The 118,147-nt window shown below is 40.7% G+C and overlaps 2 protein-coding genes and 2 long non-coding RNA genes across 17 annotated transcripts; 2 read left to right on the forward strand and 2 right to left on the reverse strand.

Moving 5' to 3' along the window:
- Positions 1-1,093: 1,093 nt before the first annotated feature.
- Positions 1,094-42,310, reverse strand: mybl2b (v-myb avian myeloblastosis viral oncogene homolog-like 2b). 4 transcript variants are annotated; one of them, XM_069888165.1, is made up of 15 exons: positions 42,171-42,310; positions 36,975-37,071; positions 26,099-26,170; positions 19,388-19,480; positions 17,879-18,099; positions 12,471-12,627; positions 11,803-11,871; positions 10,923-11,162; positions 7,454-7,813; positions 6,938-7,080; positions 5,246-5,348; positions 5,060-5,155; positions 4,046-4,156; positions 2,457-2,594; positions 1,094-1,926 (listed from the first exon to the last, which is right to left on the reverse strand). In XM_069888165.1, the coding sequence occupies exons 1-15, from the start codon at positions 42,188-42,190 to the stop codon at positions 1,801-1,803; spliced, it is 2,046 nt and encodes a 681-aa protein (XP_069744266.1). In that variant the 5' UTR covers positions 42,191-42,310; the 3' UTR covers positions 1,094-1,800. The 4 variants fall into 4 exon arrangements, with proteins under 4 accessions (XP_069744266.1, XP_069744265.1, XP_069744267.1 ...); XM_069888164.1 differs by having other exon boundaries at positions 2,457-2,597; XM_069888166.1 differs by lacking the exon at positions 42,171-42,310 and adding an exon at positions 39,038-39,116 and having other exon boundaries at positions 2,457-2,597.
- Positions 42,311-42,401: 91 nt separating this feature from the next.
- Positions 42,402-61,204, forward strand: LOC138735776 (uncharacterized). Its single transcript, XR_011339936.1, has 3 exons — positions 42,402-42,465; positions 45,801-45,960; positions 60,693-61,204. It is a non-coding gene; the product is annotated as an uncharacterized lncRNA (long non-coding RNA).
- ift52 (intraflagellar transport 52 homolog (Chlamydomonas)) lies at positions 49,024-111,637 on the reverse strand. 11 transcript variants are annotated; one of them, XM_069884153.1, is made up of 21 exons: positions 111,529-111,637; positions 107,851-107,922; positions 107,681-107,730; positions 107,543-107,600; positions 106,067-106,150; positions 98,611-98,706; positions 95,345-95,500; positions 93,873-93,962; positions 72,772-72,896; positions 67,661-67,748; positions 67,304-67,433; positions 67,138-67,213; positions 66,228-66,299; positions 64,169-64,295; positions 59,817-59,903; positions 59,405-59,473; positions 57,340-57,494; positions 56,730-56,817; positions 55,706-55,814; positions 49,401-49,540; positions 49,024-49,246 (listed from the first exon to the last, which is right to left on the reverse strand). In XM_069884153.1, exons 2-21 carry the CDS (start codon positions 107,881-107,883, stop codon positions 49,205-49,207), a joined length of 1,875 nt encoding a protein of 624 aa, XP_069740254.1. In that variant the 5' UTR covers positions 107,884-107,922; positions 111,529-111,637; the 3' UTR covers positions 49,024-49,204. The 11 variants fall into 11 exon arrangements, with proteins under 11 accessions (XP_069740254.1, XP_069740257.1, XP_069740255.1 ...); XM_069884156.1 differs by lacking the exon at positions 106,067-106,150; XM_069884154.1 differs by lacking the exons at positions 107,681-107,730; positions 111,529-111,637 and having other exon boundaries at positions 107,851-107,868.
- Positions 77,997-95,607, forward strand: LOC138735775 (uncharacterized). Its single transcript, XR_011339935.1, has 3 exons — positions 77,997-78,187; positions 89,508-89,588; positions 95,390-95,607. It is a non-coding gene; the product is annotated as an uncharacterized lncRNA (long non-coding RNA).
- Positions 111,638-118,147: the final 6,510 nt, after the last annotated feature.

Consider the following 118,147-nt stretch of genomic DNA (forward strand, 5'->3'; position numbering starts at 1 on the left):
AATATTCTTCTGAATATTCAATAGGAAACATTTTCGCTTGCTGGCCAAGTGCTGATAAGGTTTAAATCCCAAGTTCAGAATCATTATAACAAAATATTGCTTTTATTATTTTGGCCTCTGGAAACAGATAACTCGAGAAAATGTCAATATTCAGCAATCTAAGCCATCAAGGTAAATGTGTGAAGGATTCAACTCATCCAAAGATGGAAGCTTCATCAGATTGTTCATATTAAAGAATTAATCCAACATGAAAAACATGGCAGAATTCAGTTTGCTCAATCCTTATTCTGAAATCTAAACTGGCTGACAATTAACTAGTTGCAGTATCATGTGTATATCACCATCACAAATCAGTTTCCTCCAAAAGTTGGACAACTCCCTAAAAGAGAGAATTGGTGAAATGCATCTTAATCTCTGTAGGCCATGTTATTTTTAATATAGTGCTAATTTAAGAGCTAGATGTATCATCTGGCTGTGTTTTAGTTAGTCTTCAGATAAGAAACAGGCAACTTTAGCCTCTTTGTTGTCTTGTAGGTGTTATTTCTCATGTTTCAGAAATACTAGGGGAGCAAGGAAGGCAATCCAATGACTACAGTGAATGACAACATGTTCAGAATTCTTTGAACCATAACCATGCAAATAGTCCAGACTGTAAAGATACTTGTAACTTCAACTACTTCAGATAGAAGCAAGATTCTTTCAAAGTTATGCTGTCAATTCAGCAAACAAACCCAATTTAAAAAAAAAAGCCATGTTCCAGTCAGCGATAAAACTCTCTCTCTGGCAGCAGGATGATTAATCGTTCCTCTCCACCCTCAGCATGCGAGCACAAAACACCAGCACCAAATCAAGACTTTGAATCCCCAAGTCCCATTTGGACACTGGCTTAATAATGGTTGAGTGGAAAAAATAATGTGGGAAAAGTCTACATTAACTGATTTTAATGGGTGCTGCTCTGCATTAATTTCTTATTTATAAATCATAAAAATATGGAGTTAATTCTGGAATATTAACTTTCAGGTTTAATTTATAAAATTTATAAAAATTTATGTTAACATTAAAAAAGCACCAAATGGAAGTTAATAGATATCTACATCTTTGTTTTTATTTAAAAATCATAACATTAACAAGTCGGAAGGGCAGATCAATGACAATCAAAGTTGCACTTTGTAAAAGGTCAATCAGGATAATTTAGAAAAAGATTTAGAACTCAAATACCTCTTTATGAGCAAAGTACTTTCTCTATTCTTCGATAAAGTAATGAAAAATAAACATTCCAAAAAAATTGTACGTCTTTTGGCACACAGAGTTCTAAAATGAAAATTGTTCCAAGAGGTAATTTGTCCATTCCATGGTGAATTGGTGAGATGCTCAGAATGTTCACATTAGTTTTGATTAAATCTTCTCCAAGTAGTCACCTTGGAAACAAAGCTGCAACAACCAGCATGTTAAGGCATTAATGAAGAAACCACCTCAGTCACATCAAACACAAATTATCCTCTTTGGCAATGAAGTGTTCTGATGAAAGGCAGAGTTTGAGGTCAACATAAAATTGTTACGGCCAGATTTTTGTTTAAAAAAAATGCACAAATACACATCATGCTAAACTTGTACATTTATGAAATCGAATAGTTGCTTTTCTTTTTAAATGAGTCTTTGAATAAGTGAGGAAGAAACCACCATTGGAACTTCAAGGTGATCTCACATTTCATGGATGCACACAAAACATTTTGATTGCTTGAATTCCACTAGATAATCCTTTTGACTAGAATATGTAGTCCATTAGAGTATCTCACAGAATTATAAAATCAAAGTCCTGGAAGTGTGTGTAGATTTAAATGCATTTAAATATGTTCTGGCTTTCTCAGTCATTATAAGCTGATCCTTTGTTCTTCCACAGGCTACTGCTTCCCAAGCACTACTCATCTACAAACATCAAGAAGGCAAACAGATTAGTGAATGTAGGCAAGATATTATTATTCTGAATATCCAATATCATTGTACCTACTGCCAAAAAAAATTTCTAGTGTTAAATTTTGAACAATAAACTCCAGTAAACAAGAATATATGTTATGTTTTATGCACTCCCATAATATTGCAAATCTGGATGATTTTCATTGATATAATTTGAGGACAGAATTCCTTGTGGCTGAAATAAAATTTTAGGAAAGACAACCAGGACTCAGCTAAAATTTTTTTTTTTTTTTTTAAATTTGAATGCTGCTTGTCATATTGCAAGACTATTTAAAGTAGAATGCCTTCATTGTATCATCAAATACTGAATCAAAAAGAATGCTATGACAGGAGGGTCAAAAATAAATCAAAGGCACTGACAGATTAAAATCAATGGATCAAAACACAATTACAAGACAACAGGATGTTGGATTACACATCATGGAAATTTGTTATCAATTTCTGACACTTCGATGGATGTAGTTCCAATTAATTAAACTTACCCATTGTGGTGTTTCTAGATCAGCATGTTTAGAAGAAAAACTCCTCTCTTGATTGGGTATAATAAAACCTCTGTCCAGAGTGTCATCATTTTTACTTGAAGAGTTGTTCAAAGTTCTTGATAAGAAATCTTGTCTTTGCTTCTAGGAGAAACAAGTGCACCATAAACCTGATGTTGGGAAAGGTTTTCAATTTGAAAAAAATCAATTTAGCTTCCTAAAGTCAATACCCCCGCCTTCCCCAGAAATCATTCTATTGGAACAGAAAAGCACATTGCACCATTTGAGTCTTCAAGCCTACTTCATCAATCAATAAACAGGACAGGCTTTCTACCTCAATCCATCTTTGTAACTGATGGGAGCTGTGGGATACGAGGATAATGTCTAAAGGGGTCCATATATTCTGCCTCAAGTCTCATTGATTCACCTAATATTTTTCAGAACTCTGCAGAAAATAAGTCTTGTCCTCTACATAGACAATCCCTTAACTGAAGAATCTGTTGAAAAAAACTTCATTGCACTTCCCCACCAGTCATTTAGCAACTTCAATTACATAATTATGTAAACACAAAACCTGATTTAATTATTTATTGCAAAAGTTTATGAATTTAGATCGTCTTCATCCTTTAACTACCTTTCCCCTCCATTTTCCCATTTAAGACACATGTGGATGTCACTAGTGATGAACTGAACACAAATCTAACTACATTGCTTTCCCATCTCCTCAGCTTTCTTTCAAATAGCAAATCACTTCGTTCTACAGCCTTGTTCTTCCTTAATCTCTTTTCATATTTTGGTGTTTTCCCCACCCCTTCTTTATTTTAAAAATCAATTTACAATCATAATTATTTGTTTTTTTTCCAAGGCACTGGTCTCAGCTCACAATGGAGCCAGTCCTAACAGAAAAGTTCTCCTCTCTTCCTGGTGCTTGTCCCATAAAGTGAAACCTGTGCTTTCTACACAAAAGAAAAACAAATTCAGGGCAGGTTTTATGTACATAAAAAATAAATTAAATAAAAATATCACAGAGTGGGCCTTAGACTGATATGTTGAGAAATGCTTGCAAGAAGTTCTGTGATAATATTGGAACTCCAAGTTGAAGATTTTCATTCCTCTTCTCTGAAAATTGAATAACAATCCACCAATTTTTACTCTCGTGTAGCATTGAGTGAAACCATAGTTAAATTGTTTGATTAATTTTTTCTGTTTATTGCCACTACCCAAAGGTCAAATCTTGAGAGCAAACCATTTGTACCTCGTTCTCAAATCTGCTCTGCAACTGCTTGTGACAGGTCTAAAATAAACCATTTACAATCCTTTGGATTCTGTGTTCTGGTTTTCAGGAACTGGTTTTGAACCCAACCACCAGCTGGTTTGTATTGGAGTTCATACTGTAGTTTACCCATCAACCTGGTCTAGAGTATATATTATGAAAGGTTAAAAATGGCCAGAGTCCAAAGGGTTAAGAATACACACTGGTTCTGGAGGATTACTTCAGATTCTTCTAGCAGTCAATTTTATTTCAAAATTTAAAATGTCACTAGTTAAAGTTAAATGGATTTTTATGGCAAAACTGTACATGTGCAAATTACCTGTGTGGCCATATTGACTGTGCTTGTAGACTGATTTGAATTACTCCCATCCCTTTCCAAAATGTCCAAAGCAAGAGATTTCCGCACTTTCTTCATAAGTGGCCTATGTAACTAGAGAGTGAATATTGAGCTCCAGTGAGGTTTCATAAACATTGCCTTCCTGACAAAATTTTAAACATTACATACATCAAGCAGAGACCCTATTATCGAAGATGGGTCTAATAAATCAACATTCATCTTCCAGTTACAATTATAAAATGTCCCATTTTTAAAAAAAAATATATTGTACAAGACAAATGAGCCTTTCACAGATGCTGCCTGACTGACTGAATATTTCCAGCATTTTCAATATTTTTCCTTGGTGAAGGGCTAGAATCAGAGCCAATCCTTGATCGACAACACCCCCAGAATTTCTTCATGTAACCTGCAGAACAATTCAGCAACACCCTTACTTTTTCTACTGATAAACCAGGTTTAAAAAAAGAAAAATGATGGTCAGGGTTTATGGAAAGGAAGTTCTAGAGGAACAAGTGGGACTAGCTGAGGAAGACATTTAAGCATGATGACCAAAGGGCCTACTTCAATGCTTACATTTCTTTGGCTTCAAGCTGCAATGGTGACTTTCAGAAGACAAGTTAAATGTAAGGAATTATTTGATGCTTTCCTTCAAATGACTGTTTACTCAACCATAGTTTTCCAAACTAGGACATGTTGTTCATCCACCTATTTACTTATTTGACAACTTTGTAGCATTCTCTCCTCATCTCAAAAGTTCTAAAGCACAAGAAAAGCAAGATGATCTTCTGTTAGTGCTATCAATCAAAAAGGGGGCTCTATAAAGAAATCTATTCTTGTACTGAATAATTTAAGCTCCTAATACAAGTAACCTTATAAGAAATGAATAATAAAATTTTTATGCATAACTGTTAATTGTCAACATAAATTTAAAAATCTAATTAAAATGTGGATGAATAAACAATTACATTGAAAAAATGACTAAATACAAGAACTAACCCCATGTTGCTTTCTCTTTAGTAATTGAGTTTCGTCTTCTTGCAAAATCCTCTTCAAACTTTCTTTTAAATCCTCTTCAAATTGAGGTGTTGGGTGCTAATGTCAGGAGAGGTAAACAATTGCAACACATGACTTGAACATACAGGTAATACGAGGTTTATTTTTGCTAAATTAAACCATACATACATGAGGCTTTACTATTCCACATTTGTCCACTCCATTTTTGAATGGTGTAGGTGTCCTTGGTGTACTGTCCAAAAGAGATCTGCGACTTCTGGGTGTTCGAAATCTACACAAGTCAGTAACAGAAATAGTACATGACACTTCATATTCTCTCACCTACAAAGATTGAAATCTATTACATGCCTGGAGCACTTTAGAAACATTTGATTATGAGAATTTCCTCATTGTTGAGGTTTCTGAAATCAAACAAATATAGCATCTGTTTCAAGAGAAGCTTTAACCTGCTTTAATTTCTTATCGTCACACTTAGAAATATATTTCACATGAGAAATGTTAGTTCCAACAACCTAAACTTCCAGAAAGTAGGTGCACAAACAGTTGCAAATGCTGCCAAAAAACCAACAAGCAGGTTATAAGGACTTTTATTCTCAAAGCTATTCAACTTGGGTTGAATTAAACTGTATTTGTGAACTAAATACTGCTCAACATTTTGTTTACACAATATGTAAATTCTGAATACTATTTTATTCAATAATCAGTAAACAAACTTTTTTTTGGAACCTTCCATCTATTAAGATGAGCCTTTTTGCTTCATGTAAAGACCAACAAAAGAAAACTATTTACAATACAGGATACTTAACCATACATATGTAATAGTTCCTACAGGAAGTGAAGATGTAGTCAAATAACCTTTGGGAGTCATTGGACTTCTTAAATGGAGAAACTCAGCTGGCCAGCCTACTTTATATAGCTGTGATAGTACAGATTCTATCACCAATATGTATATGTACATATGTACAGATGGTTGTGTAGGATGACTGTGATTGGCTGAGAGTGTAGCCACACCTACTGGTAAGTCTTAAAGGATTGCTCCTAGCCAGACCAGGTCATTCTGGACTGGTCGACCTACTTGTGATATGCTCCAAACTTTTAGTTAATAAAAGCCTTGGTTTGGATCAACAAGTCTTTGGTTCTTTCGGCGCACATTACAATAGCGAAAATACAAACCAATGTTTTGGGCTTGAGCCCTTTATCTTTGCTATATAAAGTATACTATGTGACCTGCTGGCCTTCTCCAGCATTGTTTTTAATTCAACCACTGTGTTTGTAGACTTTAGTGTCTTACTTCGGACTTCTCTTTGGTCTCTTTTCAAAAATGGACCATGCTAAAGCAGAATTAGAGTAAAACCGAACAGCAACAATAATTACAATATCCCATTCTGGAAGAGATCAGGAATTGACATCAATGTACTTTAAAAGGAGATGGTTTGGAACTTCAGAAAATAAAATGAACCGAACAGAGGAAAACCCTTGTATATACTATTTCATTCCTATTCCTGGTTAAGTCTCAAGCTTTCAGGATACAAGAAAATCAAATAATACTTTAGGCTAGATTCAGCAGTCTTGTAATTTAGGTGTAGTTACAGATAGAAATTTCCCAGCTGAATTTACCCAACGCACTTCACAAAAGTGAACCTTTAAGCAGTTGCAGAAGGGGCTTTCTGAATCAAAGGTTGATTGAGTAAAGCAAAACCCTTCCAGTCTGCAAAATACCATCTTTGTTTCAAAAGACAACTAAATAAATTAACAGAATTATCACTAAATGTGCTGGATAATTCACAAAATTTAAATCAACCAATTTATTATTTAATCTAGCAAAATAAAAAGAGCTGATACCTTGGTTGATTTACTTACACGGAGTTCTCCTTCTGAACTTTGGGTGTGTAGTCTCGTTGAAGAGGGGCTGTAACAATAATTTTCTGACTACACACTGGTGTGGAGGTAAGAGATGGGTCCTCTATATCAAGACTGTCTTGTTGGGTCCAGAAGTTCAAAAACTATAAAATAAATAGTTTTATTCAATCCAATTTTCACACCTGAAACTTGAACTACATGCACAAAACATGTTAATATTAAATTAACTAATATCAAGAAAGCAGAATCAAAATTTAAAATGTAATCTTTCTCCAATGGCAGTGGTTACCAATATTCACAAAATAAGCAGCACCCCCTAATTGCTCATCAGCGACGGGCTCCATTGAAATATAGTACCGCAGAAAATCAAAATTAACGCAAGCACGGCGAGTCTAATTGGAGGTAGTCTTGGGAAAGCAGGTGCAGACTGCGCGTCGAGATGGACATCCCAGCTAGCCGTTTTCTATGGACCCACCATATATCTAGTTTCCTACTTTCCTTTGCCAGCAACATTACCTGTGATGGCGAGAAAGGCAAGGTCTTCACTGGAGTACTTTTTGGGGTCATGCTACTGCTGGCACTTCTTTCAATGATTGTAAAACTATTACTCAAATTGCTTTCACCCGCTGGTGAAAGAGTAATTTTCGTTTTTCTCCTGCGCCGCAGGATCGTTGGAGGAGTACTGAAACTTCCTGAAACTTGAGAGGCAATCACAGGGATGAGTTCACCCTTCTTTGCACTTTTGCTCAGATCAGAGATGGTATTTGCATCAATGCGATATTCGGTCAAATTCTGTTTTGCGGGCACAGCTGGTGTAGGCTTGATGATATCTTCCGCTAATTCAAAGCAAGATAGATCGGACCATGCATCTGGATCCTGAAAAACAGGCAAAATTAACATTAAACACTTTCTCTCAGGCTCAAGAATTAAAATTTGAATGAACCAAAATCATTTCATTGTAGAGCTCGTCGAAAGAATCAAAGACTTGTTGATCCAAACCAAGGCTTTTATTAGCGAAAGACAGGATCTCTTCACAGGTGGCCGACCAGTCTGGAATGATCCAACCTGGCTAGGGACATAACCCTTGAAGGCCCAGACAGTAGGCATGGCTTAGCTCTCAGCCAATCGCACAGTCTAGATACTGTAACTATATACACTATATACATTGGTGATAGATCTGTACTATCACATTCATATTCTTGAAGTCAGAAGGATAATTGTGCAAAATCCTGAAAAGCAACATCACACTTCAAAATGGACACATGAAGGATGGAAGGAGAGAAAGTGCCCACTCATCTCAGTGGTGTCTCAATAGTTGGGAATTAAAACAGCATCAATCAAATACAGTTTTTATTAGATAAACTTAGAAGGGAAGACATTTCATATTGTAATGCCTTCTCTTTCCGTACTGCAGATATTAATGATGTTTAAACATGAGTGAACGTTAATGGAGTATACTAAACAGTTGATAGTCAGGTCACACAATTTCAAATAACTTTTGGATTTTCCATGAATTTCCAACACTAAAATTATTTATTTTTTTAAAAATGTATGGTTTATTTTCATGATGGATTACACAATTTATAATAATTTATTGGATTTAAATTCAGATCCCTTAGATCGATTGGGAACAAGATTTGAACATAACATTCTCAGAAGATTCATATTCTACTCTCAGCTTGATTAATGACACCACAGTTTGTGCAAGACACTGCTTATTACAATTTAAGGTGGTACATTCATATGTCCAAACTTAAATAATCTCGTTTTTATGCAGATATTGATCCATTATGTTGGAAATGTAAACTTTTTGAAACTTCCCTGATTCATTCGTTTTGGGAGTACCCAAATTTAGAGATTCTGGAAAGACATTTTCAAAACTTTATCAACGATTCTTAGGATTAATTCGGAACCTTGCCTGTTAATTGCTTTGTTCAGTTTTTCTCGTGTTTCAGATAAACTTATATTAGTGTCTCAGGAAAAAGTTTTAGCTTTTACCACGTTGATAGCCAGACGAGCAACTTTATTGAAATGGAAAGATGACTTATCCCCTGCTCAAGCACAGCGCTTTATATGATTTAATGTCCTATTTAAGTTTAGAGAAAATTAGATATAATATCAAAGATAGAAAGTTTCAATTTATGACATTTTGGGGCCCATTCTTAGAATTTTTTGTTACAAAAGTAACAAGGACATTGAAAAATACAAGATTAATGAGCGTATTTGAAACAAAAGAACATGGTTAACAACAGGCAAACCAGTCTACATATTTGCAATTCCAGTATAAGAACTTAATTTACTTACTATTGGGAAGTGTATACAAAATGTTCAACTTTTGTGAAGTAAATAACATGCCTTGCATACTCTCTCCAATTGCTGTGATCTAGATCCCTATCCTCAACCAAAAGTTCTGTAAATGGCCAAACACATCCAACATTGAGCTTTAAGAAAATACAGCCCAAGAAATGATACAAAATAATAACCAAAAGTAAATCCCGCCCCTGAATTTCTTCACCACTAAAGCATTACTGAGATATTATGAAGAGCTGCTGGATTGAGGGGAAATTTGATAACCTCAAACCTGATCCTATCCTTATCGATAAAATAAGGATTTTTTTTAAAAAGTTGAAGTATGATTTGAGGGCATGCTGAGTAAAAGGCAAAAATCAATCCCCTTTCCCATTAACCCATCAACACCATCACTTCTCAGTTCGTTTCTGAGTTCAAAAGAAAAGGAAACCCTCCACATCCTCAACATTTGACTGAGCTGACAAGACAGAAAATAATTCTTCATTATCTTTGACTGCAACAACATATTGGTTCTGATTCCAGGGATGGGGGTGGGGAGGGGGAATGGAAGGAGTTATTCCAGGAAATGTGGTAAACAAAGAGTGAACCTCAATCCTTCCTTATTAAAATCATGCAACAATGGCATGTTTGTTCCATCCTCTATAGAATTAAAATTTTTTGAAAAAAGATTTGAGGCTGTGGCAACTCATGTTAGGATGGTAATTATCAAAGTACACGAGAAACTTTCATTTTCTATGTTTGGACTGCAATCTACAACAGGGGCTGTTAAAAATGACTTTGATCATTTGAATGCTAAACTGAACCAATTACTTTCAATAAGCACACAATAATTAACTAGACAATTCACACAAATAATAGAATCCACATCATTTTCCACAGGTCATTTATCCCATGGGGTCTGAACTAAGATGGCAAAGCCTATATTTCTCAGAAACCACAAGGGGTTGGAGACTCTGGGGGAAATGGTGTAGGGCACCAGAAAACAGGGGGACCACACCCCATTTGGGAAGGAGAAGCAGAGGAGACGACCCATGGGACAGTGACCAAGGGGACGGACCAGTGAGGGATTCTATGGCTGAGGAACACACAGGAGGCAGTCTATTGGTGACTCAAGGAGAGGAACCCACAGAGGCTGTGGGCTGCTGCAGACGACAGTCAAGGAACTCACACAAGGCACCAGAATGCTGGAGACTGGCTGAAGAGGTACCAGGTATCAGAACCAGGATTTGAGAGGGCACTGAGGGGTTCCTGATCGTGTCTGAGGTTCGGATCTGGAACCTGGGCTGCCGATGGTTTGTACTGGACTCCATGTGGCTGAGGGAGTGCTGGAGGCAAATCCATTGACACTGACTCCTGCGGGGGAGGGGGAGAAAGAATCTCTCTTTTGCTTCTTTTTCTTACTGTCAGGGGTGTTTCAGGAAGTTTCTGCTGATAGTGAATCTTTCTGCTTTACAGCAAACAAAAGACAATATCATGTAATATGTCACTGTTTTTATTACGACAATGAATTGAATCTTGAATTTATTCTTTAAACAAGTGCTGCAAATTTTTTTTAATATATAATTTATAGCTAAAATATATATATATATATTCTGGCTTCCCTGTGCTTAAAAAGTGGAAAAAGTAAGGGTAGAAATATTTTCAACTTAAGAGAAGCAACTTCCAAAGCACTTACACTTTTGATCAATTCCAGAGGTTCTGAGAATTCAGGAGCGATCTGTGAAGAAAATATTCCCCCACATTCCACAATCAACAACATACTGTTCGATGCCTCTTCTGTGGATTGATTAGGTTCCTGGGATTGATCGGAAGTGGACTGCTCTTGCTGAGTTTCAGAAGTACCTGATAATCCATTATCACAGTGTATGGAGTTATCTGTAAGAAGACTGCCCAACCAACTGGCTAAATTGTCCTCCTGTCATCAGAAGGGGTGGGGAAGAGGAGAATGGGGAGAAAAGTTTTTAGATAAATTTGCAAGAACTAATTCTGTGACAACTGTACAGTGAAGTGTAAATATAAAAGGATTTTACACCCAAATACCCCCTTAAACCAAGTTCTAATGTCTGGGCCTGAAACATTAACTCTGTTTATCCATCGATACCATTTTCTTCATTATTTTAGAATAATGAGCTTTTTTTTTTTGATCACTTTTCAAAAACAATTAGGTACCATAGTAACTGAAGCTTAAATTCAAAGTGGTTCAGAGAATTACAATCCTTCAGCTTCATGAAAATGTACACGCACTGACTCTTTTCTTTCTTCTTCTCCAACACCAAAACATAATCCCTATATGATACAAAGTTGCGTGTACCACAGATCTCTATCAAATCCATATAACGGATCTGTTGCCTTTCCATATTTGTCACCAGTTTCTATCATCCCATTGTAGGATCTTGCAATCACATCTGCATATTAGAATTAAGCATGTGGAAAATATTATGTTCAGCATTTTCCATATCCTTAATTGTACATGCATAATTTAAGACACAAATATCTTAGAACTGAAATCTTGCATTTAATTGAAACTCAAAAAATTCTTCACATTTCAATCTAACCTGCTTTATTGTAACAGAAGCAGTTTGTGAAACTTCTTCCACGGTGACAGGTGCTTGCTTTAAAAGTGGCTGAAACAAGAAAAAAGTGTGATTTGCTTTTCAATGCAAGGAAATTATTTAATCCTTTACAACATTCCTCTCAACCAGGAAATTGCATCCTATTTCAGACAGAAACCATAGAATTTGAGATGATCTGCTCAATTGGTACTGTGGGTTTATCAATGACATGCAAATTTGTAACAAATCCACAGTCCACCAGTGCTCCCTCAGGCCACCAGTTCAGAAATACTAATTTAGTGCATCGGTAACACTTTTAGTGGACACATCTCTCTCTGCAGTGAATAAAAATATCAAAGCATTATTCAAAGAATAAGGAAGTTCTCATCATAATCCTAGCCTCCAACAAACATTGTTCAGGCACTAGAAGTAATTTTGAATAACCTATGTAGAGGCTGTGTAAAGAAAGAACCTAATAAATCAGGATATTATTTTGAAAATTAAGAAAATAGTAAAAGCTGGTCTTCAATTCTGATTTTACAACGTCATTATATCAAAGAATTATTTAAAATATGCCCATTGAGCAGATTGCCATAACATCACAGTTATTAACACGAACAAAAGTTAATAAAGCTTGAAACTTGCAAAGTTCCTCAATGAAAAATACAAACTTGTGTCATGGTGATTCTGAAACACTGGATTTCACCATCCTCTGGACGAGTAACTAAAAACATTGGCATATTCTGGTTACCATCTTGCAAGTAGCCCTCAATCTCCACCTTCCTCTTCATTGTAGAGTTCCAGTGGTTTTTCACAGCATTGTCTGTCCTGTTATTAAAAATATTCATTTAATATTATTACTCAAGTTTTGCTACATTAGACAGAAGAACAGGTCACTCAGATTTGATAAGAGTTGAACATTTTTGTTTTAAAATGTTATCCAAGTATTCCACAGTGCATTGAATTGTTAAGGAAAAAGATCAAATACTAAGACGACACAACTTCATTTTTGTCCATTTTTTTTTGTCAACAAAAATCTTGGCACACAAGGAACCGTGAAAAAACAAAAGAGAAGCCTGGATTTCTTGAAACCCAATCTCCTGCAATTTTTCTATATCCCAGAGGACAAACTCCCAATCAATGCTAAAAATGGTATGGACATCTGACCCTTTATATTCAGGAATAGTCTCAAGTTAATGGGTGATATAATGTTGGTAGATTGATTCCACAAATTCTTCTGACCAATTTCCTATTTTGGAAAATATCCTTACTTTTCACAAGTAAAATTCACATTTGGGTGCATCTAAATACAATGATTTTTGTGTACGTCTTACTTTAAAATTCAATGCTATCATTTGCAGCAGTTTTTTCAGCTGCTGTGACCCAAAACTCTGGAATTATCTTTCTAAACTACCCTGTATTCTAGTATGAATAAATAAAAGCTGAGGGTCTAAATGGGTCAGGGAGCACCCATGGAGAGAAATGGTCAGTCAATATTGCAGTCTGGGACCCATGATTGAGACTATACATTACCATACTTCGCTCAGCTTCTCTTCCTGATTAATGTGCCCATTAAAACCACCCAATCTAAACAAACTTTAGCTATTCTATTGTTATTTCTTGCATCGTTTAACTGTCAGAATTTACTTGGTAAAAAGGAGATTTGTTAAGGAGGTACACAATGCAAGCTCCTGTAGATTTATCTAACAGATTTAAGTTCAGGATGGATACATTACCCACCCTTAAAAAGAAATGGAGGTCATTAAACCAATTTAGTCTTGAGGTCTTAACAGCCCTTACCTGCTTTCTTTTATTTTACATTTTTAACAAGATTACAAAAAAAAAGCAAGAAAATACTCAAGAAAGAAATCAAAAAGAAGACATGAAGTTGCTCTGGCAGATAATATGAAGGTAAACCCTAAGGGTTTCTACAAGTATATTAAAAGGATAGTTATACACTTCCTGGCCACCGCCAAAGCGGTCTTTACAAATTCTAATTGGTGCTTCTAAGCCTCATTTTAGGTCTTACATCTGCTATATTTCCCAATATAAACAATTCCGGTATCTGAATAAGTCAAATCTTAGTGATTTATTCTAAAAGATTTCCCAAATCAGGTTGAATGCAAAAAGGTTCCTGTTTCTTTGCCACATCCAAAACATTCATCTGATATTTCTGATTTTAATATGTGTAATTTTTTTTGGCATAAGATGTAGTTGGTGTAAAAAAAAATTGTATTGCATCAATCTACATCTGACAGTAATAGCATTGGTCATGCTGTCGTGACACAAGTCAGACCAGCTTTGCTCATCATGGAAATCGGATTCCCATTGAGATATGACTTTTTGGAAAGCAGAAATATATGCTTGTATTCCCATGGAGAAAATTACTTATAACCTTAGGAAATAAAATTAAATGTTTTTCTAAAAATTTGGAGTCAACACGAAGACCTAAAATGAGGCTTAGAAGCACCAACACGAAGATGTAGATTCTTAGTGATGCCTTCCCCCCCACCCCCACACTCCTGCCCTCAGGCCCCCTGCATTGAATGATAAGATTATGTTTCTTTTCTTTCTTTCTTCTTTGGCTTGGCTTCGCGGACGAAGATTTATGGAGGGGGTAAAAAAGTCCACGTCAGCTGCAGGCTCGTTTGTGGCTGACCAGTCCGATGCGGGACAGGCAGACACGATTGCAGCGGTTGCAAGGGAAAATTGGTTGGTTGGGGTTGGGTGTTGGGTTTTTCCTCCTTTGCCTTTTGTCAGTGAGGTGGGCTCTGCGGTCTTCTTCAAAGGAGGCTGCTGCCCGCCAAACTGTGAGGCGCCAAGATGCACGGTTTGAGGCGTTATCAGCCCACTGGCGGTGGTCAATGTGGCAGGCACCAAGAGATTTCTTTAGGCAGTCCTTGTACCTTTTCTTTGGTGCACCTCTGTCACGGTGGCCAGTGGAGAGCTCGCCATATAATACGATCTTGGGAAGGCGATGGTCCTCCATTCTGGAGACGTGACCCATCCAGCGCAGCTGGATCTTCAGCAGCGTGGACTCGATGCTGTCGACCTCTGCCATCTCGAGTACCTCGACGTTAGGGGTGTGAGCGCTCCAATGGATGTTGAGGATGGAGCGGAGACAACGCTGGTGGAAGCGTTCTAGGAGCCGTAGGTGGTGCCGGTAGAGGACCCATGATTCGGAGCCGAACAGGAGTGTGGGTATGACAACTGCTCTGTATACGCTTATCTTTGTGAGGTTTTTCAGTTGGTTGTTTTTCCAGACTCTTTTGTGTAGTCTTCCAAAGGCGCTATTTGCCTTGGCGAGTCTGTTGTCTATCTCATTGTCGATCCTTGCATCTGATGAAATGGTGCAGCCGAGATAGGTAAACTGGTTGACCGTTTTGAGTTTTGTGTGCCCGATGGAGATGTGGGGGGGCTGGTAGTCATGGTGGGGAGCTGGCTGATGGAGGACCTCAGTTTTCTTCAGGCTGACTTCCAGGCCAAACATTTTGGCAGTTTCCGCAAAGCAGGACGTCAAGCGCTGAAGAGCTGGCTCTGAATGGGCAACTAAAGCGGCATCATCTGCAAAGAGTAGTTCACGGACAAGTTTCTCTTGTGTCTTGGTGTGAGCTTGCAGGCGCCTCAGATTGAAGAGACTGCCATCCGTGCGGTACCGGATGTAAACAGCGTCTTCATTGTTGGGGTCTTTCATGGCTTGGTTCAGCATCATGCTGAAGAAGATTGAAAAGAGGGTTGGTGCGAGAACACAGCCTTGCTTCACGCCATTGTTAATGGAGAAGGGTTCAGAGAGCTCATTGCTGTATCTGACCCGACCTTGTTGGTTTTCGTGCAGTTGGATAATCATGTTGAGGAACTTTGGGGGACATCCGATGCGCTCTAGTATTTGCCAAAGCCCTTTCCTGCTCACGGTGTCGAATTGATTAATATCATGTTGATTTTAAAATACAAATAATATAATCAATAAAGAGTAAAATGATAGTAAGGGACAAAATTGGTCCCCGAGAGGATCAGAGTGGTCATCTATGTGAGGAGCAAATCTTAACCAGTTTTTTTTGCATCAATATTTACTCAGGAAACTGGCATAGTTCACAAGGAAGGAAGGAAAACAAACAAGAGACATGGAATAGATGGAGATCAAGGAGGAAGAGGTGCTTGCTGCCTTACAGCAAATAAAGGTAGATAAATCATCAGGGCCTAATATTCCATTGGACCTTGAGGGAGAGTAGTGTAGAAATTTCAGGGGCCCTGGCTGATATATCCAAAATGTCCTTAGCCACAGGTGAGGTGCAAGAGGATTGTAAGGTCGCTCATGTTGTCCTGTTGTTTAAAAAGGTCTCCAAAAATAAACCAGGTAATTGTAGGTCAGTGAGCCTGATGTCAGTAGTGGGTAAATTTTTGGAAGGAGTTCGAAGAGACAGGATATATAGGTATTTGGACAGTCATGGACTGATTAAAGATGGTCAGCATAGCTTTGTGCATGGTAGGTCGTGCTTAACAAATCTTAAAGTTTTTCAAGGTTACCAAGAAGGTAGATGAAGGAAAAGCTGTGGCTATTGTCTACATGGACTTTAGTAAAGCCTTTGACAAGGTCCCTCATGGGAAGTTAGTTCAGAAGGTTATGACACTAGGTATTCAAGGAGAGCCTGTAAACTGGATTCAAAATTGGCTGTGTGGGAGAAAACAGAGAGTGGTAGTGGATGGTTACTTCTCAGATTGGAGGGCCGTGACTAGTGGTGTGCCTCAGGGATCCGTGTTGGGACCATTGTTGTTTGTTGTCTATATCAATGATCTGGATGATCATGAGGTGAAATAAATCAGCAAGTTTGCTGACGACACAAAGATAGGAGGCGTTGTGGACAGTGAGGAAGATTTTCAAAGCTTGCAGAGGGATCTGGACCAGCTAGGAGAATGGGCCAAAAAATAGCAGATAGAGTTTAATGTGGAAAGTGTGAGGTGATGCATTTTGAAAGGGCAAACCAAGGTAAGAGGTAGTAAATGATAGGGCACCTGAGGAGAGCGGAAGAACAAAAAGGAATCTGGAAATACAGATACATAATTCCTTGAAAGTGGCATCAAATGTAGATAGGGTTGTTAAGAAAGCTTTTGGCATATTGGCCTTCATAAATGGAAGTATTGCATATGAGTTGGAATGTTCTGTTGAAGTTGTTTAAGACATTGGCGAGGCCAAATTTGGAATATTATGTGCAATTCTGGTCGCCTAACTACAGGAGAGCTATCAATAAGATTGAAAGAGTGCAGAGAAGATTTACTAGGATGTTGCCAGGTCTTCAATTGAGTTACAGGGAAAGATTAAACAGGACATTCCTTGGAGTGAAGAATAATGAGGGGAGATTTGATAGAAGTTTACAAGATTATGAGAGGTATAGACAGAATGGATGCAAATAGGCCTTTTTCCACTTAGATTGAGGGAGATAAATACGAGAGCTCATAGTTTTAAGCTGAAGGGTGAAAAGTTTAGGAGGAATATTAGAGGGAAGTTATTCACTCAGAGTGGTGGGAGCGTGGAATGAGGTGTCATCTGATGTGGTGAATGAGGGCTCGATTGTGTGTTTTAAGAGTAAATTGGATAGGTATATGGAAGGGAGAGGCCTGGAGGGTTATGGAAAGGGAGCAGGTCAGTGGAACTAGGGAGATGGTCAGCATAGATTAGAGGGGCTGAATGGTCTGTTTTCTGTGCTGTTGCTTTCAATGCTTCTATTTCCAAACTCATGCTTATGGACAAGTATTTTCCTATAGTCATTTCTTCCTTTGCCTTGCACAATGTTTCTAAATGTATTCCCTGTTTCTGGTCTCTGCCATTTTATCACTTTGGGAAAGCTTACATCTATTCATTGAAAAGTATTTATCAAACATGAGCCTCAGTGCAACAGTGACAGCACATGGAGACTGAGCAGTGACATCATGCCAGACACCTGAAAATATCAACAAACAGACCTTGTAGACAACGTGGATCCTTCAACTCCTAATTTCAAATCCAACAGAAAACAAAGTGAAAGGATAACAGCTAGACTATTAATTATAATCTTCAAATCTCATGAAGAACTAGAACACTTGCCTCCCAGGCAGCAGCTTTGCAATCTCAGCCCATCGATTACCAAGGACCTTGTGTGCTTCATAAATAACCTTGTCCTCCTCTTCGGTCCAAGAAGATTTCTTAACCTCAGGATTGAGGTGATTGTGCCAGCGCTCACGGCACTGCTTGCCAAGTCTCCCTTTTAGATGCCTAGCAATCAACGACCAACGTTTTGGCCCATATTTCTGCACTAATTCAATTACCTAAACAAAACAGGAATCAAAGATCAATTTGTTAATCTTGCAGCTTTTTGTAATTGAACATTTAATTCAGTCTTTCCATACCTGATATACCTTGATGAAGGTCTCAAGGCCAAAATGTTGGTTACATATCTTTAACTTTGTTATATAAAGTATAGTGTTTGACCTGCTGAGTTTCTCGACCATTGTGTTGTTACTTCGATCACGATGTCTTTCGTGTTTTACTTCAATGAACAACAGCCTGGCACGAGGCATCATTCTCTAGATGAGTCAGGATGGAGTGGAGGGTGGGCTATTGCAAAGTACCTGGATCAGTTTTGCCGAAAGGCAAACTATTGTGTCCACTGTTGATGGTACATGTGCTTTGATGTGCTCCATTACCAGTCGTTCAAAGCACTTCATGATAGTGGAGGCCAGTATCGCAGGACAGTAGTCATTTAGTCCAGCTACTGTCACTCTCTTGGGCACTGAAATGATGACAGATGCCTTAAATTCTGCATAGACAATGGACTGGTGAAGTGAGGTGGTCAGGGAACCCAGTAAAACTTACCCGGGTGTCCTCCTCTGCTTATTTGAAAGGGGAGATGGCTCACCTGGTCACTGGAACTTTAAGCAAAAAGGGGAATAGAAATATTACAGGGAATAGGGATTCCCTCTGGCTGTATAACGTCATCGTTGGGGCGAGATCTCTCTTAAATCATCGGGTTAGCCATTTAACAGGTAGGTTAGGCTGCTATTTAAAAGGTGCAGGAGGCACACACAATCTGGTAATCTCACCTGGGTTCCAGGAGGGCTACCCAGTGCTGCAATTTGAAAGCTCCTTGTGGGAGGGGCGCTGGACAAAGTGGCGACTCCCTGTCTGTCTTACGGTAGACAAAAGTTAAAGAATTTCAGGTATGTTACATTCTAAATGTAGTATTACATGACAATAATGGAACTTTTACCTTTACAAGTCACAGTTGTTACGCTCAAAGTAAAAGCCTTGTTTTCACCTCACACATTAATTTTTTTATGTAGTCAGTAAGAAACCAACTAAACTGGTCTGCTTCACAGGAAAGGGGACTCCATAAACTTAGAGCAAAATCCTAATAGGGCAATATCAAAAAAAAATGGAGAATTGTTGGTCAAGAGAATGCCACCACGTGGGGTACATAAATCCAAGCCCACCGAGACTAGATTAAGCAGAACTATTTTAACAGAAGTAACCAACTTTACCGTAATGGAATTACATAAAACAAACCTTTCATTACCAATACAAGCTTTTATATTTAATGTATTTGCACATCATTACCTTCTGGTCTTCTTCCTTTGTCCATGGACCTTTCACAAGCTCTGGATTCAGAACCTTTAGCCATCGATGCTGGCATTGACTATCTGTTCGATTCTGTAAAAAAAAAAATCAAAGCACAATTAATTTGATCAAATAAAAGTAGAAATTTCAGAAGGATTGAAGTATAATTTGGCTTTAGTTGGTTTAATTTAAGCCTCCAGCCATTCTCCTAAGCCACTAGATATACTAGACCCTTTTTAAGAAGTAAAACATTAAAATCTGCAGACACTGTGGTTGAAGTAAAAACACATTCTGAAGAAACTAGCTGGTCAAACAGTGTATTTTATTCAGCAAAGATAAAGATACCTCGATGAAGGGCTCAAGCCCGAAATGTTGGTACGTATCTTTATCTTTGCTATATAATGTTCCCAAGATCGTGTTATGTGGCGAGCTCTCCACTGGCCACCGTTACAGAGGTGCACCAAAGAAGAGGTGCAAGGACTGCCTGAAGAAATCTCTTGGTGCCTGCCACATTGACCACCGCCAGTGGGCTGATATCGCCTCAAACCGTGCATCTTGGCGCCTCACAGTTTGGCGGGCAGCAACCTCCTTTGAAGAAGACCGCAGAGCCCACCTCACTGACAAAAGGCAAAGGAGGAAAAACCCAGCACCCAGCCCCAACCAACCAGTTTTCCCCTGCGGCTGCTGCAACCGTGTCTGCCTGTCCTGCATCGGACTTGTCAGCCACAAACGAGCCTGCAGCTGACGTGGACTTTTGACCCCTCCATGAATCTTCGTCCGCGAAGCCAAGCCAAAGAAAGAAGAAAGAAGAAGAAAAGATAATGTTCACTGTTTGACCTGATGAGTTTTTCCAGTATTGCATTTTTACTAGTCTCTTTTTAACTGGATATTGCCTCAATATGTTTTCTAATAATGTCAGAACAGCTTGCACATCTGTTTTCCCTCTTTGCCAAACATTCCCAATTCTATAATCACTATTCCAATTTCACATCACTCTTACCTTCACCTTCCAAGGTACTAGACCGCATCTGCCAAATGATCTCAGAAGTGGTCATACCAATCATTCTCCTTCATCCATATCTTGGTAGTTCCCTTTTAATACTATTGTTCACCTTTCTATTCACACTGTTCTAGTTGGTTTTCTTTAGGACTACTCCAAGGTGCCGCAACTGTGATCAGTATCACAAACAATCCATGAATCAATTGACTTGTACTTTCAATTTAGTACATTGCAGCTCATATTCACCAACTGTTCCGCCATTCAGAAACCAAAATGACATTAGGTGATCATTTTGCTAACTTTTCTATTCTAATATCTTTTAAAATACGTTAGAATAAGAAAGTTCTGAATGGCTTGTTCACATGCAGTATATCTATATTTATTTTTAATTTAGATATTCAGCACGATTACAGGCTGTTTCAGCCCATGAGCCCATGCCGCCCAATTATCTTACAATATCCAGTACAATTTAACCATGAGAGGAAACAGGAGTCCCTGGAGGAAACTCATGCAGACATGGGGAGAATGTATAAACTCCTTACAGACTGCGTGGGACTCAAACCCTGGTCCTGATTGCTAGCACTGTAAAACTGTTGCACTAACTGCTACGCTGTCTGCGCCACCCACAAATATTCTATTTGGAGGTATCAAACTGACTTTGCTCATTTAAACATTTCAGGTTCCCCTCTCAATCCAATTTGTTTCCAGTTCTAACAAACCTCAATACACATTAAACCTTGCCTCAAGCTTTTCTCATATTGGGTCTGAAAATCTGACTTTTCTGAACTCCAATCTCTTTACCCTTTTCCACCTTGGTCATTTTCCACTCTGCCATTTATCCATTTCAAACTTTTGTGTCACTACCAAAAATGTCAGTCTACTCCCAAATATTGATCGATTTGCAGTAAATGAGTGGCCCAGTGAAGGAGTGGGGTCTTAGGACTTTGGCTCAAGGGACTTCGGCGAGAAGGAGCCATTTGTGTGGGAAGGGTATTTATATTAAGAAAGGAAGAAATGGAGTCAGTTGGGGTAGTCGAGTGCTTCAGTTGTGGGATGTGGGAAATCAGAGACAGCACAGCTGTTTCTGACGACTACACCTGCAAAAGGTGCATCCAATTGCATATAATGACTGACCGTGTTAAGGAGCTTGAGCTGCAGTTGGATGAACTGAGGATCATAAGGGAAGCAGAGGCAGTGATAGAGAGGAGTTACATGGAGACAGTTACCCCTAGAAGGCAGGAGTCAGGGAATTGGGTGACTGTGAGGAAAGGAGGGAGAGTGCCAGTGCAGAGTACCCTTGTAGAAGTGCCAGTCAGCAATATGTATTCTGCATTGGATACTGCTGGGAGGAACAGCCTATCAGGGACGAGTCGTTGGGGTCAGGTCTCTGGCACGGGGGCTGCCCCTGAGGTTCAGAAGGGAAGGAGGGATAAGAACAGGATACTTGTAGTTGGGGACTCGTTAGTCAGAGGGACAGATAGAAGGTTTGTGGGACGAGATCGGGGATCCAGGTTGGTATGTTGCCTCCCTGGTGCCAGGGTCAGGGATATCTCTGATCGAGTACATAGCATTCTGCAAGGGGAAGGAGAACAGCCAGAAGTCGTGGTCCATGTGGGGACCAATGACTTAGCTAGAAGTGGGGATGATGTCCTGAAACAGGATTATGTGGAATTAGGTAGGAAGTTAAAAAACAGGACCTCCAAGGTAGTAATCTCTGGATTGCTGCCGGTGCCACGCACTAGTGAGGGTAGTAATAGGAGGATGTGGAGGATGAATGCTAAAGAGATGGTGCAGGGGGCAAGGGATAAGATTTTTGGATCATTGGGATCTCTTCTGGGGAAGGTCAGACCTGTACAAAAGGGACAGACTCCACTTGAACTGGAGGGGGCCAATGTGCTGGCAAGCAGATTTGCTAGAGCTGTGGGGGAAGGTTTAAACTAGTTTGGCAGGGGGGTGGGGAACAGAGGGTGAGAGCAGTGTCCAGGGAGTATGGCCACCTAGATAAGAATAAAAACGATAACAAAGGTAGGATGGAGAATAGGGCAGAAGGTAGAAAAGAGAATGTATGTGAGGGTCATTCTCTGAAATGCATATATTTTAATGCAAGAAGCATAGTGAACAAGGTAGATGAGCTGAGAGAGTGGACAAATACTTGGGGTCATGATATTGTGGCAATTAGTGAGTCACAGCTACAAGAGGGGCAGGACTGGCAACTTAACGTTCCAGGATACATTTGTTTTAGATGTGATAGATCAGGGGATAAAAAAAAAAGGGGGAGGAGTAGCTCTGCGTGTTAAGGAGGACATTACTGCCATGAGGTGGCTGGAAGTCATAGGATCGTCCAGTGAGGCTGTTTGGGTGGAATTGAGGGGTGAAGGAGGCATGAGGGTGCTAATAGGGGTGTATTACAGACCACCAAATGGGTCAAGAAAACTAGAGGAACAAACGTATATGTGAGAGAATCATAAGGTAGTGATCATGGGAGATTTTAACTTCCCTCACATTGATTGGGATACCCATACAGTTAGAGGGCTGGATAAATGAGTTTGTTAAATGTGTTCAAGATTGTTTTCTGAATCAATTAGTAGAAGAACCGACTCGGGACAGTGTAATACTGGATCTCCTGTTAGGGAACGAGCTAGGTCAGGTATCAGACATTAATGTTGGAGATCCAATTGGGTCTAGTGATCATAATTCTGTTAGTTTTAAGGTAGTTTTAGGGAAGAGCAAGGAGGGGCCTAAAGTTGAGGTTCTGGATTGGAGAAGAGCAAATTTCGAAGGAATAAGAAGGGATTTGGGGAGTATTGAGTGGGACAGGATATTTTCAGGTGAGGGTGTAAATGAAAAATGGAGGATATTCAAAAAAGAAATTTTGAGGGTACAGAGTAGTTATGTCCCAGTGAGGATCAAAGGAAAGGCTGGAAGTCATAGGGAGGCTTGGTTTTCGAGGAATATTGGAAATTTGGATAGGAGAAAAAGGGAGGTGTACAAGAGGTATAAAGAACAGGGAGCTGACAATTTGAAGAAGGACTACAAGGAGTGTAGAAGGAATCTTAAGAAAGAAATTAGAAAGACAAAAAAAAGGCACAAAGAGGCTTTGGCAGACAGAGTAAAAATAAATCCATAGGGTTTCTATAAGTACATTAAAAGTAAAAGATTAGTGAGGGATAAAATTGGACCCCTTGTAGATAGCGAGGGTAGGCTGAGTGAGAAGTCAGAGGAAGTGGGGGAAATTTTGAATGATTTCTTTGCCTCGGTATTCAGTAGGGAATACCATTTGAGGTAAAGAAAAATAGTGGGGAGGCCATGAAGCATATAAGGATAACCGAGGAGGTAGTAATGCCTGTGTGGAAAAAGATAAAGGTGGATAAATCTCCGGGACTGGACAAAATATTCCCAAGGACACTCAGGGAGGCTAGTGGACAGATAGTGTGGCCATTAACAGAGATATTTAGGATGTCACTGGCCACGGGGGTAGTGCCAAAGGATTGGAGGGTGGCGCATGTGGTTCCACTGTTTAAGAAAGGGTCTAAATATAAACCTGGGAATTATAGGCCTGTGAGTCTGACGTCTATGGTGGGCAAGTTGATGGAAAGTGTTCTGAGGGATGGTATTTACAAATATTTGGAGGTAAAGGGATTGCTAGGGAGTAATCAGCATGGTTTTGTCAGGGGTAGATCATGCTTGACAAAAAAGGTCGATGAAGGGAAAGCTGTGGATGTTGTCTATTTAGACTTTAGTAAAGCTTTTGACAAAGTTCCCCACAAGAGGTTAGGAAAAAAAGTGGAGGCATTGGGTATAAATGAGGAGGTAGTGAAATGGATTCAGCAATGGTTGGATGGGAGGTGTCAGAGAATAGTGGTAGAAAATTGTTTGTCCAATTGGAGGCCGGTGACTAGTGGAGTTCCTCAGGGATCGGTCCTCGGTTCACTATTGTTTGTTATATATATATTAACGATCTGGAAGTAGGGGTGGAGAATTGGATAAGCAAGTTTGTGAATAATACAAAGATTGGTGGTGTTGTGGACAGTGAGGAAGATTACTGTAGATTAAAAAGTGATTTAGGAAGGCTGGAGGTGTGGGCTGAGAAATGTGAGGTGCTACATTTTGGAAAAGCAAATCTAAATAGGTCATATGCATTAAATGGTAGGCTATTGAGATGTGCAGAATAACAAAGGGATTTAGGAGTGATGGTAAATAATACCCTCGAGGCTGATACTCAGGTAGATGGTGTGGTGAAGAAGGCATTTGGAATGTTGGCCTTCATAAATTGAATTGAAGAGTAGGGAGGTTATGATGAAATTGTACAAGGCATTGGTGAGGCCAAATTTGGAGTACTGTGTACAGTTTTGTTCACTAAATTATAGGAAAGATATAAACAAAATAGAGAGAGTGCAGAGAAGGTTCACGAGAATGTTGACAGGATTTCAAGGTTTGAGTTACAGGGAAAGGTTGTGCAGACTGGGGTTTTTTCTCTGGAGCGTAGAAGATTGAGAGGGGACTTGATAGAAGTGTTTAAGATTTTAAAAGGGACAGACAGAGTAAACGTGGATAGGCTTTTTCAATTAAGAGTGGGGGAGATTCAAGCTAGAGGGCATGGTTTAAGATTGAAGGTGGAAAATTATAAGGGGAACATGAGGGGAAATTTCTTTACGCAAAGGGTGGTAGGGATGTGGAATGAGCTTCCGACTGACGTGGTCGAGGCGGGATCATTGGTTACATTTAAGGAAAGACTGGATAGTTACATGGATAGGAGAAGACTGGAGGGGTATGGACTGGGTGCTAGCCAGTGGGACTAGGAGGGTGGGAATTTGTTACAGCATGGACTAGTAGGGCCGAACTGGCCTGTTCTGTGCTCTAAGTCGTTATATGGTAATGTCTAACATTATTCTGCAGAAATCCTTACTAAATAAACAGGTTAGTTGGGAGCAAGGTGTAATTGTGATTGAAAGAAATTTTAAAATTTTGCATGACTGAAAAGATACAAGTATTAAAACTGCATTAAGCATTGCTCATAAAGTAATTGGTAGGAGAATATTATTGAAAGTTTTCAGATAAGCAATGAAGCAAATAGAACTATTTTTAAAAAAGAGTTGGGTGCACGATGTGAATGCGTAGCATTTGAGATATGGCCTTCCAATATTGTAACCTATAGCTCAGAATAGCGCACTTACATCACCAAAGAAGCACACCCAGTTTCTTGCAGCAACCATTCCTAGAGCCAAAGATCAAGACTGCAAATTGTAGATACCTTCCAAGCAGCAAGGCAAGAAATGGAAATTATCAGCAAACTAAACAAGCTCATTCCACACCATATTAAGCAAAGTCACATTCTACCAAAGCAGTAAATGAATTAAGACCAAGTTTAAGAGGCTATCACATCTTCTGAAGAAATAGATCACTCGACCTAAAGGCAGCTTTTATAGGGATCTTGTGTTTATTGCTATAAAGAGCAAAACAAAGTAGAATACAATTGTTATAGATTGCACAAAGTTTAGTCCCTGCTCTACCAAAGAACGGGCTTGACAATTTCTTGAAAATAGATTTAATTTTTTTTTTTTCTTAGGCCTATTCCAGAATAAGTTTAATTCATAAATCTGGTTTCTGAGATCTTCACATACACTATGGGGAGGGTAGTGCACAAGATCAGATTTTCTCAAGAACCAGTATGAGAGACTAGCTTTAAATTCCACAGCTAGGAAGATACTTACTGAGAAATTACTTGCTATAAGTTTCCAGTCATTTTTGCCAATTTGCTTCATCAGCTTCTTCAACCTTTCATCCTATACAAAAGTAAAAAGTTTAACTTAAACCCCTATAATAGTTTGTTGGTGCCTCTTATAACCACTAAGATAATACAGTATGTATTAATAGAGCTTTGCAGCAAGCTATTACAAGATGTTCGAGCCAAAGAAATTGTGGGAACAAGGTAGAGAAGTGCCATACTCTATATTAGATTCAGCTAATACATTAGGAAATGTTGTATTAAACTGGAACTATGCAATATGCTCCAATGAGGGGCTTTAAAATGAAAATCTCCTCAATAAACTGTAATTGTAAATCATTTACCAATGTTTTTAAACTGTATTCTTATGTTGGTACATAGCCTTATCCAGGCAAGTGATACCATTAACAGCTTCTTTAAAACAAAAAATGTTTTTTTTAAATTAACATCACAACAGCTAGTTAAAAATGCCTTTCACTGCCAAATCCATTTTCAGTATATTAGAAACAGATCACTGACAAACATGTGAACTTCTTGCATTAAGCAGTCAATACAAATAAGTGCTGAAAATAATATCCACTTCCCAGTTTTTTTTTTGAAGGAAGCAAAAAAAGGACAATGCAGATGCCTTAAACTTTAATGTTCCAATTTAAATTTAGACATAGGCAATTTCGGCCTTGGAGTCCATGCTGCCCAATTTACACCAGTGAGAGGAAATTGGAGCCCACGAGGAAACCCCATGTAGACACAGGGAGAACATACAAACTTCTTACTGATAGCTCAGAATTCAAACAAGGTCCAAATCGCTGGCACTATAAAAGCGTTGTGCTGACCGCTACGCCAACCACTCCACGAAAATTTAATTTCTTAACTGGTTCTTTTAATTGTGAAATTGTTTATCTGTTATTCAAGAGGGCAAGAAATGGAAACATTATCAGGAATTTACTGGAATCTGTAATTAAGGCTAAAGTGACTGCTAACTTTTGGTTAATCAGATGGATATGCAAATGCAACTCATACCCAATAGATTTTTTGGTAGTTGGCAGGGGAATGTCTAATGAATTCATCAAAAACATTCCATAAAATCCCTCGTGAGAAACTGAAAACCAAGGTTGCCATTGGAACTTAAGGCAACTTATTTTGAGCTGGGTGGAAAAGTGTGAGGGGTTGCATTTTGGAAAGACAAACCAAGAAAGGACACATGCATGATAAATAGTAGGTCACTTATGGGTGTGGATCTGGGAATACAGATACTGTACATAATACCTTGAAAATGGCATCATAGGTTGTAAAGAGAGCTTCTGGCATATTGGCCTTCATAAATCAAACTATTTTGAATACGAGTTTGGATGTTATGGTAAAGTTGTACAAGACATTCACATTTGGAGTATTGTGTGCAGTTTTGGTCACCTAACTACAGGAAAGATATCAATAAGATAGAGTGTAGAGAAGATTGACTAGGATGTTGCCCAGACTTCAAGAACTGAGTTACAGGATAAGGTTAAACAGGTTAGTGTCACATTTGTGGCCCGAAATGTGAAGTTAATAACACTAATAACGCAAGTTTTACCAGTTAAACATCTCCGTGTCTTTATTCTCCAGCTTTCATTGTTCCTCCATTTCACACTCTTCTCCCTCTCTCATACCACGTGACTTCCGGTCAGGTGAATACATCTCATGCATATTCATTATCATGACATCCCTCCTTTTACCAGAAATAAACTTTACACCTCAATATTGAAATGTAAACACCATCACCTTATCAATATCCCTCGGAACCAACAAACAATGTCCAACAAACAAACAAATTCAAACTCCTTCTACACACAATGTAACATGAACATGTTGTAACTAACTGTAATACAATAACTCAACTAACTAAAATGTACTAAATTCAGCACTCAAACACGCACTTTGATATAAGATTAAATCACTGTCCCAATGTTCTTTTATCAATCCAACTGTCACACACTTAGAAATACGGCACAAAGTCTTCGTATCGTTTAGGCACTTTCCTGTCTCGTTTCGGCTTTCCTGCGACACTATCGTGGCTACTCGGTTGTTCACTCTCAGCGTCGGAAACACTGCTTGCCACAACCTCGGGTGCTTCTGGCCCTCTAGTCACTTCATCAGGAATGCTGGTAACCGCCTCGGGAACATCATCTGGTCTCTCAGGTTGAGCATCTCGTATTGGACTTTCAACCTCCTCGCTCGATGTCTCTCTGGACTGGTACCTTTTTACACCTGACACATTTCTTTTGTACAGGACTCCAGCCGGAGACTTGACTGTTACAATACTGCCACTTCTGGATACGACAGTGTAGGGTTGATGGTAATAAGGTGTGTCTAGCTTACCTCATGCCTCACCAGAACATTATCTCCGGGCATGATGTCTGAGTACCTGGCTCCACGTCTCGAATCTGTGTACAGCTTTGCTGCTCCTTTCTTTTCAGCATCGTGGTCCCTCATCTCCTGGTCGTCCCAGATTTCCTTTATTTCGGGCATTTTTGTGCGGATTTTTCTCCCAAAAAAATGCTTCTGCAGGAATTCTTCCTGTGGTTGCATGGGGCGTTGCCCGATAGACAGCCACATAAGATAGCAATGCTTCTCGCCAATTTTGTCCTTCTGCGTGAGCAATCCGTAATCATTTTTCAATGGACTGATTTTGTCTCTCTACTTCCCCGTTGGCTTGCGGCCATTTCGGAGTTACTTTATGATGGTGGATACCTGTGGTCCTCATGTATTCAGCAAATGTCTCTGAAATGAATTGTGGACCATTGTCAGAGTATAGCGTAACAGGCAATCCATATCTTGCGAAGATCTCTGCTAATGCTTGTATTGTTTTTTCTGTGGTCGTGGACCTCATCACAACGTACTCATAGTATCTGCTGTAGTAATCTATCACTACCATGATTGATTCACCAGTCGGTAAAGGTCCAAGAAAATCAACGGCTACGTCGATCCACGGTCCTGTCGGGAGTTGCGTACTCCGAATCGGCTCTGGAGGATTACTCCTACTTGTGATTTGACATCCATGGCAAGTTTTGACGAATTTCTCTGTGTCTTTATCACAACCTGGCCACCATACTTTACTCCTGAGGTTTTGCTTGGTACCAACAATACCTAGGTGTCCTTCATGAGCTAAGGATACAATCTTCGGTCTCAACCTCTGTGGTATCACCAATCTACAACCTCTCAATACACACTGTCCGATGCAACAAAGTTCGTCTCTAATGGGAATGTAAGCCTTGTGAGTACACTTGTCCCATTGTCCACTCTAGATACATTTTCTCACTTTCATGAGTTCTGGGTCATGTTCGGACTCTCTCTCGACTTCCTTCGTGGTCACAGCTTTCGGTGTCGACTGAATAGCTATGAAGCGTACAAAGCTCTCTGCTTCTGTCCCCAATTCTGACTTGGATTGTGGGCCTCCATCCTTCACCAATCTGGACAGCGGATCAGCAATGTTTGCTTTGCCAGCAATGTGAACTACTTTGTACTTGTAGGGTTGGAGTCAGAGTACCCATCGCTCTATTCTGGCACACGGTTTGGATCTAGCGGCATAGATCACCTCTAATGGTTTATGATCTGTGATGAGTTCAAATTCAATGCCATACAAATATGCATGGAAACTCTCACAGGCCCATACAAGTCCGAGTGCTTCTTTCTCTGTCTGAGAATATCTTCTTTCCACATCTGACAACGATCTGCTGGCGTAGGCAATGATTCTTGGTCCTACCTCATGTATCTGTACCAACACGGCTCCTAAACCAACAGGACTAGCATCCGCTATGACTTTGGTTGGTGCAGCCGGATCATAATATCCAAGAGTATCAGCATCTGTCAGACTTTGCTTCAGCATTGTGAATGCTTTTTCTGCTCCGATCCAAAATGAAATGGTACACCTTTCCTGGTTAGTTTCCTTAGTGGTTCTGCCACTGTAGCAAAATTAGGGATGAACTTTGCGCAATAATTGACCAATCCTAGGAAACTCCTCACCTCCGTTGCGTTCTGGGGTGCACGTGCATCTGCAATAGCCTTCACCTTGGCCTCTGCTGGGTTTAGTCCTTCCCGTGTAAGTCTGTGTCCCATGAAGTCCATTTCTGACACACCGAACTGGCACTTGTTTCCATTCACGGTAAGGCCTGCCTCCTGTAGTCTAGATAGTACACGCCTCAACCGTCTGTCATGCTCCTCCTTGGTGGGTGCATGGACTATGATGTCGTCAGAAATGTTGGCAACTCCAGGAATGCCTTGAATCACTCGATGGATTTCATATTGGTAGATCTCAGAAGCTGCATTAATGCCGAACGATAGTCTTTTGTATCGGTACAATCCACAGTGAGTCACAAATGTTGTTACGTCTCGGGATTCTGGGTCCAGCTCTAATTGATGATAGCCCCATTTTAAATCAATTTTTGAGAATATCTTACTGGTAGTTAACTCTTGAAGTATTTCCTCCACTGTTGGTATAGGGTGTCGTTCTCGAATTATAGCTTCATTGGCCATTCTCATATCAACACAGTCTTATGTCACCATTTGGTTTGGGCACAATCACTACTGGGCTAACCCATTGCGTCGAATGTTCCACAGGTTCAATAATGTCTTGCTCTATCAACTCTTTAATTTTGGCTAGCTGGCGTAGTCTCGTCACGTACTGAGCAATTGTCTGGCCATCTTCTTGTCTCGTTCTCCGAAACAAATGGCGTTGAAATGTAGCATTCGGTGTCACTACATAGTGTGCATTCAATGCATCGACCGCTTTCCGGTATTCATCCTTCCTTCCTGTATTCAAAAGTGTCTTAAAAGTTTCCCGAACTGCGGGTCCTGCGGTGAAAAGAAGTAACGCCCTTCTCTGAGCTTTTTGTTCCACCGTACCGCTATCGAGAAATAGGCCACAACTGTCGGCGTAGGCTTCAAATTCTTCCAGCCATGCCTTCCACTTGACACTTACAGTGCTTGCATCACCAGTCGGGTCAAAATGAGGAACACCTCGAAGTGTTAAAAAATTAGCTTCTGTGAGGAAACTTTTTTCAGCCCAAAGCCACCGAATCAAAAATCAAAATTCTTATCACATTTAAGTTCCAAAACGTTGTTGTTTTAATCCTCGTCACCAATGTCACATTTGTGGCCCGAAATGTGAAGTTAATAACACTAATAACGCAAGTTTTACCAGTTCAACATCTCCGTGTCTTTATTCTCCAGCTTTCATTGTTCCTCCATTTCGTGCTCTTCTCCCTCTCTCATACCACGTTACTTCCGGTCAGGTGAATACACCTCACGCATATTCATTATCATGACAGTTAGGACTTTATTCTCTGGATCGTAGAATAATGATGGGAGATTTGATAGAAGTATTTAAAATTATGAGGGGGATTGACAGAGTAAATGCCGATAGGCTTTTTCCACTGAGGGTAGGTAAGGTATAAACCAGAGGACATGAGTTTAAGAGTGAAAGGGGAAATGTTTAGGGTGAACTTCATTCAGAGAATGGTGAATGTGGAACAAGCTGGCAGGTGAAGTAGTGAATGCGGGCTCTATTTTAACATTTAAGAATTTGGATAGAGTGGTATGGAGGTCTACTTGTTGGGTGCAGGTCAGTGGGACCAGGCAAAAAAAAAAAAAAATGGTTCAGTATAGACTAGAAGGGCCAAAGGGGTCTGTTTTGGTGCTCGAATATCCTATGTTCTCTATCCTTTGGTTCAAAAACATACAGATCAAAGTTTTCCTAAGTGACCAAAAGCTAGAAGTAGTAGAAATGCAACTGCATTAGGCATTAAAATGTCATAGCCAGATAATAAAGCAAAAGGGTTCATGAAATGCTGATATTCAGGATAGGATAATGTTTTCCTCTACCGGCATCACCTACGGCTCCTAGAACGCTTCCACCCGCGCTGTCTCCGCTCCATCCTCAACATCCATCGGAGCACCTTCATCCCTAACGTCGAAGTACTCGAGATGGCAGAGGTCGACAGCATCGAGTCCACGCTGCTGAAGATCCAGCTGCGCTGGGTGGGTCACGTCTCCAGAATGGAGGACCATCGCCTTCCCAAAATCGTGTTCTATGGCGAGCTCTCCACTGGCCACCGTGACAGAGATTCACCAAAGAAGAGGTACAAGGACTGCCTAAAGAAATCTCTTGGTGCCTGCCACATTGACCACCGCCAGTGGGCTGATATCGCCTCAAACCGTGCATCTTGGCGCCTCACAGTTTGGCGGGCAGCAACCTTCTTGGAAGAAGACCGCAGAGCCCACCTCACTGACAAAAGGCAAAGGAGGAAAAACCCAACCCCAACCAACCAATTTTCCCCTGCAACCGTGTCTGCCTGTCCCGCGTCGGACTTGTCAGCCACAAACGAGCCTGCAGCTGACGTGGACATTACCCCTCCATAAATCTTCGTCCGCGAAGCCAAGCCAAAGAGAGAATGTTTTGCTATATCCAAACAGGGCCTTGCTCAATTTACATTAGGAGAAATGCAAACATTTCTTAGGAGGAACTCAAAGGAATGCAGAGTAGATTTGCAAGTCAATAAAAGAGATAAAGCAAACAATGGGCATTTTTTTTCCCCACAGAAACTTCAGAATTCTGAAAAAATTAGCATATTTACCTCCAGTGTGTCCCAATGTGGTCATTTACACAGAGGAACTTTTACACAGCCTTTCTGCATTGCAGTTTGTCGGAGGGGGAATGTCATATTCATTAACCTTGTTTCTTATAGAGTGGCTGCGGTCGATTTACATTGCAGCCGCTCTGTAAAAACATGGAGTACGAGTGGAAAAATTATGGGATGGAATTTTTATGCAAATTCCATCCCAACATTTTTTGCACTGCCACCGGAGCAGAAATTTTCTGTTCCGTGGCTGTGTAAAAGTCTCTAATAATGGTTGTCACACTATAGGAAGGATGTAATAGCAATAGAGAGTATAGAGGAGATATACCAAGATGATTCCTGGAATGGAGGATGTATTTGTAAAGGGAGATTGGATAAATTGGATTTCTAATAGTCTTTCATAGGTTGAGGAATACATTTTCCATATATTTTCTGGAGTGATCTGCTAGAAAAGATCGAGGCAGGAATAGTAACAACATTTAAGAAGCACTTGAATGAGCAAGGTGTGGAGTGGTGTAGAATTAATGCTAGCAAATGGGATTAGTATAGCTATGTACTATGGCCAACACAGACAAGGTGGGCCAAGAGGCCTGTTTTGATGCTGCTTACCCGACTCTATTTTCAAATGAATGTCTTATGAATGTCTATAAAATTATGAGGGTTGTAGATAGGACAGATATTCAGAATTTTTTTCCCCCCCCCCCTGCATTGCAGGAGTCCAGAACTAGAGAACACAGGTTTAAGGTGAGAGAGGAATTTAAAGGAAATCCAAATGGCAAGGTTTTTCACAGAGGAAAGCGAGTATCCAGAACAAGCAAATATAACTACAATGTTTGAAAAGGTATTTGGACAGGTATGGGTACACCCCACTTTACGAAACTAGAGGGTTTCTATGAAACCTTTCATAAGTTGAAATGGTGTAAAGCAGAAACCCATTCACTACTATTGAAGGGTATTTTTGTAAAAGCGAACACAGGTTTCTTTGTAAAAGCAAATTTTTGTAAAGCGAGTATTCATAAAACGGGGTATACCTGTACTTGGATAGGAAAGATGTATGAACATAAGAGGCTCATGCAAGTAAATGAGATTAGCATGTACAGATGGTATAGGTGAGGTGGGCCAAATAAACATGTACCTGTGCTGAAAATTTCTGATTCTATGATTCAAACTAGGACTGAAGTCTCAGGAATTTAAAAGACAGATGATTTAATTGATACATTTTCAAGATATTAAAAGGAACTAATTAGACAGGGAGAAACCATTTCCACTGGAAGCTCCAGGATGAGGGGGGGGGGAAATATAAAAAAAATGACTCCAGGATGAGGGGATTAAAAAAATGGCAGCCCTGCCAAAACTGCAATAACTCTGCCACTGGTGTGGACATGCAGGAAACAGACTCAGTGTTCCCTCACGGGGTTCAACTGCCTGGTCTGATTGCAGTTGGCTCTGCAAAGGCTTTGAATAGCCTGTTAAAGGAGTGGATGGTGGTTTAATTTAAAATCCTGCAACCATGGATCTGCGTCCAAGGTGGCAGCACCTATGATCAGCAGAGGGCACGAGGGGATGCAGGCCCCAGGGAAGCAGAGGACTGGCGCAGGGCACAGTAAATGGGAGAACCCCCATTTGAAAAGGAGAAACAGAGGAGATGACCCACAGGACAGTGATCACAGCAGCAGGCCAGTGAGGGACAAGGAGGCTGAAGAACACACAGGCAGCGACCTGTTGGTGACTCGGTGCAAGGAATCCATGCAAGATGTGGGCGACTAGAGTCAAATGACTCACACCAAGCTGCAGGCTGGATAAAGGGGGACCAGGTATTGGAACCAGAATGTGAGAGGGTGCTGGAGGCTTCCTGGTTTGCATCTGGAGTTCTGGTTGCTGATAGTTTGGACTGAAGGCTGTGTGGCTGCAGGAGCACTGGAGGCATGACTTTTGGGGCAGGGGGGGGAGGAAACTTTCTTTGACTTCTCTTTCACTGACTGTAAGGGGCACTAGGCAGTTTTGGCTGATAGCAAATCTTTGTCTGCCTTATGATAGACTAACAGAAATTATGTGTAATATCACACTTCTGGTTTTATGACATGACAAAATCATTTTGAACTGTCTCACTATTTGAGCCAACCTCTCAGGTGTGAAGTTGGAAAGCACACAGCTGGAAGAAATTTGAAATTCTCTTCTGCCTACTGTAATTGATGCTAAGTCAACTGTTAATCTTAAATGAATTTTGATGATCAGGGTATGAAGAAAAGGCACACTTGTGGAAAAAGACACAGATCAGCCATTACACTGATGCACAGAGAAAAGATAGATGACTTAATATGTGCCCAATGATTTGAGATCAGTAGATGGCATCACAAATCACACAAGAGCCAAGGACCAAATACTCTTCTGCCATTTTGCTGCTCTGGCACAAGCATCACTGGTATATTATGATTAAACAGGTAAGTTGCAGAAACATTTGGTTAGATTCATTGAAGTATGATTGTGCTAAACTTTATCCAAATCTATGGACTTCACAGTCCCTTGAAATTAACAAGGGTCACTTTAACTTCTTGATAGGTTGCACATGACAGCAATTAAATTATATCCTGCATGGTCAATAATTCAAGTTCAGCACACAGCCACATTTACAGAACTTGCGACTGGGATTCTGCGTCATAACTGAACACACACTTGATGGCCATATTTTAACCACAGACGATCAAATCTGAATTTTGTTCTTACCAAAAAACAAATTCCAGACTCATGTGGCATCTTGGAAACACACAAATGTTTCAGAAATAATCCAGTGGTTCGATTTCAAGGGATCGGAGGTGAACTAGCTAATTGGATACAAGACTAGTTTGTTGTCAGCAGCTGGAGGGTGGTAATGGAGAATTGTTTTTCAGATTGAAGGCCTGTGACTGAAGGTGCACTGCAGAGATCTAGGCAGGATCCTCCATTGTCATCTCCATGAATGTAGTTAACATGGCTGTTAGTAAGTTTGCAGATGATTCCAAAATTGTGGAAGGAAAGATTATGTTTACAACAGGATCTAGATCAAATGGGTGAGTGGGCCAAGATATGGGGGATGAAATTTACCTCCTGTAAATGTGAGATAATGCATTTTGGCAAGTCAAACCAAGGTAGGACCTGTATAGTAAATTGAAAGGACCTGGAGAGCATTGTGGAACAGAGCTACCGAGGGGTACAGGTGTATAGTTCCCTGAGGAAGGTGGACAGGGTAGTGGAAGAATCTCGGACCACAGAGTACATCTTCAGAATAAAAGGACATCCCTTTAGAACAGAGATGAGATGTTGCTTTAGCTAGAAGGTAATGAATTTATGAAATTCTGTGCTACAAGCAGCTGTGGAGATTTTCATTAGAATGTGTAAAGTTGTTCTTAATTAATATGGGTATCCAAAGGTAAGGGTTGAGAGGAAAAGTACATCAGCCAAGATTTGAATGGTAGAGCAGTCTTGGGGTGTTGAATGACTTTATGGTCTTCGAAAAAGGCAAGTTACATACTTGCCTTCATCAGTAAGTCGATATACCAAATAATACCGTCAGTATTGAGTAGAGAATTTGGGATGTCAGTCATTGAAAAGGAGTCATTAAGTATAGAAAAAATTCAAAAGGACAGGAGGGCTTAAATTAGAAGGCAGTTGGAGAGGCTGGGACTTTTCTCCGTGGTGCATGGGAAACAAAGATGACTTTCTAGAGATATATATATATAAAATAGTGAGGGAACACAGTTAAGGGTCACAGTCTTTTTTCCAAGATAGGAGAGCCTAAAACTAGAGGGCATAAATTTATGGCAATGTGTGGAAGGTAGGTGCAACAAACTGCCAGAAGTGGTAGAAGCAGGTACAATCGTAATGTTCAAAAGACATTTAAATAGGTATGTAGACTGGAACAATATAGAAGGATATTGGCCAAATGCAAATGAATAGGACCAACTTAAATACTGTAAAACTCATCAACTCTGGAGGTGCAGGAAGTACAGAAAAAGGTTCAACTTTCTGTTAGAACATATCCTTCTATCAAAGGTAGCATTTAAAAATTAATCCAAGTGATGATCAGATACCATACATGTGTAATTTATTTCACTAACAGGAAGGTTATCAAGAAAAAATGCTTTCAAGTTCACATATATGTCAAGTTCTCTTCACACTATCACAAAGATACCAAATACTGTATTAAAATCGTATCCATTTTGTAACCTTAAATGTATATACTTTACAAATAAACACTGGTTTCAGAGCAGATACCTCTTCTGAAGTCCATTTGACTTTGTACAGTTTACTTGCATCTTTGTGGTCTGGAACATCACAATCCAAATCCTGTGAAAGCTCGTCCAGTTCATCACTATATTTCACACACACAAAAAAAGAAAGAACACCTCAAAATGCAGCAGATAACATAGATCAGCAAGCTTCAAGTTTCTTCTAGGCCAAAGCATAGAGATCACCAGGCCAAGTGCTGGAAAACAAATTTGAATGACCAACACAACGTCTGGCAAAGAAACTGTAACCTCCAAATCTTCTGCCTTGTCTTTGATACACTTGTACAAATTAGGCGCAGGAATGGGACATTTCTGTCCGTCAAGCAAGTATCATCATTAAATAAGAAAATAAGATCATGGCTGAGTAGTTTATACTCTTCTCTTTCAAGCTAGTTTTGTTATTCTTATACAATTTCCTTTGATGTGACATAAAACAATAATCCATCCATCCATTCTCTACTGTCAATGTCAGGATTCATTACCTGTCACGAGAAAGTCCTCAAGAAGGTAGTGGTGGTAAGCAACCTTTTAGAAGAAGGTATTCTCAGTGTTGTTGGATTGGGAGTTCCAGGATTTCTACCCAGCGATTATAAAGGTCTGGTCAGTCTGTGTTCTCTCCATCCCCCTTTTAAATAGGCCACAACATATTGGGGGGGGGGGTGGGGGGTGGGGAAACACACGAACTGAAATCATATGTTTTGCATGTAGTCAGTAGGAGAAGTAGGGAAGAAAGCAACTAAACTTGACTGCTTCACGGAAGGGGACCCATAAACTTTGAGCAGAGTCCTAAGAGGCCCATAGCAAAAAAAAAGTTGAGAACGGCTTTTCCAGATAGTCAAGCATCTTGAGTCACTCAAGAGATTGATGATGCTGTAATCTGGGGCAGCAAAAAAAAGTCTGCTGGAGGTTTGAATATTGAACCTTTTGTCCAGACTAAGTCTTGAGTTGCTCAAGCTAAATTCATTCAGGCAAGTATAGAATGCTGCTCTTTTTAACTCTCAAAAATTGCTTACTGTTTGTGTCAGACAGTGTGTCCTTCAGCTAATTTCTCGACAGATTTTCTTGATTCTATATCCCACATGCAAGATTAGGAAAGGTACATTACAGAGGTAATCAAAACCAATTCAAGCAACATCTGTGTTGACTTTGCAGGTCAAGGATCCTTCAGCAGAACTTAGAAACGTGAGAACACAAGAACCTTTTAAGTGACAGAAAGAGCAAGTGTGGAGAGGTAATTTGATAGAGTGCGGAAAAGGAGGTCAAGGATACTGCTTCAAAAGTTGCAATTAAAAACAAGTGAAAAAAATAAAAGGAACAAATTAAAATAGGAAGGCATAGTCACATCGGTGGAAATTATTAAATTCAATTGACACAGATACAAAGCAGAAAATAGAAGTGACAACATTCAGCATCTTTGGAGTAATGCAGGAAGCTGAAGCTAAATGTTAGCCTGGAAGTGGGGAGGAGAATTCAAGTGATAAACTCGAAGGTCACACTTGTGGAGAGAACTGTTCTGAGAAGCAGTCACCTAGTCTGGGTTTCATTTCTGCAACACAGACATGATTATATCTTGAGCTCCAAATGTCCTATATAACACTGGAAGAAGTGCAAGTAAAATATATCTTCACTGGAAGAATTGTTTGGGTTCCTGAATGGTGGCAAAGGAAGAGGTAAAAGAGTAGTTAACGAATCTATTGAGTGCTACAATAATGGTTGTTGGAGATGAAATACTAGAGCCAAGAACATTCTTAAAGGGTGTCTGGAAGGGCAATTCTGGGAATACGGAGGAAATGTTAATTTACACCTTTTTCTCATTTACATATGGTCCATATCCAACTCTCATTTCTTCATATCAGAGGACAGATTAGCAACTAATATTCATTTACTCTCAACTATTCCCTACACTATCTTGGTGACATATCCTCCCTGTCAGACAAGGATGGAGCTACCCATATCCTTATCATTCACCCAACCTGCCTCCACATTCAATGGATTATCCACTACAACATTCATTGAGATTATGCAAACTGATACCCTTCCATTACTTACCTTTTCAACATTAGGCATTTTCACACTGCAGGTGAGCGGTGACTCTACATTGCCCCAGAGAAATTCCGAGGTATTTAGGACCTTCTGGGCCTTTCACACCATGGAATAAGTTCCTGGGAATTTGCCCTCCCTGGTAATTTAGGGGGAGTACTGCCCTCAACCACTGATGTGTTATGGAACACCAGTTCCCCCTCCACCCGGTCCGTCGATTGCCTGTCTGCTCCCTCCCTCCCATCAGTCAGTCTCTCATCCACCCACTCCCTCCCATCGGTCAGTCACTCGCCCGCCCACTTCTTCCCTCTGGTAGGTCGAAAATTCACGCACCCACTCCCCCCTCACTCTGGGAAATACTGCTGCATGAGGGATTATGGTTAATGAGGACGGCCATTCATCCCACATTGTGCTACTGTCATGACATGTCGAAGTGACCCGCTGTTGTCAGGCAGTAAGTATATTTTAACTTTAATCGCCTGTGTGACACAGCACACAAGCGCTGATGTCACAAGGCTTCCCTGCTGGCCATTTGGTTCTTCACACTGCAGAAAGAGGGTAGTCTGGGAAAATTTCCTGGGGCCACAGGTAGGGCCAGGGACCCATTTAAAACTCCGAGGACAACTTTTTCACAGCACAAGTTTACTGCGGACTTCCTGTGAAAATTTCCAAGCAATCTCCATTTTACAATGTGGTTTGAAAAGGCCTATTGTGAAAGAACTGCTGTCAATCAGATCTCCCTAATCTTCTATCTCCACTAACCACTCTCCTTCCATGTCATATGTTCCCATTAGACACCTCTCCTTTTATCTCTTCTTTCCCACCACAAAAGGATCCAAAAATAAGTTGTAATTCTAATGTTTTCTCTCCAAATTAGAGCATTACATTCTGTGTTGGCAAATGGAATGTTAGAGGGATTGAATTTGAGAACAGGGATTTTCTAATAAAACGGTACTGGGTACTGGTGAGGCCACACCAGGAGTAATATATACAGTTTTGGCTCCTTACTTAAGATGTACTGGCTTTGGAGGTGGGGCAGAGAATATTCACCATGTAGATTCCAGAGACGAGCAGGGTTATCTTATGAGGAGATTGAATCAGATGGGATTATATTCCCTGGAATTCAGAAGAATGAACAAGTAGGTTATGAAAAAAAACAAAATTGTGAAAGGAATAGACAAGATGGAGGTAAGAAGAGTTTCCACTGGTAGGTTAGACTACAATTCAAGGCCAGATTAACACAGTAGTGAAAGTAGCACATGCTAAGGACACCAGATTTTCAAGGGTCCCCGCATTTATATTATGAATTGTGAAAAACATTTTTGTTTTCATCTTTGTGCAGCTGCGATGAGATACCAAACTGATGGTCTGTGTTAATAACTCCAATTAAAGGTGATAATAGGCTAAAAACACTATTCTTAAAAGGGGGGGCACTGTTCTCACCTCACCCCTCGCACTGACCATTTCCCCGACCATCTAACTCCCAACATGGCAGCAAGGGAGCAGTGCTGCCAGAGTTCACCAGAGCACCACTCTGGCATATGATCGAGCCACTCTGGGGCCACCCCAGCAGCTCATGGGAAGGGCTCAATACGGGACCAATAGACGTCTTCTTTACCCTTAACTCCCTGCCAGCGCCAGGGAATTGCAAACCAATTCCATCTGCATGGGAGATTATGAGTGACAAAGATGGCCATTGTTCCCGCATTGAGCCAGCCACTGCCGTAAGCTTTGCTTTAACAAAACGTGTAAGTAAGTTCTGGGGGAGGAGGTGCAATTTCAGTGCAAGTGCAAAATGTGCAAGGGTACAACTTTTAACCCGCTAGGGCACTTTCAGGCTTGCCATAGGTGCTTATGTTCCCAAGATATGCCATTGTTAATCACTGAATATAAAGAAAGTTGGCATCATTTTGTTAAGGATAATTAAGATGGGTTAACATCAGAAACTCTCTTGGTTGGGGGGGGGGGGGGCAATCACACCTCCCTCACACTGTATTAATCTGGCCTTGAATTGTAGTCTAACCTACCAGTGGAAACTCTTCTTACCTCCATCTTGTCTATTCCTTTTTTTTTCATGTGCCAGCCAGCACAATTTAGGGCCCCTTTAAAATAAATGCTACAGGTCCTGCAATACCTTAATCTGACTCTGCCTCATTAAGGGGGCATAGCCTCAAGAGACTAGATAAGATGGAGAAAAAGAATAACTGCTTTATCCCAGAAAGTAGCAAACCTGTGGCATTCTCAACCCAAGGAAGCTGTGAAGGATATGTCATTGGATATGTTGAAGACATTGTTAAATGGATTTTGCATAGCAAGGGAATTAAATGTTATGGAGAGAAGGCAGCAAAGTGGAGCCAAGTCCACAGCCAGATTAGCTATGATCTTATTGAATGTCAGAGCAGGGTCTTGTGTAGGAATGGAGCATTTTAGAGTGGTCTTAACTAATTAGTTCACAGAAGGTAGAGACAAATTGGATGTTATTTATTGTATTTTTTTTGAACTGGGAACACTATCTACTGCTTTGACAAGAAGAAAAAAAATGGAATCTTAGTTGTACAGAATGGAACTAAGAGAGAGACCCAGGTCCCATTGAACCTCCGACATGCAAATAGCATCATTGCCAATCAGATTGTAAGACAGGAACAGGTTGGACTCCATTGAACCTCCTTCAATGCTATTATTTATCATTCATACCATGCTCGCATAGCATTTCCACAGGACTAGAGAGCATATTTACATAAATATAAATTAGAATAGTTAAACACATTGAAATATGAAGACACTGTCTTCTGTCACCACCCCCACACCGCCCCCGTCCCCCACACCGCCCCCGTCCCCCACACCGCCCCCTTCTGTTCACTGTCCACCTCCGTTCTGGGAATTCAGGAGCCTGATAGCTTGGGGGGTGGGGGGAAGAAAAAGACAGCTGTTGCCCATTCTGGACTTCAATGCCCGGGTGCTGCGGTACCTCCTACCAGATGGCAAGAGGGAAAACAGTTGACCCGAAGGGCCGAGCGGCTTTTGAGGCTAGTCGAGAAACGAAAGGCCGAACAGTGCATTCCTATCCAGGGGCTGCAAGATGAGGCTTTCAACCTAAGCCTGCAATGGGCCTGGCCAGGCTCCACTGAGGCCGCTCACTTACCCAAGGGGCTGCTGCGCCATGGTCACAAGCCCGGGCTTTCCCCGGCGACAGCTCGCCCAGGGCTCCTGCCCCCTCGGCCGCGCTGAGCCCCTGACCCCGGCTCGACTGCCACTCTCGGAATCAGCCTCTTCGGCGCTGGTTTCCCCCCTTTCATAAAACCCGCCAAATCCGCGGGGCGCATGCGCCAGCGCCCGGGCCCCGCCCCAGGCCCCTCCGTGCGCATGCGCGGGCTCCCCGCTCTTCTGCTCCCTGAAACAGGGACGCTCCTTGTCTTGATTTCTCGCAACTCGCTCAGGTAACGCAAACGTGAAGGAACGTCCCCGCCATTTGTGATATAAAAGTCTGCAGGCGCTGTGATGGCAGTTTAAAGGCACAAAACGTCGGGAATATATATTTACCTCCACGGGGAAGGGGGTGATGTAGGGAAAGGGGGTGAATATAGGGGAAGGGGGTGATGTAGGGGAAGGAGGTGATGTAGGGGAAGGGGGTGATGTAGGGGAAGGGGGTGATGTAGGGGAAGGGGGTGATGTAGGGGAAGGGGGTGATGTAGGGGAAGGGGGTGATGTAGGGGAAGGGGGTGATGTAGGGGAAGGGGGTGATGTAGGGGAAGGGGGTGATGTAGGGGAAGGAGGTGATGTAGGGGAAGGAGGTGATGTAGGGGAAGAGGGTGAATATAGGGGAAGGGGGTGATGTAGGGGAAGGGGGTGATGTAGGGAAAGGGGGTGATGTAGGGAAAGGGGGTGATGTAGGGAAAGGGGGTGATGTAGGGAAAGGGGGTGATGTAGGGAAAGGGGGTGATGTAGGGGAAGGGGGTGATGTAGGGGAAGGGGGTGATGTAGGGGAAGGGGGTGATGTAGGGGAAGGGGGTGATGTAGGGGAAGGAGGTGATGTAGGGGAAGGAGGTGATGTAGGGGAAGAGGGTGAATATAGGGGAAGGGGGTGATGTAGGGGAAGGGGTGATGTAGGGAAAGGGGGTGATGTAGGGGAAGGGGGTGATGTAGGGGAAGGGGGTGATGTAGGGGAAGGGGGTGATGTAGGGGAAGGGGGTGATGTAGGGGAAGGGGGTGATGTAGGGGAAGGGGGTGATGTAGGGGAAGGGGGTGATGTAGGGGAAGGGGGTGATGTAGGGGAAGGAGGTGATGTAGGGGAAGGAGGTGATGTAGGGGAAGGAGGTGATGTAGGGGAAGAGGGTGAATATAGGGGAAGTGGGTGATGTAGGGGAAGGGGGTGATGTAGGGGAAGGGGGTGATGTAGGGGAAGGGGTGATGTAGGGGAAGGGGTGATGTAGGGGAAGGGGTGATGTAGGGGAAGGGGTGATGTAGGGAAAGGGGGTGATGTAGGGGAAGGGGGTGATGTAGGGGAAGGGGGTGATGTAGGGGAAGGGGGTGATGTAGGGGAAGGGGGTGATGTAGGGGAAGGGGGTGATGTAGGGGAAGGGGGTGATGTAGGGGAAGGGGTGATGTAGGGGAAGGGGTGATGTAGGGAAAGGGGGTGATGTAGGGGAAGGGGGTGATGTAGGGGAAGGGGGTGATGTAGGGGAAGGGGGTGATGTAGGGGAAGGGGGTGATGTAGGGGAAGGGGGTGATGTAGGGGAAGGGGGTGATGTAGGGGAAGGGGGTGATGTAGGGGAAGGGGGTGATGTAGGGGAAGGGGGTGATGTAGGGGAAGGGGGTGATGTAGGGGAAGGGGGTGATGTAGGGGAAGGGGGTGATGTAGGGGAAGGGGGTGATGTAGGGGAAGGGGGTGATGTAGAGGAAGGGGGTGATGTAGGGGAAGGGGGTGATGTAGGGGAAGGGGGTGATGTAGGGGAAGAGGGTGATGTAGGGGAAGAGGGTGAATGTAGGGGAAGGGGGTGATGTAGGGGAAGGGGTGATGTAGGGGAAGGGGTGATGTAGGGGAAGGGGTGATGTAGGGGAAGGGGTGATGTAGGGAAAGGGGGTGATGTAGAGGAAGGAGGTGATGTAGGGGAAGGGGGTGATGTAGGGGAAGGGGGTGATGTAGGGGAAGGGGGTGATGTAGGGGAAGGGGGTGATGTAGGGGAAGGGGGTGATGTAGGGGAAGGGGGTGATGTAGGGGAAGGGGGTGATGTAGGGGAAGGGGGTGATGTAGGGGAAGGAGGTGATGTAGGGGAAGGAGGTGATGTAGGGGAAGGAGGTGATGTAGGGGAAGGAGGTGATGTAGGGGAAGAGGGTGAATATAGGGGAAGGGGGTGATGTAGGGGAAGGGGGTGATGTAGGGGAAGGGGTGATGTAGGGGAAGGGGTGATGTAGGGGAAGGGGTGATGTAGGGGAAGGGGTGATGTAGGGGAAGGGGTGATGTAGGGGAAGGGGTGATGTAGGGGAAGGGGTGATGTAGGGAAAGGGGGTGATGTAGGGGAAGGGGGTGATGTAGGGGAAGGGGGTGATGTAGGGGAAGGGGGTGATGTAGGGGAAGGGGGTGATGTAGGGGAAGGGGGTGATGTAGGGGAAGGGGGTGATGTAGGGGAAGGGGGTGATGTAGGGGAAGGGGTGATGTAGGGGAAGGGGTGATGTAGGGGAAGGGGGTGATGTAGGGGAAGGGGGTGATGTAGGGGAAGGGGGTGATGTAGGGGAAGGGGGTGATGTAGGGGAAGGGGGTGATGTAGGGGAAGGGGGTGATGTAGGGGAAGGGGGTGATGTAGGGGAAGGGGGTGATGTAGGGGAAGGGGGTGATGTAGGGGAAGGGGGTGATGTAGGGGAAGGGGGTGATGTAGGGGAAGGGGGTGATGTAGGGGAAGGGGGTGATGTAGGGGAAGGGGGTGATGTAGGGGAAGGGGGTGATGTAGGGGAAGGGGGTGATGTAGGGGAAGGGGGTGATGTAGGGGAAGGGGGTGATGTAGGGGAAGGGGGTGATGTAGGGGAAGGGGGTGATGTAGGGGAAGGGGGTGATGTAGGGGAAGGGGGTGATGTAGGGGAAGGGGGTGATGTAGGGGAAGGGGGTGATGTAGGGGAAGGGGGTGATGTAGGGGAAGGGGGTGATGTAGGGGAAGGGGGTGATGTAGGGGAAGGGGGTGATGTAGGGGAAGGGGGTGATGTAGGGGAAGAGGGTGATGTAGGGGAAGGGGTGATGTAGGGGAAGGGGTGATGTAGGGAAAGGGGGTGATGTAGAGGAAGGGGATGATGTAGGGGAAGGGGGTGATGTAGGGGAAGGGGGTGATGTAGGGGAAGGGGGTGATGTAGGGGAAGGGGGTGATGTAGGGGAAGGGGGTGATGTAGGGGAAGGGGGTGATGTAGGGGAAGGGGGTGATGTAGGGGAAGGGGGTGATGTAGGGGAAGGGGGTGATGTAGGGGAAGGGGGTGATGTAGGGGAAGGGGGTGATGTAGGGGAAGGGGGTGATGTAGGGGAAGGGGGTGATGTAGGGGAAGGGGGTGATGTAGGGGAAGGGGGTGATGTAGGGGAAGGGGGTGATGTAGGGGAAGGGGGTGATGTAGGGGAAGGGGGTGATGTAGGGGAAGGGGGTGATGTAGGGGAAGAGGGTGAATATAGGGGAAGAGGGTGAATATAGGGGAAGCCAGAATTATTACTAACCACTCAAGATAAATAAAAGTTGAATGTTTTTCTCAGTTATCAAAACTTGTTCTGGAGTTCGATTTGTTTTAAAACCTGTTCCAGATTTCATTTTTTTTAAAAACGAGATGCTGGTAGAACTCAGCAAGTCAAGCAGCACCTGTGGAGAGACACAATCCTCCACACTTTGGCTCAGGACACTTCATTGAGCCTAAAGTAGGAAGGGGGTACATCCTTATGTACTAAAGTTTGCAAATTTAATGGGGTAAGTTTATTCATCTTTTACAAAAGTTAAATCCGGTCATTTTCTACAAGTATGGAAGATGAAAGCTGAGTTTTTCAGGTGTTAAAATGCTTGAATGACAAGTTGAAACTTATATAATTATATTCTACTTGATGATTTTTGCAATGGTCAATACAAAATGAAAGTTTTACTCCCTGTCACCATAAGATTATAATTTGACCATTTTTTTTTGCCACAGTTGACCTCCAAATACTGTGGCATAATTAATGCCAATGTGGATGGAAATTGATTACAATCTTGATGGGGATAGGAGGTCAAGCCTCAGGACCAACTGATTAGTTCCACTGCTTTACTCCAATAGTGGCATTTGACCAAACAACCTGTTTCTTTTGGAAATTATTATCTACATCAATTATTGCTAGCAGCATTTGCATTTTGACTTTGTTTTATAAAAGGACCCATTTATTGCCTTCCCATGGTTAAAAAATTTGCTATGTCCAGTAAAGTTGTGTCCATTTCATTTAGCCAAGGCTGAGAAGGAAAAAAGACAGGTGGGGAAATTGTTGGATCTCGAGAATGGGTGGGGAAATTGTTGGATCTGGAGAATGGGTGGGGAAATTGAGCTGAATCCAGGGCCTGATCAGCCATAATCATATTGAATTGTGGAACAAGCCAGATAGTGTACTTGTTGTGCTCTAATTTGAAGAGTGAGAATTGGACAGGTGCTCAGTGAATAATGGTGTAAATGAGTGTCCATATAACAAATGTTGCAGCATTATCCTTGCCTTTTAATCAAGCTATAGCAGATGTGTCTTGGAAGTCCCATTTTCTCGTACACGGGACACTTGTGTGGCATCATAATCATGCTTAAATGGGATAGATTCTGAACTGACCTGGCAGCTGAAACTTTTGATAGTTACAAGGTCCTGTGGACCATCACCTCTAACTATAGCCTGTCACATCCTTTTTATCCCCATCCCCAAGACATCAATTCCAGTTCAGTGAGTGCAGACTGAATGACACAGGAACAGACCAGGCATGTACTGTTATGAGCCCAGAGAACCCCAAAACCCAGCAGCAATAGATTTTCACCAAGACAAATGGTTACTTAAACAAAAGTTGCTTATGAAAACAGGATCACACTTATCACTATTGACTTAATTAACCTAACTTAATCCCCTTCTAATTCTATGCACATGTGTACATAATGTGTGTGTGTGTAAGTTCAGAAAAGTTATTTGATTCACTGTCCAATCTCACTTCTCATTCCTCCAGGTTCACTGGTTGCAGGCAATTCTTATACTGTGCACAGAATTTAACATTTATAAAGTTCACCAGGCTTTAGTGCTTGAAAGGTAATCACTCAAGAAGGTTCTTGTCAGTTTTCAGAGAGATTTGTTGTTCCAGGAGAGCCACAGCTGATTTACTTCAATCAGCCATTTCAGTGTCTTGCTGACAAAAATTGCCCTCTCTGGGTTCTCCAGATGATAACCTTTCTTTCAGGTCACCAGAGAGTGGTTTTTTGTTTCTCTTTTTCCAAGTGAAACATTAGACAGCCAGTCCTCTCCTCTTGCATGAACCATCAGGGCTTTGACCAGGCTCACCAAGCACTCACAGCCAGTCTTCCAAAATGGGGTTTTTGACAAGCTTGCCAGCTTGTCCTGTTTCACTTCCAACTGCTGACTGTAAAACTGTAGAACTGATCTCTCTCAAATCAAATCTGTGACTCTGCTTACAAAACCACATGACCCTCTTAGAACAGCAAGTTCCCCTCCTCCATACAGAATGTATCTCCGACAAGCTCTTTCATCTGTTGCCCTTTTGCAAACCACAATCCATTAGTGAAGTCTCTTGGGCACTCTCCAAAGCTTATTGCAAAGGCTCTGAGGCCCTGACATGTCTAACATTAGCAGAGCTCCAGATTTTCAATAAGATCTGTTTTAAAGTGTTTGTATGTGACCTACACTAATAAACCCTGCCCCAATTTATCTCCCAAAAACATATCTATATTTTGTCATGGTACCAATACAACATGTCAACCCAGGAAAGTAAAATAGCCCCAAATAAGTAATCTCAGCCCACTGATAAAACTGAAACTTGGGAGTTTCCACATTTGGTTTTGAATAGCGGTACATCAATAATGGGAGAAAGTGACTAAGTATATCCCTTCTGTTGGGCAACAGATGCTGGTCTCATTGATACCACCCAGATCCCTAAAAGGTCTCTGGCTTGGCTTCGCGGACGATGATTTATGGAGGGGTAAACGTCCACGTCAGCTGCAGGCTCGTTTGTGGCTGACAAGTCCGATGCGGGACAGGCAGACACGGTTGCAGCGGAAAATTTGTTGGTGGGGTTGGGTTTTTCCTCCTTTGTCTTTTGTCAGTGAGGTGGGCTCTGCGGTCTTCTTCAAAGGAGGTTGCTGCCCGCCGAACTGTGAGGCGCCAAGATGCACGGTTTGAGGCGATATCAGCCCACTGGCGGTGGTCAATGTGGCAGGCACCAAGAGATTTCTTTAGGCAGTCCCTGTACCTCTTCTTTGGTGCACCTCTGACACGATGGCCAGTGGAGAGCTCGCCATATAACAACAGCGTGGATTCTATGCTGTCGGCCTCTGCCATCTCGAGTACTTCGATGTTAGGGATGAAGTCGCTCCAATGAATGTTGAGGTTGGAGCGGAGACAACGCTGGTGGAAGCGTTCTAGGAGCCGTAGGTGATGCCGGTAGAAAGTAACAAAAAGTCCTGTTTTAAATTTCAAAGGAAAAATGGAAATGAAGAAAACATTAGCCATCATTTCACATAGCATTCACTGTTTCGTGTTCAATTTTTGTATAATTACAAAATCCCACTTTGGGTCGTCATTTAAAGCAAGATAAATCTCACTGCAAAATTTAAAAACTTTATTTACAAATCAAAATACAACCAGGAAATGAATACATAAACAGTAACGTTTAAGTACAAGAAAGTAAATCGGAAAATAATTCAAAGTACAGGTTACATTGTAAATCAAAGTGTACAAGTTGGTGTTAATCTGAATCCAACAGTGAGTATAATTTGGTTGTAGATATTTACAATAATAAGATTGCTTTAGAGGATAAATTCATCATAATTTTAATTGTAACAAGTGTATTCAATATCTTGAAGTTGAATGCAGCCGAGATGATTCACTTTCAATACAAAAATATACATTTTGTGAGTTACATGATGTAAATAGATCAAGGGTTTGCTGAAATCTCCAAGATCTGCTGAATCAGCTGCAGCAATTAGTTATTCTGCAGTTCCAGCTTCATTTGTATCCATGTCATGTTCCTGTAAGAGGAGCAATAATCAATTAATGAGGGATTAAAATCAATGTTAAAAAATGATGAAACCTGTTTTCTATCAATTAACAATTTGAGAAGAGGATTGATGTTTTTTGCTTCCTGCTTTGCTGCAAATATTTAATTATGCCTTTAAATTTTACCTGATTCAGTTTCTTAAATTCCACCACTTGGAAAAAGATGTGTTCCAAAATTTCTTTTGCATCTCTGTTTTCTTGTCTATTTGATACACCAAGAATGTCACCACATTTACGAACATAGAATTCCAGATCGTCATCAGTACCTGAAAAAAGACCATTTTTAGGTGCAATGCTGGTTTGTTTTGATTAAACATATAATTTAGAGGTTCTTGTGAACATTCCATTAATACAACTTTTTAATAAACCAAGCACAAGTAACTAATAAAATAAATACAGTACAGTAAAACCCCTGGTATCCGGCACCTATGGGGATTGGAAGATGAATGAATTTTCTGGTGGTTTGAGTGGCGAACAGCATCAAAGATAGAGGTTGAAAAAGATGATTCTTTAATAAGGCTAGCAAAAGAAACATTAAGATAGCCAAAAAATTTCCTAAATAGAGCCCATGTTCTCAGTCTGTCTCATTATAGGAAAAGGGTAGAGCCTAATACTGCCAATAGAGTTAAACTTTTTGAAAAACTCAGTTCCATTTTTACCGTAATAGCAATAATTTTTGTATATTATCTGCCCAATAATAAAACCTAAAATTTGGGAGAGATAAACCCCAATTTCTTTTGGACTTTTGAAGATGGGCCTTGTTTATAAGGCCTATATACAAAGGACATGTATACAAAAAAATAATTGAATCCAATGAATCAAAATATTTTAGAAATCAAAATTGTAAAGATTGAAACATAAAAAAAGTAGGTAAAATGTTCATTTTAATTACACTAAAATATGCCCCATCATTGTCACTCTGGTTAGCTAATACTGAAAAATGATCTTTAAATAAGTTTATACAACTTGTAGTAATTGTAATTCCTAGATATTTTAATTGGCCTTTAACTATTTTAAAAGGGAAGTTAGAATAGATTGCTAAAGATCCCATTATAGGTAATAATTCTCTTATGAAAATTTATTTTATTCCCAGAAAACAAACTAAATTGGGAAAACATAGTTAGTATACTTGGTAAAGAAATCTCAGGATAGGAGATAAAAAGCAAAACATCATCAGCTATAGGGAAATTTTATGTTGAATTCCTTTTCTAAATATACCACTGAAATACAGAGCAACTGCTTAAGATTCCAAACTCAGGGTTAAATTGGGAATAAAGTATTAAGGATCTATATTCGAGGCAATTTCACTTCATTTGAACAATTAGCAATTAAATTCAAACTGCCTAATAGGCACTCTACTGGTCTGGCAAGCCTTCGGATGAACGACACCTATCTGGTGTAGGCTTCATGGTCAAGAGCTTCATTGCCTCCAAACTCGAAAACCTTCCGACAGGCCTCTCGGACCGAATCATGTCCATGCGACTCCCACTTCAAAACAAGCGTCACATCACCCTCATCAGTGTCTATGCTCCAACCCTCCAGGCGGAACCAGCAGAAAAGAACAAGTTCTACACCGACCTGCGCAACCTCATCCAACGTACCCCTACAGCCGACAAGGTTGTCATCCTGGGCGACTTCAACGCTCGTGTCGGCGAAGACTCAGAAACCTGGCCAGGAATCCTGGGCAAGCATGGTGTCAGCAAGTGCAACGACAACGGGCGCCTCCTGTTGGAGCTCTGCGCAGAACAGCGACTTGTCATTACAAACACCCTTTTTCAGCAGAGGGACAGCCTTAAGACCACCTGGATGCATCCCCGATCCAAACACTGGCACCTCCTGGACTACATCCTGGTGCGAGAAAGTGACAAACAAGATGTGCTCCACACCAGGGTCATGCCTAGGGCGGAATGCCACACTGACCACCGGCTGGTTCGCTGCAAGCTCAACCTTCACTTCAAGCCAAAGCCCAGGAACAATAAAGCCCCCAGAAAGAGGTTCAATGTTGGAAACCTGCAGTCAGACGAAGCGAGAGGAAACTTCCAGGCAAACCTCAAAGCAAAGCTTGACGTTGCAACCCGCCTCACGGACCCGTCCCCTGAAATCCTCTGGGGTCAGTTGAAGACTACCATACTGCAATCCACTGAAGAGGTACTGGGCTTCTCCTCCAGGAAAAACAAGGACTGGTTTGACGAAAACAGCCAGGAAATCCAGGAGCTGCTGGCAAAGAAGCGAGCTGCCCACCAGGCTCACCTTACAAAGCCGTCCTGTCCAGAGAAGAAACAAGCCTTCCGTCGCGCATGCAGACATCTTCAGCGCAAACTCCGGGAGATCCAAAATGAGTGGTGGACTAGCCTCGCCAAACGAACCCAGCTCAGCACAGACATTGGCGACTTCAGGGGTTTCTACGAGGCTCTAAAGGCTGTGTACGGCCCCTCACCCCAAGTCCAAAGCCCGCTGCGCAGCTCAGACGGCAAAGTCCTCCTCAGCGACAAGATCTCCATCCTCAACCGATGGTCAGAACACTTCCAATCTCTTTTCAGTGCCAACCGCTCAGTCCAAGATTCCGCCCTGCTCCAGCTCCCTCAACAGCCCCTAAGGCTAGAGCTGGATGAGGTTCCCACCCTGGATGAGACATATAAGGCAATCGAACAACTGAAAAGTGGCAAAGAAGCAGGTATGGATGGAATCCCCCCAGAAGTCTGGAAGGCTGGCGGCAAAACTCTGCATGCCAAACTGCATGAGTTTTTCAAGCTTTGTTGGGACCAAGGTAAACTGCCTCAGGATCTTCGTGATGCCACCATCATCACCCTGTACAAAAACAAAGGCGAGAAATCAGACTGCTCAAACTACAGGGGAATCACGTTGCTCTCCATTGCAGGCAAAATCTTCGCTAGGATTCTACTAAATAGAATAATACCTAGTGTCGCCGAGAATATTCTCCCAGAATCACAGTGCGGCTTTCGCGCAAACAGAGGAACCACTGACATGGTCTTTGCCCTCAGACAGCTCCAAGAAAAGTGCAGAGAACAAAACAAAGGACTCTACATCACCTTTGTTGACCTCACCAAAGCCTTCGACACCGTGAGCAGGAAAGGGCTTTGGCAAATACTAGAGCGCATCGGATGTCCCCCAAAGTTCCTCAACATGATTATCCAACTGCACGAAAACCAACAAGGTCGGGTCAGATACAGAAATGAGCTCTCTGAACCCTTCTCCATTAACAATGGCGTGAAGCAAGGCTGTGTTCTCGCACCAACCCTCTTTTCAATCTTCTTCAGCATGATGCTGAACCAAGCCATGAAAGACCCCAACAATGAAGACGCTGTTTACATCCGGTACCGCACGGATGGCAGTCTCTTCAATCTGAGGCGCCTGCAAGCTCACACCAAGACACAAGAGAAACTTGTCCGTGAACTACTTTTTGCAGATGATGCCGCTTTAGTTGCCCATTCAGAGCCAGCTCTTCAGCGCTTGACGTCCTGCTTTGCGGAAACTGCCAAAATGTTTGGCCTGGAAGTCAGCCTGAAGAAAACTGAGGTCCTCCATCAGCCAGCCCCCCCACATCTCCATCGGGCACACAAAACTCAAAACGGTCAACCAGTTTACCTATCTCGGCTGCACCATTTCATCAGATGCAAGGATCGACAATGAGATAGACAACAGACTCGCCAAGGCAAATAGCGCCTTTGGAAGACTACACAAAAGAGTCTGGAAAAACAACCAACTGAAAAACCTCACAAAGATAAGCGTATACAGAGCCGTTGTCATACCCACACTCCTGTTCGACTCCGAATCATGGGTCCTCTACCGGCACCACCTACGGCTCCTAGAACGCTTCCACCAGCGTTGTCTCCGCTCCATCCTCAACATCCATTGGAGCGCTTACACCCCTAACGTCGAAGTACTCGAGATGGCAGAGGTCGACAGCATCGAGTCCACGCTGCTGAAGATCCAGCTGCGCTGGATGGGTCACGTCTCCAGAATGGAGGACCATCGCCTTCCCAAGATCGTATTATATGGCGAGCTCTCCACTGGCCACCGTGACAGAGGTGCACCAAAGAAAAGGTACAAGGACTGCCTAAAGAAATCTCTTGGTGCCTGCCACATTGACCACCGCCAGTGGGCTGATAACGCCTCAAACCGTGCATCTTGGCGCCTCACAGTTTGGCGGGCAGCAGCCTCCTTTGAAGAAGACCGCAGAGCCCACCTCACTGACAAAAGGCAAAGGAGGAAAAACCCAACACCCAACCCCAACCCACCAATTTTCCCTTGCAACCGCTGCAATCGTGTCTGCCTGTCCCGCATCGGACTTGTCAGCCACAAACGAGCCTGCAGCTGACGTGGACTTTTTACCCCCTCCATAAATCTTCGTCCGCGAAGCCAAGCCAAAGAAGATAACTCCAAATTAGAGAATTTAGACTGAACAAAATGCCTAATTTTCCTCTAATTCCTGATACCAATGAAATTGATTTATTTTTTAATTAAAAGTTTTCCCATGATAGCAGTTATTTATAGCAATTTGATGGGCCTAAGAACAAGAATGAACGGAAACTAGATTTGAATACATCAATTTCAGATGAAAATTGGGATAACACAGTTGATCTGATTAATATTTCATTCTGTGCTCGAAATTGTTTAATACAATTTAAAGCTGTACATAACACAAAATACATATGTACAAATTTAGATTATCTCATTTTTATCCTGATGTTGATCCACTGTGATAATTGTAAAATTTTTTGAGGCCTCTATGATTTGTCTGTTTTGGCAGTGTCCTGAACTACAAGAATATTGTGAGCAATTACTTCAAACTCTTATCACAGATTCTTAGAATCTGTTCTCTGCTTTGTTTGGTTCATCTCTCGAAGAGAGGATTTTCTTGAATTCAACTAAAAAAAATAATAGTAGCTTTTACTTTTGTTGATGATCAGACAAGCAATTTTGATAAGATGGAAAGATACCAACTCTGATGTAATGGTTGCAGGATGTTATGTCTTGCTTGAATTTGGAGAAAACTAGATATAATGTTAGAGATCAAGGTTGAATTTGACAAGATATGGGGCCCAATCATGGACTATTGTCATAATTTGATTACTTAGGCAGGGTGCTCTAAGGGTTTTCTATCTAATGTCCAAGAGCCAATACCAGTTCTTTACAATTTATTTTCTGGTGACCAGGAGGGTTTAGATTAATGTGGGGAGAATGTGGTTTGTTTCTTCCTTGTTCTTATTTCTGTTTTTTTTTTACAACTAGAAAGGATTGGTCTATTTAGATAATCACAATGTATTAGAATATAAGGTGGAATTCTCACAAGGATTTTTCTTTTTTTTAGAATAAGACTATGTATAATTTATGACTCATATTTTGTATTATAAAAGCTATATAATATCTAAACAATATATACACGTAATGTATTAAAAATATATATATATATAATTAATATTTGAACATTAAAATATTAAAATAATCAAACTACAGGGGAATCACGTTGCTCTCCATTGCAGGCAAAATCTTCGCTAGGATTCTACTAAATAGAATAATACCTAGTATCGCCGAGAATATTCTCCCAGAATCACAGTGCGGCTTTCGCGCAAACAGAGGAACCACTGACATGGTCTTTGCCCTCATTAAAATATTTATTTGATAGAGAAATATTACGAGTGACAAATTAATGGCAAGGCATGCCTATTTTAAACCAGTATTTTTACCTATTTATATTCTGCAATTTTTTTTTGTCAGTTGCTTGAATTCCGGATAACTGGGATTTTATGTATAAAGAATAGTTCTCTTAGGTGATATTAAGCAGGATGTGGCTGTGAGAAGTAAATCATAACCATCTGTAATTGAATACATGATTAAATTTGGTCTGATGTGTTCAAATTAATTTAACACTGAATCTGACTCAGTAATATCAACTGCTAAGTGTTAAATTCAGTGTGCAGTGGGGTGTGGTGGGGAGAAAGAAAGTGTTTCATGCTGGAGAGATTACCCACTGGACAACAATTGGTGGAAAATATACATGAAATGTGCAGAATTTCAATTGCATTGCACTTTCCTACTTTTTACATTAGAAGGTTGGCTATCCAGCAAAAGTTGTTGCAGCCAGTCTTTCACCCAAATGAAATTTAGAGCAGCCATTTTTTTTTCCAGCCATGGCCTCACTAGAATTCTGGTTAAAGTTTGAGCCCCCTTCCCTGTGAAGCAGTCAAGTTTTGGTTTCTTGCATACCTCTATTGAATAAATAAAATATTTGTTACACGAGCTAGAAAGAAACAAGGCTTTTTCTTAAATATGCTGTAGGCCCATTGAGAATTGCTGACTTAGACAACCTGACAAACATTCATACGCTACATAAATGGAAAATGTCTTTTTTTTTTTAAAAGTGCTTGATAAGAAGAATGCAAATAAAGAATGAAAAATTATTTGCTCACATTTGTTAGTTAGCTGAGCAAGTCTCACTTTTTCAGATGAAAATGTTTCATCTAGATCAAAGAGATCTAATGATGGAGCTGGCAGCTCACGAAAGGAGGGAGGGAAGACCTGATGAAAAACAACCATAAATGCATATTAATAAATGTCATATGCCAAAATGAATTTTGCAACCATCCCCACATACAACAAAATTTTTTAAAAATGCGTAAGAAAAAATATAAAATTGACATGGTTTATATCGTATTTGACAAACTATAACAAGGATACAGGCCATATAAGAGCCAAAAATATGCATATGTACTTTGTTAGTCGGCATCCTGGGATCCTTAGGCTAGGTGCGGCCATCTTGATTCCTGTGCGCATGCGCAATGGGTTCACATATTAGAGTTAAGGGCGCAAATTCAATATTGTGAGGACGCTTAACTGTCGCACATAAGCCAACCAAACTCCAAAATGTGAACCCACTGTGCATGCACACAGGAATGAAGATGGCCATGCTCAGCATATGACACTGACTAACAAAGTAAGCAAGCACATTTTGGCTCTTACATGCCCAGTATCCCTGTGGTAGTTTGTCAAATATAACGTTTGCTTTAAGACTTTGGTACTCCATGCACATGGACAAAATTCCAACTTGCATCTATTTCGAGATACGACTGATCCTTTTGTCCCAATTATAGTCACAATTCGGGGAGTATCTGTTCTGAAAATCAAAGTACAATTTTGTAACTGGCAATACTTTATACTTTTGATAGACAAAGCAGACCTCCATGTATCAAACATAATATTACATTTGCCACACTACCTTTGTTATGGTCTGATTATGAGTTTCATTGCCCCAACATTTTCAACATCATTTTGACGTTGGTAATAAAACAACGTGTAAGGAGTTTCTCAAAGAAAAATAAACAATGATCAATAAATTCCTATATGAAGAATAACGAAGCATATCAAAGGACTCCTGACTGCATTTATTTTTAATTTGGTCATGGCATTTTTAATAGCTTACAGATTTGCACTTACAGCTGGCTGTAGTGTTGGGAGTGGCGTTTCAAACTGAGGTTGTATCAATTGGAGAGGTTCATGTTTCACATTCAGTTGTTCATAAGCCCTGGAAACATACAAAACAATGAAATCTTGTTGGTTCAGTCAGTGCAGCTATAACATGACTAAGCTTACAGCAGTGTATAATTATCCACATTTTTAGCCATCAATTTACTAGTTTTCTCCAGTTCTAGTTTTATAATTCTAAACATGAACTTCATAACCAGTGGGTAAAATACCCCATGAGTCATGATTTTTTTTATAGCAGAGGCATTGAGCAGGCAAAGCCTTTGAAATAGAGTGCTAATTGGCTTTGGAAGCACTGAGCAAATTAATTCAACCTCTTTCCCCACATGCAAAACTATAGCCAAGTCAAGAATTTTGACTCCATTCTGCAATGTAGCACATTAGTACCAGACTATCACTCAGTTAAATACAGTTACCAAATTATTTTCCCTTCCTCTGCAAAGGAATAATACATGGTGTGATCTAAGAAGATTATTATTCAGTTACTTTCAATCTAGTTCTGTTTACATTTAAAATCCACCTCACAGATAAAATAAATAGATAATTTTGATCAAATACTGACTTGATAACTTTTGGGAGAGCCATCGTGTCCAATTTAAAGACTGACATGTCGAATAGTGTAGTAAAATCTCGTGGATTTTCATCCCCTTCTTGCAAGCATACTCTTAGTCTCTCAGAAAGTTTAGCTGTATCTGGAAGCATGGTATAGTCTGAAATCTCAAGATTGAATTTTTTCCATTAATATTACAATGTAATTTTACTTTTTAAAATTTACTTAAGCAAGAATTTGTATAGCATGTTTAACATTATAGAACATCCCAAAGTACTTCATAAGGACCATTATCAAGCAAAATAATTTTTGGTGATATTAAGTCAAAAAGTTAACTGTTTGTCTTCCCACAGATGAGTCCGAACCTGTCGAGTAATTCCTGCATCTTCTGTTTTTACGTTAGATATTATGTTATCACTGGGTGGTGTGGTTAGCGAAGTGCTATTACTGCGTCAGTGACCCGAGTTAAAATCCACCGCTGTCTGTAAGAATTTGTATGTTCTCTCCGTGGGTTTCCTCTAGGTGCTCCAGTTTCCAACCACACTTCAAAAACGTACGGGTATTAGGGTGGCATGGGCTCATGGGCAAAAAGGGCCTGTTATAATGCTGTATGTTTAAATTTAATTTTTAAAAATCCAAATTAAAAAATTTCCAGGATTTGCATTAGTTTGTTTTCACTCATAGGACATATGGGATTCTTGTCTTCAGAGCTGGGATGCCTAACCAATCAGCTTTGGTCACCAAACAATAGGATTCCTCTGAAGAGGATGCAAAGGAGATTCACCAGGTTGTTGTCTGGAATGGAGCCTGGATATCTTGTTTATTTTCCCTCAAGTGAAGAAGGCAGAGGGATGATCTGATAAAGGTGCATACAATTATGAAGGGCAAAGACAAGGTAGATAACAAAAAAATCCCTCAGTCGAGGTGCTAAGGACAAGATAGCATAGATTTAAAGGTGAGTCGTAGGAGATTTAGATAGGATAGGAGAAGTGTTTCACAGGAGGGTGAATTGAGTGGTGAGTGGTGAATTGGGTGAAAAGAGGTGCTGGAGGAAGATGTCTCACAAAAATTTCAGATGCATCGATATAAATATATGAATTACCAAAGCACGGAAGACTGAGGATCTAACACAGATAAATGGGGTAAATGTAGATAGGGAGAGAGTCCAGCATGGACATGGGAGGCCAAAGGGACTGTTTCTGTGCTGTACAACTCGAAGACTATCAAATAGGTTCTACCTGAGCAATATCAAATTAAGCTAGAATTGATGCTGTATGTATAATTTTCCTTAGCATGAAAAGTGCTTCATAAATGGAAATCTTTCTCACTAGTGATTCTCAAAATAGTAAACCTTTTGGACTTTCGGGACAACTGTTTTCCCTCCACTGAATCAAATGCATGTATTGGGAACAGTTGTGGCTGACATGTGACATTCAAAGGACACACTAGCTGCCAATTAAGGTTTGATTCCACCCCACCCATTAGTACACACCTTGCTGTAAATTACATGGCCTGGACTCTCCAGCCTGACTGTACTTGGCCTTGGGCCATTGGTTGTTGTAACTGGAGCCATTGTCCCCTGCAACCTGGGCTGGATGACCTTTACCAGCTTGGGACCACCCTGCTTCACTCCAGGCCTAGAAACATGGAAGGGTGCTGGAGAAACTGTTGGTAAGATGTGTACTGTTAAAAGGGTTAGGAGTGTTTAATTAGTGTTCTTTGTAGCATAGAGCTGTGCCTGCACTGAGTCAAAGTGTGGTGGGGCATTGTAGTGATTTTTTTCCTTGATCATTGTATGTGTGTGTGTATTTTGTTCCCACGCTATTTTCTCCATGTTTGTTTTTAACTGTCCGCTATTACTTTCCCACGACTGCTGTAAACTGTGTGTGTATGTTGCATCTGTTACCATTTCCCACACTTGCCCTCTATAAATAAAATCCTTCCCTACCAAAATTGTTTGTTCAGAGTCCTTGCCTTTAAGACCTACCAAACCTATTTCCACACTCATCAATGCAACACCTTCAGTTTTTTTTAAAAGCAACAATCCATTTCCACTATTTTTTTCTAAATAATTTACCTCTGGATCCTCAGCATCAATTTGATTTAACTGGATTTCATTTGTAGTCAGCCACTGAAAAACTACATCCTGAGCCAAAAAGAAGCAAAAGGAAAAAATTAGTTTATTTATTTATATAGGACATTTAAAACAACTCATATTGCTGTACAGATCAAAAAGACATCACAACTACTTAAAGTACAGAATAAAATGAATATGAGAGGTTAGAACACAAGGTAACAATTAGATGCATGAGAAGGACTCAAAATACTAGTAATTATTAGTTGGTTTTCATTTATCTTGTTGGAATTTTTTTTGTGCAACAAAACACCTAGATAACACCCAACAAGTTAAATTGGAGCATAAATGAGAAACAATGTATGTGGTAAACATAAACTCTATCAATTAAGTAAATAATCATAAAACAACATACCATGATTTTGCCATTTTCTTCTTTGTCAAGGTATTGGTCGCTAAACATGTGACAAGATCCCAGCACAGCCAATTTTCCAGAATGGAGCTGTTAAAATATTTTACATCTTTTACAAATCAAGACAATTGTAGTCTCTGTTCACTATTTTGAGTTATGTTTTTAAGGTTTCACATCTGCCTCAAGTATTTCCTCCAAAATATTTGCATTCCTTTGGATCATAAGGTACCATTCCATAAAGCAGCAGCAGACAGCTAAATCTATTGCAATAAAGATTTAAAAGTTTAAGAAGGTCACATGACAGCTATGCAATGCAAAACTTGTGTTTTTCCATTCACTTGGTCAGTCCTTGAATGAAAATCAACATTTTACATCAGTTTTGTTGTTTATAATCAGGTTCTTTGCGACCGAGATTACTTTTATAGTCTCTTGAAGAGAAAAAAAAGCAAACACTGACCTTTCTTTCTGAAGCCAAAGAGAACATATCTTTCTGGTCATATTTGTTGTTACAAAATATATCGGTTTAAAAAAAATGCAAATTGTTATTATTTAATAACAATTTCATAATTGGGCAGAAGGAATTGTTTCTTTTTTCCATGAAATAATTTTTACTTTTTTTATAAATTAAAACAAACCATTTCTTAATGGTGTTGTGGACCCTGTTTAACTATTGCAAGGTTAAGAACAAAATTTCAAAATGATAACATGGTTGTGTTGTGACTGGAGGAGACGTAGCCTCCCTGCCTATTGCTGGTGGTCAAGTGGCCTCCCTATCTGAAGCTCATTCGGAAGTCACATCACCTGTGACTTCCGAATATGGTGTACTTTTTGTTCACTCAAAGTTACAAAGTTGTAACCCTGGATTCCGCTCCATGCCAGGTCGCTACTGTAGATGTCACTTCGAAGGGTCGCAGGAAAGGTACACACTGCACTGAGGCTGTGATGTGGAATTGTTATAGCTCAAATTGCGATAGACCAAGACTGGCAGTAGAGCTGCCACCCTCAACTGATCAGGGGTCCAAGAGTGGGTGTATACCTCTGCAGGTACAGTGGTACCAGATCCACCTTCTTTCATTATCAGGAGTCCGGGAGGGTGTGCATAACCCCTGCTTAACAAATGTCTACATCGCCTGTGTGAATTAATAGTGTACAGTACTGTTAAACGTTCTCCCATTTGTTAGGATTTTTTTTCCCACGCTTCCTTATAAATTGTGCGTGTATGTACCCACACTCTCTTATTAATTGTTGTGTTAATAATGTTACGTTTGATTGCAAACCTTTGAGTCCAGACTCGTCTCTCTTTGAACCCACTAAACCTGACACCTTCTCAACAAAACAGGTTGCCAAAGCCTGCCACTACTGATCCAGGTTTCTCAGTAAGATTATATAAATAGCACCAGCCTTTTAGACTAAGAGTTGCTTCCAATTTTCAGTGAAATTTTGCATTGGATTGAGATGTAATTAGAAACAAAAAAAGTTAAAGCTTTCAATTGAGCATTGGTAGAAACTAGACAGGCAACATCTAAATGTAGTGAAACACGAAAGTCTTCAGACACTGTGTTTGTAATAAAAACACATAAATGTTGGAGGAACTCAGCAGTCTTGAAGTGTTCAAGAAGAGCTCAGGTCTGAAACGTCAGTTAAATATCTTTACCTTCTTAGAATGCTGCAAGACCTGCTGAGTGTTTTTAGATGTAAATCACAGGAACAGGCCCTTTTGGCCCATGAACCCATGGTGCCAATTACACCTAAATGACTTACAACCCTGGTACGATTTTGAAGAGTGGGATGAAACTGGAGAACCCAGAGGAAACCCACACAAACTTGGGGAGAGTGTACAAACTCCTGAGACAGCACTGGATTCAAACCCAGGTTGCTGGGGCTGTAAGAACATTGCGCTAACTGCTGTATTAACTGTGCCACCCTAGTTCCCCCAATATTTCTGTGTTTTACACCCAAATGTGCACATACTCAATCCTCAGATTTTAGTTGTGCAGAATCTAAATCAAGAAATATCAGTTATGATGTTTAGTTCAGTGACAAATAATGCCTAGAAAACAAAAACTATTGACAAAATTAAAACATTGTCAACAATGATTAAAATCTGAAGGATTGAGAAACTTCCCACCCAAAGTTAATTTTCACTGTCAGGGAATATTTGGCAAGTATTAGTCAACACAAAGTCACCTTGGATTTTTGACTTTTAAAGTATCTTAAGATAAATCTCCACCATGCTTTTGATCAAAAGTCTCCCTTTTCCACATTGTTAAGAGATGTTGGATAAAACCATACCACATCAAAAGGAAATTGTATCATTCTCATTCCAAAGAAAAATTCACAAAGCAATTTTTATTCTGCTCAATTTCAGAAAATTGTTCAATTTCTTAATATTTCAGTAGATCTGAAGAACACATTCAATCAATCTGAAACTTGAAAATGGCCAAAATTTGTTCAGAGAATTTAAAATACCAAAAAAAAACAACACATTCAATTCTTGTTGAAGATGTTTTCATAACCTGCTTTCATAACAGAGGGAACACAACATAGGATTAAATTTGGAAGAGACGGATGTAAAGAAAATTGTACCAAGGAAATTGCAATGGTACTAGTTAATTGATTAACATTAGCTTTTTTCACTTTAACATAATATTCTATCAATTGATTTTCCAGAAACGTGCGGCTATTCCCAAGGAGCTGTAAATAAGGTATCAATCACAAGCGTGCTTTTGAAATAGTCTAGAGTTAGAAGGCAGGTCTGAATTGGATCAGCATATGCTAATATAATAAGTCCCCATTCTGAAGTATTATGTTGAGCAAAATACCAAAATATTAAAGGAACTTATTTAGCCAAGCAGCATCTGTGGAAAAAGATTTTAATTAAAATTTCAAGTGTTGGGCACTCATTTTTATACAATGCCTTCAACTCATTATATTTCTTTGCAACATAGGAGGCTGTTCAGCCCATCAAATCTGTTAACTTTCATATAAATCCCATTTCCTCACTTATTTCCCTACAACCTTTTTCTCACATATGCCTGTTAACACTCGATATTCATACATTACACGGGATAATTTAGTGTAGCTAATTAACCTTGAAAACTCCTTCCTCTTATCTTGAACCTCTAATCTTGTTTTTGATATCCCTTCCATGGGGAAAGTATTGCGATCACTTACCAAATCTATGCCTCCAATAATTTTATATACCTCCATCACTCAACTTCCTTCATTCTAGGAAAAAGAAATCCAGCCTATGCAATATCTCCCCATTACTAAAGAACTCCAATGCAGACAACATCCTGGTCAATTCTTTTCCACCCTCTCCAGCTAAATCAATCCTTCCTAATAGTATGGTAGCCAGAACTGCACACAATACTTAACGTGCAGTCTACTCAATGATTTGCAAAAGCTCAAGTTTTATGATCTATTCCTTGATCAATAAAAGCAAAGCATGCTAGGTGGCTTCTTCACCAGTTTACCACTTTCAGGAAAATATAGGCTTAAACCCCAAGGTCCAGTTATCCACATTCCTTAATGCCCTACTATATGCTATACATGTCCTACTTCTATTTGACTTCCAAATTCATTTCTTCAGAGTTCACAACAGGCCTCCTGAGGCAACTCTAGGATCTAAAGTAGTGATTGATCCTCTTCCTCCGTGCCACTTTCCTACACCATCCACATATATTTATTTATAAAAATTTAGACATAGAGCATGGTAACAAGCCATTTTGCTGCCCAATTTTCACCCAATTAACCGACAGTCCCTGTATGTTTGCAATGATTGTAGGAAACCAGAGCACCCAGGGAAAACCCACACAGACACAGGGAGAATGAACAAACTCCTTAGGTACAGCACAGGATTCAAACCACGGTCCCAATCGCTAGCTCTGTAAAGGCGTTGCATTCACCACTATGCCTATGTCGCAACTATCCTTTGGTTCCTTTAATATTTAGAAATCTATCAACCTTTGTCTCATTAGCCTTATAAAGTCTCACCACCTTCGGCATAAAAATAATCTCTTATTTTAATGCTAAACTGCTAATCCTTTGTTATGAGACTGTAACCCCTGATACTGGACTTTTCAAGCAGGGAAAACATCATCCTTACATCCACCCTTCAGATTCTTATTAAAATGTTGTATTTCAATGAGTTTAGCTCACAGTTTTCTAAACTCTAGAGAACATAGGGCTTATCTACTTAATCTATGCTCATACAGTAAATCTTTGCATTTGCTCAATAGCAATTATATCCTTTCTCTAATAAGGTGGCCAATCTTGAACATCAGTTGAAAAAAAAATACACAATAGGTTGAGCACTAATGTAAGATATTTAAGTATTATTATTGAAATAGTACCTTAGATGTGTAGAATGCCAGAATAGGCCTGTTGAGGGGAAAACATACAGAACCCGTCGACAGCACAGCAATGGCTGGTTTCATTACACTTAATGTGGCACCAAATGGATAAACAAATGTTAGGGCTCTGTAGCACATAAAAATAATGAGGTTAACAACAAGTACAAGACAATCAACGTATCCACAAGCTACATCTTACAATGAAAATATTTTCAAGAAGTCCAAAAACTACATTTTCAAACAAGAAAACAATTATTTGGAAACTTATATTAGAATTACATATGATTGCACCTCCATTAGCTTCAAGTGTTCCTTGCAATTTTTTTTTTATAAGAGAGGCAGATTTTATTTACTCTTCTCATTGATGTATTTTTCTTTATTGATGTGAAGCAAATGCTGCATTGGCTTTGTTGACTAAATATTCATTTTGCAATGTCAGTTGAAGATATGGGCTGAGAAATGGCAGACAGAGTTTAATCCAGACAAGTGTGAGGTGTTCCGCTTTGGGAGGTCAAATGCAAGGGTAAACCATTGGATCTTTAGACCACTGAATAGAAAGAAATCCTGCGGTACAAGCCTGTGGCACCCTGATAGGGTGTTATGGTTAGCGTAGCAGTTAACATGATGCTATTATAGTGTTCGAGACCCGGGGTTGTATCTGCCGCTATCTGTACATCCTCCCCGTGTAGGTTTTCCCCAGATGCTCCAGTTTCCTCCTGTCCTCCAAAATGTAGGTTAATTTGGTGGCACAGACGTAAATGACCAGAATTGGCTTCTACCATGATTTAAAGTGGCAACACAAGTAGATAAGATGTTAAAGCAGACATACCAAATACTTGCCTTCATCGGAAGGCGCACAGGGTATAAAAGTCGCACGCTACAGAAGTATAAGATTTTAGTTAAGCGACATCTGAATTACTGTGCGTAGTTCTGGCTGCTGCACTACAGGAAGGATGTGGAAAGGGTGCAGATGAGATTCATAAGGACAATGCCTGGATTAAAGAGTATTATGCAAATAAGGGGAGGTGAGACAAACTAGGACCGGAGGTTTGGGAGGATAAAGGGAAACCTGCTATAAGTTTATTAAATGATTAAAGGCGTGTATAGGGCAGATAGTCAGGAGCTTTTGCAGAGGACAAATATCAAATACTAGAGCAGAGGTGGCAACCTACGGTCCATGATCCAAATTTATACAGCCCCGAACCCAAGTGAAATTACCACGTGCACGTGGCCCTCCTAGATGGAGTTTGTGGGCCACATGTGACAAATTTATTTGCACACCCCACCCAACAGGTCCAACACTGCTGCCGCCATCCAGCGCTGCTGCCACCGCCCCCCCCCCCCCTACACACACACCCACCCCCGTTCAACTATTGACACACCATCCAGCCTGCAAATGGTAAAAGGTTGCTCACCCCTGTACTAGAGATTTTTGGTGAGGGGGACTTTTTAAGCAACAAAGTGGTAGGTGCCTAGACAAATACTTCCAGTAGAGGTGGTGGAAGCAGATAACATCTTCACATTTAAGATAGGCACATTAACATACAGGGAATGGAGGGTACAGATTATGTACAGACAATTGTCATTAGTTGAATTTGGTATAATTATGGGCACATATATGGTAGGGAAAGAACCTGCTCTTCTTTTGTATTGTTCCATGTTGTAATTATGAACTTCAATGGCCATAAAATGTACTTGAAAAGGACCTTCTGTTTCACATTTTCTTTCTTTTGCACTGAAATATGAATCAACTTGTATTATTAATTTATGGCAAAATACATTAGGCAATTAGTCCACTTTGCTACTTAAAAAGATGTTGCAATAGCAGACAGCAACATAAGCAAAGGTCTGAATTAATAATTGGCTTTGGAGACCTGCAAATTACGCACTAATGGTTTTCGATATAATTTAATCTGCATCTAAAATTATCAACACTTGATAAACATTTTTATGGTACTTGTCAATTTATGTATTCAAATCGCAAAGGTAATCATCAATGAATTAGTACATTTCTAAGGGTCAGCAATGATGCTTCTATTTAATGATGTGGAAAACCTACTGCAGGTCATTGCCATTGTTTTCTTCGTCCATCATTCCAGGCACAGATTTCCCAGCTGCTCGACTAATTTCTCTGTGAATAACAATTTATTTTCCATTATTATTTGAAGGAGAAGTTCTAAAGCAATCCATTTCACATAACCAATATAAACAAGATCAAATGTGAGAGAGGTTAAGGAGGGCAATTAATTCTTCATCTCATTACCACTTGACCTGTGTGTGGCCTCCTGCAGTGTTCTAATGAGGTCCACTCTTAAGGAAGAGCATCTCATCTTCCATTTGGGCGTGTTGTAGCTTTCCACTCAGTGCTGAATTTTTCAACTTACTTTCTCTGTATTGTAGTGAAATAGTTCTACAGTAGGTCAACCATCAGAAATATTTACTCAGTCCTTCTCCATTTGCATGGTCTGACCTGCCATGCATTTCTTGCATCTCTACATTTTACACCTTTTACACTTCTTTCTTAGTCTTCCTATTCTCTAGCCACTTTAATTTCATGCTTTACCTCCTTGTTTATTTTTTTTTTTACCTTTTTCCCCCAATTGTTGTTATCTCTTTGTCCCATCAGCCTCTCCCTCATCCTCTTTGCAATTCTTTTTCTTATCCCCATACTGATGCAGAAACACCCTGAAGCATTATCTTTTCTTCCCACAGATGCTGCCTGAGCTACTAGGTCAGTGGTTCTCAACCTTTTTCTTTCCACTCATAGGTGCTCTGTGGTTTTAGTAAGGGATTACTTAAGGTGGTATGTGCATGGAAAGAATAAGGTTGAGAACCACTGTACTAGATACTTCCAGCATTCTTTTTTTAATGATTGATATGGGAGATGCACTTCATAAAACAAAACAAAACATTCCACTTTGCTTAAGTCAGAGTAAAATTAAATGATGAGGAAGTTGTGCTCAAAATACCTGTTTAATATTCCATTTGATATTAAAGCTTCTTTAGGATGGAAGTATTTATAATACATATTTCTTACAACGGCATCTGCAAGTAATGATAGTTAAATAATAAGTGATATAAACACAGAAAGAATAAAATGCATAAAAATTAGATTTAAAAATATACAATGCTCACCATTATTTATCATAATTCCATATTGCTCTAATAAATAGTTTATATTGGTGACATATTTAGATTCTCCACCTTCACCCAGCATCACAAGGACACACCCTCCATTTTCTAAATACATTTTCAATACATCCAGCTGAAAAATACAAAATAAATTATCATGATCAAATTTGAATTCAACAAACACTGAATATTCTTCAGTTCATAGCCTAAAAAATGTAATGAACAGTGAATAATTTCAAAAATGTACACATGCCAGGAAATAACGTTTTAACAAAAAAAAAGCATATTTAAGTAACACATTCTCAGCTGTTTAAAAATAGAAAATGAATGATATTAATCAAAAATAAGTGTGCTACTTACTTCAATTGAATTGAACCTCTCTCTGGGTCCAGCTGTGATCCACAGTTTCACGCCTAGTAGTTTCTCTTCTGTGATTTCATCTTTAAAACTGTCAAGAACAAAATACAAATTAGATCATTGAATCATAATCAATACAAGTTAAAGCAAATTAAAGTATGCATTCCAAATTAAAGATAGATCTCAATTGAATAGTTTTTCAATGATACAAGACCACATAGCTGCAAACCCATCTTGTTTTGACCTTAATATTCTCTAGATTGCACACAAATGGTTTGGAATGTATTGTTTTCCACGACAGGTATTATGGATTTAAAGATGGGGAAGTAAAGAATTTATATTGTTCAGCTTTCCCAACTCTGAATATATTAAATAAACTTTCAAAATGAAAACTGTTTCTTCTGGCAGCAATAATTATCAAAGCATACAAAATTAATCATGCAATATAAAATGTTCCTCCTAGGTTAATTACTAGATTAAATATCTTGAAGATTAAACAAAAAGTATTGATGTGAACAGTTAATAGAAGTGATTTACAGTAAGGCCTTTGACCCAAATGGGAGATTGGTCTAAAAAGTTGGGGTTCATGGGATTCAGGGCAAGTGGTAAATTGTATCTAAAATTGGGTTGGCAATAGATCTCAGAGAGTAAAGGCATAGAATTATTTTTGTGATTGGTGTACCTATGATCAGTAATGTTCCACAGGAATCAGTGCTGGGTGGAGTTGTTCAAGTGAACCTGTACGGACTTGAAGGGCCGACATGGCCTGTTTCCGTGCTGTAAACGGTTATAATTGTTATTTGAACTACACATGAATGTGGATGTTGGAGGCATGATCAATAGGTTTGCAGACAACATGGCGATTATGAGTTGTTGATAATGTATTTGATAGTCTTGGGTTGAATGGTGATATGCATGCATTGCTAAAATAGCAGATGAAATGGCAGAAAGAGTGTAATCCAGATAAAGTTGAGGTGATGCATTTTGGGACAACCAATGAACCCATGGCAAATACCACGGATAGAAGAGTCCTAGGAAGTATTAAGAAACAGAGGAACCTTCTAGCACGTCCAAAGATGACATTATGCTCCAACTTTAAAAACCATTGGTCAGATCTCAGCAGGAGTATTGCACAGAATTCTGGTCACCACAACATAGGAAAGATGTGATTAAGCTGGAGAGGGTGCATTGACCAGGATATTGCCTGGAATGGTGCATTCCAGAAAAAAAAAAATCAGATAAGTGGTTCAGAGGAAACATAGTTGAGGTATACAAAATATGAAGGGAATAGACAATATATATCGCAGGAATTTTTTCCATATATCAGAGGTAGGCAAAATTGGAGGACGTAGATTTCTGAAAATGAGTAAGAGAATTGAAGGGAGACTTCTTTCACCTAGAGAGTGGCGAGTATCTGTAAAGTATTGCCCATCCCTGAGTGAGGTGGAAGCAGAATCACTGAGACCATTTAAGAGGTATCTCAATAAGGCCTTGAATTGCCTAAGCACAGAAAGCCAAGAACTGGAAGATGGGAATAGTTTGTGGGTCCCCACTAGCTGGCATAGACAATGGTGGACCAAATAACTTGTTTCTATGTTTTACGACTCTATAGATTCCAAGCTAGCAAGCAAATAACATTCAAGTTCAATGGCAGCATAATACAAGGATATTTGTAACTTATTTTTGACCAATGCATTTTAGTTCAGGACTTCTTGGGGAAAATCTTTTGCTTCTCAAGAACCTTCAATACTGACATTCAGTTTTGTCTTAACTCAGTTATTTGTTATATATATATCTATATATAGCAGGAAAGGGCTTTGGCAAATACTAGAGCGCATCGGATGTCCCCCAAAGTTCCTCAACATGATTATCCAACTGCACGAAAACCAACAAGGTCGGGTCAGATACAGCAATGAGCTCTCTGAACCCTTCTCCATTAACAATGGCGTGAAGCAAGGCTGTGTTCTCGCACCAACCCTCTTTTCAATCTTCTTCAGCATGATGCTGAATCAAGCCATGAAAGACCCCAACAATGAAGACGCTGTTTACATCCGGTACCGCACGGATGGCAGTCTCTTCAATCTGAGGCGCCTGCAAGCTCACACCAAGACACAAGAGAAACTTGTCCGTGAACTACTCTTTGCAGATGATGCCGCTTTAGTTGCCCATTCAGAGCCAGCTCTTCAGCGCTTGACGTCCTGCTTTGCGGAAACTGCCAAAATGTTTGGCCTGGAAGTCAGCCTGAAGAAAACTGAGGTCCTCCATCAGCCAGCTCCCCACCATGACTACCAGCCCCCCCACATCTCCATCGGGCACACAAAACTCAAAACGGTCAACCAGTTTACCTATCTCGGCTGCACCATTTCATCAGATGCAAGGATCGACAATGAGATAGACAACAGACTCGCCAAGGCAAATAGCGCCTTTGGAAGACTACACAAAAGAGTCTGGAAAAACAACCAACTGAAAAACCTCACAAAGATAAGCGTATACAGAGCCGTTGTCATACCCACACTCCTGTTCGGCTCCGAATCATGGGTCCTCTACCGGCACCACCTACGGCTCCTAGAACGCTTCCACCAGCGTTGTCTCCGCTCCATCCTCAACATCCATTGGAGCGCTTACACCCCTAACGTCGAAGTACTCGAGATGGCAGAGGTCGACAGCATCGAGTCCACGCTGCTGAAGATCCAGCTGCGCTGGATGGGTCACGTCTCCAGAATGGAGGACCATCGCCTTCCCAAGATCGTGTTATATGGCGAGCTCTCCACTGGCCACCGTGACAGAGGTGCACCAAAGAAAAGGTACAAGGACTGCCTAAAGAAATCTCTTGGTGCCTGCCACATTGACCACCGCCAGTGGGCTGATAACGCCTCAAACCGTGCATCTTGGCGCCTCACAGTTTGGCGGGCAGCAACCTCCTTTGAAGAAGACCGCAGAGCCCACCTCACTGACAAAAGGCAAAGGAGGAAAAACCCAACACCCAACCCCAACCAACAAATTTTCCCTTGCAACCGCTGCAATCGTGTCTGCCTGTCCCGCATCGGACTTGTCAGCCACAAACGAGCCTGCAGCTGACGTGGACCTTTTACCCCCTCCATAAATCTTCGTCCGCGAAGCCAAGCCAAAGAAAGATCTATATATATAGATATATATAATATATATATCTATATATATAGAGATATATATACTGGATACAAGTAGGATGCTCCACAAGATAACCAGCAGGATAACCAGATATTAGCAACATTTTTAGCTAATAGTCATTTGATAAATTAAGGATCCACAATGTATTTCTGATTATTGAATCAAAACAACTAATTGGCATGATTACATGACATGCCAACATTTTTCAGAGCATATGCACATTTACATTTTCTTGAGCTGTGAGTACAACAGCAAGATCAAAAACTGAGAGCCAAAATGTTTATACACTAATTAATCAAATGTAAAAAAGTACTGGGTACTGTAAATATACCAGTTGTGAACATGTCAGGTATTTTCAATAAAAATAGTGCATGACAAATAGCTTCAACATAAGAACACCAGTAGCCAGCAGTAATTTCTACAAATGTATAGATTCAACAATGAATGCCTTTTCTGAACTTATATAAAAAATTGTTAAAATACTGGATACCTTTAATACTTAATTGACCAGGTCTATGCAACTTTTGCTGTAGGTAAACATGAAATACGCAGATGCTGATGTCTAGTGCAGTACACAAAAGTAATGGAGTATCTCAGGTCATTCAGGATCCATGGAAAGCATCACCCCATGACTCCCTTTCCACTAATTGCCTCTGCGATATCTATCCTGAGGCTTCAAGAAGAGCTACACTTACACCTACATTTCCTCCCTCTCCATCATTCAGGGCCCCAAACTCTTTTTTTTTTCCCCCAAACAGTCCTTCCAAGTGAAGTGAAGGTGCTCCTGATGCAGCCTCCTTTACATCAAGAAGACTAGATACTTTTTGTGATTAAAAGTAGAAGACACAAATTTCTTGTTTATTTTCACTGTGTGATGACATTGTTTAATGTATCATATATGTTGAACGTTGAGTGGGTGGGGAGGGAGGGAGGGAAGGGAGGGGGGAAAAGAGGAGAAAATGACACTGTGTATATTCAAGAGGGAAATGTTTGTGTGTATTTTGGTCAGTATGGTTCATAGTGTGAAAAATAAAAAAAAAATAAAAAAGACTAGATACAGTTTGGAGGAAATCACTGTTGAAACACTTCATTGTATTTGCTGCAACAGTAAGGACCCTCACAGTAGCCAAGCACTTTAATTCAACACCTCAATGCCACACTGACCTGTGCGTCCATGGCTTGGTGTACTGCCAAATTGAGGTCATTCATAAATTGCAGGAGCATCTTGTTTCCAACTACAGAACAACATTTATATCAACCTCCAATTTCCATTAAACTCCCTTTCCCTGGTCTCTCTCTTTTCCTCATCCCTCTCTTGCAGCTCCCTAGTCCCTTCCTTTTCATATCAGAGAGCTTTCTTTCTTAGCTCTCTGTCCTCTCCCCCTACCATTTAGTTTCTCTTCCTCCCCCCCACCTATTCCCTACTAGCCTGCACTCTACCCAGTTCCTTCTCCCCCCCGCCCCCCCCCCACCATCTTATTCAGCCAAATGCCTGATTTTTGGCACTCCTGAAGAAGGGCTCAGCACCAAGATGTTAACTGCCTTTTACTTTCCATGGATACTACATGACTGTTTAATATTTTTTAATTATTTTCAGCTTGTTAGTAAGGTATCTGCTACTGTGTAATCTTTAACATGATATTAATCATGAAGTACTTCAGCCCAACTCAACCATCAAGTTGGCATTCTGGGCTACTCCCATTTGCCTGCATTTGGACCTTATCCTAAATTCTATGTATTCATATATCTGTCCAGATGTCTTTGAATGTCATAATTATACCCACTTTAATAACTTCCTCAGACAGCTCTTTCTAGATAGGGACTAATCTTTTGAGTGAAAAAGTTCCCTCTCAGGTCCCTCTATTAGTAATAATTTCTTAGCTTTTGCCTTCATGCTGCAAAGAATAATCCTAAAACGTCTGAAATAAATAGCCATATTGTAAAAAAAACCACAAATGGACTCTTGCCTTTGTATCTTCCAGTTGGTGCGAAGTTTCTTCTGCAATGACTTGTATCCACTAGTGGTAGAAAATAACTCTTTCTTTGATGCATTAAAAACTATAATGTTTCGTTGATCCTTCTCCATCCTATCCTAATTAGAAAGCACAACAAATTATAATATTAAATAGGATATCACCCTCTCAAATAAAGATATATTAGGATGAAATTATATTTACACAGATACCAGCCACATTTCATCTGAATTTGTACAAAAGTATTTCTACAAAGATTTAAAAGGCTCTACTGCAAGACAAATTACTGATGTTCTCCTCAAACTTTGTTGCCTACAAATATGACAGTACAATTACTCATCATTTGTCGCATGATAGCACACAAATTATAATCCTACCTAAATAGTTTGCAAAGGAATCAATCTCATGAAAGCTAGTGTCACGCAAGGTCATTTCACTGCTGAAACACTTCTTTCTCACTGCAATGTTGCTCTTCATCTCCAACAAACTCCCTGCAGGAGTAATGATAAACTACAACCTTCAGCAACTACTCTGCATTACCAAGGCATCTCAACATCAGTGTCAGACAGCAGTAAGCAGAAAACGCTTGTAATTGTGCACAGTTAGAGGCTGAGCCCATCACTGCGTTTTCCCTATATTATGCAGGAGGAGATGCTCAACATTCGCAAAAATACAAAAGTCCTCCACCAACCAGCCCCCATTGTGCAATGCCACCCTTTGACAATAAAGGTTCATGATGTGATCCTGTAAGACACTAACTATATTTTGTATCTTACCAACTCTCAGCCAAGGCAACAATTGATTGTAAAATTTCCCAATCCCTTCAATGTGCCAGCACAGACTTTTGTTCACTAAGACAAATGGTGTTTCAAGGTCAACCCTTCTGTGTGCTTGAGATTTGGCCTATTTGCATCTCAAGGCACCATAAAGAAACCATCAGTGAAGTTTCCCCCCATCCCCCAAAATCCTGATACAGGTCTCAACCCTAAATATTGGCACATCTTGTTTGCCTTCATAGATACTGCTTAACCTATGTTATTCCAGCATTGTATTTTTCACTTCACATTCCAGCACCTTTAATCTCTTGTTTCTCCAATAAATTGGTTTTTCCTCCAAGAGCAAGATGTGTTTTTCATCCCCTCATCTGGATTGCTGGAGTTGAGGGATCTGTATCTGCTTTATTCAAGTACCATTATTATAGACATACTATAACATAATAAACTTGAAGCGTAATTTTAAAAATGTGTTCAACTTTTAATTGTAATTGTGAATTCTCATATTAAAAAATACAATTATTTATAGACAGAAGGTTCACATTTAGACACAATTCAATTGGGGGGTTGTAAAAGGGAAAATTCTGGTAAGAACAAACAGTATCCTGGAAATACATATTAATTGCATAAAATCATGCAATATTTTAGATTGAAAGTAAGAACCCAAGGCAGAGTAGTGAGAACACTTTTCAATTTGCAATGCTCTGAATCATATACATCTTCATAAAGTTTATGGAAATTGCAGTTTGTTACACAGGTTTTTGAACAACCACCATATAAACTGCAAGGTTTGAGGCAAATAAAGAGATCTTTGGAAAGGAACACGTTTTTGTGCAGTGGTAAATTGGATTCATTTGACCATGGGACTTGCTTGAAAGTATGGCACAAATTGTATGTGAGGGGAGCAATGTAAAACTCCGCAGTGCGTTAATTGGAACACTGTCAATTGCAAATATCTGCATTACTAAACACAAATATTATGAACTGGAAATGAATGTTTTGGTTCATACAGCTCTCAGAAATTCATATACAGATGAAACGTGGCTTCCCCTCTACTGCCATCATCTCACCCCTGACCTGCATCTCCTCGATTTCCTGTACATCTGCCCTGGTCCCTCCACCCTAAGATGCAACGAGAACAGAATTTCCCCTCATCCTCACCTACAACCCCAATAGCCTCCATATCCTACATATTATCTTCCTCAATTTCCGCCACCTACAATGTGATCCCACCACCAAACACGTTTTCCCCTCTCCATTATCCACAGTGAATGCTCCCTCCAGCAGTACCTTGTCTACTCATCCCTCCACACAAATCACCCCCTTGGTACCTACCCCCATTACCACAGGAAATGCAACACCTGCATCCACACCTCCTCCCTCACCACCATTTGGGGCCCCAAGCAGTCCTTCCAAGTGAAGCTAATATACTTCACTTTTGAATCTGCAGGGGTCATCTGTTCCCATTGTCTTTCTTCTACATCAGAGAGATTGATGGAGACTGGGCATCTTAACTCTGTCTGCTGCAATAACAGGGACGGGACAGTGGCCAACCATTTTAATTCCACACATGATTTACACACTGACATGTCTATCCATGGCCCTATGCATTACCAAACCGAGGCTACCTGCAAATTGGAAGAACAACACCTATTATTACAAGGAAAAGGTAATCAATGTTTCGAGCCTAAGCCTTTGACAAGTTATAAATAAAAAGCAGGCACACGCCTGAATAAAGAGGTGGGGGGGGGGGGGGGGGGCTGGAAGAGGGAAGAGAAGAAGAGATAGGAGAGGAGCATGTTTTTTCAATGTTATGAGCAAAAAGCACCTCTTTAACATGGTATGAGCAAAATGTAATCCTCCCCCTTCTCTAATCCCTTCCACCTCCCACCTTTTTATTCAGGGGCCAGTCTTCTTTTTGCCCTTTCCTTAATGAAAGACTCAGGGCCAAAATGCTGGTTACCCTTTGCTTCCGAAAGGTGCTGCATTACCTTCCGAATTTCTCCAGCACTTTTGTATTTTGCACTACAATCACAGTGTCTACACTCTACTGTTTAAACCTAATATTCCGTCTGTCCATTCACCACCCAGGTGGAATTAACATCAACTTCTCTAGTTTCTGTTAAACCTCTCCTCTGAGTTTCTCTCTTTCCCTATCTCTCTTGCTCCCCACATCCTTCCCTCTCCATTCAGAGCTACCCCTCCCCCTATCCTAATCAACTTAAAAAAAAAAATCTTCTACCCTCTCCCTATACTCACAGAAGACCTCTTATTCTGTACTCATACCTCTCTCCTCTGCCCTCCTTCCCCTCCCCCATCTTTTTATTCAGGTGCCTGTCTGCTTTTTGCTCATATCTTGATGAAGGGGTCTGGCCAGAAGAGTGTGGTAACCTGCCGAAATGACTACCTGTGGCACTCACATCTCCAGTGATGAAGAGTTTTGAGAGGCTGGTGTTGGAAGTATATCAGTTTCCATCTGAGCAGCAACATGGATGCATTCCAGTTTGCCGACCGCAGCAATAGGCCTGTGGCAGATGCCATCTTACTGGCTCTACACAAAAACCTGGAACATCTGGACAGCAAGGATGCATATATCAAAATGCTCCTTATTGACTGCAGTTTTGCATTCAACACCATCATCCCCTCAAGACTAATCAGCAAACTTCAAGACCTGTGCCTCAATACCCCACTGTGTAATTGGATCCTGGATTTTCTCACCTCCAGACCTCAAACAGTGGTTTGGCAAGAATACCACCTCCAAAAACTATCAGCACCTGAGTACAAAATGGCTGCATACTTATCCCTCTGCTCTACTCGCTTTACACTCTGTGACTCAGTTCAACAAAAACACCATTTACTAATTTGCTGAAGATACTATAGTAGTGGGCTGTATAAAAAGGGGTGATCATTCAGCATACAGGAGGGAGATTGAAAACTTGGCCGAATGGTGTAGTAACAACAACCTCACACTTAATGTCAATAAAACCAAGGAGCTGATTGTAGACTTTAGGAAGGGAAAACCAGAGGTGTGCAATCCAGTGATCATTGGGGGAATCAGAGGTGGAGAGACTGAGCAAATTTAAATTCATGGGTGTCACTATATCGAGGACATTTCTGGGACCCAACATACCGTCATCGTGAAGAAAGCACAAAGCACCTCTACTTTCTCAGGAGTTTGCCGAGGTTCGGTATGACATTAGAAACTTTGGCAAACTTCTACAGGTGTGTAATGAAAAGCGTGGTGACTGGCTGTATCAGGGCCGCGCATAGGGGCAGCAGTACCTCTATGCGGAAAACTGCAAAAAAGGTAGTGGACATAGCCCAGTGCGTCACAAGTAATACTACTCCCACCATTGAGAAAATCTGCATGGAACACTGCCATTGGAGAGCAGCAGCAATCATCAAAGATCCCCACCTCTGTTCTCGCTGCTATCATCAGGAAAGACTTGCACCACCAGGTTCAGGAACAACTGCTACCCCTCCACCATCAGACTCCCTCAACAACAGACTAAATCAGAGACTCATATAAATTATTTATAACTGAAAACATATTTTTCTGGATTGCACAGTTTGTTTAAATTTCCCTCTTTTGTAAATGTATCTCTTGAGCACTGTTTACAGGGTCAGATAAGTAGAAATTCTGCCCGGCCGACAGGGAAAAAAAAATTGTATCTGGATACCATGTACGTACTCTTGACAAAAAAAAATCTGTAATTTGAAACATTGGTTGCCTTTTACTTCCTCCAGACATTGCGTGCCCTATTGAGTTTCTCCACCACTTTGTGTCCAATCACAGAGTCTGCAGACTTTCAGCTCCATATATTGTTATCTTGTTTTTCACCTTTCGCGATAAATGCCGGCCCTCCATGCGTGAGTGGGAACTCCTCTTTCAAAAGAATCCTGACCCTGAGCCGCAGCTGTCTTATTCCCCAGCTGTAGTCACTTAAGTCTCTTCCCTCAAGCCACCATCGACGTCAGGCAATATTCTCACGGAGCTGAACGTCGGAAAATATTAGTGCTGGTGAAATGTTTCGTAAATTAACGGTTTTAAATAAATCTCTGTGGTTTCAATCCGATGCACAACATCAACAAGGAATTCGAACAGGGCAACTTATTTTTCTGACAACAGACTGTTATTCCCAATCGTTACCAAAAAAATAGTCGGCATAAGTTCTCACCTGTAAACTCGTCACCATTTTCCTTCCCTTCATTGGTTGGCGTCGCGCTGCATCCTGGACCGGTCACTAGGCGCCGCGCTGCATCCTGGGACGGTTACTAGGCGCCGCGCTGCATCCTGGGCCGGTCACCCAGCGCCGCGCTTGCATGCTGGGCCGGTCACCCGGCGCCGCGCTTGCATGCTGGGCCGGTCACTAAGCGCCGCGCTGCATCCTGGGCCGGTCACCCGGCGCCGCGCTTGCATGCTGGGCCGGTCACCCGGCGCCGCGCTTGCATGCTGGGCCGATCACTAGGCGCCGCGCTGCATCCTGGGCCGGTCACCAGGCGCCGCGCTGCATCCTGGGCCGGTCACCAGGCGCCGCGCTGCATCCTGGGCCGGTCTCCATGGAGGGAGAAGCGAAGCCAGAGTGGGACATTACGGTTAGAGTTTTTGGGAACAAAGTGAGGATCACAAAAGACAGGCACGTAGAAAGAACTAAAGCGATATGTCTTTTTTTCTTCCGTACCGAAGATATGTAGTAGAAAAGATTAAGGCGAAATTGCATAGCGGATCCTTTAGCATCTGACTCGGGCAAACGTGCTGCTGAATGAATCCACTGCAACAACGGGCAACTCCGCACAGGGGAAGAGAAATAAGTTCAGAGAGTCGAAAGAATTAGAGAGCTTGCTGTTGTGAGGGATACTGGAATGTTAGGAGTCCAGAGATACTGGAAGCAAGTGCCAATTAAGAATAAAGTATTATGGGTTAACTTAAGGTGAAGGGATACTGGAATGTGAGGAGTCAAGCAAGTGCTCATTAGAGATTAAGTATTATGGGTTAAATCAGGGTGAAGGGATGCTGGAATGAGAGGAAGGGTTGTAAAAGTGTAATAAACTAAGGATCTTCAAAACAGGATAACAAGTAGATAGCTTTAGCAAGTCTTAGGGATTGATTAATGAGTGAAGAACAAAGACATGATACTTCTCTGGCTAACAAGTTTGCAGGAAGACACATAAACTGATAAGTTAGAATCCATGTGGGCAGAATTACCTAATGCTAAACCAATCCAGGAGGCAGAAGAATGTTGGGGGGAAGGTATCTCTGTACTGAAATGAAATGTATAAAAGTTGGGTCAGCACCAGTATCTGTGTGTATTCCCAGGGTAAGGGGAAGCACCCAACTTTGCATTGTTATAATAGTATAATAAAAGTTCTTTGTTCTCAATTTTTGTCTCGAGCAAATTCTGTGAAGGTACTTCTGTTTCTCACACTTTTGGAATAAATTTTTATAAGAACCTGCTGCGCCATGGGCTAGAAAGTGTGATTAAAGACAGTCATGACGGGCCCATGCCTTAAAATGAATTTTGTGGGATCCCTTGCACCCAGGAACTTGGACTAAAAGTATTCTTTAGTCCAAAAGTATTTGCATATTTTAAACAATTATTTATGAAGCAGGTTCATATTTATTGTTCGAGTACATACATGACATCACATACAACCCTGAAAATCTTTAATTTCCCTGCAGGCCAGGTAGAATTACGACTATCGCTCCTGCAAAATAAACTGCACACAATGTACACACATAAACAAATAAATGTAAACAAACTGTGCATTACAGAGAGGGGAAAAAAAGAATAAAGAGCAAAATGAGTCCCTGTTAACGTTGAGTGGGTGGGGAGGGGTTGGAGGAGGGAGGGGAGAAAATGACACTATATTCAAGAGGGAAATGTTTGTGTATATTTTGGTCAGTATGGTTCATAGTGTGAAAAATAAAAAAATTAAATTAAAAAAAATGTCCCTGTTGAGGCGTCTGATGGTGGAGGGGTAGCAGCTGTTCTGAACCTGATGATGTGAGTCTTGTGTCATCCATACCTCTCTCCTGATGATATCAGAGAGAACAGAGTGTACGCTAGGTGGTGTGGATCCTTGGTGATTGCTGCTGCTCTCCGACAGGAACGTTCCCCGTCAATGTCCTCAATGGTGGGGAGAGTACTGTGTCCACTACCTTTTGCAGGCTTTACTCTCAAAGGTATTGGTGTTCCCATACCAGACCATGATGCAACTGGTCAGTACACTTTCCACTAAACAAATGTAGAAATTTGCCAGGGTTTCTGATGTTATACCAAACTTTCGCAAACTCCTGAGGAAGTAGAGAGACTTACGAGCTTTCTTCATGATACCATTAGTGCTATTAATTTGAGACACATAGGAGACTGTAGATGCTGGAATTTGTAGCAACAATCAATCTGCTGGTAGAACTCAGCAGATCAAATAGCAGCAGTTAGAGAAAAAGAATTGTCAACATTTTTGCCTGAATCCTTCATCAAGACTAAGAGGGTAGAGGGAAGAAAGCAGTATGCTGTAAATGTCCTTACATGCTGTAAATTACCTTGATTTGCAATATTAAAGTGACAAGAGCCTCATAAAGCATAAATACCCTGTGGTTCACATGGGCTATCTTGGGCTGAAAAATTGTAAGATTTTTGAAATTTAGGGTAATGATGGTGACCTTCTGGCTCATTATGATTAATGACATTGCTATGTTCTGATGAAATATCATGAACCTGACATTTTAACTAATTTCTCACTCCACAGTCTAAATACTGTCTGCACGTTCAGTTTTTATTTCAGAATTACAGTATATGCAGTTTTTAAATTATTCAGCCACAAATCTGGTGCTTATGCAGCTACTTTTTAAATATGGTGAGGATTTCTGTTCTCACAACTCTGAGCCAAGGTTCCAGGCCCACACCTTGGGAAAAAATAATTTCAACTTCATCAATTACATACATTCCCACCAAGGTATCTTACTGAGATAGTGCAATTTGTCTGCACTTGGCCCATATCCTCAAAACCTTTCCTATCCAAGAAGCCTTGGATAAAATCCATGTAGACTGTTACAACACTGCATTTGTCAATTCTCTCAGCCACCTCTTCAAAAAATGTAATTACATGTATGAGATGAGATTTCCCACCCAAAAAGCCATGTGTTTGTGTTATCAGTTTTAGTTCTTCGAAAAGCAGATAGATCCTGTCTCTCTGAATATTCTCCAGTATGGTACCATCACTGATGTTAGGTTAACTAGGCTGCCGCTCCCTGGCTTGAACTTGTAGCCTTTCTTAAATAAAGGCAAAATATTAGCCACCTTTCAGTCTTCTTGTATATCACCTGTGGCTAAGGAAGATATGAAATGCTGGAGGAACTCAGGGGGTCAGGCAGCTGAAGTGCCAGTTGATGAAGTAGACAAAGATGATGTGGTCAAACAATAATCATGGCTTTTATTAGCAGAAACTCATTGTACAATAATGAAAGACAATAGATGCATATACAGTTATATCTAAGGGGAGTGTCCTTAACAGTAGAGATAATGCACAGCCAATGTTAGTATAGCAAGGCTCGCCAGAGGGGAGACAGGCAGCAAGGAAGGCAAAAAATAGTTGATATTTAGGGCCAAGCTCCTTCATCGAGAAGAGCAAGAAACTGTCAGAAGCCAGAATAAAATGGTGGGGATGGGGTAAAGGAGGACCACATGTGATAGGTGAATACAGGTGTGAATGAAAAGCAATTGAAAAAAAAAGCTAACAGGTAAGGGGCTGAGGAAGATGCACGTTGATAGGAAGAAGAAAGGAAAGGGGTGAGTTGTTTGGGTGACAGGCAGGAAGAGAGGAGTTAGGGGAGGAAGGAGAAGGAATGGGGACAGAGAGATGAGAGAAAGCTTGTTGGTGTGTGAGTTGAAAAAACAAGGGGGAGGTTACTGGAAATTAGAGAAGTTGATGAAGCCATCTGATTGGAAACTACCAAGACAGAATATAAATTTTCCAAATTGCAAGTGGCCTCAACCAGGCAGTATAGTAGGCCTTGGACAGACATCATAATGGGAATGGGTGAAAGTGATTGGTGACTGGGAGATTCATCAGGGATTTCCCCCATTTGCACCCAGTCTTCCCTATGTAGAGGAGGCCACGCTGAGAGCATTGGATGCAAGGAACAGTTCCTGCAAACTTGCAGGTGAGGGAGGAGGTGTGGGTGCTGTCAGATAAATGGTGGGGGAGGACATAAGTGGGAAGGGAGTCATGGAGGGAGCAATCCATATGGATAGTGAAGAGGGTAAATTGGTGATGGAATCCTGTTGAAGGTGGCAGTCATTGGATTCACTTGGTCAGGCCCAAGGTATGTATTCACCTTATGCACCTCAAAACTGCTGTCAACTCCTTTTCAATAATTTTGATATTTAAATTAAAGAGAGTACAAGCTTAGTATACTTAATCTCTGCTTGCATGACAAACCTGTCATTCCAAGTGTCAGTCTGGTGAATCTTCACAAGTGTATTCTCAATCTTCTTCTTTGGCTTGGCTTCGCGGACGAAGATTTATGGAGGGGGTAAAAAGTCCACGTCAGCTGCAGGCTCGTTTGTGGCTGACAAGTCCGATGCGGGACAGGCAGACACGATTGCAGCGGTTGCAAGGGAAAATTGGTTGGTTGGGGTTGGGTGTTGGGTTTTTCCTCCTTTGCCTTTTGTCAGTGAGGTGGGCTCTGCGGTCTTCTTCAAAGGAGGTTGCTGCCCGCCAAACTGTGAGGTGCCAAGATGCACGGTTTGAGGCGTTATCAGCCCACTGGCGGTGGTCAATGTGGCAGGCACCAAGAGATTTCTTTAGGCAGTCCTTGTACCTTTTCTTTGGTGCACCTCTGTCACGGTGGCCAGTGGAGAGCTCGCCATATAACACGATCTTGGGAAGGCGATGGTCCTCCATTCTGGAGACGTGACCCATCCAGCGCAGCTGGATCTTCAGCAGCGTGGACTCGATGCTGTCGACCTCTGCCATCTCGAGTACTTCGACATTAGGGGTGTAAGCGCTCCAATGGATGTTGAGGATGGAGCGGAGACAACGCTGGTGGAAGCGTTCTAGGAGCCGTAGGTGGTGCCGGTAGAGGACCCATGATTCGGAGCCGAACAGGAGTGTGGGTATGACAACGGCTCTGTATACGCTTATCTTTGTGAGGTTTTTCAGTTGGTTGTTTTTCCAGACTCTTTTGTGTAGTCTTCCAAAGGCGCTATTTGCCTTGGCGAGTCTGTTGTCTATCTCATTGTCGATCCTTGCATCTGATGAAATGGTGCAGTCTTGGTAAAGAATGTGGACTGAAATGTTGACTGACTATTTCCACCCATGGATGCTGTATGACCTGCTCAGTTCCTCCAGCAGGTTATTATTCGCAAAGGTATACCCATACTTTATTAAGGAGACCACATATTCAATCTCACTATATAACTTGAGGAAGATATATCTGGTCTTGTACTCAAATCCTCTTGTAATAGAGACCAATATTATTTGTCTTTCTAATTGCTTGCTAAACCTACACATAGAATCATAGAATGTATGTAGGGGCAGAGGCCATTCAGCTTTTCAAACCTATACTGTCATTTGGCATGATCGTAGATGATCATGTGACCTCAATTCCCTATTCCTACTTTCCCTTCATACCCCTTGATCCCTTTAGCCATAAAGACACATTCCACATTCTGCACATTCCAGACTGCTCCCTCTATGACTGGTCCACTCCTCTCTCCCCGCCAATCGTTTCTTTGGGACCTACCCCTATGACCACAGGAGATGCTCCACTTGTGCCCACACCTTCTCCCTCACTCCCATTCGGCCTCCAAACGGTCCTTCCAAGTGAAACTTCACTTGTGAATCTGCAGGGGTCATATACTGCATCTGGTGCTCCAGTTATGGTCTCATCTACATCGGAGAGACTGGATGCAGACTGGAAGATCGCTTTGTTGAGGACCTCAGCTCTATCTGCTGCAATAGCATGGATCTCCCAGTGGCCACCCAGTTCAATTTCCCCTCCCATTCCCTTGTTGACATGTCTGTTCATGGTCTCATGCACTACCAGACTGAGACCACCCGCAAATTAGAGGAACAACACCTCATCTTCTGACTGGGCACCCTTCAACCAGATGGCATTAATATTGATTTCTCTTGCTTTTGTTAAAACCCTCTACCCCACCACCCCACTTCTTCCCCTGTCGCCTTTCCCCAGCTCTGTCTCTCCCTTCCCTGTCTCTTTTTGCACAGACCTGATAAATTCTCACCTCTCACCTTATCAGATCCAATCAACATTTTGTTGGTCTGGATTTCTATCCCAGCTAGCATTATCTGAATGCTGAGATTTCCTGTTTTTGGGTCATTTTGCTTATTCCTTGAAGAAGGGCTCAGGCCCAAAATGTTGGCAATACACTGTATCTTTGTCTTTTATGGATGCTGAAAGACTGGCTGAGCTCCTCCAGCATTTTGTTGTTTTTATAGAACACCTTGAATTGGCTCAGTGTCATCGGCTTTTGGAAAGTAACAACCAGTGCATCTATTATCTCCAATAGCTCTCTCTTTCAAAGCCTTATATTACAGGTTATCAAGTTCTCTGGATCTTTTTGGCTTTCAGAATTGTTTTTTTTATCTTTTTTTAATGCTCATTTTTTGAGCAAATAATGTATACTCAGTCTCTAATCCTCTGTTACATTGAGAAAGTTTATTCCCAATATAATTTTTCCTGTCTCAATTTGTAAAGAACCTATATTAAATTTTGATAATCATTTTGTCAAATCCTATTGTAGAAAGTTGAGTGCATAAATCAGATTTATAATCCAATAGTGTGTCATGGGAATCCTGCATTATCAAAGTTGCTGTCTTTTATAAAAGATTCTATGTTACTTGAAAAACAGGACTCTTCTTGGCATTCGGACCAACATTTATCTCTGAACCAATTCTCTAAAAAGAAGGGCCTCATCAGTTAAGAGTATTTCAATTGTTTTGAAATGCTTTGGGGCAAGAGCAATATCAAAACAAGTTCTTTAGACAAAGTTATGCAGCATTAAAATGATCATAAGTTCTACAGTGAACTTTAATACAAATACAGTATATTAATACAACTGAAATTATGAACAAGGTAGAATATAAAGGAATGACAGTGCAATAACAGATGCAAAGTAAGTAGTACTCTAAAAACTCACAAAATGGTTACATTTTTTGGTGAAATTGAAACTTCAATGAATGAATCTAATTTGCCTGTTATGTTAAAATGCTTGAAATCCAGTTTAACCTTTCGAAATTTGAATTTCTTCAGCCAAAATGATACTGGAGAGTGGTGACTTTTTTGTGATTTCTGGGCAGTGCATAAAACTAACCCTTTCACTGTATCTTGGTGCATGTGACAATAGACAAAGCTCTGAAATCTTAACTTCCACCATCACAATCAATATAAATATCTAATAATCAAGTAAAATGATCAATAATAAATCAATATAGATGGCGGCAGCAGCGGCGGTAGCGTCGGCCCCGGGGGTGACTGTGGCGGCGGCAGCAGCGGCGGTAGTGTCAAGTGTTCCGCACGGAGGCGAGAGGCAGGCCATCACCATGGTTGCGACGGTGGGTTGCCCCTTCCGGGTTCGGCGTCTCCGTGACGTCAGGCGTTGCCGTGCAGGGGAGCCCTCGCTCTCATTGGACGAGAGCTCTGGGGAAGAAGAGTTTGAATGGAATAGTGGCGGTTGAGCTTCACACGAGTCACTGTGTTTGCTGGCGGCCATTTTAGACCTACAGACTGCAGCAAAGTGGCCGTTTTTAAGGCACTTCTGGCACCTGGCTTTTCTTGCTGGGCACTGGGATCTGCTGTGCTTGTCCCTCCCGCAGAAATAACATTTCGGGTTCGCACGGGGCAGGGTAGCAGCAGCCGACAGGCCGTCAGGGGTAGGGTAGAAGGGCACTCTACTCACATCAGAATGTGGGGTCCAGTCCCTAGAGAGCTCGGTGGACTTTAAGGCTGCATCCTCCATTGTGATTGCAATCCGGGCCACGTCCTCTAGTTTTTCTACCCCTTGTTCGAGCAAACACAGCCTCACTTCGTTCGATCGGAGCCCGGCCACATAGGCATCCCGGACGAGGTCGCTAGTGATCTCGGCAGCAGTTTTGTCCACACAGTTACAGTCCTTGCCCAATGCCTTTAATACTTGTAAATATGCCCTGCTGGACTCGCCGGGCTGTTGCTTCCTCGACGCAAGCATGAGCCGGGCATGAACTCTGTTCACCGGTTGATCATACAGTTCCTTCAGTACCTTTATGGCTGCGGTGTAAGTGGTCTCATCCTGGATGTTCTCGTAGACTCTCAAGGACACCATAGACAGCAATGCTGTTAGACGCTGGTTATCCTCCTCTACCTGAATGAATCTCAGGAAGTTTTCAAAGTTCAGCAGCCAGAACTTAAAGGCTTTGAAGGCTGTAGCTGACTGTGGGTCGATATCAAGTTTTTCTGGCCGAGTTAAACGCTCCATCCCTTTCAAAAAAAATTCTTTTTGCTAATAAAATTGTAGAGCTCGTCGAAAGAACCAAAGACTTGTTGATCCAAACCAAGGCTTTTATTAGCAAAAGACCGGAGCTCTTCACAGGTGGCCGACCAGTCCGGAATGATCCGACCTGGCTAGGGACACAACCCTTTAAGGCCCAAACAATAGGTGTGGCTTAGCTCTCAGCCAATCGCTGTAAGCACAGTCTAGATACAGTAACTATATACACTATGTACATTGGTGATAGATCTGTACTATCACAAATATAGATACAGGTCGGTAATAAATAATCAAAATGAACAATTTTATTTGTCATATTCAGCCATTTTATAAAAATCAGGCAAAAGCATTTTCACAAAATGGAGCAATAGAACATGTTTTGAATATGTGTAACCTGTAATGGCAGTGAGTTTATATTTCAAATTTCCTTGGATAGTCAATTCAGTTCCAATCTTCAGTTGATTTGAATGTACCATCTTGGAGTGTTGACTCCAGAGAGTCTTTGCACATAGTAATCCATCCTTAAACAATTGACAAAAAGTTGATGAAATTGCTGCACAAGATTAGGATTCCAAAAATTAGGGGTAACGGATTGAATGGAATAAATGGGTAATTTAGGGGTGTGGTAATGATGCAGTGTTTAAATTTCAAATTAGGATACCAAAGGTATGAACAATCAGCTCTGAGACCTGCACTCAAAAGTTCTCATCATGTTAGCTATGGGATTTTAAATCAGTTAATAACCTGGAGTTTAAAACATGCTGTTGAGTTTCTCCAGCACTTTGGGATATTTCGCTCCTCATCATTTACTGGATTGTTGTAAAAATGCATTTAATTTCCTGTTATCTTTCAGGGATGAAAAAAAAATCCATTGCTCTTCATTGGTTATTACTTGTGATGGCAGACCACGTTGCTGAATCTGAAATGTCCTAGTAAGGACCGTTAGCATTAGACAATGAATATTGGCATAGCCTGTTACACCACTGACCCTGAGTCTAAAATGTATTTAACTACTGAGGTGACGCATAATCAATGCTTGGGCTTGAGCTATTTCCAGTCTATAGAATAGAAAAGCAAAATATTATTAATAGTTGCAAGACTAATATTTTTTGATTATCATGGAAATTTGGTATCCTCCATCATTGATGAAGTTAATTTCTAGACAACCAATTAATTAGGAAGACAAATATTACATTAGCTATTATTGTAAAGATTTTGGAATATAAGAGTAACAATGTTTTGCTGCAAGTTTGTTGGATTTTGATGAGACCTTTTCTAGAGTATGTATTCTTTTGATCTCCTAATTTAAAGAATAATAGATTTGCCTTGGCACCAGTACAATAGAGGGTCATCAGATTGATTCTTGAAATATGAGTGAGACTTTTATGAAAAATATTGAGTATTCAAAAATATTAATTCTGTGTTGTTTGGGAGAATGAGACAATCTCTTGAAACAGAGGCACTGGTCAACATAAATTCTGAGATTCTTGCTGGAGAATCTAGAACATCTGATAATGAATCAGCCTTTTGGACTGAAATGAGAAGACATTTTATTCAAAAGGTTGTGGAATTATCTCTACTTCAGGGGAGTGTAGGAACTAATTTGTTGAAAATGTTCAAGAAATTGATTAAAAGCTTTTGGAACTATGAGATGAGTATCCGACTATGTAGTAATGTTGAAGATCAGACATTTAAATTTAAATTTAGATATACAGCACTGTAATGACCTATTCCGGCCCACAAGCCTCCGCTGCCCAATTATACCCATGTGCTTAATTAACCTAGGTCTTTGGAATATGGGAGGAAACCAGAACATCTGGAGGGTCACTGGGAGAAAGTAAAAAGTCTTTGTAGACAGCACAGGATTTGAACACTGGCAACTGTAATGGAGTTGCATTAATCCGGGAAATGTAATAATATTACATCCCACATCAGTTTCCCCTGTTTCCACGAAACTACTGTATGATTTGTCCAAAATCTAACATACAAGCCAAAAAAATCAACTTTTCAGCTTTCATTTTTTGAATATTTCAGGCATAGATGGATAGATAAATATAGAAAAGCATAAGTATAGATATATAGATGAGCATAGATAACTTTATCATGGATTAGAGTATTATTCGCCACTACTTCAAGCACAGAACATTTAATTCATATTTCTGATACAACATGCTTGGCATTCATAGCAATTCTATAATTGAATTAAAAGCTCTTTTCATTAACTTGGAAGTTCTCAACTCAAGTAAAATTATAATACTGCATTTGTGTGTACTCAATGTGTCCGATAAATCCACCATTTAAAGTAATGAGTAGAAGCACATTAGATATTCAGACATGAGCACTATTATACTGTTAGCTGCATCAAGTAGCACAGTAATGTTTTCAAAGGTGTGATGTGGAAGATATTTTACCTACACATCAAGATTAAGAATTTAAATGTCAAGGTGTCAAGTAGTTGGGATTCAGAAAATCCTTTTTGCAAAGCACAAGATATTCTGTGTTTAAGATTCAAAAAGAGACTATTAAATAACTGATTTTCCAAAGAGAGATAGAGAGTTCTGAGTGCAGAAACTAGCGATAAAGATTGTGTAGATTATGCTTGTTTTAGTTTGAAAAGGTATGCATTTGAATATATGCAGGTTTATACTGATAGGAACAGTTCAGCAGCAAAGTGTATTGCACAGCTGGGTGACGGGAAGGAAATGAAAAAGAATTGCAAATGGAGTACAACATAAAAGCAGATCTCATGCAGAGGTCTGGAACATGAGACCCATATGTTGTCAATGAATCAGTGGGTACACATTTAGCATTGAGGTGACATGGCATATTTGAAAACTAATGCAGGACTGACTGCATGCAATACTGCAAAAGTGAACAACTTATTTTCTAATATATTTTTAATTGTACTGCCAAAAGTTATTTTTAATTCAAAGTATGAATCCATTTCTTGGAAACAATTTTGCTGAAATATTTCAGAATTACTGATGTAATCCTCCCTGTTCCAGTAATATCTATTTGGGTACCATAGTTCAAAAAATATGTAATTAATTTCTCAAATTATCATCTGTAGTAGCATAGGAAAATCCCAAAAATGCATTTGTCGCAGCTGGGCTATTAATCATGGCATCAGGAATGCGCCCAACAGAATTTGGGACAATTTCTTGCGTGAATTCAGGATCAATGTGCTGTAGGTCACCAGGGCCAGCTTGAAATTTAAAAAAAATAGAAATAGACATGTTAAGCTAATTTTCTAATGCTCATATCTGAATTTTTAAAAAAAAATTGTTTTAATGTTTATGTTCTGGGAAAGAAAGGCCTTGGAAACCTTACAAATTATGGGTAGTCAGATATTGGGCAGATTTAACATGAATAAACTTCCTGTAGTGTCCTGTCACACATTTAAAGTCATTGTAAATTATGATCTGTTTCTTTCATAGACTCACAGATTTTTTTCATTAATTTTCAGGATTTCGGGCCCATCCCTAGTTGCCCTTCAGAAGGTGGTAGTGAGATACCTTTTTGAATCGTCTCAGTCTTTCTTTTGAAGGTACTTGCATACAGTGGCATATCTAGGTAAAATAGCACCTATGGCAAGCCCTCCCTTAAAAAAAATCACACATAAAGTTGACAGTGGGACAATTTTCACTCACAATTGAGCTGGCACTAAACGCTGCCTGACATATCCTTCTAAACTTCACACATTGCATAATAATTTATTAGAGTGAACTAGTGGATTAACTCTCAACCGGGGCCCTAGGCTGAGTTTTAGTAAAGGAAAACCACCCTTCCTCTTGCTCCGCCCCAACCACTAACAGAACCCTCGAATGTGAACCACGTTGAGGTTTAATATTCCCAATTGCCAAGATGTGGGACACTCCAGCCCATATTGAAGGGACCCAATCCTTGTATTTATTACCTATTGTTCCCGGCTGGAAACTGCAGCCTCTGCAGGCAAAATGGCTGCTTTCCTTACCCATAATCCCCACGTAGCTGGAACCGCTCTGTGTTTCCCTGGCGCTAGCAGAGCACTTCAGCTGCATGGGGGGGGGGGGGGGGGCGTTATCGGTAATGAAGACGGCCATTGCTCAGTTTACCTGTGCCCAGGGATATGTGAAAATTTCAAATCAAAAATTAGAAATCGCGGACAGAATCCTTTGAATTCTAAAATACAACTTTTTTGTCTTTTCAATTCTATATTCTCCAATATATACACTTTGATTAGGAATGCATTTTAGCAATTTGTTCACTCACAAGATGAACTGTGCCTGTACGATATTTAACCATGTTAAAAAACATTTTTAAAAATTGCTACTTGTTGTTATAAAAAACCTTTTTAACAGGCTGCTCCCCTGAAAATTAACTGCTAGTGCTTGCACTAAGAATCACTGGAAATGAGAGTGTGGACAGTGGTAGCTACAACTCCCCTCCACACACCCAGCACCACGAGTGGGCTGCTCGCATTCACATGGCGCCACGGAGATGCCGAGTCCTTGTCGACAAGAGGGAAAGTGGTAATGCCAGCGACCACCAGGACGCACACACAGAGGTTGGCCTGGCTCTCAGACAGGGAGCAAGAGGCGGCTGCAGCGTGACCAACACTGGAACTAAGGCTGAGCTCTGTGGTGAGACACACACGTGATGGCCCTTGGCCCCTCCATAATCAGCAGCACGCCGGGCTGTGGCACGTGGGGGACGATCGTCAGGGTGAACTCCCTTCACTGGAGTGGCTGGCTAGTCAGAAATGATGCCTGACCTGTATGATTTTGACAAACCTAAGGATTACTTTTTGCTCTGCAAAGTGATCCATCCAATATCAAATATAAAGCTTAATCAGTTGGAAAATTTAAATGAAACTCCAAATGTTCTACAGCAAGATAGAACACCTGTAGTCTTCATGCTTTTTGGCATATTTTCTTTTTTTATTAAGTACACAGAGCAAAAGTGCATATTTTAACAAAGTATCTCAAGAAAAGGCTTAACATGGCCAGGAAGTGCATTGCGGCGGCTTGGAAGTCTGACTCTAGTCTTAGTATTGAACGATGGAACAAGGAAATGCAGAGCTGAGTTCCCCTGGAGAAAATAACTTATAACCTGAGAAATAAATACAGTACCTTTCATAAAATCTGGCACCCATGTATGCACATAGGCACATGGCGGTGATTGGTTTCCCCATTCCTTGCTGCGGCTTCCTCTCCCTCGCACTGATCCCGATCAAGGAAAGTCAGGAATGAATATCGGCCCAGAGGCCGCCCACTGACCTGTGACAATCCCTGCCCCTTATTTATTATTTATTTTCCTGGTGTTAAAGCTTTGCTGTTGTTGGTTGAAGTTGAGTGAGTAGTTTTGTTTTCTGTGTGTGTTGGTGGGGGGGGGGGGGGGGGTCTTGTATATATTTTCATAAAGAAAACGAATATATATGTGTATTTGAATGTGAACTGCCATTATATGACTGTACAAACTTGTGTGAAAATATAAATAAAATATTAAAAAAAGAAAAGGCTTGACACTGCAATAAGTATGGTGTTAGCTTTAGGTGGAAGCTGGACAAATCCAGATCGCCCCGTTGTCCTTGATCGGCAACAAAACTCATTTTCAGTGGGTCCAGTCTTAGACAAAAACCCTTTTACACATTTGAATGTGAATTAAGTCACGTTTATTCCCACGTTCTTTCTGATGTGTCTTTTCCTGGGGGTTGGGGGGGAGGAAATAAACACAAAAGAAATATTCAAGTCAGAGTGGGGCACTCGGAGGGGATTTGCTAAAATCCCACACAAAACTGAAGCTGATCAGTCCTCATACGCCAAGGAAATCTCTCCCTACCACTCCTACTTTCCAAGCCATTGTGCTCAGTGACTTTATAAGGAGTTCTCTTCAAGGTAACTCACTGGAGGTCAAAATCGGTGGAGGCAGATGGAGCATTAAGCGGAAGGGCTTTCACTGCCGATGGATGTGCTGAAGTTGGCCCGGTCGCCGCTGTGTTTCTTGGCGAACCCCCTTGCCAGCGCTTGGGAGAGGGCAGGGGCGCCGGAGATGAGCTATTGGATAGATGGCCACTTTCCGCCGCCCCGAGCACCACAGGGTATCAATTCATGCAAACATAAAACTGGTGCGATTTCCCGGTATGACATTCGGATTGGGAGTTTGGCTTTGCACTGTGATAATGATTTGTGATCTATCTTGTGCCTGTTGATCTATTCATGGCTAGAATTAGCTTTACAATGAGTCTAGTCGATAAACTGCATGGGTCTTAATCGCTCGTTTACACATCAGTTCAACTTGTTGATACAGACACTGGCTTGATTTCCAACAGAAAGCAAAATGTGACAGTGTCATGAAAGAACATCAAACCCATACCTCGAAGTTCTTTTGTCAGATGGAGATTCTTTGTTGGGCACTAGAATTCAATATTGGGCGGATAGGTGAGGACTGTCGCCCATGGCATGTGCCATGGCTGCCATACCCTAGCTATATCTATGCTTGCACAGTTGTGTTGGGGAGAAAGATTCAGGATTTACACAAATGAACTTGAAGAACCAGTGAGACATTTCCAAGTCAGATTGGTGTGCATTTTAAAGGGGAACCTGCAGATGGCCTTGTTTCCATGCCACTGTTGACCATGTCTTTAGTGGGAGAGGTTACAGGTTGGGGTGTTGCAAGGAGAATAGCTTTATTTTGTTCTTAGGTATGACATAACAACAATGGATGATGCCTTTTTGATCTCTCTGGATATTCAGTAAAATCCCCGTTATCCAGAATTAAAGCAACTGACAAAATAAAACCCGCAGAGAAAAATAGGTAAAAAATATAAAAGTTTAAAATTGGTCGTACTAGTGGTTAGTTGGCCATCACGCAACTCGCAATTTCAAGAAACTGAGAAATACACATCCGGGACAGGGTAGCACCCCCCACCCCACCCCATCTAACATTCATTCACCAACCCTGATCTGGCATCTGCTACCCCATAGTTGCTGGATACCAGGGGTTTTACTGTAACTATGTATCAGAAGGAATTATCCATGATTGGAGAAGAATCATATGCTATGCAACTCATATTAGTAGGAAAATATTTTATATTTGCAGAACACCAATAATCATATAAACCACTTACAGCTCAGAACAGGCCAGTTCAGCCCTACTAGTCCATGCCAATATTAATGTTGAAGTGACATCTTTAGCATTGAAGAACTTTTTTTTCCCCAACAGCTATCAGACTTGAACCTCTCCTAACCATAACACTTCTCTAAGATCACAGTTGGTGTAGCAGTTAGTGCAATGCCTTTACAACGCTAGTGATCGGGATGGGGTTCAAATCCCGTGCTGTCTGTAAGGAGTTTGTACATTCTCCCTGTGTCTCCCTGTCCTCAGGAACTCCAGTTTCCTCCCATTGTTCGAAACATACTGGGGTGTGTTCATTAATTGGGGGAAAATTGGGTGGCATGGACTTGTGGGCCAAAATGGCCTGCTACCGTGGTGTATGTCTAAATTTATAATTTAATTTATGGGTTTGCAATTTTTTGCTCTACTGGCAACTGTGAATACTTATTTACTTATTTTTTCTCTTTTGTGATGTTTATATTTAAATTATTGTTAGTGTGCTTTATATAGCTGGGACGCTGCAGAAACTAAAACGATCATTGCATCTGCACATTGTTCCTGTGTAAATGAGGATAAACTTCATTCATTCATGCTGATCAATAACTTGATCTTGGATTCCATCAGTTAAGATTTTGCACTACTGAGCCAGTTTAATTGAAATACTGATTTCTCTATAAACAATCACTGAACACATTTTTAAAAAGAAACCCAAACTAGCATAAACTAAAACACCTACCACATTGGGATTGTATGGTGGGGCAATTCTCTTGTGGTAGAGATCCTCCCAAGTAATTGATGAAAAGAAGACATGTTTTTTGACATCAAGCTGTGAGAACATAGAATTTTTGAATTATAGGCCTTGATACAATTTAGATAATATGCTGAACTTTGCATGTGCTCAATGTAAAAAAAAATTGTATGCTACAGAGAAAACAAGCTACCTGTATATGAGACTCCTACAAAATATTTAGAAGATTAAATGAATACTGCTTGATTTTATTATTCTAAGTGCCGTACAATCTTTTTCTGCTTTTTAATGACCTGAGATTTCCTGGTTGACATTTGTCAGTTTTATGAAAAGTGGATATGTTGCGGGCATATATTAGTTTGGTGTGAATTTTTGAGGGTCTGATAGTCCCTTGCAGTTAACACCAAAAAATGTTTGGACTCATAATGTTTTACAGCACTTTGGCCCAAATTGTCCATGCTGACCGTTGTCTGCTTGAGCTAGACCCATTTACTTGTATTTGCCCCGTATCTCTATAAACCTTTCCTATTTCATGTACGAGTCTAGATGTCCTTTAAATGTCATAATTGAATTCTTCTCTGCAGCTTCTTCTGGCAGCACATTTCACATATCCACCATCTCTGTGTGAAAAGGCTGTTCCTCTTTGTGCAATAGAATAGAAACACTTGCATTGTAGATAGGAATTTCAAAAAGAATGAGGAATAAATTGTGAAAGGGAAGATGAAAATTGTTCACAATATTCTTAAGTATGGTCTAACCAAGGCCAGGAACAATTAGAATCTTTACTCTTGTACTTAAATCCTGTTGCAAACATTTGCATTTATTAATCCCTTGCAGCACCTTTAAATTAACTTTCAGAGATTTGTGCGTGATTTTATCAATCTTCTTCCTCTTCAAGATCTCACTCACATTTCCTTATGTTAAACTGCGTCCACCATCTCCCCATTGTTCCAGCCAACTAAAATCATTTTGAAATTACATGCATTGATTATTATTATTGGTTACTGTTCATAATTTGATATTTTTGGACATTCTGAACTATTCCATACATATCAATCATTTATAAAATTATTTGTACACAGAAGTGTCTCAATCACTCAACTTTATTATGATCTCCAAAAAATGGTATACCACCCAGATATTTGTCAAGTAATATTCTCTAAAAACTCAACTCCATTTTAATATATTCTATTATTCAAAGTAAAAAGACAATGCTGGAGAAACTCAGCAGGCCAAACAGTGTACATTATAGAGCAAATATAAAGATACATAACCAAAGTTTCAGGCTTGAGCCCTTCATCAAGGTGTGAAAAATGTCGGCACGTGCCTGAACAAAATGGTTGGTGGGGGGAAGGGACATTGGCATCCAATGTCCAAAACCACATTACCTGAATCTGATTAGGCCTCTTTCCACAATATTTTCCTTTACACTCAATGCCAAATAATAAATGTACACTCACAAAATCTGCTTGAGCTCCTAATCTTTTCTTTTGATCTTTTTGTAGAAGTCCTGTCAAAATATCACTAGAAGCTGTCGATATGCTCATTGGCAATTGGAGTGGCTTGTGGAGAATGTTGTCATACATTTCAGCTACATTCCGACTGTAGAAGGGTGGCTGTCCATAAAAAAGGGAAATAAAAATTTCTGAGTGCTTCTGTGTCATCCTCAAATCTGTTATATTTGTCTCGTGCAGTTTGTAGAAAGGAAAAAAATAAATGAAAGCTCACTTTTTACTCATAGTTCCTTTCAGATTTGTTATGCAATACAAAAAATGACAAGGATAAGTAGATTCTTAACAACTTTTCATCATCATTACCAACATCATCCTAGCAAACAGAGCAGTTAGAAGCATTCAGATTATTTAATGGACCACTTTACCAAGATTTAGTTGAAGTAACCAAGGAAATAGTTTCTATTAGCTCAAGATTATTCAAAGAGCCAGATTTAAGGCAGTTGATAACTGAGCAAGAGATGCAATAAGCATAACAACCTTTTACAAAATGGTTTAGAAGGACAGTTTGTTGGAATAATAAATATAAATTCAATTGCAGGCTTCCAAATCAAATTGTATAAGACTGTGATAGAACCCAAGTGTAAAAGGATACAGTTGTGGACATAACTGGATATCTCTTTGAAAGAGCCATCATCGAGCCGATGGGCCCCCATTGCTGTACTAATAGTCTAAATCCCTTTGACTTTCCCCCATCTCCATGCTCCATTTCCAGAGCCTCTATATAGCTCAGTGGTTCTCAACTTTTTTCTTTCCACTCACATGCTACTTTAAGTATTCCCTATGCCATAGGTGCTCTGGGATTAGTAAGGGATTGCTTAAGGTGGTATGTGGGTGGAAAGAAAAAGTTTGAAAACTACTGTTTTAATCGTACCTAATTGACTCGATATGTGTATGGTTTCGTAACTCCAAAGGAAATGGGCCAATGACAATTTTTCTCAAGCAAAATATTTCAATAACAATTGGGTCCAGAGCAGTGGTTCTCAACCTTCCCTTCCCACTCACATACCACTTTAATCAATCCCTTACTAATCCCAGAGCACTGATGGCATTGGGACTACTTAAAGTGGTATGTGGGTGGAAAGAAAAAGGTTGAGAACCACTGAATTATAGCTTCCCTATGATTTGATACAGAAATTTAGATACCAGAGTGAGGGTCAAGAGACTGCAGATGCTGAATTCTGGAGCAAAAATCAAAAAGCTAGAGGAACACAGCAGTCATCAGTGGAGGCTAAATTCATCCAGCTATTAGTTTTTTTTCAGACACCAGTGTTCTTCATTAAATTTATTGTTCAGTAAAAGTCAAAGATTATTTCCAATGGTGTGTGAATAGGGAACTAGAAATAGCAAACAAGAAAAACATTTATTTGCTTGTTGATGAAGTTGTCACTACTCAAAAGGCATTCACCACTTGCATTCACTTTATGTTTTAATTTTAGATTTCCAGAATCTGCAGTACTTTGCTTTTGTAAACATTAATTTGATTACCACAGAGACACAGGAGAACTCAGATGCTGAAGAGGGAAGGAGGGAGAAGACGGAGACGGAGGCTGGAAAGTGAAGTAGAGAAAGAACAGGATGTTCGGCAAATGGTTGTCTCCATTTGCTCATCATCCCTTCCTTAACTGGTACCCCTCTTTCCAGGTTCTATCACTATTTTTGTTCCTCACCTGACCCCAACTGCCTAACTTTTGTTCCTTAACTATTTCCTCCTACAAGGCTTTGCTCACCCTTTCCTCTCACCCTCTTTATACTGGATGTCATCCTGCTATGTTTTCACTCCTAATGCAGGTTCTTGACCCAACAGGTCGACCATCCCTTAACCTTCTTGATCCACTGAATTCCTTTAGCAGTTTGTTTATTGCTTGTTTACCACAATTTTGATGTAGATTATGGTTCATAGATTAGAAAATAAATAAAATGGAGGTGGTGCTGGAGATGCTGCAATGGCAGTCCTGCCGCTGGGGCGGATCTGTGGAGACCCCCTGTGGGATACAAATGCCAAATTCGAATGCCATCGGTTCTGTGCAGGCTTTAAACAGCCTGTAAAGGAGCTGAAGGTGATTTATTTTAAAATCCTGTGACCGCAGGGTCTGGCCCAATATGGCAGCACCTATGATTGGCAGTGAGCATGAAGGCAGGGAAGCAGAAGAGTGGCGCAGGGCACCAGAAAATGGGAAGACCAGCCCCCCCCACCCCACCCACTTTGAGAAGAAGAAGCAGAGGAGACAACCTACGGGACCTTGACAATGGTGACAATGGTGGGCTCTGAGACTGAAGAGCATTCAGGTGGGTTGTTGGTGACTTGAGGCGTGGAACCCATGAGGCCTCCGGTTTCAAAACATTCTGTTAAAGGACTCATACTAGGTTGTGGATTGCTGGAGACTGGCTGAAGGGGTTCCACATATCGGAACTGAGATTTGGGAGGGTGCTGGGGGCTTCCTGATCATGTCAGAGGTTTGAAACTGGAGCTCAAGTTGCTGATGGTTTGGACTGAAGGCTGTGTGGCTGCGGAGGATGCTTGAGTGCTGGAGGTGAAACCATGGACAGTTAGTGACTCCGAAGAGAACTCTTTCTCTGGCTGTAAGGGGAACTAAGCAATTTCTGCTGATAGTGAATCTTTCGCTGCCTAATGGTAGTCTAAAGGAAATTATGTGTGGAACCATAGAATACTACAGCACAGAACCAGGCCCTTTCAGCCATTCTAGTCTGTGCCAAACCATTGTTTTTGCCTAGTCCCACTGGCTTACACCTAGTCCATAGTCCTCCATACCTCTGCCATCTATGTACCTGTCCAAATTCTTCTTAAATGTTAAAATTGAGCCTGCATTCACCATCTCAGCTGGAAGCTCATTCCACACTCCCACCACTCTCTGTATGAAGAAGTTCCCCCTCATGTTCCCCCTAAACTTTTCCCCTTTCACCCTTCTGGTTTGTATCTCACTTATCCTCAGTGAAAAAAAGCATATCTACATTGTCTATCTCCCACATAATTTTAAATATCACAATTCAATCTCCACTCAATCTTCTATGTTCCAGGGAATAAAATCCTAACCTGTTTACCTTTCCCTGTAACTCAGTTCCCGAAGTCCGGGCAACATCCTAGTAAATCCTCTCTGCACTCTTTCTATCTTATTGATATCTTTCCTGTAGTTAGATTTTTAAAATGTTTTATTACATGACAATAAAATAATCTTGAAGAATCTATTACTTACCAATCCAATCAACATCTCATAAATAACTGCTCCAAAGCACCACCAGTCAACAGTACGATCATATGGATGTTTTCTTAGTACTTCTGGGGCAAGATACTATGAAATAAAACTGCATTTAGAATGGGTATTTGTAAACTTTTAAATGAAAAACTGAATGAAATGGAACCAAAAAGGAAATTAAATCTGGACAGAATCAAAAAATAAAGCAATAACTAATTAGAAATCAATCCAAAGTTGATAATTGCTTGTGAAAATTTCCAAGCTCCTTGAGAAAATGAGATTTACAATCCTGGTTGTGTATTTCTACCATTCAAGATATAACACATTTTCACTTATGTGATACACATGATAAATGAAAAAAAAAACCCAGACATTTGATAAGATTGATCTTTTGTTTGGAAATGCTTGATATCAGACAAGAACCAGGCAGCACTTTTGGCTAGTGGTTTGTGCAATGTCTTTACAACGCCACCGATTGGGACTGGGGTTCGAATCCCATGCTGTCAGTAAGGAGTTTGCATGTTCTCACTGTGTCTGCATGCATTGTCCCCGGGGGCTCCTGTTTCAAAGCATTTTGTTGACGCAGGTTAATTGGGTGTAAATTGGACGGCATGGACTCGTGGAACGAAATGGCCTGTTAACCATGTTGTAGGTATGTCTAAATTGAAAAAAAAACTCTCGATCCTAATCCTAAAAGAAATAATATCTGAATTATACTTACTTAAAAAATTCTCTTTGCATGTTGAACTAAAAATTCTAAAAAATTCTAAAAATTCTAAAAAATTCTAAAATTCTAAAAATGACCCTTATAGTTGGGTCACATTAAATAAGTGTCTTCTATGGGATGGTATGGGTTAGCGTTATGGTTAGTGCATCATTGTAACAGCGCCAGCGATCAGGGCTGGGGTTCAAATCCCACGCTGTCTGTAAGGAGTTTGTATGTGCTCCCTTTTCTGGGTGGTTTTTCCCCAGGGGCTCAGGTTTCAAAAGGTTCCAGGTTTGTAGGTTAATTGGTGTAATTGTGCGGCATGGGCTAATGGGGCCTGTTTTAAAAATGTAATCACGTACTTACCTCAGGTGTCCCACAGAAAGTAGAAGTAGGGTTCTATTACCTCTTTACAAAGACCAAAATCTGTTAGTACAATATGACCCTAAAGTACAAAAAGTATCGTCATCAACTGGATGCAGTGACTCCTCCTTAAACTTGAAAATACTGGCATATTTGTTTATAATACCTGAGAATCAAGAAGAATGTTTTCAGGCTTTAGATCCCTGGAATACGAAGTGAAATCTAACATTAACTGCAGAGCCTTTGAATTTTAGCACAAAAAAAGATAAAGAATTCTTTGCTGCAAAACTCACCGGTACACAATATTGAGTGAGTGAAAGTATCCTATTGCGCTGGCTAACCTCAGATGCATAAAATCTTGCTCTGGGCTCTGGGAAAGTATGTTCTCGTGGCAAATGGAAGAAGAGCTGCGATTAAAAGTCATACCTGAAAGGACGTAAAATGCTGAATCTTGATTTTGGAAGTCATTCAGCACTGATGGCTTCTGGGTCATTATGGACAATCTGATTACTAGTTATGATACATAAATTGCACCTCATGTAGGAGAGTTTCTTTTCAACATGATGCTTTTGAGAATATTTTGAACTTCAATCAACCAGGTCTAAAACAATATCATTGTTTTATTCCTCCCTCTATTTTGTAACCTTTAACGTAATTCAAATGACAGAGATACTCTGTAAATCGGAATTCTCATTAAAGCTATATTTTAGTTATTCCATTCTGCATTTGCACAAAACCACTCATCCTATTTTGTGGTTTCCACCCTCTCTTTGCCTATCTGTAAGCAACATCTTCAACCATATATTTGTCAACTTTAGATGTAATTATTCTACTGTTCTTTTATCTATTCTCTTTAACCTCCAGCTCATCAACAACTTCATATGCCACCCTCAAGCAGCACATCTTGCCTATCATCTTCATGCTCACTCCAAATTAGGTCCTAGCTCCTCATAACCTCAGTTTTAAAATTCTCACTTCATTGCCTTACTTTTCTCATGTATCTGTAACCTCTATCACTTTGCAACCTTTGTTGGATGATCTTCCTCTCAACCTGGTGTCTTGTGCCTTTCAGCTTAGCTCTGGGATCCCCTGCATAACTCCTCCATTAACTTGATAAAACATGTTCCACAGGTGCATAGTCTTGCCATCACAACTGGGGAAGGCAAATGACCAAAGCACCTTTTTGACATCACTCAACATAGTCTTTAGAGCATGTGATAGTACAGATTCTATCACCAATGTGTATATGTACATATGTACAGATGGTAGTGTAGGATGACTGTGATTGGCTGAGAGTGTAGCCACACCTACTGGCAGCTTAAAGGATTGCTCCTAGCCAGACCAGGTCATTCTAGACAGGTCGACCTACTTGTGATATGCTCCAGTCTTTTAGTTAATAAAAGCCTTGGTTTGGATCAACAAGTCTTTGTTTCTTTCGAAGCGCATTACAGTGCAATGCTATAACAGCACCCACGACCCAGAGTTCGTAGGTTCTCCACAGGTTAGTGTGAGTTTCCTCTGGGCGCTCAGGTTTCCTCCCACGTTTCAAAATGTACAGGGGTTGTAGGTCAATTGGGGTATTTGGGCATGGGCTCATGGGCTTTATGTTTAAATTTAAAATTAAAAAATATTTTATCAGATACATGGTTTATAAATGCTTTGATATTAAAGAGTCACCAGGACGAAGTGCAAATTTCATCTCAAACCTTTTGAACATTTTTGAGCATTTGAGGACTTCTGCTTTTGTACCAGTGTCATTTCTCTTCCAACATAAGAGGTTTTGCTTCATGAATATTCTTTTGTTCTTTTATTTCTGATGTGCAGATTTTTTTTATTTTTGTGTCCACTTCATGGGAGTACCCCACTCATTTTATCAGTTACTCCAGGAATTAGATGGCCAAAGCAAACCAGGAAAGCGCTAATGGAAGATACATTTAAGAAGTCATGGGCAGAATCCTTACAGTATGATGTCATGTAGAACAGGAGAAACAATAGAACATGAAAAGCAAGGAGAGAGAAAATGATCCACTCACCTCACCACCATTTACATAATCCAGGACAAAATAGAGCTTTTCAGTTGTTTGAAAGGAGAAATGGAGCCCCACCAGAAAGGGATGCTTGAGATTTTTCAGAAGTACATTGCGTTCTACCATTATGCTCTTTTGCTAATTTAGAATAGGTTACATTAGAATCTGAACAAGCATCAGAATAATAAATGTATACATTCCTTAGTCTTCTTTGGCTTGGCTTCGCGGACGAAGATTTATGGAGGGGGGTAAAAAGTCCACGTCAGCTGCAGGCTCGTTTGTGGCTGACAAGTCCGATGCGGGACAGGCAGACACGATTGCAGCGGTTGCAAGGGAAAATTGGTTGCTTGGGGTTGGGTGTTGGGTTTTTCCTCCTTTGCCTTTTGTCAGTGAGGTGGGCTCTGCGGTCTTCTTCAAAGGAGGTTGCTGCCCGCCAAACTGTGAGGCGCCAAGATGCACGGTTTGAGGCGTTATCAGCCCACTGGCGGTGGTCAATGTGGCAGGCACCAAGAGATTTCTTTAGGCAGTCCTTGTACCTTTTCTTTGGTGCACCTCTGTCACGGTGGCCGGTGGAGAGCTCGCCATATAACACGATCTTGGGAAGGCGATGGTCCTCCATTCTGGAGACGTGACCCATCCAGCGCAGCTGGATCTTCAGCAGCGTGGACTCGATGCTGTCGACCTCTGCCATCTCGAGTACTTCGACGTTAGGGGTGTAAGCGCTCCAATGGATGTTGAGGATGGAGCGGAGACAACGCTGGTGGAAGCGTTCTAGGAGCCGTAGGTGGTGCCGGTAGAGGACCCATGATTCGGAGCCGAACAGGAGTGTGGGTATGACAACGGCTCTGTATACGCTTATCTTTGTGAGGTTTTTCAGTTGGTTGTTTTTCCAGACTCTTTTGTGTAGTCTTCCAAAGGCACTATTTGCCTTTGGAAATTGCCTTTGGAAGACTACACATTCCTTATTACATTTAAGATAATATACCTCATTTTCAAAGACTTTTCCTTCATGACAATTGATATCAAATAGATTCGATGTATGCTTTGTACAAATTTATGGTTCAGAGTATATGTAGTACTAATGACCCGTCATATTTTTACTTTTGCAATTTTACTTGAAGGTGTTGTTACGCCACACCAGTAGCAATTGAGAGACATATAAACAGATGGGTTAAGTTTAACTCAAAATTTATTAACAATATGTCAATAATAGAATTAACTCAATAAACTTAACTCCCAAACATAAGCCTTTATGGCAATTATATACTAGCAACAGATATAATGTGTATGTGGAAAAAAATTCCCAGACCATTACAATTCAAGCCCAAAATCCCCCAAAATAAAACCTCAAGTCAGTTACGTCAAGTCAGTCAGTCAAAAGAACAGTCCACAGAATCTAGTCTTAAGGGATTGATTTCTTAACTTAGTCTTTTAGTTGGATGTGGAGAGAGATGACTATTATCACTGCAGATTTACCTGGGTGGGGGAATACGAGAGATTTTCCTGAGTTTTCTAATCAATGGCCACCTTTAATTTCTTCACAAAGGGAGTTTTCACACAGCGACCTCCCCGTCACTAAAACTAGGTCTGCACCTGTGAAGCCCTTTTTTTTAGGGTTATCAAGTGACTGTCTGTCACACAAATCTTCTCCTCTAAAACCCTGTTTTGGGTTGTCAAGTGACTTCTGCCACACGAAGCCCTCCTCTTGAAAGGGGACTGGAGAAGCACAGGTTAGACACACGCACACTCTGGGAGTTAGAGTGTCACAAACTGCTGTCAGGACAACAGTGCTGACAAAGCAGTTCAGTCTCCTTTCTTTTAACTGAAGCTGTTGGGTAAGAACACTGACAGACAGTTCATCAAGGCAGTGCTGGCACCCGTGAATGAAGCAACTCAGCCTCCTGCCTACTGAAACTGCCTGGTGAGCACCCACACACAGTCCGCCGTCTGACTAACTGAAGTCTGATTAACTGTTCAAACTCAGGGTACTGGGCTCTTACAACTGCTCCAGCGCGTGCCTTCAGCTCTCCTGATTGGCGGAGAGGGTTTGACAACAGCAGGCATACTCTCCGCAAGCTCACTGGCTTTGGTGCGGGGCTCTCGCTCTCCTGACAGCAGTCAATTCTTCCAGCGCGTGGCTCTCAGGCTCCAAGCAGCTGTTCGTTTTCTCAGCAAGCTGCTTCTGCGCTTCCCACAGTGCGCGCTCCTCTCTCTCCCACTACATATTCAGTCCTGTCCCTAGTTTGAAAATAAAACTGTCCAGGGACCATAACAGTATCATTATACTGTTAGATCAGTGATAGCTATTTTGCATCAGGCAAAAATTGGTGGACTCTATTCCAGAGATTTGAACACAAATTTTAATCTAAGCACACAGTACTGTGCACAAAATGTTGGTACGTATCTCAGTGGAGTATTGAGTAAGTGCTCCCCTTTATCAGCTGGGACATTAAAGCAAGTTCCCATCTACCCTCTAAGGCAGACACAACAGATCACATGGTTTTATAATAAAGCAAAAAAAATATTGAGGTAGAATCATAGAGTTGCACAGCACAGAAATGGGCCTTTCAGCCATGTTGATCATGATGCCAATCTAAGCTAGTCACACTTGGGCCCGGATTCACAAGATCACAAGTCATTAAGTCTTCTCCGCCACTCAGCTCCACTTGTAAGCATTCTCCCTGTAACCCTTGATGCCCTGACTAGTCAAATAAGTCAGTCTCTGCCTTAAATAATTTCCACAAAATTATGATTCTCTGACTAAAGACAGTTTTTTGCATCTCTGTTTTAAATTGCCACCCTTTTATCCTAAAATTGCACCCTCTTATCCTAGACTCCCCAACCATGGGAAATATCCTTGTCACCTCTACTCTGTCCAGGCATTCCAGTATTCAGAATGCCTCTATGAGGTCTCCCTCATCCTTCCGTACTCCAACATGTACAGTTGAACAGCCAACACATGTTCTGCATATGCTAACCCTTTCATTCCTGATATAATTCTAGTAAATCTTCTCTGAATCCTCTCCAAAGCCAGCACGTCGTTTCTTAAATAAGGCGCATCTACTTCTTTCCCATCCTGTCCAAATGCCTTTCAAATACTATTATTGTATCTGCCTCAACCACTTCCTCTGGTTGCTCATTCCATGTAGCCACCACCCCATGTATGAACAACTTTGCCTTTCAGATATCCTTCAGGTATGAAGAAGGATTTTTTTTTTCAGTTAGTCTTGCAAAAGCACTAGAAGAATAATTAAAAGCAGAATATTTTCATTCTGTGCTATTCCGTTCTATGGAGTTCTACCAATGTCCCGAACAATAGAGCTTCCTCAAAACTGACTTGGTCAGCATTAGATTACTATTTGCATATTTTGTTGTGTACAAATTGGTACTGTTTACTTCATTATAAAAGTGGGAATAAAAAGCATATTGAAGCCATTAAAGATGCTGTGTAAATGGAAATATTTATTTTCTACTAACTTTATCAATTTTCATCAATATCCCATAGACAGTAAAAACACGATGCTGGAGAAACTCAGCAGGTCAAACAATAAAGATACAGGACCAACGTTTCAGGTTGAACCCTTCATTAAGGTATGAACAAAATGTAGGCAGGCTCCCGAACAAAATGGTGGGGGGACGGGCAAGGGAGGAGCGGCTGAAGGACAAACAACTGGCGGGGCTGTTGGTGACTCGAGGTGAGGAGCCCACGCAGGCTGCCGGGTGCTGGGGACTGTGGTCAAGGGACCACACCAGGCTGTGGACTGCTGAAGACTAGCTCAAAATTGCCTGAAGGGGTACCATGTATCAGAACCAGGATGTGAGAGGGCGCTGAAGGTTTTTGATTTGGAGATTGGGTTGCGGATGGTTTGGAAAGAAGTCTGTGCAGTTGCAGGGGCTGTGGAGGCGAATCCATGGACACTCAGTGACTCTGGGGGAACTCTCTTTTGCTTCCCTGACAGTGAGGGGTGCCAGGCAATTTCTGCTGATGGTCAATCTTTGCCTTATGGCAGACTAAAGGCAATTTCCTGTAATGTTACATCTGTTTTATTACATAACAAAAGGATCTTGAATCTATTCCTGCTATCAACTTATGAACACCATACACAACTATGCTAATGGTGAATGAAAATGATAATCTGGAAGTCAATCAAATGATGTTTATTTAGCTCTCAGGCATCTATCACACTTGTTATTGTTTGATTTAATTAAATAGTACTCAGTAAACTGTAACTAAATTGTGATATTTTCGAGTGAAATAATTCCTACAGGGCACAGTAGTACATCAAAGAAGAGTTGTGAGTATAATTCATGTTTATATATTGAAGAATGCGCAAGCAGAGAGGTGTTGACAATAGCATACCTCATTTTTTTTTAGGATCATTTTCTTCTCTAAGACTTTGATGGCATAAAATCTGTCATCAGATTTTCGTTTTGCAAGGAGAACCTAAATCGACATTAATACTTTAGGATTCATTAATAAACCATCAGAATTTAAAAAAAAAAAAAAAAAAACTTTAGGATTAAAGACCCAACTTTATACATTGAATGCTGCTAAGAATAGAATTTTAAAGTTATACAATTCACAAGATTATACACTGGGACCTTGCTTGGCCATCAGAAAGCATTCCCAGGGATGGCCGCGCGAGTGAAAAAAACCCAACACTTTTGTGATCTTCTGAATGTAATGGAAATTGTCAATTCCATCGCTCCTTGTGTGACTATTTGAGTCTCAAGATTTCACAATGGTAATACACTCAATGGTGGTCTTGTTGTCATGGAGAAATCACTGAGCCAGGGACAGCTTTACATTCAGATTAAAAGAAGGGCGAGACAGTAGATGTCCTAAGTGTTTGAAAGATCTGTGTGATCTGACTACACCTGGAACAACTGTTGCCGGTCCCCAAAAGTGACCAGCGCTTATTGTGGTAGCTTAATGGCATACCTCAGGGCTGTGTTATCAAACCACTGTCTGGGCTCCATTCCAAACAGATATATGTTTCAATATTTTTATTAAATTTTACGATAATAATGAAAAAAAGTACATGCTATATTTATCTCAGTATAAAGAGGTAATATGAAAAAAAGAAATATACAAAAGAAAAACATATAAGAAAATCTGTTACAAATAAACTAGAAAACATAACAATCAAACAAAAAAGGAAATCATCAAAGTAATAATTTAATCAGCTATAAAACATGTAGCTAATTGAAAAAAAGATTTTTTTTTTTTTAAATTGATACTATACTATAAATTCTATCCCCTTCCCTTATGAAGTTATTTGGTAAATACATACAATTTCACTACCATTAAAAAAACACAAACAAGACAAGATCTAAATGATCTTATAGATTATGGAAAAAGTTAATAAAAGGACCCCATAAACTTGAAAAGATCAAACGGATATATATGGCAATAAACCACCATGTCATTGCTGTAAGGGTTCATGTGAACTTTTCACTACATCTGTGCATAGATGGATTGAATATTTTTCAGAGTTATGTTTGAACTCCAAGACCAGGGGCGCTATGATAAATCAGTTCTCTGCTGCTTGGCATTAAACTGAGACTAGTGTATTGATCACAGTGTCCAAGTTAATTTTTGGCTATTTCGAGCTAACAGATTGGAGCATATGTAAAGTCTGATGCTCATCCATGGAAACTGTCTTTTTTGTCTGACCTTACATAATGAAAGTGAGTGTACGTGTTTTAAATGTTATTCTTTTGAAAGTGGAATAAAATATAAATACTTACTAAAACTTCAAAATTTCTTTTGAAGGTGAAACTTAAGTAAGTATAAATAAGTAAAATAAAAATGGTCATAAAATTATTTACTTACTTTCCCAAAACTGCCTTTTCCAATAACTTTTAGAAAATCAAAGTCTGTTGGTTTGGCACTGTAAACAAATAATTATTTTTAAGTGAAATATTTTTTCATGTACAACAGGTTGTTATTCTGATTTTGAAATAAACTTACAAAGCATTAGCTGATGGGCCCAGGTTGATGGCACTGTTCATCAATATGCTCTTTAAGAGAAAGTTTGGATAGCATATTTAGAGGAATGGAATATGATTGATGATATTAAGGATCTGTATGCTTTGGGCATCAAAATATTAAAATAAGGATGAAAAATAATTTCTCCCTACCACATTTCCCCTATTGTTGTGAAAGTGATCCATTTCAAGGTTTGATTTTTTTTTATTTTCCAAGTTCCAGTCCTGAAAAGAAAGAAAAGAAAAAGAGCAGCTGCCTTTTATTGTTTGAAATATTTGAAGAGGTACTTTCCTGACTGAAAAGTAACAGATGGAAGTTTTGGAAAAGAAAACCCTTGCTTTATGCCACATGAGGTAATATTTCTAAGGGATGTGATCTAGGAAATTACCACACGTTTCTGAAAAAAAAGTTAACAGACATGAATGAATATTATTTTCAGTGGGGTTAGCCTACAGTTGATCCCCAAATTAGTTGGTCCCCTAACTTTTCCTTTGGGTTGCAGTTTCTGTGTACTCTCATGCCTGTGATCAACTTGACACGTTAAAAAAAGTAAATGCTCACAGTTGTAAAGCCACATTTCCACTGGTTGATGAATTAGTAGTCAAAAGGTACAAAGTGTAATCACTTCTATGGAAAGTGATGCAAAACTAAAGCAATACTTTTGGCCATTGCACCCTTCTGTTTCTGTGGTTTCAAATACGTTGTAGCTACTGGTTAAAGATTTGTATTTGTAGTAACTGTTCAAGTCAGGCATGTGTTATGTTGTTTCGTTCCAATATGAGTTTGTTAATTCCAGAGGGAACTCTGTCTATAGCAGTGGTTGTCAACCTTTTTTCTTTCTGAGAGGCACACAGTTTCTGCCTGAATCTCAGAGGCAGATGACTAAGGAATATACAAATAGTATAGGCTGTTTAATGGCCCCAAACCCTTGCTTCACCCAAAGGTATCAAAGCTGATCAGTGATCTAACTCATAAACTTCCAACTTCCTGTTGCCCCAATTCTCATAATTTGGTAGAGAAAAAAAATCAATCACTGAATAAGAATAAGATGACATTTTAAATATTTTTTGCATAGCTGAGTGGATACCCACGTGCCACTGAACATTTAAAGAAATGCTGGCTATTTTTTTTCTAGAGATAATGAGGAGATCCAAAGGAAAATTTAAATCAAAATGTGCAACCCATTTGAGTGAGACTTCCTCCAGAAACATCAAATGATTCGTCTGGAGTCGAGTTAGAAGAGTGGTGAAGGACTGAGAGAATGAATGGTCTCACATCAATGCAAATCAGGACCAAGTTACCAAAACTCCCTCAAAGTTGTAGTGTAAACAGAACATAATAGTTTTTATATAAACAATATAACATAACATTTAGTTTCAATACAATACTCAACAAGATTATTATGGATATTTTGTTTCACATGTATACATGTCAGAAATTTAGAATTGATGTTCAGTGTTACCACATTATTAAATAAAATCTAAATTTTACATGTAAAAAGTCACAAGTAATCAATTTGTTGCTAAAATGGAAATACTGAGAACAAAGACATAAAAATCATCTTGATTGCTCAAATATGAGAACACTTAAAAGTTCAGATTCTCTCCAAATGATTGTTATTAAGTACTGTTTAGGTGCACCAAAGAAAAGGTACAAGGACTGCCTAAAGAAATCTCTGGGTGCCTGCCCCATTGACCCCCGCCAGTGGTCTGATCTCGCCTCTAACCGTGCATCTTGGCGCCTCACCGTTCGGCGGGCAGCAACCTCCTTTGAAGAAGACCGCAGAGCCCACCTCACTGACAAAAGGCAAAGGGGAAAAAACCCAACACCCGACCCCAACCCACCAATTTTCCCCTGCAACCGTGTCTGCCTGTCCCGCATCGGACTTGTCAGCCACCAACGAGCCTGCAGCTGACGTGGACATTTACCCCCTCCATAAATCTTCGCCCGCGAAGCCAAGCCAAAGAGAGAAGTTTTCCTGAAGTTAACTCTCCTGCAGAGGCTGTGAGTGGTTGCACTTTTGTGTTAAAGTGATGTAACCTCAGAGCCACATCTTTGAGGGTGTTCTGAGAGGATTAACGTTTAGTTATAGTCCCCCCCCCCCCACCCCCATATCCATCTTAGAAGCCCTGAGGAAACTAAATGTATTGCTCTGGAGATTTAAAGTACTCATATTTGATTGAGAAATATTTTCCCAAAAGGGAAGTATTTTTACTGGTGAATGACATTTTATAGAAAACTGAACCAAAGATCTTGATTTCGAATTCCCGAGCTATCCTGCACATGCACTGTCCAAAAAACAACAGTTCCACTGCAGGGCTTCGATCCTCTGAAGAAATAATTAACAATGGTATTTGGTTTCAGTCCTCATCTTTCAGAAGTATTTACTGTTAGATCCCGATTACTGTTTGCAGCGCCACCTGCCTGCTTCTCCTGATTTAATTACACGGACTAGACTCAGGAAAAGAGAAGCAGTGAAAGGACTAAACGTTTTTAATTTCGGGCCCTTATGTTATTGCATTCAAAGAGTGTCGAGAGTAAAATTGTGGAAAGTTAGAACGGCCTTGTCCATACCCTTCATGATTTTCTAAACCTCTATAAAGTCATCCCTCAGTCTCCTTCACTCTAAGGAAGACAGTCCCATTTTCTCCATTCCCTTCTTATAGTTCAAGCCCTTGAATCCTGGTAACAATCATGTGAATCTCAGAGGCAGACGACTAAGGAATATACAAATAGTATAGGCTGTTTAACGGCCCCAAACCCTTGCTTCACCCAAAGGTATCAAAGATGATCAGTGATCTAACTCATAAACTTCCAACTTCCTGTTGCCCCAATTCTCATAATTTGGTAGAGAAAAAAAATCAATCACTGAATAAGAATAACAATTGAAATTAGCATCTATTACTTTGACAGAAGTAGAAATGTTTCCTGACCTCCAGAAATGCCTGCCTTTAAATTTTAGATTGCTCCCCCAACCTTACAAAAAGGGAGCAATGTAAATCCAACTTTTCATTGCCATATATAGTAGCTATTCTGACTGAAGGTCCAGTATCATTAAAAATATTTACTAAAACACAGGAGTACTTGGATATTTACACTGAAGTAATTCTAATTAGCTTTTATATAGATATTGTCACAATTCTCACTTTTAGAATCTTAAATTCAATCTGTGTAATAAAATGTTTCTACTTTGCCAGTATCTATTTGTAGACTTCCTTTGTGGAAAATATTGTTATAAATAAATATATCTGAGTGCTATATGGAACATAGGAGATAGGAACATGAGCAGGCCATTCAGCCCTTTAAGCCTGTTCTGTCATTCACTATGATTATAGTTGATCCTTCATTACAATCCTGTATTCCTGTTTTCTCCCCATGATGTCTTTTGTACTTGGGTAACGTGAAACATTTATTTCAGCATGTATTTGCATATTTGCCTATATAATTAGCGATTAGGCCTGAGTCATTAAGACAGCATTATACTTAACAACTAATTTCTGCTGGTGTTTCTATGTTACACAATTGAAGTTATATTTTTTGCTGTAAAAGAGAATTATTTCATCAAGGTGAAATGCTAACTCAACATATGTAAGAACATAACCTTGAAGTCAGCAAACAAATGAAAGTTCAATCATTGCTAAAGTTCTGTTTCATAGCTGTTATTGCACAGTTGGCAAGAAGCTTCAGTCATAGGGCGATAACAACAATTTGTATTTTTGTAGTGCCTTTAACATGGTAGGTCATTTCAGGGTGGTTCCCAAGACCATTATAATATTAAAACTGTAACTGACAATTAGCAATATGATGATGGATAATGCAAAGGCATGTACCTTCAAGTCTTCTGAAAGTGGGGGTCTTCTGTTTTCTGACAGGTAATAACGATCCGCTGTTCGTCTTGGTGCTGCCAGTGGAAGAATATGAGTGACCTGCAGGTAAAACTGTCTGACAAGTACAGGGAACTATTTACATAAAAACACAAACCAGAGAAAAAAAGGACTCCAACCTTGCAAAATTCACACTGCAACCTTCAAAAATCATCTCTTTACCCACCCCAATGCAATGTTTTCATCATCAACACTTTTGTACTCTTTTGATTGCATACTATTAGCTACTTCATAGCAATTTCAACTTTTGGATGTTGATAAACATCATTAATATGAAAGTATTTAATTGCATCTTAAAAACTTTTTTAAAAATTTGATTCTGGTTTGTAGGAATTATTTTATAGGACAATGAAAAGGTGCTTGTTGGAATTAACATTGAAGATAGATCGTTATGATTAGGAGTATTTAAAATGTATAAAGACAAATGCCTGGCCCCAGGAAGAACATAGAAGGTAAGAATTCTTCAATTTAATTGGTTGCTCCACCAACCACCAACTTGACGACATACCAGGGGTCCTACACGTCAGGAATAAACAATATACTCAGTTAATTAAGTGTCAACCATATTAGTGCAAAATGGAGTCACATATTCCAGACAAGGCAAAGACACAGCTTTCCTTTATAAAAGACATGAATTAATCTGTTATGCTTTTATGAGAAAGTGGTGAATTTATGATTATCATTAATGAAATGATTGTTGCTTCTAAATTTTCTGCAAATTTTGACCAATGTCCTTTTAAGTATGTTTATACTTTCAAGATACACACAGGCATACACACACATGCACGCACGTACGCATGCATGCACAGGTCACTGTTGAGGATTTACATTTGGCTAACAGCAAAATCCAGTTAAGATATACGTACGCAAATCAAATTACATCTGCCTTAGGTGCAACCTATAGCAGTAAAAGCAGACGTGAGTTATCTGTTTCTATTATTTTATGGTAAGCTCTCCAAGTCATCTGTTACAACATGAAGGAGGGAACATAGCCTGTTCTTCATTGGCTAAGGATTGAAACCACATCAGATGAATTTTACATATTATTTAATTTCTCAAACTGACACTTCCTGACCTGAATAAAGTTGACTTCCTTGCTAGTTAACCCATACTTAAGTACAGACAATAAGTTAAAGGAATCCAGTGTTGTAAAAAGTACAGTTAAAAATAGTTTAATGGCTACAATGAGGTTGGGTTTTGTGAGATCAAGAGATCATTATTTACTGATGAGAGGTCCATTCAAGAATCTGATAACAGCAAGAAAACAACTGTTCTTGAATCTGGTGGTTTGTATCTTCAAACTCTTGTATTTTCTGACCGATGGGAGGGGTCGGGGGGGGGGGGAGAGAGATGAAAGCATGAACAGGGTGGAGGAGTCCTTTAATATCCTGGCTGTTTTCTAAAAGCAGTGAGAAGTGTAGATGGAGTCAATGGAGGGGAAATTGGTGTGAGTGATGGTCTGTAGTTTCTTGTAGAGCAGTTCTAATGCTGTGATTCGCAACCCTTTTCTTTCCACTTGCATACCACCTTAAATAATTCCTTACTAATCAGAGCACCTATGGCAGAGAGGCTCTGTGGTTAGTAAGGGATTACTTAAGGTGGTATGTAATTGGAAAGAAAAAGAATGAGAACCATGGCCTAGTGTGATGCATCGGAGAGAATACTTTTTAAGCTGCATCTGTAAAAATGAGTATGTGACATATTGGGGACATGATGTATTGTAAAGGGTCATGGCTGTCATGTGGCAGCACTGCCCACTACCTGATCCGAAGACACACCACCTGCCAATCAAGGTTTGGCCCGCCCCAACCATTAATGCACACCTTGCCGTTAGCCATTTTAAATTCATTTGTACTTGGCCTTGGACCATTGGCCTTTGTAATCAGCTTAACCTTGCTGGCACTGAGCCAGGGTCCGCACCAGAACTAGAGTTAGAGTCGGGCATTAGTGTAACTGGGGGCACAGTCCGACAGGGGGAGGATGCTGGTGGTGGCCTACCTGCTGAATGGACGTAAACTACTTCTGTCCTTCTGACGTTGCAGCCGAAAGCACTGCTTTTATTGCTTGGAGAGTCAATGGCGTGCATCAAGCTAGAACCTAGTGACATTTGACACATGCTAGTGCTGCGAGTGGAGGTGGGGCCGGTCTGATGGCAAGCAATGGGCATGAGCATATAGGGGCACAGCACCTCGCAAGGGAGGGGCAATGCCTGTGAATGCCCCCCCCCCCTTGGTGCAGACCCTGCACCAAGTCATTGGCTGCCTGTCAATGACCTGGGATGGATTCTTCAGCCCACCTGTACTTGGCCTTGGGCCATTGGCTATTGTAATTTGCTTAACCTTGCTGGCACTGAACCATTGGTTTACCCAGCCCTCCAGCACTATAAAAGGCACCACGTGCACTAGAATGGCCCTCTTTGCCATCTTGGGACTATCATCTTGCTTCATTGTAGGCCTATAACCAAGAAAATGCACTGGAGAAATTGTTGGTAATGTGTGTATTCTTATAGGGTTGGGAGCGTGTTTATTTAGTGTACCTAGTAGCATAGAGCTATGCCTGCTCTGAGTCAAAGGGTGGCAGGTATCATATTGTTTTTTCCTTGATAGTTGTATGTACCCAATTCATTTTGTGTGTGTGAGTGATGTGTGAGTGTGAGTGTGTGATGTGTGTGTTTTAGTGATGTGTGTGAATGTGTGATGTGTGTGTGTGATGTGTGTGTGTGTGATGTGTGATGTATGTGTGTATTTTTTCCCTATTGTGACTTTTTTACATTTGTCTATAAATTGTATGTGTTTCATTGCCAATATGACATTCCCACACTCGCTATAACGTGTGTGTGTATTTTATTGCCACCTACCACTATCCCACACTTGCTATAAACAGTGTGTGTGTGTGTGTGTGTGTACATGAGTGTGTGTAAACTAAGAAGTATTGCATGATTAAACACGTGTGTGTGTGTGTGTGTGTGTGTGTGAGTGTATGTCTGTGTGTATCTTGAAAGTACAAACATACTTAAAAGGACATTGGTCAAAATTCGCAGAAAATTTAGAAGCAACAATCATTTCATTAATGATAATCATAAAATCACCACTTTCTCATAAAAGCATAACAGATTAATTCATGTCTTTTATAAAGGAAAACTGTGTCTTTGACTTGTCTGAAATATGTGACTCCATTTTGCACTAATATGGTTGACACTTAATTAACTGAGTATATTGTTTAGTTCAAGGTTAAATTAAGGATCGGCAGTGGTAGCTTTGTGAAAAAATGTTGCATTATCCTTACATGTGATGATGGTTGACCTGCAAAAGTGATGTGCTGAGATTTTTCACAGTGACTGACTACTGTTCTAATTTCACATCTTTTTTCAGTGCAAACTGCTAAAGAAGCATCATGTCATGAGACAAAATCATCAGGTACACTGTGTACCAACCAGACAAAGTTATCAGAGAACCTTATTTACATGAACTACCATTCAGTGAGATGTTGCCCATGCAAGTTTTAACACAACCAAGCTGCCTCAGAACCAAAATGTCCAGAAGCTCAAGATTATGCTGGTTCTTCCCTGTTTGTGCAGACATTAAGCAATCTCATATGACCTGCATATATTTTACTGTTTATTGCTGTCTACTATTGTAACTTCAACATGATCAGAATGTGCAGTCATTCATTCAATCACTTAGCTCAAGCTAGGTAACAAAAACACAGAGAGGAACATAAGAACAGAATTTTATTTAATCCTTCAAGTCTGTTCCGCCATTCAGTAATGCTATGGCTAATTGATGATTTAACCCCACTGGCTAGTTCCATACTCCTTGTATCTTCAGATTTAAGATGAACAATTTATTCAGCATCTATTGCCCATTGAGGAGGAATAATTCAAATTTATACAATTTTCTGTTTTTATTTCTGAAAAGTCTAACTCCAAATTTGTCTATCTCTTCTAATGCTATATAGAATATTACAGCACAATACAGATCCATCTCCCATTGATGTTTTGCTGACATATAAACCCTATTAAAAAAATTAAACCTTCTCTATCTAATAGCCCTCTAATTTTCTTTCATCCATGTGCCTGTCCAAGAGTCTCTTAATGTCCCTATTGAAACCAGCCAACACCACCACCCTGGCAATGTATTCAAGGCACCCACTACTCCCTGTGTAAAAAACATACCCCTGACGTCTACCCTAAACATTCCCCACCCTCACTTTGTACCAGTGACCTCTGGTGTTTGCGACTCTCGCCCTGAGAAAAAGACCCAAGGAACAGAATTAGTTTTTCTCCATCTAGGAAACTTAGAATCTTAAGTCACAGTCCCAGAGACATGCAGAAAAGAAACAGAGGATTCACACCAACCATCAAGCGTCCATTTACACCAATTCTAGGCATCTTATAACTTTAGAAACTCTAAGAAATATATTCCTCATTTTTGTAAACATATTTTGCACCTTAACCCATGGAACTCATAACTCTTTCTTGTCAAAAGTGCCGGAGCTATTGTAAGCATGTCTTTCTTACATGGTTTGGCCTAATTGTGACTCTAAACCCTCCATGTGGTTGATATGTAGGGAGCACAGTGCCACCATTTGTGGAGCTGCTGCCTCACTGCCCTAGTGACCTGGATTTAATTCTGACCTCCAGCAATGTCTATGCAGAGTTTGCATGTTTTCCCTGTGACTGAAAAGGAGTCCTCTTGGTGACCTGGTTTTCCTTCATATCCCAAAACTGCAGATTGCGAATTGCCTTGTGTGTGGAGGTGAATGGTAGAATCTGGGGCTGTGGATGGGGAATGTGGGGAGAACATCTTCAGTTGGAGTAGGACTCATGTTAAAATGGTTGGCATGTACGTGGTGGACTGAAGAGCTATATACATGCTATATTATCTTAATGGCTCCCAACTCCCTCTGAAATGGTTGAGCTGGGCACTTTTAGCAGAAAAATTTGAGGTGGAGTTAAAATGCTGATCCTTCTGGCAATTTTCATTTCCTGCAATCTAAATCAGATCATAAGGTGTACCATGGAGAGCATCCTGGCTGGTTGCATCACTGTTTGGTATGGAGGTACCAACACTCAGGACAGGAAAAAGCTCCAGAGTGTTGTTAACTCAACCTGCGACATCATGGGCACCAGACTTCATTTGAGGACATCTATAAGAGGCAGTGTCCTAAGAAAGCTGCCTCTATCCTCAAGGGATCACCCCCCCCCCCCCCCCAACCACCACTCAGACCATGCCCTCTTCAATCTGCCACCATCGGGGGAAAAATACAGGAGCTTGAAGATGAGCGCCCAGCAGTACAAAGACAGTTTCTTCCCCTCTGCCATCAATTTCTGAATGAACAATGAACCACAGACACTTCCTCACTTTTTTTTTTCACTATTTTTATTTATTTTGAATGTGGTTTATATAAATGTTTTCCCTGTGACGCTGCCGCAAAACAACAAATGTCGTGACATGTTCATGACGATAAACCTGATTCTGACTCTAATGTGACATGCGCCTGGTGCCAGTGAAGTGTGGGAAACAAGAAAGACCCCAAACACCAGTAAAGTGTAGTTAAACAGGAAAGTTTGCAGATGCTGTGATTGTAATGGAATGCACCAAAGTACTGGAGACACCTTTTGTTAAGATATGGATGTAGTACCTTGTACCTTATCGAAGGGATCAGTCAAAGTACCTTGATGAAGGGCTCTAGCCCAAATCATTGGTTACATCCCTTTGCTTCCGATAGACTCTTGTGTGGCCTGCTGAGTTTCTCCAGCACTTTTGTGTATGCCAATAAAGTGTATTGCATTCATCCAGTGACTTATTTCAGAACTGTACAAAAGCACTGTGAATGTCAGTAAAATGCAATGCTGTTAAGACAGAAGTAGGACTTGAACTCTCAGTTTTGATTTCTGGTACAGTTGCGTCCTTCTTCATTGCATCTGTCCAACTCCTCTGGATCAGAGAGACCGGGCACAGACCGGGAGATCACTTTGTTGAGCACCTTGGCTCTGTCTGCTGCAATAGCAGGAGGCCATCCATTTGAATTCCCCATTCTATTCCTTTGCTGGCACTGCCAGACTGAGACCACCCACAAATTGGAGGAGGGACACTTCATCTTCTCTCTGGGCACCCTCCAACTGGATGGCAATAATATCAACTTCTCCAGTTTCCATTAACCCCCCCCCCCCCCTCTTCTTCCCCATGACTTATCCCCTAGTTCTCTCTCTCTCTCCTCCCCCTTTTGCTCCATCTTCTTTTACAGAGCCAAAATCTCACCTCTCCTCTTTTTGTTGGTTTGGACTCCTCCCCCTGCCATTCTTCATTTTTTATTCTGACACCTTCCTATTCTTTGCTTGTACCTCAAGCCAGAAACGCCAGTAATATAGGGATATTGCCTCACCGGATGAGTTCCTCCAGCATTTCTGTGTGTTTTTTTTTACCTATCCACACTGGGCTGTGGGATGATCCATTGTTGGATTGGCAACAGGCTCCCAACCCTGCTGCACCCTGCAACAAGCAGGGCAAGGACCCTGCTCTATGTAAGCCGCAGCGTTCACACAAGGTTCCCCACACGGTCA

The sequence above is a fragment of the Narcine bancroftii genome, chromosome 6, assembly GCF_036971445.1.
Source record: "Narcine bancroftii isolate sNarBan1 chromosome 6, sNarBan1.hap1, whole genome shotgun sequence".
Taxonomy (NCBI): domain Eukaryota; kingdom Metazoa; phylum Chordata; class Chondrichthyes; order Torpediniformes; family Narcinidae; genus Narcine; species Narcine bancroftii.

Excerpts from the sequence above, each read along its gene's own strand:
- ift52 (XM_069884153.1), bottom strand. The coding sequence starts at position 107,883 with ATGGATCACTTTCACAACAATAGGGGAAATGTG. Across the intron at positions 72,897-93,872 it reads CACCATACAATCCCAATGTG|GATAGGATGGAGAAGGATCA; the intron begins GTAGGTGTTTTA and ends CTTTCTAATTAG. Across the intron at positions 56,818-57,339 it reads GCTCTCCCAAAAGTTATCAA|GGCTTATGAACAACTGAATG; the intron begins GTCAGTATTTGA and ends GTATGTTTCCAG.
- mybl2b (XM_069888164.1), bottom strand. The coding sequence starts at position 42,190 with ATGGCGCAGCAGCCCCTTGG. Across the intron at positions 37,072-42,170 it reads ATGGCGCAGCAGCCCCTTGG|TGATGAACTGGACGAGCTTT; the intron begins GTAAGTGAGCGG and ends TGTGAAATATAG. Across the intron at positions 5,156-5,245 it reads GTGGAATAGTAAAGCCTCAT|CACCCAACACCTCAATTTGA; the intron begins GTATGTATGGTT and ends TCCTGACATTAG.